The sequence below is a fragment of the Scleropages formosus genome, chromosome 22 (genome assembly GCF_900964775.1).
Source record: "Scleropages formosus chromosome 22, fSclFor1.1, whole genome shotgun sequence".
In the NCBI taxonomy this organism is placed as follows: Eukaryota; Metazoa; Chordata; class Actinopteri; order Osteoglossiformes; family Osteoglossidae; genus Scleropages; species Scleropages formosus.
The window spans coordinates 16,271,409-16,414,317 of record NC_041827.1 but is presented as its reverse complement, the minus strand read 5'-3'; the positions used below and the strand labels follow the sequence as shown (position 1 = coordinate 16,414,317).

Sequence of the window (142,909 nt, the reverse complement as noted above, 5' to 3'; positions counted from 1 at the left end):
ATCTTAAAGCTTCCCACGGGATGCCTGACTCCCAAGACCCCAAGAAACAGAACGCATTTATTATGTACATTAAGAAAAGAAAACCTATAATCGTGAGCACATGTTTTTTTTTTTTCATGCGCTGTCAAACCTGTGATTTACAGTAACGCTCAAAGGACTCTGAAGGATTGGTAGGTGCAAATGCTCTGCACATACTGATAGTCATTAGAATAATTTTTACAACAATTAATCCTAAGAACCCACTAGACAATGGCAGGCTCATTGCTTTTTATAATAAAACACAGAAATGTAATGTCTTAAGGGTTCGTTATTCTGGCAGCTGAAAACAACCTCAACACTTGTATGAACTTTGTGACTCTGTATCTGTCCGTAGGTGAGGCGTGCCGCGTGGTGTAGAGACTCAAAACAGATGGCTTTAATATTGCAACAGGCAGATTAAGTCCCTCACAACACGAGTCACAGATTCAGGGTCCAGCTCTGGGACCCTCCGAAGCTGTTTTAGCGCTGCTTTATAAGTAAAAATACTTAATTTTTTGCATTTTATGCCCTTTTATGCTTATCTGTGGCCAGTTCCCCCAATTCCTCCTCAAATCACAGCACCAAAACCACTGGATCCATAGACACTTTCATGATAAGAAATAAACAATACAGTGATAAATACTGTGAAGCAACTGTCTCATTAATGGTCGACACGGCTGACGCTGTACTGGATGCACAGTGATATGTTTAATAATATTAATATTCAGACAGAGTTCACCTGAGCCTGTGTGGTTCTCAACTTTGGATTGTGTAAGTTTTTTGAATTCTGATCCCAGAGCCAAACAGAACCCCAAGCCCAACTCATTGGAGGTTCTCTTACTGAATACCTTCACTCAAGAGCATATGGTTCAACCAAGGGGGAAAATGTGTTTCAGTTCCAGATGGAATTCAATATCCATGTGTACATGTATGATGTCTTGTCATCCAACACTTGCACCTAAATGAGCAATTTGGCACAGATTGCTCATTTATACAGAGTATGTTTATTGATGAGTTTGGGAGATGTGCCTCTTTAAAGGTGTTTTTAAATGCTTTCTAATCCTCTCTCTAGCTTTTCATTTCCTTCTGTGGTTCATCGGTCGATTTCTATGTAACACGTACAAAATAAAATCAGAAAAATCAGTCTATTAGGATCATTAAGGATATTTCATAAAGTATTCCTTGAGAAATCCCATTAGAAAATGACCATGTAGACAACAAGTCCCCTGCAGGTGTTGGAAAAACGTGGGAAAAACAGGAATGAAAACATTTCTACAAGCTGAAACTAAACACTTAGAATACTTAACTTGAATGTAACTTTGTACAGGGCCTGTGTTATCATAGATGAGTTTAGTATGAGCACAACTGTATAGCTCACACACACACACACACACATACACACTACAGGCAATTTAATCACCAGTTCAGCAGTTCTGGAACATGTGTTTCTGGGCTGTGGGAGGAAACAGGAGCACTTAAAGGAAACACATGTGAAAGACACATGGAATCCACATAGACATGTTCTACTGGAAAAATCAGCAAGACAACATGGATAAATATCAGTTAGTTGCACTGGAATGTAGGTACTGGGCACTTTTACACGTTTACAAAAGAGCTCTTTCACTTCAGGCCTCAGAATAGCAGTTAGATCTGCTGCGTTGTCTCTTGTTCTCTTCTAGACAAATCTATATTTCAAGACTCTCCTTACAGCCTACAAAACCCTTGGTGGATCTGCTCCTTGATATCTACAAGATCTGATCACTCCCTACACCCCAACCAGACTGCTGCTCCTCTCACCTCTGCCCACTTGGTGGTCTCACGCACAAAGAGGTCCAAAATCGAGAGCATGATGGTTTTTGGTTCTGGCTCTGGTGTGGTGGAATGACCTCCCCCTCTCACTCAGAACTGCTGAATCTCTCTCTACATTTAAGAAGGGTCTTTCGGATTCACTTCTCCCACGATCTCGTAAGTATTCTATAAAAGTGTACAGGTTTGTCATGTTTAATAATGTTTAGTAACAATTTATTTAATAATGGAAAGCCTATATGCACTTACTGGTATGATGTATATATACTGGTTCATATGGTGGAATGAAGCAAATTGACTGCAATCAAAAATCACATCTGCATCCAAATCTCTGCTGCAATGTGTTTTTTGTATTCTTCACTGAGATGTATGGCACTCTGATCTGCTCCTCAATGAATAAATGTAAATGTATAAATATGCTGTGTTTAATTGTTTGAAACAATTAAACAACCATTAGATCATGGTAAGTATAAAAAAGAAAAACATCTGCACCAGAATAGACAAAAGGTATGGCATGTATTTCCTGTATTTCACATAGTGCCAAATGATGCTTTCATCGGTCTTAGTAGTAATTACTGTGCACATGGAACAACAGGATGTAACCTAATATAAATAATTAGCAGTTCTTAATATTAATGTATGTAGAACCTTGTAATAGACCAAATGGTTTGCACAAAACGGAGAGCCACACTGCCAATGTATCATACACTTTTAGAAGAGAGAGAAAAAATGTATAGGCAAGACCAGAATAAGTTTGCTCAGCCTCCGATATCCATGGTGCCAACAACCTAATTAGAAAATGCATTACACCTTTCACCACTCCCTAAGTATATGGTAATTTAGATATACTGCCCCACGGACATGCTGGATATTTTCAGATCATGCTGAAATTTTTCTCTTTACATAAAGCAAAGCTGTGTTATTTCATCACTTACATAATTTTAAATTATGCCACAACTTACTGAAATCTACAATAAACAGAACAGGCGGCATTGGATTCATAATAAAAAAAGTCCCTAAGCAGGCTATTCATATAGCTATGACTTGATGTATTATAGTTCTCCAGTGTTTTGAATTCAGGTATGTATAAGAAATGTACAGGTCTTTTAAATATTATATTTAGTCTTTATTTTTCTCGCAGATACAGAACACTCAAGAATTATTCACCGTAAAAAGATAAATGAAGCTAATTTTGGTAAATTTTTTGTAAAGACATCCCGTTTTACAAGCAGGACCTTCACGTTTCCAGATCATAATTAATGTTAATTACTCCAAAATGTAATGCGAAGATCACATTAAAATTGTGCAAGAAGATCTATGCGCGTTTGAATATGTGCGCTTGTGTGTCTGTCAGTTTGCGGCCGAGTGGTAGCTCCGTGTATTTATTTGTCAGTACATGGCTGTGTGTTTGTGTTACCAGTGTGTTTTTATGTGTATCCATGTTTGTCAGTAGATGGCTGTGTTTGTGTATGTGTGCGTGTGTGTATGTGTGTTTGTCATTGAGTGTGAGCAATGTGTTCCAGAGGGAGTTTTGGCCAAGCATAACAAGACAAGCTGAGGAGGTTTGCTTAAGCACCGCAACTTTCCCTGGAAATGGATGTGTCCCGGGCAGAAAACCGTGACGGGTATTTGAACGGATGAAGGAGATGGAGAAACATCAGTCCAGTAAATTTACAGTATATGCTTTTCAGCACAAAAATTCTTTCATAATTTAATTAATGAAATGTCAAACTTCATACCCAACCACCAACAGATCCTTCGCCTACTTTCTGTTAATTTACAAACCTTTTATTTGTTTCTCTATTTATCCCGTTTAATAAAACGCAAATAATAAATAATCTACCAGTAACTATATATGACAACACCTGACATATGACATCAAAAAAGTCTGGTTATGCATGCGAGTGCATTTCACCCGAAGAGGAATATAACTAAAGCTTGTGGAAATGGCCTGTTATTAAGTTTAACTTAGAATGACACTCTTCATTATGCACTTTCTTTCACAAATTGCTGTAAGAAAACATAATAAAGCAAACCAAAACATATCGCAATTAGTAACACATACATTCCTGACATTTTTGTTTAATTACAGCTTTCTGAGTTCAAATAATATGATATTAAACGACATTCATAAAACTGCCATCAGCTGAACTCCAGGTTACACGACATATTTTATGCAGGAAATGACTCAACTCTGTATGCAGAATTTAGAGCAGTATTCAACTACTAACATGCAAGCATTGTTTAAAATGGCAAAACTCTGTATACCCACTTGGCTTAAGTTTCATGCCAAAGCCAGATGCAATAAAATTTAACAAAACATACCTGTATTCTATTTAAATCCCAATCCAAGCTGCAGTAGAGTTCGTTTGACAGTTGACATGGAGCCAGTAATTCCTAAGGGATGCAGTGCTTGCTGAAAGTAGATTAGTGATTCTATTAGTATGACAAAAGAACAGGATTTGCACAAGGAATTTTCTCTTAAGAAGTTGATGAACATGAAGCACTGAAAGGAAATGACCTGGTGCACCAGTGCAGTGAAATAAGACATAAGCACTGAGACAGCTGGAGCCATTGGGCAGAACACATTTATTCTTTAAACAAACTTTGGTTTGCAGCTCTTATTTTTAAGATTAACCAGAACATGATATAACACAAGGGCTGCACAAGGGTATAGTGGGTAGTGTTGGCACCTCACCGCTCCTGGAAGGACCTGGATATTTACATGCTGTCGCGGTGTTGGTATGTGTTTCCTCTGGGTGCTCCGGTCTCCTCCCACAATCCAAAAGCTGTGTTTTGGGTCAACTGGTGACTCTACACTTCCCTTACCGTTTTGAGACTGTGAGCGAACGTGTTTGTGACTGCCCTGGCATCTCACTCAGGGTGTACCCTACTTTACACCCTGTGTTTCCCCAGATAGACTATGGACAACGTGAAGTAGATAAGTGATTACTAAAATGGATGGACGGATGGATGGATGGACGGATGGATGGATGGATGATACACAGTAGCTAGGTGAGTGAATGAATAAATGAATGAATAAATGAATGAAACTATTAATCCCAGAGGGAAATCCACCTCAGCTGCAGCAGCAAACTATCTACAATACCTACTTCAACCACCTGAGGTATGTATGACTAGAACAACACAGTGAAAGACCTCAAGCTAGGGCAAGATCTTCTTATCAATACACTGGACCACTGTCTTGGATCCCATGGAGGAGAGCACCCTGCACGGCTGCTGTCGTGCAGTCAGCGAAAAAAAAACTATGAATTTTAACCATGGACATCAGGAACCTGGCCAACCAGACCACAAGAACTTGCCTTCATGACTGTTGAGAACCTCAAAGTTCCTGTGAGATTGGCGGCCGTCCAAAACATACCATCAGGTGACGTTGGCAGACCGGCGCTGGCAAAGGCCTAGAAAGTCCTGATTGAGACCAAGGCCTTGTTGCGTAATTGTGACCTGACAGAGGAACGACTGAAAGCTAACAGTTTGACAGGGGCTGCTGTGGAGCCAGAGGTGAAAGAGGACAGCCAGCTGGTGGAAGCAAGGGAAAGCTTTACTGCCGGCCTGGAGAAACAGAGTGGTTATGCTGGCACCGCCGAAAGCCAGGTCATATGCTGGCTGACGGCTGCTCTATTGCAGATGTCCTGTAACCAGCTGAAAACTTCATTAGTCCCACTTACTTTTTGCTCATTCCCGATGTCTGCAATACACTGCAAACACTGCATCCACATGGAAAACTGTCCAAGTATCAATGACGGACAGGCCTGTGTTAGACTGGACCTTCCAGGTTCAGGGTTCAGCTCTTGCTTGTAGTTAACTGTGTTGAAAAGATGAGCCACAGCACCTTTTGTAAACCTCACACAGCACGGGAAGACATGATCACAATAAATTTGTGAAACTGTCTTGCAAAACATGCTCTCTTGGGTTCTGAGCTGCTGTCTCAGTCTCTGGTATTTTCAGAGGCCACTAAAACTCCAAGTATGAGACGCCTCATAGCTTATGCACAGTGAACCGGAAAGAAAAAAAAAAAAAAAAAACATGATTTTTCTAGGTGACGGTCAACAGCCTTTTTCCAGAATTTGTAATGGGCTTAGAACAGGATCTGGTGAAATGCTCTCCCATGAGAACCCAGCAAAATGTACAGCACAGTTAAAAAGTAATTAATTCAGTTTAAATAATAAATAGATATGCATTTTATGGGAATGGGAAGTGTCACCAAGACAAAAAAGATTTTTACTGCTGAAAATACATAAAGAACATTCATGAAGTAAGAAGTGCGTACATATCCAGTTCTGAGAAAAAGTTTGTGAACCCTTTGGAATGAACTGGATTTCTGCATGAATTACTCCTAAAATGTGATCTGAACTTCATGCAAGTGGTCATAACATATGAAGGCAGTCTTCTTTAACAAGCAACACTTTATAACATTTGCAACATTTTATGGTTCCATATCTTTATTAAAAAAAGGATTAAAACATTCAGTCGGTGATGAAAAAAGTACGTGAAGCTCTAGTTTAATGACACCTTGAAATGAGGGTAATCAGAGTCAGATGTTCCAGTCATTTCAGTTGTGGGTTTGACCTGTCCCCTGATATAAAAAAACCACAAAATTTTGACCACCTGCTCTACTCAGTCATTTGTTCATTAAACATATGGGAATGTAAAATGTATCTTTGTTAAATGAGACTGCCTTTTTTTATTATTATGACTTAGATGAAGATCAGATCATATTTTAGGAGCCATTTTTAAAATATGATCTGCTCTTCATCTAAGTCATAATAATAAATAAAGGCAGCCTCATTTAACAAACATACATTTTAATGAACATACATCCTAAAGATAATTATGAAGGTTTCGCAAATTTTTCTCTCCCAACTGTATAAAGCCATTAAATTTCATTGCTTTACTGCTGAGCTCCAGTACCACAACTGGCGAGATCTCAGGTGGGGAGTTGACCTGATCCAGCCCATTAGTGGAATCAAGTGTTTCAGTGTCTGGTTCTTACAGAGGCCGGTCCATAATGGACCCACTCAACACTAGGAACTGAATGGCCTCACAGCTTCCAAATAATGAAAGAAGAATGAAGCTGACACACTGCAGTACATAAAACACCTTTATTTATTTATATGGCCAACAAATATATTGTAGCCTAGATCAAGATCTACAACTCTGGTGTATAAGGACTACTAATAAATACAGTACATCTCGCAAACTTTGTGCCCTCACAGCGGTCCTTTTTCATTTCGAAAAGCTGGATGCTGAACGCACGAAACCTACGATGAAATGACATACAATAGTTTCTTGTTTAATAATGATCCATCAAACACAGTTATGCACACACACTTTGAACTCTTCAGTGATCTGGAAAATGCATTCCAGGACCTTGCTACTAAACCGCAGCATTCATAAACAGTGCTCATAACTGACAGTGTTCAAAAAAGGCAATTGAATGAACGCTACCTTTTCTGACAAGACATAGTGGTGTTTGACGTTGTAAAACGGGGTCGGTTCTGACTCAAAAGCAACTGTCAGATTACCATCCCAAGACAGAAAAGATAAACTTTGCTTTAGTCACTGGAGAAAACACAACTGGCACATTAGAGACACAACAAACCACATGTAAATGAGCAAATAAATATTCCCCCAGGGTGGCCTTCAAACTTGGTGGGAGAGTTAATTTTCACTGACAATTGGACGTGTTCGCGTATTCCTGCAGGTGTTCACCACATTGGAAACCAAAACCGGAAAGGAGAGCAGAGTCCGGGCGACAGGTACTTGGCTGTACTTTCCCAGTTATGCGGCTTATTTCCCCCCCTTTCCCCCAAAGCACCTTTACATCCACACAGATGGAGAAGCACAGATTTATTACAAAAGCTGTAAATCACTATTAATTTGTCAGGCTATGATGAAACACTAAACTATTCTATTGTCACGTGAAGTATGTAAATACAACGAGGCAGACAAATCCATCTGAAAATGCTGCGAAACTCTAAACCGCCGGCAAAATCCCGCATGCGCAATCACACACTCCATCTTAGTGGAAACTATGCACAACAGTGCGGCAGTACGTTCTCGCTCCTCAATGATAATGAAACAGCGACAAGTGTAAAGCCCGCAGGAAACCCGACACGTCGACATTCACGTGATCTGGAGTCAATGAAATTTCTGTCCTAACCATTGAAATAAAATGATTTGGCGAAAAAAAAAAAACATGTATGGGAGGCTAGCATTATAAAACTTTTAGAACGTAAATCCAAGAAAAACTACGGTCAAGAGCATTCTTCTGCAACGCTGGCTCGCCTTATTGTTTTGGAGTGACAACTCATGGCCGAAATAACTTGGTTATTACTACCTTAAATAAACGAAAATACGTAAGTGGCAGAGTAAACAAACACACCCGCCCTCTCCCACAGGTTCTTACTCCACTTTTTGTGAGTTGCTTGCATTCTTAGGTGTTCCCTTGCTAACCCAAGGGGGACATTTTTTTCCTCGAGGCAGGTTGGACAACTCGGACGCATTTCGCATGAGTAAAAGCCAAGAGAGTCTGCGGTTTGTCGAAGGTTATGAACTCCGCTGTAAAAATATACAATGCGCCTTTCTTTGGAGACAAATATTATAATGTGCGCACGTTTCGTTGTTTCTACACATGACCTCGGTGATGCTAGGAAAGCTGCGGTGGAATCTGGAATGCAGATTGGTATGGAAGTGTCATTTGCACCGGCAGACAATACATGTCTTGGTTTTTTCTTTCTCTTTTTTTTTTTTCGCATAAAAAATGTTGGCTTCCCACAAGATAAAAATTCCTCCAACATCTGTCGGGGAAATTCAAGACTGCATTTACACTATGTTAAACATTGGTCAGGGAAACCAAGCCAGATCTGATAATAAAACCCAACAAGATTTCTAAACTACAGCCGAAATAAACTTTGACCAGAGTACAAATTCTAGGGACCGTGGACTGCCGCTCTACACGGCATTCGCTCAGTGTTACTTTGTGCCCTTCCTTCAGAGCACGTACAAGGACATGTTTTATACAGTGCCCCCTGAACTATGATTCTGAGTCTGATATGGCGTAATGGGGCAGCAATTAAAGTTGCAGTAAATTAGGTTACTCTTGTAGGCTCCTTGAACGAGATCTTGCACATGTTTCTCATTATTTCCAGAAACACAAGACTTCACCTTCATACCATCTGATCCTGTACTATTTGATTCAGTTTGACACGTAACAACAATCTTGAGCCACTAACAGTGACAATGAAATATAATCTTGTAAACAATTCATGTTTTTGCTTAAGCCCCGATCTTTTCCACAAACCAAAAACGTATCAATGTGGCAGCGTGCATAACAAGATTAGGGTTTTTATATGGGAATGTATGAAGCCGGAACCCTGTCTCAGATCATCTGAAATGGAAGAGAAGTTATGCAGATACTTCATTTCGAGAAAAGTGATGAGATCCATTTGCGTTCAAGATAAATTTGTGTTAAGAAACACAAACGCAATGTCAGTGTTTAGCAGAGAAAAAATGTGAACAAACACATTGCTACAAAGGACGTAAAAATTTACCAGGAATGACCAAATTGATTAGGAGCATCATTACTTTCTGATACCATAATCATGATGATCAAAATTATGAATGCCTCTTATCTGTTGGCTTGGAGGCGTGTTCATATTGTTACGGTAACAAGTGAATCAGGCAACAAAGCTAATTATCGAAAATAGATTTTTTTAAATTTTTCAGATTACAGAGGTATAATAATGACTGACATTTTACATGCCAAAATACCACTTTGTTTAATTTAAAAAGGTTTACAAACACATAAACGGAATATCTGAAATTGTCTAATGCATAGAGGCAACGTGAAAAGCTCTTAGTAATGAATGTCTGACAGGTATAAGACATGCTAAACTTCAGTTGGCAGATTCATATTCACTAGTTGAATTGTGTTCATTGCCTACACAATTTAACAATACATTTAAAACAATGTGCTTTAGGTAAGTCAGGCAATCTGACATTTTCACAAGGGATTGTCTTGTTGCATGGATACCTGCAGGTGTTCAGTAACTGGTGGAAAACGTACACATTTGAAAACATCAGCAAACAACTGTGTGCTGAAGACTTAAAGCAGAAATAAAATTAAATTATCCCGTCTTATTTTACTAGAAAACGTTAGCCTACCCTAGGGAAGCAGTCCACTGCCCTATGGGTTTTTAAAATGAACTTTGTGAGCAACTGTGATTCAGGTGATCTGACTTTCAGATGCTTCTGGGTCCATGGTGGCACATAATGAAATGTCAAATGTGCATCCTGTTCAGCTGCTACCTGCAGCCGCAGGACTCCACCACCATGTCCTCGTATTGTTTGTATACCACATTGTTGGCTGAGTCAATGTAGAGGATGCTAATGGGGCTGAGTCGTGTGGGGACACAGCAGGTGGGTGGGGTGGAGTCCGGGTCCATGGAGTTCATGAGGGTTTGAATGATGGCGTGATTGGTGGGCTCCAGGTGGGAGCGTATGGGGAAGTCGCACACCCCATCACAGTGGTACGCCTCGTACTCCAAAGGGGCGATGATCCAATCGTCCCAACCCATCTCCTTGAAGTTGACGTGGAGCTGCTTCCTATTGCAGCGAGGCTTGGGGTTCTTGGGTAGTTTCTTGCCACGGGGAGCTGGGGCTCTGCGCATGCGGCGCTGAGTGAACAGGTACTCGTAAACCGTCTTGTTGTCATGGCCAGACCTAGCTTTGATCTCGTTGTAGAACAAGTCTCGTTTCTTGGTCCTGCCAAACACTATGAAAAAAGCCTTCTCTTTAGTCTGCCGACCCACGCGGTTGAAACCCAGAGCCCTTAGGTCTACCGGGCGGCCTCTCTCCACGGCTTCCAGCTCAAAGCAAAGCTGGGCAGCATTCTTGAAGCTCCTGAACAGTTTCCAGATGTCAAACACCTCCCACTTCGGCGCATCGTGCTCCTCAATCACGCGTGTGTGGAGCAAGGTTGCTTTCTGCTTACCTGCAGCACAGGTGAAAAGTTTCAGGCTGAACACGCTACCCGTGGAACGAACTTTGCGGGGATCTGCCTGTCTCTTGCGGAGAATGCGGAGCTCCGCTCCCAGCAAGCCTTCCTTCTCCAGGGAACTGATGTTGAAGCTATACCTTTGTCTTCTTAGCTGAGGGAGACGCTCATCTGCAAGACAACGAGATTTAAGCCTAAATGAGTTTAATGCAGTGCATGATTTTTCATCACCTTACTAATAAGATGAGAGTTGCTTCAGGTTTTATTTTGCATTGATTGGCTCTTGCTAGTTTCATTTTATGTTTCAAATATTACAAACGTGAACCGGGAATATACTTATGGAACGTTATTACACGGGATATATAAAAACTCAGAACTGCAGGAGACAGTAGTCTTTTCAAGTGCTACTTTCTGTGTGTGAATTCTTTAGCAGGCAGGAATAAGTTAATGCCCTTTGGGGCTTATTTTACATTTTTTCCATGTGACCACCAGGAAGCTGTAGTGTGGGACACTTTAATTTCTCCTTGTTTTGAAAGCTCGGTGTGCACTGAGTGAAAAGAGAACCTGTTAACAACACAGAAGCACATCCCCTTTAATCTCTTAACCCTTCCATAGTGAAAAACTGAATTTACTCACTGTGGCGATTATTTGTACTGGCAATTTTAATGATGAACCCTAATGTAAGTAAGTGGTCCAGCAACTGGAAGCAGTTAATGAATCAATGAACAGAAAACTGAGTAACATTTGTTACTTTGCAAGAAAAATACGACAATTGTTAATGGCAAATACTTATAATGTGGATATTATTGATGAATGTGTATTAAAAACTAAGGCATGAGGCACAGCGGCACAGCAGATAACACTGGTGTGTCATAGTACCTGGACTGCACAAATTCTGCGTGGAGCCGAAAAGCTCACTCTTTCTGGGAAATACTCTCTATAATGGCTGGCCTTTAACCCAGTCCTGACCTGACCTCATCAAAGACGATTTATTGTCAAACTCGACTCCGTTGCATTGTCTGAAAAAGCTGGGGGGGAGGTGTCACGGTAAAGCAACAAATTTCAATTAGTTTGTTTAATTCCTTTAGGATTTAGATACATTAAGTATCCAAAATACACCAATTTATTTCCTTAATGTAATATATTGTCAATTTAGTTCTGGTGCGTCAAAGCTCCACGGCTGTGCGTTTGGAAGTGGGTTTGAATTTAGCTCTGTCCTATAGACTTTGTGTTCGCCCTGCGTTCTCTTGGGTTTCCTCTACGTGCTCTTGTTTCCTCACACAGTCCAAAGATGTGATTCTGGTTAACTGGTGACTGCAAACTGTCCTTAGTGTGTATGTGTACATATATGTATGTATATACTTTGCTCTGGTGTTTAACTGTATGAATGATTTTAGGGAATTTAGCATTATGTTTAGCACTGTAAGTCACCCTGTAAAAATGCATCAATGTAAGAAAACATAGTAAGCATGGTCTCTCAGGTTGGAGAAAAGCACCTGCTAAATGAATACATATAAATCTACCAAGTGATTTTCAAGGAATCTAGAAGAAAGAGGTTGTCACACATTTTCTCATTGAAAAAAATACAGAAAATATAGAAGAAAAATATTTGCTACATACTTGGTAAAGCCTTTGAATTAAGTTTTGGGTTACCTGCTTATAAAGCACTAATACACTAACAGATTTATAGTGTACTTATGGTGACCTTCATCCCCATCAGCATCGTTAGAGGAAAAGGGCAGATTTTGAGATTGCTGCTCAGTATTTCGAAAAGCAAATGTTCGGCAAGAAAGGGAACGTTCCTACAGGAGATCAGTAACAGTGCTTTTAACCATATACAGAAGAGGTCATAGCTAAAATGTGCGAAAGAAAAGTTGTATAAATAAAGGACAAATTAAAAGTACTTTAACTAGTTCAAATATAAACATTTAACAGCAAGAAATATTAAACAAACATTGTTTAAACATTCTTTTAAACAGTTTTACTTGGTAAAGATAACAATACATTGGGGCCACCTACTTGCAGCCTCATAGAGGGTGTTTATTTATATTTCAGGAGCTGTACATCTGTCCTGTGAGCCGTGTGTGTGTGTGTGTGTGTGTGTGTGTGTGTGTGTGTGTGTGTGTGGTGGGCTTCTGACAGCATCTCACACACACACGTATGCAACTGCTGTAATTCTAGTGCAGCCATTAGTACATTAAAAGGACTCTCTATTGTCTAATCTGCTCATCTTAACATGATACAGGTCATCCAAAGGAAGACGAACATCAAAATATTTAAAAATAACTAAAATTTAAAAAATATATTATGAGATGTAATATTCTGTAATTTTGTTTTTGCACTACTGCCTTTTTAAAACTATTTTGTTATGTCCTTTTTTTCGGGGGGGGGGGAGTATTTTAAGAAATTTACACACATTACATATTTTTCTTTCATATACAAAACAATTTGAGGAACTGAGGATCTGACTTGCAATAAGAACACTGCACGTTCAAATCTCAAGAGAAAATCTGAAATACACTGGTTAACCTAAATTCCACTGAGAAATATCAAAAAGCATAAAGTAGGAGATGGATACTAAAAAAGAGGGAAAATGGAAAATATTCTTACAGCTGTAGAACTGGATTATTGAGTTTTTCTTTCAGGTTATACTGCTGGGGGTAGTGAAGCAGAACAAACTGCAACATTCTTTTACGGGTTCATAAAATAATTAATTTCTGCATATTCTAATCCCACGTATTAAGTACAAGGTCGCAAGAAGCAAGGAAAAGCTGGAGCCTCTCCTGGCAACATGGGGCTCAGAACAGGGGCTCTTGCTGGACAGGATGCCTGGCCAGTCCAGGGTGTGTACCTTTACTTACACACACACACACACACACACACACACACACACACAATTTAGCATGAGCAGTCCTCCTACCCTGCATGCTTTTGGACTGTGGAATAAAACCTGAGCACCCAGCGGAAAACCGCACAACTCGACACAGAACGTATTGAACTGCATCTTGGAAGGCTGCAGGGCTGCACTTATTTTTGTGCCATGATTGCAGTGTATGAGCAGATTGATCACTGAGGAATTGTTTATAAGTCCATTACATCCAATGTTATGTACCAGTAACTGTTAGAAATTCATAACCCTCTGTGCACCAATAGGCAGCACTTTGCTCATTAAGGTGATGAAAAGGGGTCACATTAAACAATACTGTGGACTTCAATACACCTGAACAGGGTAAAAATATTGGAGGCACAGTAGTAGATGTGGACTACAGCCCTGTCAGTGATCAAAAATCCCAGAATTTCTCCAAAGGGTAACCACCTAGTATATCTGAATAAACTGACTGGTTTAGTGTGTGCTCATTTAAATCTTAGTCCTCATTTTCTAGACAACCTTACAAGTAATTCGTAAAGCTCGTACAAGCTGTGGTGCATTCGACACAAAAAACTATTATTTTGTTGAAGATCGTTTATTTTAGTGTATTAACATTACCGGTGCTATTGATATTGCTCATATCCGTACATGTCAACCATACAGTATTAAATTGTCTAGGCCTCATAAGCACACAGCCTAGCTTTACATACAGCTTTCTGTGAATAAAAATATGTTTTCTCATATATCACACTGTTTTGTGTTCTTCACTGTTCAAACCAAGTTCAAATTATGCTGTCAAAGAGGATGCAGTTAAAAATAAGCAATTATTATTTTGTGGCAGTGCTTGTTCTGGAATCCTAACTAGATAAAGTGCTGCATGATGTTAATTCATTAGGAACCAAGACCCTCTCCTACATAAGTGGTATGGGAAGCACACAGAAAGGTTGTTTATTAGAGGAAGCCACTTAATGTTATCAACACCAATAACACTGTGGTATTATAATCTGTTGCCATTCTGGTGAATAAATCAACCTAATTTAGTTAATAATAAAGTAAAAAGAATACAACTGAAATTCTGGGAGTGGTGTACAGCAACCTTAATAACCTTTCATGTAATCACTTAATGACCTGTGTAACATATACTGTATGCAGGTGTATGCATGAATGAATGAATGAATGAATGAATGATATGCAGAGCCACGTGTGAAACCGGTCTGTCTGCCCCTAGACTAGTCCGTGTGTGGAACTTGGCTGTATTATAATTAATATATCTGGGGAGCTGAGGAGCGCTGGAGCAGCAGCGCGCGTTTTACCTTGTCCTCTGTCCACGAAGCTGGTGATGGTGTTGGCCAAGCCCGCCTCGTGCAGGGCGCTGCTGTTCACCTCTCCGCTGGACAGTGACCAGTACAGGGACAGCATGTAGTCGTGGGGGGTCACGAGCGGGTGCCGCGGGGGGTCTCTGTCTCTGTCGGCGACTTTGAGGCTGCGCTGCGCGTGCGGAGGCGGCGTCTTCGGCGCCGTGACAACGGCGGCTTTGATGTGCGCGGCGGGTCTCGCGGACTCCGGGGCGCCTTTGGCGGCGGATTTCGCCTTGCCGCGTCCCACCGGGCTCCGGGCTGCCTGCGGCGTTACCTCCCATGGATCGTCCCCTCTGCCTTCGTCTCTTGGCAGCCAGGATCGCGCAGCCTCTCTCCTCCCCAGCCCCACGGGCCCTTGGACCACCTGCCCTTTGATCAGCGGGGGTCCCGTCCTGATGCTCGTGATCCTCGCTGCACCGCCCGGCCTCCGTAGCGCGGCACCATAGTGGGCCGCCGTTACCTGCTTAGCGCCCCCCGTCCTGAGCTGAATGGGCTCCTCCTGTGGGGTCCCCTGCGGTGCGGACCCCCTGTGGCCCAGCGCCGACGCCGGGATGAAATCCAGGTAAATCAGAGTCCAGCAGCCCAGTAAAAGAGGGAGACGGTTCGGCACTTTCATCCTCTCATCTTCATTTGGACCTCACTCAGCGTGAAAGAAAAGTCCCGAAGGTCCTCCAGCCTGGACTGGGAGAACATGAACGCGTTTGCACAAGTAGAGATCTGACCCGGAATAAAGTGCCCTTCTGAGAGTTAAAGCGCGCGGACCGTGACCCCCCGATCCGCTATTCAGTCCCATAGTGACCCTGCCTGAGCGCCGCGCCGCACCGCGCCGCGCCGCACCGCACCGCACCGCACCGCACCGCACCGCGCAGCTCCCAGGGAGGACAGGAGGAGAACCGCGCACCCTGCTTCGCATGGAGCGCACAGCCTCGGCTTGCCCCCAGAACCGTGGCAATTCTGCCCGATATCTCGTAGGAGACCTGTTTAAATCCCACTTTTTTCCAGGAGGGAAGAATGGCGTAATGCTGCCGCTCAGGACTTTTTTTTTTTTTTTTTTTTCCTCCCTCCAACTTTTGAAACGCGTCCAGTGAAAATATTTCTCACACATAAACCTGCAGGTGCTCAGAAATCTTTACAAACCTGAATTCGAGAATTGAAAACGGAATTCAGGAAAGAAAAAAAAAAAAGTTTAATTGCTTTCTGACGTCATGCGGTCCAAACCAATTTAAGTGCAATATTTCTTTTAAAAATCTCAGCCTCTCTGCTCGGCTCTGACTCATTGCTCTGCATGAAAAATGCACCGAGAGCCGTCCGTTGCATTATGTCATTTAAAGCAACCTTTTCACTCAAACTCTCACTATTCCTTGAACAAAAGGCAGAAATGAGTGTTTTGTAGGACGGCTGAGAAACTTTAACTCTAAATGCAGTGGAAGCTTGTAGACGTAATAATATGATATGAACAATCTCATCTTATTCCCCTCAGTAAATATTTAATTGTGCCCTTTTCAATACGTACTCGAACCTACAATGTGGGACATTTCTGTGTAACATGAAGCTAAGATATTTTTTAAACCTTTCTTTGCTGCTGCCAAAATGTTTGTGGGCGTTGATGTACCGGTATGTGTGGTAAAAGCCAGGATAATATCCCAAGTCGTTTAAACAAAGTTTATAAATTGTCAGTAACCCCTTCTCAAATACAGGGTGGCGGTGGTCCGGAGCCTATCCTAGAAGCATAGGGGGATAGGCAGGGTATGCAGTCATCAGGGCGATAAAAAGTCACAATTTCACAAGACTGTGGCAGAAAACACGCAAACTTGGGGAAAATAGGAAAAGCTCTCTACGTGAGGATTCAGAGCCCAAACCCTGCAGCTGTGAGGCACCAGCGCAACCCAACACACCTTCCTAAAGTCCATAAATGATTATATAAAAAGTTATTACATAACCTGTAAAGTTTGGGGGGAAAATAGTGAGCATATGAATAATTATATGTGTTCATTAAAGTGTAACAAACTCAGTGAAGAATGTCATTAATGCTACCATGTTTATAATGTCATCATCTGAAAAACAGAAGACGAGAAAGGCGCCAGTAAGAATGCCCTGCTGTAAGAATGGACAAGATCCATATTTAGGATTTTTTTGTTCTTTTCCAGTGACAAATCTTAGCCCTTTTGAATTTGACCACATAGTTGTACAAGGACGTTAACTTCCAAATTTGACATAGGTGCAGTGGGCACAACTGCATTAAATTGAATTATACAGTTTACTCAAAGGGGGCATGGTGGAGTGGTGGCGCCGTGGGTTTGGCCAGGTCCTGCTCTCTGGTGGTTCTCGGGTTTGAGTCCTGCTTGGGGTGCCTTGCGGCGGACTGGCGTCCCGTCCTGGGTGTGTCCCCTCGCCATCCAGCCTTGTGCCGTGTTAGGCTCCGGCTCACCGCGACCCTGCTTGGAACAAGCAGCTTCAGACTGTGTGTGTGAGTGAGAGTTTTCTCAAATCATGCAAATGAGTCTAGACGACATTTGGAGAGGACTTGAGACTGGTTCACCGAAAGACAAAAACTCTGGGGTCCAGACAAAACCAACATAGGACAAGGGGGTATTGCCTTTGGCGGGTTTTGTCCTACACTCGAAAATCCATGCCAGCGGTTCAGCATTCAGTAGTTATCGTCGCAGTACCCAAATTGCTCTCTTGATCTTAATTAATGATTCGAATTTGTACAAGATTTTTGAAAATCTCATTGGCCTGAGGGGTTACTTTAGTGCTGTGAAGGTATCCTTTCTGTATGCCTGAGCATGATTCCATTTTCTTCTCAGGAAGTTAAGGGGTGGGTATCCATACTTGTAACACCAAGAACATCTGTTCTGTGCATTGAGCAACACTGATGAAGCTGAGAATACACACACAACGCTGTCCACTGATGGATGAAAACTTTATTTCCTCGGTACCAGGTTAAAACCCGGACACAGCAGATTTCACAGCCAAATGTCCTGGATGTGTTATGTTTTCAGGATGTTATAGAGACCCGAGAGGAAATGTACTTCAGCCTGTGGTTTACCTCGCACCATGTAGGCGTGCAGCAGTAAGAACATTTCTTTTGTCTGAATGCATGTGTATGCTTATTTTCAGTTTAACCAGGGTGCAAAAATAGTAGCCTTGTGAGGCTAACTGCAGGAAAAGAGGGATGGACATTTATAAACCGCTGAAAAAGTTGTGGTAAAAAAAGGATGATCACAGCCAGACAACTTGGTGCACCAGCATTATTGAGACACACCTAAAATCCAGAGTTAAGATTTGGCCCAGAAACTTAAAAAATATTTTAAAAGATTATAAATTGTAATGAATTACAGCCTTAAAATCCATTGCACATTGAAAAAAATGTCTTGGTACAGTATTAAATGTCTGAATAATACATAATGTGCATATTGTATGTCAGTGACCACCTGTAGAAATTTTAAAGATATACATTAGTCAATTTATACACTGTAAGAAATTATATAATACACATTAACAACAACAACAGACAATAATAACCAAAACTAGTGGATGCTGACAGTGTCTATCTTAGCACCCTTTTTGGGATCACATTGGAGAAAAGTGTTTATCTATCTATCTATCTATCTACTGTATTGTGTGCTATTTTACATTTACATTTATTCATTTAGCAGACGCTTTTGTCCAAAGCGACGTACATCTCAGCAAAAGTAGAATTTATGCATTACATTAAGAGAAAGAGACATCGCTACAGACATGTGACTCAAGCAAACCTAGTTTGTTCCCTGCCACTTGCTGCACCGAGGTTCATCGTTCGAGTAGCTGCATAAGACACAGGATAGACCAATCCCGATACCCTCCCACCAATTTTTCTTTCTTTTTTTAAATATTAGGAGATACACAAATAAGCAAGTACAATGTGCTATGTGTACAACATTATCTGTTTAATAATTTAAGAAAAACCCAACATACAGCTACTCATGTAATGTGTACTAATTTTACGGTCATGTGACAAGTTGACTATTCTCAAGAATCATGCGTCTGCATCCAAATCTATCCTTCTGTCAGTGTAACGCACTTCTGTAGTGTTCCAGGAGATGTATGTGGATAAATGAAGAAATGTAATTCTAAATGTTGCTTTGCAGATGCTTCATAGTATTGCGCTTTGCACATTTAAATTGCTGGAAATGTTTACAGACAATACAAGTAAAACAGTGTACTCAAGGGTACAATTGCAGAGCTTTTACTGGCACTTGAGCTGCTGACATTATAGTAAAAGTTTAAGTACAGACTAACAAGCTGCCCTTATTTGTTCTTATTGTTTTTACTGTGGTAACGGAGGTAGCAGTGAGGTCAGTGAGGTCATCGACAAGGAGTCCAAAGTATACTCACTGGTAGCTCAGCTACCCAGATTGTAACTAAACATTATTATTTCTTAATATTTTGACAACAGTAGCACTAGAGTCATCCATACAAAGTGTGTTTTTTGGTATCCGATATCTGAGTTTCCTTTAACACGCCAACCAAGGCTCGCCAACATGTCCCGTCTCCTGTCGGTGCAAGGAGCTTTTAACAAATTTTTTATTTTTTTTTGCAGGGTTTTCTAACTGAAGATATATTAAAATATTTTAAGCATCCTTCTTACAGTTACTTAGATTTTACAATTCGATGTTTTACAGATCCCTATCTGTAAAACACCTGACCTTAGAGACGAAGCCTCTGCAAATGTCTATGGAAAACTGTATTTATTGACATAAGATTCTTCAGTTTCGTTCCCTGGAAAAGTCAGCTCCGGTTAAAAAAGTGCTCAATTTATTTGGTTATCCTGAGCAGACATACATTACACCCAGAAGTTGCTTGGACAGGTTCCAGGACGTGCACCCAGGAGGACGCCCATCTCATCCCACCTTCGTACAGATAACGATTATGGCTTTTCTCTTTTAGACTTCTTCCACTATGGGGCCACGGGCTCATGGCACTGAGGGTGTGAAGAAAGAGGCGTTTATATACTGCTGGCCAGCTTTTCCACCTGAGCTGCAGGTGTTTGCTTTACGTGCCTGTGGCTTTGAGTGGTCAGGCTCCATTTGGCTCAAATTTGGGATGGAAATGTTTTCCTTTTCTCTGCCGGTTAAGGTCTGCTAGTGTGGAGGAGGCCCCCTAGTGTTTCGCACTCTGTTTATTGGGTTTCCGCAGCTGCCGCTCCCCCTCATGCACTAATTTTCATATTACATATAACAAGCACCAGATACTCTATAATGTGCTCTCTTTAATAGCAGATATGAAATTGGCCAATTGTCGCAGAATGTGGTTGTGAAAAGAGCCTCTTTGCTGTTATTAAAAACACGGAGTGGTGATTCTCCTTGGAATTTTGAATAATTACTTCTTAGATAATTACTTTAATTACGGGCTGCGTTTTCAATACCGCGTTTAAGGTGTGCCCAAGGCTGCTTGTTGAGAAAACAACATGAAAAGGGTTTTAGACAGAGATACATAATGCTGAGAAAGTGGAAGTACACAAGAGCCCGAAGCTCAGGATGTCAGTAACGGGGCCAGCTGTGTAAAACAGCGGAGCCTTGGAGTCAGCAAGATCTCAGACTCAGGTTTCCTTCTGTACTTACATAGCCTTGACAGCTGAACACTTAAGTATCACTTAAATGTGCAGTATTTCACTCCTTGGATATGATGCAGCTGCAAAAACTCTTCTGCCTCTCTCATGTAAAATTTCTAGTGTACACATCCAAGCTCGGTGCCTACAAATCTTACCTTTCGTTTCTTTTACCTGCCGTCGAGACACGCTGAGACGATTTCCTAAAAATTTATAGTCAGTGAGAATGCTGCTTTGCACTTTCTCCTTCCAGAACACTTGACTAAAGATCTGGTTTTAAATTATGTGGCCGATGTCCATGCAATTTCAACTTTCAAACCGCTTCTCCGCGTTTCTCAAAAAATATGCCGTATTATTACCGTGATAAACTGTAGCGTACTAGAACGTGAGATATGAAACAGGACACGTAAGCTGTTGCAATCTTGAAATGAAAACATCTTAAAGCGTTATTGAAAACATAAACAAGCTACAACCAGGGATCTTTTCGAACTTTGATGTATTGCAAAAGGCACGCAGATGTACACGGCTGAGTCGTGTCGAACCCGTTCTTTGGGAAGCCACCTGTCAAACATGATAAAAAATTGCATTTTTGCACACTGGCAGCAATGGACTGAGCACATCTAATGCCAATGCCCACACCCCTTAGGATTAGAGAATGGAAAATGCCCTGATCTTTAGCTCTTGCGTCCTGGAACCCTAGCAACCAGGACAAAAATGTTCAGGCTGCTTGGGTTGCGACTCATTTCAACCAAAGTATGGTCTGCTCTACGCACACACAACTATTACGAATATATCCATATCGCATTTTTTCAACATGACGTAACCTCTTGCAGTGGGTACCACAGTAATTTGATTAGTTGGCTTTCATTCAAAGAACCTGGGTTTGAATCCCTACTCGTGGTGGAATGTCCATAGTACTTACCCTAAATGGCTCCAGTAAAAGTTACCCAGCTGTATAATTGAAAGCACAACTAAATAAATACTGTTAAATAGTAAAATGTTCAAACCTTAGACAGAGGCATTAACTAATTCATGGTTAATAATGATGTACAATTACAGTAAAGATGTACAATGCATTTTAATGGGATATGAACCTATGGTATTTACAGGCCTCAAAAGCACATCGTTCATCCATCCATCAGCAGTAACCATTTGTCCATCTTAGGGTGGAGGTCCAGAGCCTAGCCTGAAAGTACAAGGTACACCACGGACAGGACACCAGTCCATCACAGTGCATCGTTTTAATATAAAAGAGCAAATGAGTTTGATGTGTTTTTCCCGTACTCTGAACTCTACGATGGAGTGGCGCCCCATCCAGGGTGAACCCCCTCCTTGCCTAGCGATTACCCAGTGATTCCAAGATAGGCTCTGGACTGCGACAGCCCTGACAAGAAAAAGTGGTTAATGACAGTGGGCTGAGAGCAAGCGTACTTCTGTTTCACTTCCCATAGTACTAGATACCTTGGCAGTCGATTTCTTACACTCCAATCTCTCTGTAAGGGCCAAAGAGAGCTGAGGCGACCCCGCGACCTTTCGTTTTCGCAGGTCAGACGAGTGCACTTCACGGGTCTCTCCGTGTTCTCATCAAAGATCTCCTATCGGCCTGTCTCCCGAAGCCCGTTGCGCTTCTCTCCTCGCTGCACATGGCCCTCCTGTTACGTGCCGTACCGACCTGTCAGTTTATTTTTGTGAGGATACACTTACTGGCACCACCTGCCAGAGACAATATTATGCTGGAAATATACAGGTATTAACTGTTAGATTTAAGATAATAAAATAAACGAAAGGGCAGGGGATTCGCGTGGCTGAACAGAGTGTCGATTGTGTGCGCTGTCATTAATGAAACACGTGAATGGAACTCAATCACTAATAATTACTTCCACACCCTTTAATTCCAGGTGATTTACTTCCCTTAATTTATCTTTGCTTTCTTTTTAATTTCATAAGAATGTTTCAAACCGCTTTCTCCATTTTCACCGGGAAAGGGCCGGCTTTGGTGTCTGGACGGCGATTGTAACTGTCCTGTCCTTCTCTTACAGCTGCTTCAGGTAGTTCCAAAAAGCTACTGGATGGTTCTACACACTGAGCTTACCGCAGTAATACAGTGGCGTACAGCAGGGACAGCTGGTACTGTAGTGGTTAGTGCTGATACCTATAGATCCAAAGGTTGCAGGTTCAAATACCACCTCCTGCTGTAGGACCCTTGAGCAAAGTACTTACTGTAAATTGTTTGGGTAAACTTCCACAGCTGAATAAATGGATAAATAATTGCACAGTAACTTAACATTGTAAGCTGCTTGGGAGAAAAGCATCAACTAAATGAATACATGGAAATATATTCAATGATCACATATTGCATTCTAGTTTAATGACAGCACTACAGGCTACCCACACGACATCGGAGAGGAACCAGAGGCCCGTCCTCAGCCTTGCGTTGCTGACAAATTAAACGTGTCAGTATGGGGATGTCAAGGTGAATTTGATAACTGACCAAAAAAAGCACTGAATTATCTTAAGGTTTCACTGAGTGGTTTTTGTTTCGCTGTCCAGACCTTATAGCATTCATGATTTTTCTGCCACTGGTTCCACTTGTGGTTTATATCAAAAAATCAGACACGTTTGTTTAGGCTTTCCTCTAAAGACACTGACATGCATTATATGTATTCATTCAAGTCCTCGAAACGATTCGAGTTTTTAGTACGCTTTTAAAATTGTTTCCTTTTAATAAAGCAAAAGTAGATCATTCATATGACACAAGAGCGAATTTGGGCAATTTTTGCAATAAATGTAGGGGTCTGTTCAAGACTAAACAGCATAAATGGAGCATATTATATTGCCTGTAGTAATTATGCACATAGATGTGGAGCGTAGCATTCCAAATACTGGTGTAGAGATGATGTCACAGTTTTCCATCTTGGGCATAAGTCTGCATTATACCAGCCATTATGGCTAATTTATAATGAAAAAAACCAAACATAAACAGCCCTTGATATATGTATGATGTTTACGGATCTTCACTCATCAGTGAATTAAATCAAAATACAAGATTGGATTTATAGCTATGATTGACTATGACTTGTTAATCCAAGAAATGTATACATTATAACTGTTTCACTGTACTCTTAATTTTTTAAAAAAAAAAAAGAAAAAAAGTTGGCCCATGTGTACAGGTGTATATCGCCACCTGCTGGTGGAAAACAAACATGATTTTTATCTTCCTTATTATTTATTGCTCTGTAAAGGCAACCAAAGTGACATTAAAATATTAGATACTTTACAAATGTTTATCCATTTATACAACATATCTTTCTGCATCTGTTCAGGGTAAGTATTGCAATACAGTAGGATGAGGAGCCAAGCCCAAAACTTTTTGACTGTAAGAAAACATCTCTAGCCACCATGCCTCATAGTGCCGCCCTATGATCCCATTCAGTTTTACATTTTCTGCTCTCGACGTAGTGAAAAAGTAAAGAAAAAGGTGACAGCCAATGCTTTAAAACAAAAGTGGTGAATTATTGATAGACACAGGTGTAACACGCACCATCTTCCATTATTACTTTAGCACCACTCATCAATGGCTATTGATGCACACTGGAGTTGCTGCTGAACTCACCGACACAGCAAGAATCTCTCCGAAACAAGTGAAGTGACTTTTGCAAACTGGCACTTTACTGAGTATTTGTGGAAGTGGGAGCTGAATTTCAGAACCGATGATTTTATTTGGCTTACTCCATGTATTACTTTTGAGAAAGGTCCGGAAAAAGGAAAATGAGGAAAATCGCTTGTTAATAAAGACCATACAATATGGCACGTGGAGCATGGACACACTTTATATAGCACGTAGTTCAGAGCAGAGAGGGTTGAGTGTGGCAAGGTGCTGTAGCAGGTAATGCTGCTGCCTAACTGCACCTGGGCTATTCGGGCATAGGTTCTGTCTCATTTTATGTGCAGCTTCGATGTTTTCCCGTGTATGTGCGGGTTTCCCATGGGTGCTCAGGTTTCCTCACACAATCCAAAAACACGTCGTTCAGGTGGACCGGTGATGCTACATTTCCCTTAGTATGCGAATGGGTGAGTATGTGTGTGTGCGTGGCTGCCCTGTGATGGACTGACATCCCATCCAGGATGTGTATCCCCATCTAAGCCATCCACCCAGTGATTCCGGGATAGGCTTCACCGCAAACCACCGCAACCCCGAGCAGAATAAGTGGTTAGTGAAAGTGACAGAGTGTCAGGTGTGTTTATACATAATGGTACATGTGTTTGATGCTAAGCAGCGATGTTTTTAGTCATTACAAAATGTTTTATGTAGTAAGTGACCAGAAAGAAGCATGCATAAGCAGCCCACCTAAAGACTGCTGATGAATTAAACGTACAACTGAATGGCATTCGACATTCAGACGTTTGAACCCATGGTTTTGGCATGAATTAAGAGCAGAGTCGGTGAAAGAACACTTGGTAAGTCCTGTTTTGTGACGTTTTTTGTATCAAAAAAATACAGCAGTTGTGGGGAAAAAAGCTCTGACCCTGTATTTGTGTGGAGCTGGAACAGCCTGGCCCGAAACGACGAAATCACCACGGTGAAATGAAAGCACTTAACATTCTTATGTGCTTTTCTCCTTTCCCATAAAGCACACGAGAAATGAAGGAGGATCCATCCAGCAGCATGAAGGAGCTGCTCTTGTGTTTGTCAAGGACAGTTACTGGCTCGGAGGATCCCGTAAGTCTGGTGACTGAACACGGAAGCTGCTCTCAAGGCTCACGGCAGCAGCAAAAACAAGTAGAAACATGTACTTTTCCTCCCCAACAAGTGTTATCCCCGCTGTCCTCTTCCCTACATCTTAGGGGCCGGTTGGGTGAGGTGTAGTTCCTGCTCTGAATCGCACGCAGTAAGAGCACAAACAGGGCGAGTTACACCCCGCTAGTGGTTCCGTGCGTCTCCCTTATCCCCGAGAGGCCTACTTTTATTTATTCAGAGTATTTAAAAGCCGAAGGATCTGAAAAAAAATTTTGCGAACATTTAAAATTCAGTTTTTGGCTTTATTTGTACTATAAAAATAATGAGAAAATATGCAGAGCGGTGAGGTGTGTATACAAGGTGTCATTTAGCAAAGCCTTGTTCTTCACCTTCTTAAGAGTTGTTTGCTTTCTAATCCCAGCGCGCCGCACGCCAGCATTACTCAGTCAGTCTCTGACCTCATGGTATTTTATTACCTTGGCTGTTTTAGCGCATTTCTTTGAAACACATTGCACTCTACGGGCAAAGAGCAGTAGTGCAGCTGTCGCTGGATCAGGCTCCAGAACGTTGGGTTCCACGGTGAAGCCGAGTTCAAAACTGCCATCTCTGACATCATTGGACATGTATTTCACTTTAAAATGCATCTTTCAATCTTTCATTTCAAACTTAAGTGAGGAGAGTGTTTTTGGGAAAAGAGAAGCTAGAAAATTCCCCAAACGGAGTATGTGGCAACGACTTCAGCCAAACACGCGAAAATGTGCAGCGTAAAAGGTTCTGGGAAAGAGTTTTTCACTGTTTTTTTACCACGAAAGTTGACATCAGATACTGAGTAACGTACCAGACACACACCGGTGTTTCTTACAAAACTTAGTTCTGTTCACATCACAGAGAAGCCGCTGCAAATATTTAAGTGTCACGAGATGGACATTTAGCAATGGTCACACACATTACTGAACTTCTAGTCCCCAATAATCAATATGTGGGTGTATTGTTTGGAATATCACTTGTTTTAGGTCAGCTAAATTACTTTCTGCTTATGAATATTTTAATCACTATGTTAAAATATTACTGGAGTCTGTAGTTAGTGCAAATCACTAACAAACGGAGGTAAAGGACTTTGATCGATATGTTGTGGATCACTGTGACCCTCACAAGGTAACTGATTCTTGAAAATGGCTTCACGGATATGTTAGAAAAATATATATATATATATATATAAAGTTTTAAAAGGACTGCATAAGGAGACTACAGCAGAAAGCAGTTTAGTGTTTCAAGACCCACATACGAGAAGGTTGCTGGTTCAAGGCTCTGCACTGACCTTAGGCAGTACCTTTGAGCAACATCTTCAAATAACTTCATTAAAATATCCAGCTTTAGCTGCTTTGTATAAAAGTTTGGGTAAAACTGTGAAATAAATATCTCATCCTGTAATTTTAAATATTTCTACGCCAAACTGGTACGGGCATTGAAATAATACCGATAACAAAATATGAAATGCTCAAAAGGTAATCAAAAATAAGAGTAGGAAGTGCGAAATTTGTATTTATTGTCTAACGTGAGTTTATTTTCGCTATTAGTGTAAGGACAGTTAGTGTTGAACCCTGGGCATCACAAGGAGCACTACAAAGAGCTTGATGAAGAATAATTTTAATTTCCTTGTCTTTTTACTTTTACAAACGGTAGAAAACAGATTTCACTTATCTATTGAATACATTTTTCAGTAGTTTAATACCTCATTCTCATAAATCAGCCCTTACAAAGGAGCACATCTTACAGTAGTGTTCAGACCAGGTCTTGATAACTTGCACAGTTTGCAAATCCTGTGAAAACCTCAGTAGTGAGAGATAAGGGTATGGTAGTGATTGAGAGTAACAGTTTCTTCTGTTCAGTTACTTTAACTGATTAGCAATGATTCATTCAACTAGTTCAGCTGAGTTCTTCACTGCTCGGGTGGACGACATACACTGCATGCTACCAGTGTTGAGAGAATTAATGGATTTACTACGGTTTTTACCTTGAAAAATTGATAAGCATCATAAATCATGAACATGGTATATAGATTATGTATTAAATGTTTGTTCTTTGCTTTAAGTTAATGTGCATAATCCAGTTTCCCCAATGCCGTTACTGTGGCAGGGGAAGGCGCTGAGGCAGAATATCGCCGGACAATAATTCACATTTGGTCATTCTCTTGTTCTGCAATTCATTATTTGCCAAATATTTTTCCTTTCTGAAAACTCCAACAACTGTTGCGTAATTGCAGTGTGTGATAAGAGGAATGAGTTTGCTGTTATCATCTGATTCTAAATAACACCCAAATGCGTTCATTTCCCATGCTGCAGTGATTTCTTTTGTATTCTTTTGTGAACTTAGGAGAGGTAGAACCACAGAGCAGGGCTGGGCTACACATGATGGACAGCTTCACAATGCCAGACTGATCTACAACAATTGTAATGAAGACAAATTGCCAGTTAAATGACAAGCGGCAACTGGTCTAGAAATTAAGGGAGAGTCCTTCAGGTACTGAGAAGAAAGGTTTCGACTGGATTTCAGGATATTGTGTTTGTTTTTTTTTTTCTTTTTTAACTCAACGTCAATTTAATTTCCGTTTTTCTGTTCAACTGTGTTCAGGGTCACAATCTCCTTTTCTGTTTGTTTTTCCCTTGTTAATATAGAACTTTGTTTTGAACCCTGCTGTCTGACACATTTTCCGCAGCTTTAGGGTTTTAGTAATAATTATAAAATGTGAATTTCCAAGTTAAGATGACAGGGCCCCTTACTTAGTAGTTCTGTAGGAGAATACAACTAAAAACAGTAGTACAGAAACATTCTACTGGTTGTGATGAAAATGAAGTGAAACTTTTCAGAATAAAACACTAGCCTTGCTCAAAACCAGTTACACTACAACTGGTCCCGTTGGCTCCAACTACTACTCCACCTAGTGGTCAAAAGCAGAACTGAGACTATTCCCCAAACATTGCCTTTACTAAGAGCTATTTCAAAATAAAAACTGTTGTATTTAAGCCTATACTATAGCACAGCTAAGAGCTGAACTATGGCAAGAATGAATTTTCTGTGTTTTTAATCGTTTATTTTGTACTTAATAATTCATAAGAATTCTTATTATTGTAATTGTAAACTCACCACCGATGTCGCCTACGAGCTCAGCAAATGAAAAGCGTATGGTTACGATTCGCAACTATCAGTGAGGTTGTTACTTTCCTCATGTAAAATTAAAAATGAACACGAAAACAAATTTACAGAACAATGACTCGAGAAGGTCACAAGCTACCGCTAACCCTTTCACAACTCCACAACGACGACACGGCGAAGAATTTGCTTACCGGAAGTTGACGTCATCAAAATTTCCATGAAGCGAAAAAAAAAAGTTCCGTGAAACCGAGTTCCAGGAAGAAGCGCCTCGCGAGAGGAACGAGCTGGGGAATTCCATTATTTTCTTTCACTTATTTATTTATTTTTTAACTGTAAATTGAAAGTGGAACAACTATAAGGACGATCGTACTTTTACTACCATAACTGTTATATTTTAGTACTATTATTAATTATATTACGTAAAATACAAGTGAAAGGTAGCGTTTTATCATTAATTCAGCTCATACAGAGTAGTTTTTCCAATGTAATATTTTCAGAATCTATCTGATTGTTTCGGGTTTTCCAAGAAGAAATGTATACATTTTATACATTTCAGTTAATCAATATATATTTTGGGATGTACTTACTTGTATTCTTTGGTACATTTCTCATAAACGTGCATGATTAATTAATATCCAGCTGACACTTTTCTCCAAAAGGCACTTGCAATGTTAAGATAATTACAATTATTTACCCATTTGTTCAGGTGGATCATTTTTACTAGTCTAGGGTAATTTGGGGTACCTCGCTCAAGGAGGGTTACTACAGGAGAGGAGGTTCGAACCTGCAACCTTTTGGATACAAAAAGCAGCCCCAACCATTACGTTACCAGCTCTGTTACCAGTCCAAATCTAATTCATGAAAATATAGCCATTTTGTTAGTTTTTCGCCCTTTTCTGTTATGACCTTAGAATATATAGAAAAAGAGCTGAATGTCTTCAGTGACTGAGGAAGAACGGTGTGTATAAAACTTTTCTATTTAAATGTCCGTCACTTAGTATTCAGAGTAATTTTAATCTGTCTTGTCAAATCATGCCAACTGAACAAACTAGCCGACTGTTTTCAACACGTAGATGGTTCTTTTTGTGGGTTTTTCCACACTCTTCCATTAACTTAAGCAGGGACTCCCCAGGTCTTTTCCTCAAGTCTTTCCATTTCCATACGTGAGCTTCGTGTCCATTGCGTGCGTTTCCCTAGCCAGGGTTCACTTAATATATATTACTTGTAATGTATCGCGTCAACATTTATTGATTGGGTATAAAAAGCTTTTTCCACTAAACGGTATTTTCTCCCATTTAAAGTAACGCGCTGAACAATTTAAACGAGCCCACAGGGCGACGATACATTGTACTACAGGTTCTATGCAACTTTTCCTCTGACGTCACAGCTGCGGTGAAAATACGTATGCACGCTTATTCCTATTGGTCGGTAGCCAGGTGGGGCGGGACATGCTGAGCTCAAAATACACAGGGACTCACATTGCGCTTTTTATTTTTTAGTTACGCTGACGTGTGTTCGGAAGAACGTGCGCGTGTGGGCAGAGTTAGTTCGACTACTTTCAACAGCAGCTGTTAAAGCAGCCACTGGAATTACCTGTTAGCGACACTACTTGTGTATTTATACTTGTTTACCTACATTCCGTTTGCCGAAGGTTCAGGAAAATCATGCGAAAAGTGTGTCTCCTGTGGCTTTTGCTGGCGCTCGCCTCTGTGTATTCGGAGTCGGTAAGTGGAACTAAGTTATTCTGGCTGCTTCTTCTTGTCTTGTCTCCCTCTCTCTCTCTCCGTGGTGGTTGTGGCTAATTTTTTGTTAACACTTCGAAATATGTTTGTGACGCCAAACAGAAGACAGTAATATAATTTATATGATGTTTCGTGTTGATTTGGAGAAGAAAAAAAAAAAAAAAAAAACTTCTCCTGGACTGCGTCGGCTCCTCTTCTGCTGTTCTGCTCCTCCCGGTTTCGTACTGCGCTCCTTCTCCGCTCTGATCATCTGAAACTTTGTAACGACTCGTACTGCCCCGCTGGAGGCGGAACGTGGAGGAATTTGGGCCGAAATAGTTCTGAGGTCACAAACTTAGACATATATAATTAAAGCGATTTAGGCTGATAAATTCTTCGCTACCTGATTTATTTAAAACGACTGTAAGTGTTAGACAAGCCGAAGAGTGGAGCATCCCAGTCTGAGTGGACCTCAATATAGCCCGAAAGTGTATGAGTCATTCCGTCATAATACTTTTGGGATTCAGTTATTTATGATGGTTTGATTTTCTTCCCCCCCCGCAAGTTTGGGGTGTGTATGTGTTTTTCCTTCCTCCCATTAGTTGTCTAACTGTTTTCCGTCCAGGAGTGGAGAATGTGGTGTTTTTACTGTTCGGCCGCCCTCCCTGTGGGATGTGGGATCGCTTGCTTCACAGCTCCATATTCCGTGTGACTTTGTGAAATGGGTCTTCCTGCTCTTGTGCAACACACAGAGCCCGTCTTTTCCCTGCTCTCTGGGGAGACATCAATGCTGAGAATTCATTCCTCTTTTCTGGAGAAAAGTCAGTCTTTTTTGCTTGCAAAAACAATAGATTCCTATAAGATACCTTAGTAGCACTGAGTGGCCTAAAACATGTGACCTCTTTTGACCCATCTGGAGCACTTGAACGCATCAATGTATGAATACAAAACAAAGATATTGTGCTTTTGTTGTCATCAGAAGACTCTTTAATGTTGTTTTCCCCTCCCTTAACTCCCATTGTGGAGTTAAAAATGATTGTTTAGCTCCGAATAAGGAGATGGCACTGTGTGCCCTGCATACCTGTATGAAAGGTATTTTTTGTGGGTTGGTCTCAGGTTTAAGTGGTGTTGCCCATGAAAATGTGGCTGAATAGAAAGAAATAAATGTGAACAGGATAAAGGCCACAGGGGGGAGGTGGGTGGCCAGGTAGCCTTCATCCAAGGACATGCAGATGAGCTGAGGATATGCTGTGCGTGTGGGGTAGGTAGACCTTCCAGATGGTGTCCAGATCCTAATCCTCCATTTATAAGGGGGTGGGGTGGGGTGGGGCTTGATACTGACAACCTACCTCATGTCTTACTGATGGAGCACCTTAAGGTTGGGAAAGGAGACATCAGTACAGTTGCTGATGCTTACAGGACCAATTTGCTGCACACATCACGATTGTTTTAGTCCATTTGACATCTGTTCTTTCAACCAAGCCACATAAATATGATTTGAGGAACTTGAGGAAATTTCCTAGAATTGGTGGCATTTTTTTTGACAGTTAAACCACATTTATGTAAATGTTTGTGTGTTATATCAGAAGACCATGGCACTGGTTTTGATTCAGCTCTTAAGCACTGCTGTTACATTCCTCAGAACTACAGAAGCTTCTCAACACTTCTCTCCCCCCCCCAACATTTTCCTGTGGAATTTGACCCCTGCTGACCTTGACTGGCTCTATTGTCAGATTTCACACACTTGGACAGATTTAAATGGCCAGGGTTCTTTCATTGGCCCCTTTTAGAGCAGTAGGCTTGAGGCTGGCTTGAGTACATTTCTATTTTCTTCAGGCCTCTTTTGTGGGTAACCCTAACCCACCCACCGCGCAATTTTAATTTTGTAAATTAAAATGCACTGAAGCCATAGTCTCGTGCACAAGTCTCTTCCCTTGGGACTAAGTCTTTTTGTTACTAGTGGCTTTCCATAGTTTTGTAAATTGCAAAGTGTTCTAGCTGGCCTGCCTTTAACCTTCCCTAGTATAGCCATACCCCACACGCTGCTTGAGTTTTGAAAGTCTGCGGGATGGTGAATTCTGAACCAACATACTTTGACTGAAATAAGTATTAAGGCTCTGCCCACATCTAAGTTTCTTGAAGGAAAATTATCTGCAGTATTTTTTTTAATATAAAGTCCACCAACAAGGACAGTGAATTTTGTTCTTCTACATGCAAGAATTACATACATTCAAGAATTTGACTTTTCCTGTTACTTTTGTTTCCATTTCTTTAATAAACCATGAGGTTTATCAAGGGGGGAAAAAATAAAAATTCATTTGCACTAGAATGGGTTTTTTCCCTGGATGAGTTCAATGTCGATGAAAGGCTGTGTGGAGGACACGATAAATACTTTCACCAGGATGTAATAATGGTTCCTGCATTGCTGTCCACTGGGCTATAAAATCCCTTTGGAGGATGGAATGTTGGCATTGAGAAAGAGGTTTTGTTCAGAGCTTAGGTTAAAAGAGTTATTTTTTTTCCCCTCTGCCTTCTTTACTTTCCAATTTCAGTGTCTGGTGCATTTGGTAGCTACATATACGTCCCTTACATTTTAACTCTTCAGTTATGGTCAGATCAATTACTGAAGATTTTCTGGGCTTCAGGAGACCAAATCCCTCCCTGCAAACACACAAGCTGTTCATTGTAAATTGTTTGTTTGATCATGGCTTACTGTAGCACAGGCACACCCTGTATGAGCCACTTCCATCTACCTTAGTCAACATGTCCTCTGATCGAGATGTTACACTTAGGTGCAGACACACTGTAGTCTTTTAAAGATTGCTGGGAATAATAAGCTCTTTTGTCCTTGTTGGACTGTAGATGTGACCAGCTTAGGTTTTGGGAACCCATAACATCCTCCAGTCATGTGTATCTGTTTGATTACATGTATATTTCTGTTTACTTGCACACTTTTTCATATTTCTGGTGTAAAATGAAGACATCCCAGTTGGATGATAGTTTTGGTGGAAACGGCATCAGTCCAACATGAATACAAAGATGCTGGATTTTTGGTATCACTGCTGAGATGTCGTGGCAGTTCCTGTTTTAGGCAATGCATTAAGCTGTATTATAGTTTTAGCTGCGGAGAATCACTGACCTTGTTTTTCTCTGAACAGAAGTACCTTCTGAGGTACCTGGTGTTGACTAGTGTGGTAATGACTCATCTTCGTATTGGAGAAGCAGTGATGGTGGCACATTTCAACATGTTCAAGTATAATGTAGAAAGTGGTCATAAAGGAATTGAGTAAACTTCTCTCAGGGTCCTTGTGGACTGGTTGTCAGTAATCATTGCTCAAATTTATCTCGAGGTAAGTGGTCCTTATTTGTACATATGGGTGTGTTAGGGAGTCATGTTTGCACTGTATCCCTTAGGTCTTAAGGTGTGATCAAAATCTTCTCTTCAAAACAGATTGTTTTTCTTCTGTGAGTTAAGTTAATGTCAAACAATTAGTCATAACATTAACTTGGGTAAGTTTTGATTTAACTGTGCATGTGATAAGTGCTTCATAAAAGTTTCATTGCTATCCACATGGGAGCCACCCTAAGCAACGCTCTGGTAAACATGGTATGATGTGTCATGTCTCGTACATAATGCCAGCAATTTCAGTTAGGGGGACAGAGTATGAATGATGAAGGCAGTATGAATACAGTGAAATTGTACTGCTGTAGTCCACTGCGAAAAGGTGGAAGAATAAAGCCTGAAGAAACATGGTTTCAGCTCCTTTTTGGCCCTTGAGTCATCAAACCTGTTCTTTAAAGTCCTTGCTGCTTTGTAATAAACTACCTGGGAAAACTGCACCTGCCCCCCCATGAAAGCAAGGAGGAGTAGCAGGAAGTTTGACCCTTTCACAGCTGAAGCTGTTGGAACATAGTGCTGAAAAATCCTGACAAAGGTGGAAAGGAATCTGAAGCTCTCGTGACAGCCACATGTAAATGTGTGAAAGCAGGGCTGAGGTGGGACTGCAGCAAAGACCATGTCTTGAGGGGTTGGGGGGTCAGCTGACATAATGCAAGGTGGCAATTTGTTGCTGGATCCCTTCCAGATCAGTCTTGTAGAGATTAGTGGCTTCTAGTTACCTGGCAGTACCACAGTAAGGCCTGATTGTCCCTGAAAACATAGGAAAGTGGCTGGAAAATCATGTGCGCTGTGCCTTGTTGTTTGGGCCTTACAACTTGTTTTACTTCCCATGATCCCCCAAATATATGGGACACTCTTTTCACTGGTCATGTTTAACACTCAAGAGTTTTTGAGATCAGATTTTGTACATGAGGTTCTCTCCATTACCTTGAGATGGTTCAGAAAAAAGCTAAGCCCCCACGATGCTGAAGATTATTTATAAATGTCTGATTTAATGTATGTAACTAATGAGACATACAGAAAGTGTTCTTAGAAATAATTGAAGCATAATAATTTCTCACAGTTGCATTCATGCTGGTAATTCATGGGGGGAAGTCCCTAAGTTGAGTGTGACAGTAATTTCTTTTACTGCTCTTGCCACAGCATCGCTTCTAGAACGACTGCCTTTTGGGGTAACATGGGCTGTGTACGTTCAAAGCTGTATGCTCTGTTGCGGTGTATGGTTTTACCATGTTATGTGAAACTTGCACAATAAAATGCAGAGATGCATTAACCACTGGGAAAGTCCAAATTTTTTTTTTTCTTTTCATTCGTTTCCTCCTAATCGCAGGTGGCTCGCAGTGGGGATTTTGGAAGCTGTTTCTACTGTCTGCCCCCCCCCCCCCCTCCCCCATAGATGGAGGCAACTGGTAATGGGGTGGCTAGAGCTGCTCCCTTTGGACCCAAAGGTTGCAGATTCCAATCCCACCTCCTGCTGTATTACCCTTGAAGTACCCAATACTTGTGGTAAATTGCTCCAGTAAAATTGCCCAGCTATATAATTGGGGAAATAATTGTAAGTAGCTTAACGTTAAGTCCCTTTAGAGGAAAAACGCCAGCTAAATGAATCAATCGAAACATAAGGAGCAAAAGGGTAAGGGTGCAGGAGGGACTTCGTTTGGTTCACATCACTGATCAATCAGTTCAGTCCCTGCGTGTTAGAAGGCTCACCTTGTTGCCACCATCTTTAACACATTTGTCTGCTGGCATCTGGAGATGGCAGACACACAGCTGGAGCCGTTTTCCTGCAGTGTATTGAGTTCCTTGTTGGGAATTCAGTTCCGCCATGTTTCCTTGACCACCAAATGAGGGCTGACTGTTTAGCCAAACAGGTTGGAGTGTAATTACACACACCCATAAAGCTTTCTAGAGTCCCACAGGAAATGCACACAGCCTGGATTGTCTGTTTAAAAAAAGGATTTCTATTTTGAGTTGCTGGCAAATCACTGCATGCTTTCATCAAGATATGTGAACATCTGAGTTTCACTTCCAAATGCGAATGACACGTTGCCATAACATGTTGGATCTCAACCTGATTGGGTAAATCTAAAATGCCTGTAGGTGTCCACTTGGAAAAGGGATTGCAGTTGTTGAATAAAGTCTTGTAGATGTGTCCCATACATTTGAACATCTGAGCATCCAACCAGTACAACAAGGTGACTCATCTCACAACGGAAGCAAAGTGGAAACTTGGTATTACTCGTGAGATTTTAAATGTTTAAGAAAGGGTGTTTTTTCCTCCTCCCCTCAACAAAATCTGTCTTGCACCATCTCCAGCATAAGTTGAGCTGATTTGGGGGGGGGGGGGGTGATGATGGGTGGCTGTTGGGTACTAATCAGTGGATACCATAACCTAGTTTCTCAGTCTTTTGGAATTGTACCAAAACATATTAACTTTTAAATTATTGCCACCTTAATTTTAAGAAATTTATTATGAGGCACAAGTCTTCAGACCAACTCTTGTGCCTGATCTGGGATGCAACTGACTTGTTGTGGCAGGAAGTGAGCACATTGTGGTGGCTGTCGGTGCCTTGTGCCTCATCCTATGAAAGGGAGCGCTTTGTGAATGGATATTGAGCCCTAAGCCTGCTGGGACCTGTTGGAGGAGTTTATGCACCAGAAGCAAAGTGGAAAATGGCGACAAAGGCGAGGTTCCAGGTGTGAGCTGTGCTGAGCCCGTTCTTTCGCAGAGACCTTGTCAGTATAATGCTAGATCACAAAGGTTAAATGCCTTTGTTTCCCATTGAAATAGCTTAGAGGTGACTAAATCCTTTTGTAAGCAATTTTTTGTTTTGACTTTTGACCTTTGTATTTTTGCTATCCTTTCTCCACTTAGTTTGGATGGAAAAAAAAGCTGTGCATTTGCACTTTGGCTAGTGCTACCTGGTGCCTGGAACAGAGAGGCGTTGATTTCCTGCAGTCCCCAGACGGTGTTGAGCAGCCATCCAGAACTGATAAAAACGTTTCACCCTGCTGCAGCTGAACAATGCATAATGCATGACTGTTCCCTTAATCAGGGAGCGAGTGCATATTTGCACAGTCGTGGCAGGTGCTGTGTTGAACCGTCAGCCTGTTCTTGGTGCCTTGCTCAGGCAGTCAGTGCTAATCAAAGTGGGCGATGATATCTGCAGGGCAGTGCTTTAACCCAAACACGTTCTGCTTAGGTGTACCTTAGGAATCTTCATACCCTTTTCTGTGTGTGTGTGTGTGTGTGTGTGTGTGTGTTCGGTCTCTGCTTCCTTCTAAGCAAAATTCAGTAGTCTTTAGTTTTGCTTTCTCTCCTTAATCTTAAGCCTGTCTGCTAATAATGTGATTAATGCCATTAGTGGTGACTAATTCAGTTAAGGTTGTTGAGTTACAAAAGACTAGTTCCTACACAACCGACTTTTTTAAATTGTCGATGAGTAACGCAAGTTTTTGTAAGCAGGTACAGATAGGAGTCCTGCAAAGAGATGAATTTTGGTGTTTGTAATGGGGAAATATCTGAGAAATGAAATGCTACAATGTGACATTCATTTATTAATAAACTTCCTAATCAATAGAAAGGAACTTGGACAGTGGATTTTTAATTCGAACATCATGAAGCCTTTAAGTTGATAACGTGCTTCTGAGGAAAAGCCCTCATGCTCTCTCAAGGTTTATTCATGTTTTCTTTTGCCATCAGCAGGTGCGGGAGACCGAGACATGGGTGCCCAACCAACCACACACAGATGACAGCCAGGAAGACCTGGTCTCATCGGGTGACTTTCCTAACAGCTCGGACTTCGAGTTCCCCGATGAGGAGGATGATGATGATGAAGAAGAAGAAGAAGAAATGTCTGGATCCGGAGATCACGGTACCTTAATATTGAAGACATATTTTTACCGTTGAACACTCCCCTTGGACATTCAGCTGAATCTGAGAATCTGCTTTATTTATTGGATATTGCTGCCTTATGTTAAATGTTTTGTTTTTTCCACAGATTTCCTAAACAATGGAAACTATCCTGTGCCCTCAAAGGTACATTCTACCTTATTAGATTTATATTCATCTTCCGTGAAATGCCTAACATCATAAAATGCAGGAAGTGTTTCAAAACGTTGTGCTGTTAAGCAGTGTGAATAGACTTCACTTTGTCGTACAACTTTTTTTAATAAAAATAATTGGTCTTAAATTTCTTCCTCAGCCTGATGTGATTGACAACAGGATTCCTGAGATGGACAAGCCAAACAGGCCACCGTCAATCGATGAGTCTGAGATAGTGCAACGGAATGAGGTCGGCTTGCGGTCCTCCACGGAGCAGGAGGATGTGCCATCTAATGTGTTGATGGCCCATGCCAGTGATGAGAGTATCTTCAACAAGACTGAGGTCATAGCAGGTGGGTCTTCCTCATGTTTACACCCAGTTTCACCAGTACCATGTTCAGAACCCTGTGTCAGTGCAAACCATTTAACACTACATGGGGAAAATTCTTTATCCTAATGAGCAGGGATGGTGTTGTGTACTAATGTGAGGTTTGTTTTTGTTCTTTCAGCTTTGATTGCTGGAGGATCCGTGGGGGTGGTGTTTGCAATTGTTCTTGTCCTTCTGCTGGTCTACCGTATGAAGAAGAAGGACGAGGGCAGCTACGACCTTGGGAAGAAGCCCATTTATAAGAAAGCTCCCACTACAGAAATTTATGCCTAAAGATGCCTCAGGAGTCATTCGGTGGTGCCTTTGAAACACAACCTCTCTACTACCTGCTTTCCCTAAGCTACACACATCCTAGGACAAAGAGAGGGGGGAAAACACTTCAGATATTTTTTTATTATTATTTGATTTCTGGAAAGGTGTATTTTTGAATCTGGAGTGTCTTAAGAATTCAAGGTTCTTGCGTGAGGGGAAAAGTTTTCAGGTTTTCCCTTGCCTAAATGTTTGGGATTTTTGTATGTTACCCAAAGTCAGGTCCCGAACTGCTGAGATGTTTTCCTGGTTCCATTTGGGCTCCCCCAGTCTTATGTGACACTACATGATGCAATGTGCATATCTGGTGGGTTTTATTTATTTATTCCCAATCTGTCCCCTTTTCTTGGTGCTACAGAAGAGCATGTCAGTTTTTCATTTTATGGATTTAATGTGCCTTTTTTTTTTTTTTTTTTTCTCCGCAAATGCAGCCATACTGTTGTAACAGCTTGGCACATGAATTTGAACTGATTTTGATGTTATTGCGTTGTAGGTACTGTTCCATTCCGTAAACTGACCAACTGGCTTGTAGGGCTTTCATTACTGAGAATTGAATCTTAATCTTAAACTTCTAGACTGGTACTTTGTCAGGGTTTATTTTATACTGTTACGTTGTAAATTGCACAAAATGGAACAATGTGTATTGAATTTCCCACTACAATCTGTGCACCTCTTCCATCTGTATATAGCCATTTTCATATGAGAGACTTGGTACGCAGCCATTTTTCTAAGAATATTCTATTTACCAAATATTTAAATGCCAAAATATAGATTTACCCCATACTTCAATCTGAAGATTTCTTCCCTGTTCATCATCCGGGTGTGGAATGTTTCTTCTAACCTCAGACATTTAGAAGCTTTCAGTGCCAGTTCTAGTTGCCAGTACTAACTTCAGTTTTTAATGTTTTGTTTGTTTTAGTAGATTTAGTTTCAGATATTTTTTTTGTATTAATTTAACAGTCAGAAATATTATATTGCTTTTGGGACTTCCCCCTCTAAGCTGTTGTATATTTGGTAAATTTTTTTTTTATATGCACAACTTTAAATTGCAGAAGCAAATTTGTTTTTAGACACATTTGTTCTCTTATAGACATTGTAAGCAGTGTATTTATATTTTTTGTAGAAGGAATGCAAAGTAATGTTCAGGGCTACTTCCTACTGGACCCATGTACCACTTGCATGGAAAAGGTCTGCTGCTTTTTTCACAACAGTAGATGTGAATCACTTTTCTAATTCAGTGAATCGGTTTCATTTTTGAAAATAGCTATTTTTGTGCTTATTCAGCATAAATTATTTGACTCTTTATGCCTAGTTTTTTTTTTTTGCAACTTAGTATTGATTTTTCAGATTCTTTTATTATAATATTTAAGATTTTAAGCTCTGTCATGCAGTAGGCGGAACAATTTTAAGCTTGATATGTGTTGTGTTGGTGGGATAATGTGGAAAGTGCAGAGGCATTCATGTTGGCAACAATTGATATTTGGACTCATGGTGGTTAATATTAATCTAATGCTGTTTAATCACACTGGCTTAAAGCATAAGTAACTAAGTGCCACTTTTCTAGCTCTTCCACACTTGCTGAACAATATTTAAAACTTATTACTGCTCTTAAGCATGAGGTACGAAAGAGAACATTCCTGTCTGTAAATGGTTGGTATTTGACGTGGCATTGCTCTTCATGGTACTGTGTGATGTCACGTGGGACGGCTTCCAGCTGACTGCTTTTGCCATGTCCTGCAGTGTGGTACAGGCCTTTCATAGTGGAGGAACATCCTCGCTTTCTTTCACATTTATTTTTATGTATGATTGTTATTCATATTGAAACGTGTTCCACATTTCTTGTACATTTTGCAAGAAAAAATGAAAGGAGGCAGTTTGCTCTGTATTGGGTTTAAAAACCATTGCTTTGTTAGAATAAACAATGGCTGTCTTTTTTTTTTTTTTTAACCTGGATTTACAAATATCTCCCTACTTCCACCACTGTTGCTATTGCTCTTTTTCTTGTGTTTTATAAATGCCTGCTGTTTTTGCCACATTGTTACTGGCAAAGGTATAAGTCCGTTGCGTATTTGTGTGTGTGTGTGTGTGTGTGTGTGTGTGTGTGTGTGTGTGTGTGGTAATCAGTTTCGCATTTCCCTTGCAACTGTTGTACATTTTGGTTCTGTAATGTCATTCCTGATGCTGAATTGTATTAATGCCTTGAATGTAGGTGTTGATGCAGAATGCAGTGTTTCTCATTCTTAGCTTTACTGATTTAAGATGCAAATGACCAAGAGGGCAACTGTACATACTGACTGCTTCTATTCTGTTCTAATGATTTTATTAAAAAAAAGGGAAAAAGTCAACTTCTGAAGTGTCATAAATTTGCTTGCTTCACATCACATAACTGTCTCGAATTTGTGATCCCTGCTTTGTGCCTTGAATTTAAGCTGGCGCCATTGTGCTCCATTAACCTCGAGCCCACAATGTGCAAGAACCTTGTTTTGGTTCATAATATGTAAACATGCTCCTGCATGTCTTGGCTGCAGTGAGGTGTGGGGGGACGAGGGGGGTTTGTATAAACACTTGGAATAAGAAAATCTGGTGGAGAAAAGCAAAAAGCTCTAGGTCTAAAATTTCTGTACACACTTCTCTATATAATATATTTGTGAATTTTTTGGGGTGAAAATTAATGTTTAAGCCCTAATCTTGTAATATATGTATAGTCTGCATTAATGCACACACTTGCTCTGAATTTACATGGGATACAATTTTCCCTTTCCAATTTAAATAAAACTTAAGTCTAATTGGTGAGGAAACCTGTAAATGTCTTAGCATACAAAACACAAGTTGAAACACCTTAGTTAAGTGCAATGTTGGGAAAGACATTTTGGCAGGTTTTTGCTGAACATAGATTTCAGTGAATCTGTTAATTGGTAACTGGGAATGCAAAGGTTAATCAAACCAATTACTATACATGTAGTTCTAGCAGTGAATCATTGACTTGTATAGAATTTTAAGCCAGGGCTGTTGTACTGTCAGCATTGCTCCAGTATTGCAAACAAAGAACCTAGTTTAGTTGAATCTCTGTTCTCTGCACTCAGTATGTTTCTTCTCCTGAGAAATGTGGCTTATTAGTTATGTAGTTCTTCATCTGGGTCAAATTGTCCAATTTGTAGGTCTGCTCTTTCTGCATTTGGACCAGGAAATGTATTTTTTTTTTTTTTTTTTTTGGCCTAAACCAAATTCCACACACATTCTTCAACAATGAAGGTATTTATACCCCATTCCTATGAGTGGATTTTCTTTTATTTTCCATCTTTGCACAAGGAATTTTTCCAATTTCAAAAGATTAATTGTTGTCCTTATGAAAGGGTTTCTACAAGGGAGCTCCCCAGTTTGGAAAACTCTAAACTTACCCAAACACACTGGTCGCTGGCTGTCCAAGTCAAGTGTTTTAAACCATAACCGAGACCATCTGTGATGAATCATTAATGGCGGAACAGTGAAACTGTACAGAGGTCTACAGAGTAAAGCAGTCTATAGCTTAAACACACAAAGCCTATTACTGCCTGCTAACATTTTTAGAAATTATAGTTACTGCCAAAATGAAGCAAGATATATTTCTTTTGCAGACCGATGTCTTAACGTTTTATATTAGGTAAAATGACTGAGTGTGCCAAAGAATGCATATATTTTACAGAAGCGGTTCTCATACAATAGATTGACAGTAATCGGAGTCTCGGTATAATTAGTCCTTCGAGTTCAGAATTTCAATAATTTTCTTCTGAGGGAGATTTAATGTACAGAAAAACTCAACATCTGCACTGAGATGCATCATGACAGTTGAGAGCTCGTTTATTCGAGAAATTATTCAGAATAAAGCAGAAGGACACTTGATTTCAGCTGCTGAGCTATAACATGCTTAATATTCAGGCAACTGTAATCAACTGCAATATGAAATATTCAGTAAAACAGACACGACAGTAGGTTTCCATTTCCATTAACACCCAAGTAATGAGTAAAACATGTCAAAGCTATATTTAAAGCATTAAGTATTAATGCAACAATACCCCATGCCCTTCAAAGGGATCATGTACCTTGTTTTTAATTTTTTTTGCAACTCAGTTTATAGACCGAAGGAAAACGGTGAGACGCTAGTCATTTTTTTCCATGTGTACCGTTTGGTTTGATCAGACTTCCGGAGCCACTCAATGTACGGAACAGGCTTGCATTCTGGTAAAGAAAATACAGAATCAAGAAAGAATTTGTTATGACATGATATAATGGAACTTTCAGATTTCTCTGAAATTTGTTTGCATCAAAGCAGCTCTATCGTTCAAGGGCATATTAGCCAACTGTTCTTCTGAGAAACAACACAAAAAGAAGCCAAACGACATGCGTTTTGATACCTCGTTTCACAGAACTCCCAAAATAAATCCACCATGTGTTAAGTATTATGTAGATGAACAAAAAGGTTAACAGATAAATAATAACACGCGGTGATTTCCAAATACAACACGCGCATTAAACACCAGACATTACACAGCAATTAATTAAATTATTATGAAATGATCTGTATATAACTGGTGACTCACTCCCTTTTTTCATTGCAAAGAATACAAGCGTGTTCCAACAAAACACTACCAATTACGTTTGAATCTTCTACTCCTGATGGCTCTGGAGCCAAGCTTAGGTGTTACTTACACTAGTACATCAGTGGCAGCCTGTGAAGTTCATTCAAGTGGAGCGACAAGCTACAACAAGCAGTAACACAATGAAGCGGAGACGTATGGAGTAACATCGGTACAGTATGGGCCATACTTCACCGATGGCCCACTGAACGAACGCAAAGGCTCCAGCAACGCAGTGACAGCCAGGTGGTCTTTTACTACCAACTATCAGACAGCTCACTTGACAGCTTTGTTCATAACTGCCGCTTCAAGAATGGCTGCCTACGTGCCCATGGCCTGCTGAAAAATAAGCCGAATTAATGATATTTGACTGAGTTAAAATGAATTAAATAAATAATAAAAAAATAGTAGGAAGGTTATCATGAATCATTGATATTCTGAGTTTTATGCAGCTACTCGTGTGATGAACATTGGTTCATTCGGTGGAAAGAAACTAACTGTACTTAAGAATCACATGTCTGCAACTATGTCTCTTCCTCCGAATGTAATGAACAAATTGCATTTTCTATGAGATGTCCGTCGATTTGGAGAAAAGCGTCTGCTAAATTAATAAATGTAAGTGTAAATTAATGAAATATTTGATATCTCTTAGTTTTGTCTGGTACCGATCGAAGCAGTAACATTTGAAATGTAAGTGAAATTGGCTGCTCGGTCCTGCGACGCGTTAAATTAATGTGAACGTGACAGTCGCATGTTGACCAGTCCACACCTGGACCTGTCTGTTCTGGGCCTGCATTTAATCTCATTAAATAATTTACAAGGAAATATCGGAATACGGACTTTAATGCCATTTATTGACCGCTCCTCTAGATGTTGAAGTTATTTTGCGGTGGATAATAGTCTTAGGTATATCCTGGTGATTGAATTAAACAATCAGGGAACATATGTCACTTATATAGGCAGAGTAAACATTTCCCTCGCCCTTTTACCCTCCCAAATGTGATAAGAAGTAAAAAAATGTGGCTTCTATAGTTCACTGAACTTTGGACCAAGAAACTCACCAATTAGCTCTCCTCCACCCAGTCCATAAACACCTTCGCTGGAGGAATTTACTGTTTATCAACACACAAGTGAGAGCCACTCAAAAAATTAAATGTAAAAAGGCATAATTGCCCGGTAACTAAAGAAATCATCGTGGAACTTTTATGTCATGACGGGCAATAAGTGTCAAAATTTCGTTTGGAAAAATATTAACCTCTGAGCGGCTCTTTCAGTGGCTCCCATTCGGACAGGTCTAACAAAATTCACCTGTTTAGTGACCCAATAAATATAACACCTAACTACTGGAACAGGGCAGACATAACAATAAATAATGATGAATCAGCAAGATGTGTCACCGCTTTCAGGAGGTGCGGAGTGACAAATGCAGACGAACAGAATGCTTAAGGATCCGTGCCCTGTAGAGTCATGAACATAATTTGATTGTTTAAAAGGAGGAGAGCATTTCTCAGACTTCAGGGCAATTTTGAATCACGAGATAAAGGAGGAGGGAAAGCGCGAGCAATAGCGCGGCCTTACATGGGCGTGAAGTAAAACCAATAGTCGGGCCTGGGAGACGGATCGGGGGAGAGGGGTATGCGGCTTGCAGATTGGCCTGGGAATGGAGGCAGGAAGCACTGGAAGGCAGCTGGAGGAAAAGGGAATTATGGGGAATTACTCAGGAATGGCTGGAATTTCCTGAGCGTTGCAGCCGACACTTGACTCACTTGGTGTGAGAACTTGAGAACGTCTGAGGAACGGGCGAAGGGACGTAACGCACCGTGTAAAGATCACACACCCCTTTTTTGAGCTCCTTTCCCTTCTTTCAATACACCTTATGCATTGATGGGCAGTGAACTTCTCGTATGGTACAATAAACTGAGATACATACTGCTCACAAAATAGACACAGATGTATCTCTTGAAGCATTTTGCATTTGTAAAATTGTAATGCATTCTCATTAGAGGTTTTCGAGTCTCATAAACCTGTGTGGACAATAATATTTGTATATTTCATTGCCTATTGATGTTCAATATATACATATTGTATTTAATTCAAAGGTTATTTTGCACTGGCATTATAAAGAAGGCAGTGTGTGGTGGCACAGTGGGTTGCACTGGGTCCTGCTCTCAGGTGGGTCTGAGGTTCAAGTCTTGCTTGGGGTGCCTTATGATGGACTGGTGTCCCCTCCTGTGTTGCCAGGTTAGGCTCCAGCTCCCCGCAACCCTCTATGGGACAAGTGGCTTCAGCTGGTGTATGTGAGTGAATTACCAATGGTCATTTGATTCTTTGCTATTAGTTGTTGGCCTTGGATTTTTCTCATCTTAGCTTTCAAGTTTTTAATTTTAATTGAAATATATGTTCCTTAAAGCTTGAAGTTATGTCAGGATGTCAGCCATTAGAAAGGAATATCAGCTCTTAAGAGGTAAAAGCCAGGGTTCTTCAGTGTTTAGTTCATAGAGGGATTCCTTTTTCCTTTGGGAGTATAGCTTATAGGTCCTAGGTTCAAATCTTAGTGCTCCCTGTGCTTGTTGCTTGTAATTCCTTCCTTTGCAGGTGACATTAGTGTTTGTAAAAGGGTGAAGTGGGTGTTGTATGCATGAGGGAGTATAGCTCAGTGGTAGAGCATTTGACTGCAGATCAAGAGGTCCCAGGTTCAAATCCTGGTGCCCCCTAATTGTAATCTGCCCTATCCTTTGCTGTCTACTTTTCTGCAGGTGGTATTAATGCACTCTTGTTGGAAACCTTTTAGTCAGAATGAGTGCAGTACCCTATCTCAAACCTCAGGGCTCTTTGGTTCAAATCCTAGTATTCCTGTTGCTTGTATTTCCTTCCTTTGCAGGTGACAGTGCGGGTGAAAGAAGACCTTTTGTTTACAAAGGGTGAAGTATCTTGAATGATAACGTTGCAGAATGATATAACTGTAATGTGATAGTGGAAAAGTTATAGTATAGCTGTAAGTGTAGAAAAAAGCTTCACAGGATGTTGGCACAGGGTTTGCATGAGGGGGTATAGCTCAGTGGTAGAGCATTTGACTGCAGATCAAGAGGTCCCAGGTTCAAATCCTGGTGCCCCCTCATTATACTCTGACTAATTCTTTGCTGTGTACCTTTTTGCAGGTGACATTAATGCACTCTGGTGGGAAACCTTTCAGTCAGAATGAGTGCAGTAACCTAACTTGAATGATAACATAACAGAATGATATAACTAGAGTATAATGACTGAAAGGTTATGTTATAGCACTAACTGTAGAAAAATTTTGTGCAAAATGTTGGGCCAAAAGGTATTTTGTCAATGGGGTAGAGCATTTGACTGCAGAAATTTGCAAAAAAAGAAATATTTCGCTGGCACTTTTTTTTCTAGTGCCAAATGAAGAAAAATGCTTCACAAAACCTAAGTGAAGTCATTATAATGGGGGGTATAGCTCAGTGGTAGAGCATTTGACTGCAGATCAAGAGGTCCCAGGTTCAAATCCTGGTGCTCCCTCATTGTAGTCTGTTAGACCCCTTCCTTTCTGTTTTTGCAGGTGGCATTACTGTGGTCTGGTGGGAAACCTTTTGGTTAGAAAGGGTGCAGTATCTTCAATGGTAACACTGCAGATTGATATAACTACAATACAATAGTGGAAAAGTTATATTATAGCTGTAACAGTAGGAAAATGTTTCACAGGACCTCCAGAGTATATGACATGCGCATCGGGGGGTACAGTTCAGTGGTAGAGCCTTTGATTGTAGGTCAAGAGGTCCCCGCTTCAAATCCTAGTGCCCCCTGTGCAAACTCAGTCTGAGGTCATGAGGTTGTATTCTGACAAATTTGTCACATGTCATGTCTGTCCTTGACTTCCAGATAGTTCATCATCTATTAAGTTTCTTCACACATAATGCTCCAGCAAGCTATACCCACAAATGATCTTGTACATGCTTATATCCAACTGTATTAATATGCAAATTATTGTATGCAAATTAACCTTAGAACTCACTTTGGAGAAGTGCAACTGAATAAACAAATGGAATGTAAGTGTTGATTATTCTTTATAATATAAGATTAAGTCATTCTCTTGGGTCAGACCAGTTTTGCAAGTTCACGCAAATTAATTACTACTGTTGGATTTTTTTGGGGGCGGTACAGAAAACAACTCAGATTTAACCCTTCCACCCTAGATCTGAGACTTTGGCACTCATACAGTTTGAACTTTCACGTTAACCTAAGGGAGCTGAAGCACAGGTGCTGATGGGAAATTGTGGTAAATTTCACATTGTAGGCATACAGTTGTTTCTAATGTCCCTTTAGGTTCCCCTTAACCATAACTTGTGAAATTATTTATAACATGTAAGAAAGACTACACAATGAACACTGTTACAGATCATTCCATAAAAATGTCCTTTATCCACAAGATACTGATTTCATAGATATTTACATGGTAAAAGGACTATGTGAAACACAACAGTGACACATTTTGCAGAAGTGGGAAGTGGGAAATCACCGCTTTATCATCCCTTTTACTTCATGAAACCATTCACTGTAACTGCTATTGTTGAACGAGGAAATGATCACAGGTTGTTCCACCACTTCTAGAATCTTATAATCGCTTCACCATCACAGATCCTCTATCGATGGGAAAGCTTACAGCCAGCACACTTCCTGCCGCCACCAGAATCGCCCGGGTTGTGGGGGTTTGTTGTTTCGTGAAGGTGTGACATTTAAAATCACAGCTCGCTTCCCTGTTTCTTAACCAGCCGTTTTAAAGTATAAACAAAGGGCCGCTGAGAAAGGAAGGGTCCAGCTTTGTTTTGGTTGGACACGGCTGCCACGAACGGGGGGGGAGGGGGGGGTCAGACAGCAGAGGGTGTAAAATGTACATGTCATGTAACAATAAATGAGTAGAACAACATCCTTCTTTGACAGATCATGAAAACAGCATCAGGGCCAGAAAACCTGCTGCAACAAGAGCTGCACAGTAACATCCATCTCCAAGCTTAAAAAAACATCTCAGATGTGTGCACCTGAAATTTTAGTACAGAACAATTGCAACAAATTATTATGATTACCAGTGTCCAATTACAAATCCCGTTAGCTCATCTTAATTCATTCCTGAAAACGGACCGAATACCCAAATACCCGATTATGAAATTTTTGATACCATTATTTTTATGGGGTAAAATTCCAGTTCCTTCAACCCTGTTGCAAGTTCATCACAAAATCACCATAAGCGAGGCCTAATACCATAAGAAAAAAGGACACAGATACATCATCTGAAAGCACTTGTCCCATGCGGGTTTGTGGGGAGCTAGAGCCTAACCTGGCAACACAGGGCATAAGGTTGGAGGGAGAGAGGATACACCCAGGATGGAACACCAGTCCATCACAAGACACCCCAAGAGAGACTTGAACCTCAGACCCCCTGGAGAGCAGGACCTGGTCCAACCCACTGCACCACCTCTAAGAAAAGAGTAGTGGAATGCATTAAGATTTTGTTCACTTCTGCTTTTTTTAGAAAAATCTGAAAAAAAAAATCATCTTTTGTATTCCATTGGCTGCACTTGCAGACCTTGTAAAGGACAATGTAGACCAATTAACGGTAAGTGGTATTAATAATCTCCCACTGGACGCTTGAACGGGATTATCAGGAGACCGAATAACAGAGGAAGGGTGTGAGCTAAATATGAAGTGTTACAAATAATACTTTAGTGAGTGCACATGGAAACCATTAGCATACAGGATATGAGCAATACTTGCGCCATCTCTTTTGTTTCAAATTGTTTTGGATGGATTATTTTCTAGCCATAAATGTTGTAAAGCTGCACTTCAGTTCTGATTAATTACTCTTCATGATAGATCACTGTGATATTAAAAATGAGATAAGATTCAGTGTCACCCAGTAGCAGAACCCTATAAAACTCCTCTCCTATTTGAGACGTCCTCAAGGCCCTGGAGCTTGAGAAATACAGTATGACAGAGGGATCAGATGACCCTGGCAGCCTACCAACACGAAGGCGCATTTCCGCATCTGGTTTCAACAGCGGTGACACCTGAATTTACGGTAGCTCACGTTGGTTCATTGTAACCCAAGGGCTGCTGCTTCCTCTCCTCTTCTGGCGATGAATCAGTATGTGTGTTATTCTGCTAAGTATGAGCTGTGCTGCCACTTTATGAGCTGGGTTGATGTACAGAAAAACATTAATATGTTTAATGAATGGAAAAGATCATACTTTTAATTGTTGTGATTATTATTTTTATTTATCTGATGCCTATGCTTTTGGGTGACTGAAGTCGTAATAGAAGACTATGGCAGGTAAAGGGCCGCTGTGTTGCGTATGCTGAGACTGAACGTATCCCACCTTGGACGTGTCCTGAGAAGAACAGATTCTCTCAACAGGGTAGCAATGGTTGGAAAATTTGGAGGAGAAAGTAGAGAGGATGAACAGCAAGTGAATGGATGGATGGAATCACAGTGACAATGGATGCACCCCACACCCCAATTATTATTATTATTTATTTTTCGTGGGTTTTTGAGACATCTAGTGTCCAACTACACCCCTGCAATACAGGGATTTGACCTTGTAACCGTGGAGAAGATAAGGCCCCCGAGGCGGTGAAAACAGAGTGATTAAACCACAAAGAAGAAGGGATAGATTCATGTCCTCACAGCGTTAACGTTGCATGTCTGTATGCAACCCTTGAAAGTAAGGCCTTTGGTCTTAAAGTTAAAATTAATATTTCCAGCAAAGAATTAAAAAAAATCACGGTGATTAAAACATGTTCATTTTTTTGTACTGTACTCATTTTAACAAAAAAATTTTTTTTTATTTTTACTTTTTATTCAAGGGATTATGGCACGGTGGATAGCACTGGTGCCTCACAGCACCTGGTCTAGGGTTTGGATACAGGTTCTGTGTGTGTTCATCATGTTCATTTAAGTTTCTTCCAGGTGCTCTGGTTTCCTCTCACAGTCCAAAAACATGTATTTCTGATGGATCTGCATTGTTTGTAGTGTGGGGTGAGTATGACTGAAAATGGACGTGGACATCACTGCACACATATTTCGCTCAGCAGCCTGATCGCAGTTTCAGAACCGTCGACTTGTTGCTCTGGTCATCATCCTTCGCAGCCGTGAAAACGGAACTCTCTGAACAGGAGAAGAGAATTTCTTCATTTCCAAATAATTTTCTGCTGCTTATACTTTAAAGGTCAGCACAATGACTGAGCTCTTTTTTCCTGGTAAAATCTAGTGAAACATCCTCCCGCACTTCCCGCCTTCCTGCTCTTACGCACGTCTTGCTGAAGCTGAAACAGCTGAATAAGTGGAAAACGGTTAACGATAAATCTGGGGGAAAAAAGGTCATCAAAAAAGTAACATTTATGCACATTCATCATTTAGTCAGTTTTCTAGTCAGTTCAAGTGTAATTTAAGCAACGTGTATTTCATTTTAACGATTTATTCTCACCAGGTACAACTTTACTGAGAGCTTAGTAGTGTTAGTTAATTCCATTCTCTAAACAGGACTTGGTCTCTGACGTTATGTTACTTCTACTGTTTCTCGTACGCTTTCTTAGCCCGCATCCATTCAGCCTATTTGTATATGTGCCAGAATGAATATTTTCAGAAGTCCGTATATCTTTATTTAAAATGTACAAAACAGGAAAAAATTTGGTTGACTTACAGTAACAAATAAAATTTAAATACAGATGTTTAGATGTCAGTCATTTTCTGACGCCTTCTTTTCCACAATACGAAATGCAACAATTCCTTTGTAAGTCGGTTTCAGCAGAGACCACCAAGTACGGTAGCTACACTTTTTCACTTTAAGAAATATTTAGCGTGAAATCTAACGAGTTTCGTAAACTTAAAAAATTTCCCAAAGCGTTAAGGGAAGTGTCTCTTCGACGCTTACTTCACAGTACGATTTCTTTCGTGACAAACCATTCGGAAATGGTGCCAGAAAACCTTTTTATTAAAGCCCACTCCGCGTGCACACGTTCCGCAAGTTCCCACAGCGCCGGAGCCTCTAAAAACAGCGTTTCAGCGTATTCAGTGTTTCGCCGGTGCACTTCAACCCTACATGATTACTTCAAGCCCCGTTCTCAGGACGCTCGGGATCCTGTCATATGGAATCGTTTAGGCCGTTCGTCTCAGCGGTTGTGTCACCCTTTCGGACAAGAGCCACCCTCAACAGGGCACGATCTCAGCCCCGGGGGGGGGTCACAGGTCAACAAGGCAAAGTGAGCCAGGAAAGGCCAATGATCTCAACAATAATATATAAAAGAAGAGAGAAGCAGCCCTTGAGTGGGGGAGGAGGCTTGGAAGTGATTTGTTAGTGGTTAAAGACATATAGAAATTTCCCAGGACAGGGTGAGGAAACAAGGTCAGGAGAAACCCTGCCAGAGGTACCCTGATAAAGGGCACTCTAAACAGAAGATTAGCAGACCTAAAAACAAGAAACAAAGCCAATCGGCGCATTCCTCGGCGGGCCCGGCGCACCCCTCGCTTACATGTGCGCTGAAATAAGCAGGCATTGTGCTCGGCCGCCCCGCCGAAGGTGAAAGAACGCGGCTGCGCTCGCGGCTCCTGGGAGAAAGAACAATCGAGCCCCTCTCTGTACATCAACACACTCTATATACACCTGAACATTTAATCTGAGGCCTGACATTCCGGGCGACAAAAGAGGAGGGATTCGGTGTGGGTTAGACAGCAAGTCTGAACAAGACGGGTCTGATCGCGTTACGCCAACCAGTCAGATGTGTTTTCCACTCTCTCTGCCACACACTCACACACACAGAAGTAAATTGGCTCCTTCTATCGCTCATATTTTTCGTGGCGCTCCGATCGTGTTATTGTCATGTAAATGAGCTCCCTGACCAAACATTCCTAACTCGCTGTTGGCCGATTCTCGGAATTCCTTCTCTCGTTGCCATGGCTTCAACCCCATTCCCTACTCGAACAGAAGACCTAACCACTCTCATTGTGGTTCGCCTGCAGTCTCCAGGCGCTTCTGTAGAAGCCATGAAGAAAACCAAGACCATGAAGATTGTTCTTTTTTTCCTGTGGGTCGGTGCCAGACGGGTAAAATTGCCACAGTCTGGAGCAATTCTGGGAAATGGTTAAAAACACTCAGAGCTTTTCTTTTTTTTTTTTTCCCCGCCAAGAATTTTCTATGCATCATTTGAGGTGACACTTTTCTCTAAAGTAACTTAGAATGCAACATTTGCATATCAAGCTGCTTAGAGTGATTTACCTATTCAGGATGAGTACATTGCTCAAGGGCACTAGAACAAGGAACAGGACTTGAACTCAGACCTTTCAACTTTATGGAAAGAGTCCCAACCACTGAGCTACCCATGGTGCTCTTCTGCTGTCCTACATCACAGTACACACCCACACAATGTCTAAAACCTCTTGTCCCGAGCGGGGTCGTGGTGAATCGGAGCCTAACCCCGCAACACAGGGCAGCCAAGGGGACACACCCAGGACGGGACAACAGTCCACCACAAAGCACCCCAAGAGGGACTCAAACCCCAGACCCACCACACAGCAGGACCCGGCCAAACCCACTGTACCGCCGCGCCCCCCTACATCCCAGCATGTGACTAGAATTTCCATAGCAATGATATTGCTTTTCAGAGTCTCAACAGTTCATAAGGATAGAAATTCGAAGGACAACCACCATATACAGACTGGTATCCCAAAGTAGGGAGGCCAGGGTCTGAAACTCACCATGTAAATTTACCCCGGTGCTGACGCACACTCATTGTGTCATTGTTCCAGAAAGCCCTTAGTGCCGTTATCGCTCAGTTCCGCTACACACACTCAAACGCTTTATGATTTACCTGCAGGCAAATACATGTTGAAGTTGCCGGTTTGTTTTAAAACCTCGCCATGTGATCCTGTGACAGCGAGTGCAACCCTTATCATACCTCCGTTAAGATGTGGGTAAGAACAATGGAGTTTTGGGTACAACATGTATCTCTCAATTTACATTACATACTTATCAGTCAACATTTCCTTCTCTGTTCTAACATTAATCTTTGAGTTCGCATACGTTAGTTATTTAAATAAACGTGGGCCTCCACATGACTGCAGCATAACTGGGAGCAGCAGAGAAAGGTCAGAGAATTTCAACAGGGCAACTGATTCACGACTTATGACGTGTTCTGAGTCACGCATGTAAAACAGGGTGGGGGTTGCCTGGAACATCTGTTACTTCGTGAACCCTTGGGGTGCGTTCCAGTCAAATTTGGCCCATTTATAACTTTTCTCTGTCATAAACATGTCTTTTTCACCTGATCGCCATATGGCTTCATGACATCCTGCACATTAAGCATCTAAACACATATAAAGCTTATGGCGAAAAGTTCCGCTGAATTATGCGTGTTTCATTCGTATCTTGTACATCTGTGTGTGTAGTTAGATCTGGACAGCCGCAGGAAATGATTGGGCGATACTATGAGAGAGCAAGAGTATCAAATGGCATTTTCAGCAGTTTGCAAACACACAGACACACATCAGTGCTATCAGTTGAGATAACTGAGGTCAACAGACCATAGATTCCAAAAAAGAAGAACTTGTGATAATGCCCAATCTTGACATTGGTTATAATCGATGCTTTATAAGTTCTGTAAACGATAATGGGTCACCGAATTTTGGATAAGAACACCAAAAAGAGAAAGCTGTCTGAAACACACCCCAAGCATTAACCATCCTGCACACTTCTGAGATGTTGTTTGTAACCGTTTTTTTTTTTCAGCACGGATCTGTGCTTTTGTAACGTCCGACCCCTTGACCCCTTTCGGTACGATTGTCTTGAGACACAATGCGGCCCTGACAGCACCATGAAAATGGACGGAACCTGATGGCGAGCGTTTGTTCGCCGCTGGGGAAAACTGAACACCCATATCCCAAAACGATACACGGGGTCAGCAGCCTCATATTCAGATACATCTTTGTTGGAATAACGTTCACGCGAACATACAACGGTGTGTCAACTGAAAGATGTGTTTTTAAAAAATACACCATCAGGTTTAAAATGAGATTTAAATTCCTTATCGGATTAGGATAGTTCAGTTTTTTTTTTTTTATTAACTAACCAACTGCATTTAACCTTCTTTTGATTCCATGTCCTTGCATGATAAGACCTCAGCTGTCAGTAGGTCGAGGAAAGGAGTGACAAAAAGCAATGCGAATCTATAATTAGCGAGTTGGTTTGGAGACGGTGGGCTGAACGGAAATGTAACCACAGCCGCTCGCTCTTCTCATAAAAGTCTTTGCTGAAGAGACGCTACAAAAATACGAACCTCACAATACAGCACAGTTGTTTTCAGCAGAGAACATTTAAACGACACATACAATTAACGCTTTAATTGACTTCCACACTACTCCTGTACTACAAGACTCGCATATAAAAGAGATAATGTTGTTCATGTTAATCAAACCCATAATTCATGTAAACAGAAATGGGAACAAGATGCGGGAACTTGATTCTATGTTGTCCAATTTCATAGGAAAACAGTTAAATAAATTAGTGGTAGAAAATTCAGATGTGGATGTTCATACACTGTGATGGACTGGCGTCCCATCCAGGGTGTGTCCTCCTTAGCCTCAGGACCTTTGTTGGTAGGACAGGTTTCAAAACACCGTGATCCTAACCTCAAAAAACAGTTAATGATCTTGAGTGAGTGACTGTGATTTTCATAAATTTTCAGATCAACATAAACAGCCCGAGTGTAGCTTGTCGACAGGAAAGGCTTTTTTTTTTTTTCTGAAATGATGAGCAATCACCCCTAAAACCTCAACTGTTTTATAGTTCCTTGTGACTTAAACTCCAAACATGCGAGTTTCATTGTGTCAAAATGTTTATATTGAGATGTTGCCATAGAAGGACCGCAGTGGATCACCTAGAGCTGGATCATTGGACTATTTACCAAAAGACACATCGTTTCCCCGTCGCGTGTGTTTCAGCAATCGGGACTTCTGTCGGCCAACAGTTTGCGTCTCAAGAGAACACGAAAAGGGACTTTGCACCCTCTGGTGGTACGGCGATCACAGCCACGCGCGCCACTTCGTCTCGTCCTCCTACACGTGAGTCGAAACACCGCTATGTGCGAATGTGTCTCAGAATCGGTGTTATGATGCACATCCTGAAGTACAGCACCTGTAAGCGAGAAACAACAAATGCTGAAATCTATGCTAAATTAGGGCATGCTAAAAATAGTCTAAAATAATTTAAAAAAAAAATCATTTTGATTGTAAGAACAGCAACAACAAACACATCCACATATCCTTCCTAACCCACCCCAAATCCACAGGCCCCAAACAATGCTCTGGGAGAAGGGCAAAAAGAAAAACTCTATGTATGTCTAGTTGACGCTTTTCTCCAAAGCAACTTACAGCGTTAAGCTACTTTACAATTATTTACCCATTTATACAGCTGGGTAATTTTACTAGCGCAATCTAGTGTAAATACCCTGCTCTGGGGTACTACAGCCAGAGGTGGGGATCAAACCTGTGGGTCCAAAGGCAGCAGCTGCAACCATTACACTGCCCGCTGTCCCATCTGGAGGAAAGTATGGAGGAAGATGGAGATATAACTAAATACAACCAGAGACACACTGTCTGAACCGCTTGTCCCATACAGGGAGCCAGAGCCTAACCCGGCAACGCAGGAGGGGCAGGGGACACACCCAGGGCAGGACGCCAGTCTATCACAAGGCACCCTAAGCAGGACTTGAACCCCAGGCCCACTGGAGAGCAGGACCCAGTCCAACCCACTGCACCCCTAAATACAACCACTTGAGTAATTAATTAGGCAGGCAAAATTATTCAGTCTAACATGTATAACTACAGTGTGGGCAAAGTGGCTCATTATTCAGTGCACAAGGTCACTGAGAAACACAATAAGGCTTCAGTCCAGTGTAACCGAGTCCAAGACTCCACCCCCATTCGAGGGGCAGATCATGTAAGGCATCAAAGTGTGTTGTAGGGGAACCTCAGTTAGCATAACAAAAAACACAGAACCTTGCAAAACCGAACTTAACCGTTTCGAGTTTTAGGAAAGACAACATGTCTCTGAGCCAAAAGGAGGGAAAGAGGGAATTGGGAGAAACCCATGTTTACGATATTCTGCCCCTAGCTATTGAGAGGCAAAAAAAAACAATACTAGACTGTTTAGCTGTCTATTGGAAAGGTTCTTGAGAAGACCAAAGACTCATATAAATGGGCACGGTTGTAAGTCAGTACAGATAAGTCTCGACAATACCCCGACAGTGGCTCAGGTAAAGGGTCAGCAATACAGTTAAGGTCCCCTCCAAGAATCAGATGGTGAGCGTATATGTTGGGAAGAGAGGAAGAAATGTTATTTGCAATATCAGGGGCATCCCGGCTAGGTGTGTAGTCATTAACCGGTAATGCTAACGATCCTACAGCATTTGGCTCCATGGCAAAGGAGAGCAAGATCCCCCCGCCTTTGTACACCAGTTGTTCGGCCCCGTCTCGCCCCTCTTGAAGCACGTGTTCTTCATCGCGGAAATGCACAAACATGACTTATGGTCTTAAGTCCAAGTGAACTGAGTCCGGTTGTCTTCATATCCAACATAGACCATTCGGGGTCAGTGGGGATGCAAAGACGTCCTCCCCAAAGACCAGTATGAAAAAGTTAATTGTAAACCTCACCGAGTCCGATTTTTCCAATTTCTTAGGAATGTTAGCATCTCAAATATTTAATCTTTCGGAGAAACTTCCGTCTAATGATCTAATTTTTCTGGTAGCAGCTTGTTTTTAAGGGTGGAACGTGTTTCTTCCAGGCTATCGCTGTAAGCAGATAAGGAGGTTTCTACGCCAGTCAGGTGTTTGACTTGACTGTTTATTGTTTGACTAGACTGTCTATTGTTTGACAAACTGTGAGTAAGAGGTTAGAAATAGGTTCCTCCGACAGATCTGTGAGCTCACTGACCAGAAGCTTGACTTCCGGCCCGCAGTTTGTCCAGGTCTGCTGGTGACTCAGCAGAACTGTTAGGAGTTTATTGGGTTTCTACTGGGGTTGTACACCCAACATTTTAAATCAGTTTCCCAATGATAATGTACCTGGATTTGTAGTTAAGTTGCAAAAATTAGTTGCATCAGCAGGTAGCATTAAAATACCGGGAGCTGCCTCACAACACATGCAAGTCCATAATAAATATTACAACAAATAAATTCTTACACAAATGATTAAAAAAAAAGTGCCATACCTGTAGAACTGAGTGCGTTAAATATAAATACCAAGACAAAGAACTCGATCATTTCATTGCCTCACTCTCAAACAAATCTTTGGGAAAATCCTCAGCAGTAAACAGGAAGAGTCCATGATGTCATAAGAAGGACTGCGTGCCCCGCAAAGTGTGCACGGAACGTGGGCACAGACACGCTCAAGGATGAATCACGACGGTGTAACACATTTGGGTGTTGTCTTTAACTTGCGCTTTAAGTACAAACAGAGATTATTTGCATAATGCAGCCTTTAGCCTCTTCTGAGTTTGCGAGGCGCTCTTTATTACATCATTTGTTCAATTGTCCAGTGACTCGCTGTTTGGAGGGGCTGGGGTTCAAGTTCTGCTTGGTGCCTTGTGATGGCCTGGCATCCCATCCAAAGCGTACCCCCCACGCCCCTTCAGCCTTGTGCCCTATGTTGCTGGGAAGGCTCCGGCTCGCCGCAACCGCGCTCGGGACAAGCAGCTGTTGACAATGGACTGGACTAGATGATTCACTTGAAATTAAGTTATTTTTGCAAAGCACTTCTCCGTTCATACAAACAGAGCATAGAGACACGTGGTGGCTCTGATTGCAAGTAACAACAGTGAAAAAACAACTTTACAAATTCATTCATCATTAAAAATGAAAATGACTTGTTCAGTGAAGGGGCACAGAGCCTTCTCCAGAAGCATGGGTCACGATGACACCCTGGACAGTATGCCACTCCATTGCAGGGCAATTGTACATACAAAATGGACAATTCAGGGTGAAACATTCAGCTGAAACACTTATGCGTCTGTGCAGTGTCAGAGGAAACCCATGTGAATGCAGAGAGAACATGCCAACTGTGCACAGCCTGAACCACATTGGAACCCACAGCCCAGGAGCTGTGAGGAACCAGCACTACTCACTGGACCACCATGCCTCCCACTATACAAAAATAATACGATGCAAATCTGTATTTCAATCTATTGTTATAGATACATAGACTGACTGATAGATTTTCATCCCTATGCTCATGACACACAGCCCTCTCTCTCCATCAAGCCATCAAACATGCTCACTATGGAGCATCTGTCTCACTGTATCGATGACATCAAAGCTTGGATGGGTTCCGATTACATTGCCTAAAACAAGGATAAAACAGATCTTGCTGTTTGGGCCTAAAATACCCAGCAGCCAAATTCGCTCAGATGGATTTTAACGTTGTATCATGTATGAGGAATCTTGGTACACTCTTTGAACCAGAGTCATCATTCAAATCCTGTCAGCTTCATCACACAGACTCGCTTCCTGAACCTGAGGAACATCTCTAGATTAAAGTGCTATCCCTCTGGATCGGACATCGAGGACTTAGTTCATGCCTTCGTTTCCAGCAGGCTTCACTACTATAACCCACTGTTGTCTGGCAGCACTGCATCAACTCCCCTCTTCAAGTGGTACAAAACACAGAAGTAAGGATTATCACTGGCTCTAGGAAAGGCTGTCCTACCACCCCAAGTCCTTACTCTCTACATAGGCTATCATCTCACACAGAAGCAACTTCAGATTGCTTCCCCTCACCTACGAGTTTTGCTGTCTTACCTCACCGACATCACAAATGAAATGCCATAGTGTGCTCTTCATTTGCAAGACGCTGATCTGCTTGTTCTACGGTTCAGCCTGAAAATGGTAGACAGCAAATGATGATTCACCCACAGGGCATCTAAATTATGGAACGCACTACCTGCTTCTGTGGAAGATGTCCTCTCTGTCACTGTCTCAAATCTAAATTGAAAACCCATTTCTTTACTCTGGCTTCCAGAAGTTGACAACAAATATTGTGCTCATCAATTGTTCTCGTGTCAAATCTCCCAGGAGTGACCTGGGAAAGCCACGGTCAAACCAGTCTAATACACTTTACACAGGCTGACTTATGCTAAGAACCAAGACCACTACCTCCACTAGACCATGACTGCTGTCCCCATAGACCGTAGCTCTGTGTTGCCTGTTGCACCAGTCTTTGAGTTACAAACACACCTACATAGTTCCTCCATAGTCACAGTAGAATGCCCAAGAGGAGCGGGTTCCCTAACCCTCTCCATAAAAATAAACAAACAAATGATCGATACTGTTGATTTAGTTCATGTATGCCTGTGCAGATTTATGAAAACTAAATCTGGTCTAACGTAAATCAGTTTCTGCCACAACAACAAATAATGCTGCTAGATATGTTACATAAATAAGATGCCACATAAGTGTACACCAAAATAAGAATATTCTCATTTCAATACAACAACTTTTCAACAGACATTTATTAAGTCAAATCGAAATTCCAAAGACAGTGACAGTATTAGCCATGAAAAACATAACTTATCTTGGCATAAGAAGTTAGCACATACCATTAATCACACCTGTAGTATCCGCAAGAGCTTTGGCAAAATTGTATCATGTAAACCAGAGATTGAAAAAGCCCCTAAAAAACTGAAATACCTCCATATGTTTCAGCACAAATTCCGTAAATTAAGCAAAAAATAACGCTGAGTAAACAGATTGCTCTGATGGTTGTTGGATTATAATTTCTTGTGAAACCATTTATTATCATCCCCAATACCCTTTCCTTTTTCTTTAAGTGTACATCATCTCAGCCATATGTGACATCTTCTTGGGAATATACAGGTAGTATTCCATGTAGCCGGAAAGGTCCTCTATCGTGATGTCATCCACGTAGGCTCGAGCTTGTTCTGAGCAGGAGCGTGGAGAGCCAGAATTCCCAGAGGCACACTGAGTTCGCCGCTGCGGTGAAGTCTGGGACATATCCTCAGCACCAGTCAGGTTCCTCTCGCATTCTGAGATGACATCCCGCAGACCTGTGAAGGAGTACACCTCGACCCCCTGCCAGCCTTGGCACTGGCACCCCTTCTCTTGACATGGGAACCCAGTGGTTTCGTGCAGCTTTGACAGAGACTGGAAGTCAGAAGGTGCAACAGCACTTGCTGCTTTCTCCGAACGGAGAACAACACTGTGGTTCTGACCCACTCTTGGCGTACCTGCTGCCATGTCAGAAACAGAAGGTTGTTTGAAGTCAATTTCTGGGGATGCTGCCTCTCCCTGAGACTTGGGGGTGTAGGATTCATAACCAGCAGCACCAAACACTGGAGAGGACTGGCCAGAGGTCAGCAGGTCCTTCTTGGGTGCAATGCCTAGCAATGCTCTGCCATCTTCTGCTTCTGACAGGCTCTTATGTTTGAAATTCCCTGGTGGTGGGGACATTTTGGAGCTACAGTAGGTGAACTTCGGAGGATGAAGAATGGGAGACTTCGAACGTCTCCGTCTCTGGCTCCGAACTGCTCCTCTGGACGTCTTCCGCATACACCTGTTATTAGACCCAAAAAAAAGAAGAAAAAAGTGCCACCCACTTAAGGCTACGAACTGATGAACTAGTTTACAATTACAAAATCATTATAGAAAATGAGAGAACTACACAGAATGTCAAAATTATTATTGGGAAACACCACAAAAGGACATCGATGAAGGTGTCACATTACCCATGCCAGTTCTCCTTAGGACTGGTTACTTTAGACTTGGCTCCCTCCGAGTTTGTCCGAGGAGACATCCTCTGACTCAAGGCCTCGCAAACACGCACCATGTTTATTGAGCTGAACAACACACGTGACAATTCATGCGTTAAAAAACACAAAGCAAAAGCGCAACATTTCTCATGACTACGTAGAAATGAGTAAATCATTCTAAGCAGCTCAGCATAATTAGCAGCTTTGTAGAAAAGTCTCAACAAAACATGTAAATGTATTCAATAATCAATGCACAAAACTGAAGACTTTGTTTGTGTTGGAAATAGTGGACATGCAGTGTTCAACTAGAACAGTAGCATATATTTACTGTTTGATTTTGCTGTATCATGTATCTGGGTGACTTTTACTGTGGCAACTTACGGGAAGTACCTTGCTCAAGGTTACTATAACAGAGGGTGTGATTTGAACTTAAGACCTCCCAAGTCTAGAGACAGGCACTCAAACCACTGTGGTGCCTGCTGCTGCAGCTATTATTTAGTTTTATTTACCTAATACCATTTTCCAAGGCAGCTTGTAATATTAGACAAACAAATAAATAGTTTACTCATTTATATAGAACAGGATTCACAGGCAGTGCAGCAGGACTAGTATAGCAATAAGATGCAGCATTAAACACTATACTACCCACTGAATCATTCAGTGAATGTGTCTCATACAAGTGCATTTTTTAACTAAATGATGTGTTTAAAGGGGGGGGTCTCAACCTTTCAGCATCAACTCTGAGCTTCTTGAAGGCTGACTGCAGTGTCTCCTCCTCACAGTCTTTCACTGTGGATTCCATCGCGGGTGTCCTCTACAACCACACTGTGAAACACAAACAAGTTTCAAAATCAAATTCCGCACAAACGTCTTCAATTTTTGCTGTTCATTTAATTCTCACAGGGCACAAACATTTGGAGAGGAACTGCCACCCTTTTTGGCTAGCGAAACTGTCACATATCTTAGAATTTACATTTATATATATTTAGCAGATACTTTTCTCAAAGTGACTTCCGACGGAGTCTATGTAGTGATATCAGCTATGAATCCAGGCCTTAAGCTGGCACAGAAAGACCTGTGATGACCAAGGAAAGTACAGCCAAGACACCTACAGCCTACAGTGTAGTAGAGAGGGCCATGTGGGATAGCCAAGCCCAGGGCAGGGGTTCAACAAATACTAAATTCCCACACAACTCAACTGAACACGTACAAGATAATCATGAGAAAGACCTTGAAATAAACGGCCCAGTTAAGAGTGGATTGTTTTCCCCACTCCAGAAACACTCATGCTCGTGTAACCTTAAACGGGAGCGCTCATTGCGAACCCGTGTCAGCAGCTGCGCGAGCGGGCTCGCGCGAGACGATTGCGTAATGACGCTCGGCGGCTAGCGAGTTAGCTTCGTGCACTTCGTTCACACAGAAACGAGTGGCCGCACAAAGCTTCCACGAGCTTAGGGTAAAGTAAACGTGAATATAAATGTTATGCAACGAGCAACGATAGACACACGATACATAAAGACGGTAAATAACACGATGGTAACAGCGAGAGAGACAGAGACTGAGAGAGAGACAGCGAGCGCGCGCGTTCCCCTCCGCAATCATGGCGCCAGCAGTAACACTACTACCTACCTCCAGACTCGCGCCTCTCTTCGCCCCATTCAGTTGACACGAGTAACGGACGCGGACACTGGCGACCAAGGAAAGACGCGCACACTTACGGCTCAGGGGCTATAGCCCGCGGTCCACCCGGAGCGGGCCTGCGCATACAGGGGCTTTCCGGACACTGACTCGACTCGCTGCTGAGGCAACTCGGCCAGGCCAAGAAACGTCTCCGTCTCGCCGAAACTAACCCAATCTATCTAATGCATCGCAGAAGCCCTGCGAAGCTACGCCGTACTCAGAACTATGAGATTAAATATTTTCTGTACTTTACTATAACTAGAAATACTGCTGAAATAACACAACGAAGAACACTTCTAGACTTTTCTCCCACTGACCTCTTGTTTACACGCGAAACATTCGAAGTGACTGTGCAATAACGCACTTTCGGTGACGTAGAACGCACACCAGCCTCGTGTGACGTCACAGAGAGGCCACGCATCATGTGATTACTAATTAGCGGTCGGGAAAAGTTATGAAAACAAAGCGATAGATCTGAGAACGGTCATCAGTAGTTCCAAAACACAAATATCGAATGTAGGTTATTATTATTATTATTATTATTATTATTATTATTTCTGGGTTGTAGCTTCAGTCAGTTAGAGCCATAATCAAGATTACTTATATTACATCCTCTACAACCATTCCAGGTATTACGTAAAATCAGGATATTCTTTCATTTCAAATAGCCAAGTGGCTGTTTTGACAATTGATGCTCCCCAAAATTCTGGTCAGAAGCAGTGATCGATGTACAAGCTGTTTTTTTATTAGTACTGTACTCTACTGTGGAGAGGCAAAGGATGTCCAGCAGAAGCAACACAGAGTAATTTTATTAGAGGTGGCACAGTGGTACAGCGAGTAGCGCTGCTGTCTCACAGGGTGTGGATAGTGCGAGAGGTCGGGGGTTCGATTTCCACTCAGTCTGCGTGGTATTTGCATGTTCTCCCCGTGTCTGCGTAAGTTTTTTTCTGGGTGCTCCGGTTTCCTCCCCTAGTCCAAAGACCTGCTGTTCAGGTTTACCCATAATATATAGTGTGTGAGTGACAGCGAGCGTGTGCTCCATTGCTATATATCGATGAGTGACCCATTGTAAGTAGTGTGTCTGGCAGTGTAAGTGACCTTGCTGAATAAGGTATGTGGGCTGATGACACTACATACGGTTCATTGGAAGTCGCTTTGGAGAAAAGCGTCTGCTAAATAAATAAATGTAAATATCTATCTGTTCAATCAATTTCTTTTTTTTTCTTTTTTTTTTCCTTAGGAAGATCTACGGCACAACCATCAGGAGAACAAGCGCTCTCTATCCAGGAGCGAACACACGAATCCAAACGGAATCTCACAAAATCCGAGACGGAATACTCGTCCAGGGGAACCTCTGAAGATGGAGCAGTCAGTGGTATCCTAGCAGTCCTGCAGCTCGGATTCGAGCTCCGGAGCGCAGCGCTGCACCTCCCTCCCTCACTTACTCACTCACTCACTCACTCACAATGGGTCACGTGCGCGTCGCGCTTCTTTGTAGGCAGGGACAGGAGCTCAGAGGAGCGCTCGGATTCGCCCCACTGTGGCCGTGGGGTCCTCCGAATGGGCCTTAACCGTGGTGTAGCATCGGCCGGCAGTCTTTTCGCCTCTGCGAGGATTAGTGACATGTCAGTACTATTTAGTCAAGACTTTCTTCATGCTGCAATCATTCAAGTGACTTCTTCCGCGTGTCAGCAACTCTCTTGTTTACAAATACACAATGTGTAGGCTGTCGTGACTCACAATAGCTTTTTCCAGTCTTCACCTGATGTAATGATAGGACATTGATGTGCATGTAAATCACGTTAAAGCATCGTGAGCAAGTGCTGTGTTTGAGTGGTATAACAAGTTACAGAGTGTTATATATTTAGCAGACACTTTTCTCCAAAGCGATTTCCAATGAACTCTATGTAGTGTTATCAGCCCACACACCTTATTCACTGTGGCGACTTACACTGCTAGATGCAAGACTTAACATTTACATTTACATTTACATTTATTCACTTAGCAGATGTTTTCTTACACTGGGTCACTCATCCATACATCAGTGAGACGCACTCACTCATTATGGGTGACAAAGTCACCAGTTCGCCTGAACATCATGTCTCTGGACCGTGGGAGGAAACCGGAGCACCTGGAGGTAACGATTCGATTACTGTAAACTGAGCGCAAAAGCACTCAGCGAAGCGCTCTTCTCCCCCTTCTCCAAAAGATGGCGCTATAGAACCAAAGAACAGTACTGCGCGTGCTCCTCTTTATTAAGAAGACTTTTTTGTGCATAGTGTCTTCATTGCCATAAAAACACGAGTTTAGGTAAACTGCAGAAAATTATTTAAACATTTTAATTATTTTTTTTTTAAATATCCAGCTTGCACAGTAAAACACCCACATTTTCTTAGGCATGAGGTAAGAGAAGTGTCACAACTCAACTGAGAGTTGTGGGTAACCCTTAAAATGAACTTAAATGAAACTTTTGAAAACTTTTCAAAATGATCATCCGAAATACTGAAAAGCTAGGAGTTGAAATCCATTCACGTACAAAAAAAGAGAACTTTCTAAACCTGGCTAACTATGCTGGACTGGTCAGAATCAGAGTATTTTCATCACTAGAAAGAGGAGAAAAAGTCTGAAGTGTGAGACTAAAGAGTTAAGCACATGGTTCATGATCTGTCACACAGTACTGTTGAGACAAAACAGACTGCTACTGGTAATTGTGCTTTACCCCCTTTTACTATATGTATACTCGAGAAGCAGATGTTAGAGAGAATGGTAAACTTCTGATCCATCTATGCACCGCCAGATGAAAAATCTTCATGTGCGGTCACTTTAAAAGTCTGCTGTTTAAAATAAGTGTTCATTTTGCTTTCCAAAGAATGTCTGTCTGTGCATCATACTGTTAAAATTGCAAACATTCCCTTATTGCAAACATTCAAATTGCCTCATATGGATGACTGAGAAATGCTGGAATTTCCTTTGCTGGTTCACCTTTTTTGATACACTTTTAAAATAGCCTCAGTTGGAAGTGGTTTTAAGCGACATGACATTAAGTATTTGAAAATTCAGTGCATAAAATTCTATTCTTTTACTTGTTGTTACATTGCTAGTATATTTTTATTCAATAAATGTATCATATCTTAATAAGAATTTTTGTTCTACACATTGATGACTTTGCTGGGTATGTTATAACATGAGTGATATATTAAAAAACTGAGTCAATAAACTGATTATACTGGAATGATAGAAAGATGAGGTTCTGGTTATTAAATGACATTCATGTGAAATATACATAATCTGTCATTCACCAGCGCTTTGTTATTAAAAAATGATAGGCAAAGCTGTATTTAATTAATGTAGTATGTATTTTGTATTGCGTATTTTGGGGTGCAAGTCTGGCAGAGGGGATCAGGCAGTGTTTGACAAGCGAGCCTCTTAGAAGTTTCCATTTTAGTTGCTGTTGGTGTTTTGGAACAGAAGGCTCATCTAACATGCATTGGTGAAAAATGCTGCAAATAGAGACAGATGTGAGATCAAACATGAGGGAAAGGAAACGATTTGTCAGGAACGGGGTTAAGGCTGGCAGGCTGGCAGTGCCAAAAGTCCTTTTTTGGAAGCTTACATTCATGTCTTTGTTGCTCAGGGGTAATATAATGATGCTATAGATGAATATAGGAAGGGCCTCTGTGCTCTGGCTTTAATTACTGCTAAACAGCTTAGGATACATTGTGTAAACATGGGTTTTACATGTATTACATTCAGCTGATGCTTTTCTTCAAGGCAACTTACAGTGTTAAGGTACCTACACCTAATTATCCATTTAACAGCTGGATAGTTTTTTTACTGCAGTAGTTTAGGGTAAATAGCTTGCTCAAGGGTACTATGGCATTATGTGAGGTTTGAACCAACAACTTTTGGATCCAAAGGCAGCAGCTCTAGCCACAACTCTGGTTGTTGTATTAAATTCTAATTCAAAAGTAGAGGAAAAGGGGAAATTAAATCTGTAACAATCAGTTACAAGGGGCCTGTGCCTCTATAAGTTGCCTAGAGTGTGTGGAAGAGATGGGCCAAACTGGGCCAAACGGTCAACAGCGGTCTACAGCTGGTCTTAGGGAATATCACACCATTCTTTCAAACTGCAGTTCTTCCTTTCACACCACACTGACGGCGGTGGAGACACCCACTGTAGGTACCTCTCCAGGCTGAACAACACATGCTTTATTGATTGAGGGCTCACTTACTGCAGTAGCCATGGAACACTGAGAAAATTCTCTCCATGTTCCTTAAGGCAATAATAAAGGATGACTCACCAGATAGTGAACTCCGCTGAGCAGGAAGCACGAGGAGGTAGGCGAGGGGGTAGGGGTTTAAAGCACAACAGAGGGCTGACCTCCCCTTCTCACTCAGAACTGCTGAATCTCTTTCTATATTTAAGGAGGCTCTCAAAATACATCTTGACCTCGTAGAAGCTGAATAATGTTCTGCTTGATTCTTCATAAACAAACAAGACCATGAAGCAGCTGGAGGACCTGGTGGACCTGTGGTAGTATGAGGATGGACCAGGGCCAGACCAGACAGTACTGCAGAGAAAGGATGTCCAGCAGAAGCAACACAGTCATTTTATTTGTCACTCATAGCTATGATCCTCACAGATGTTTTCCATTTGTGGCTTATGAGGATGTTTTACTTTACTGCTTAGAAAGAACCAGGGACAGAGCGAAACCCACCAGCACTCATGAGTTGCGAGGCACCCAAGCTAGTTGCTACACAACTGTACTGTAGGCACAAAAAATATATTCTCCTCATTTTAATCGGTAAATAAAATAATTTCAAACCTTTAACTACTGAGATACATAAAAAAGTGTACGTATTGATTTTCTCTGTAATATCATACACAGCTAAAGCTGCCTAGGTAGATAACTATGAAGCCTCTGCTATGGGGCTTTGCAAGGTTTGCTTTCAACAGTTTTGACAAAGAATATATATATTTTTTTTAACACAACGGGCTACTTTCTGATCATCATTTGCCATGTTTTGCTGTCTTTCAGATTCACATTTAGCACATCAGAGACTTTGCAACAGTCTCCAGCCCCAATCCTGCAGATGCCCAAAGCAGTTGATTCACTGGAGAAAGTGCTTCTTTATGGCTTTGCCCTAAATGGATACCTCATTGATATCGCTTTCAAATTTTAAAAAGTTGAAGAAATTAAGATTTTTTTTTGTTAAGAATCCTCTACATTGTGGATTATTCAATAAGATGTGATCTAATCACAATGTTGGAAAGTTCTTTTGTGAAACATGTGCCCGTAAACATATCAGAATGGATTTTCATTTATGACCAAGTGAAGCGGTGAGCTGAACTGAAGTTCACCCAAACTTAGCCCCTGTAATTATCACTTTGCATCCTTCACATCAAGAAGTTTGTCTTACAGATGAATGGCTGGGAGTTATTGAGGCTAAAAAGGCACTTAGTGTCCTTCCTCCTCCTACTGGCACTTAGTGTCCTTTCCCTTGGAGTGTCTAGGAGGAGATTTTTTGCTTTTACTGAACCTCTAAGAGTATGTGGTTGTACCAAAATGATTGTAATTTACCTTTGTACTGTGATTTTATAGTAGTATCAATATCTTCTAGTCTTCTAATTGGATAGAGAGTCACATGGAAACCATATTTAAAATAATCAACTTACTTTTGGGTATGTCCTGGACTTTGAGGGCTCCAGGTGAGTCGCTTTTATGAGTCACATCCATCTCAACCTTGACCAGGCAAGGAAACATCAAAGTAGTCATGTGGTCAAGCTGAAGCTCCAAGAAGCTCATCTGACAAAATATGACCCCTAAGAGAACATTGCCTGGCAGAGCTCTCAGATTTAGTTCTGGGGCTTAATTCATTGCTATGTGTGTCATGGATCATCATCTTCACGGTGCACTTCACACTCACTATGGACAACATGACCTCATGGCTCGTGTTGCTCATGCAGACACTGGTCTAATTAGATTAACGTTTCTTACAAGTGTTCAAAGAAGAAACCAAAAGATCTCAGCCTTGTCCAGGTCTAAAAATGGTAAGTGTTTTCATCTTGGTTCCAATACATTCTCAGCCACAACAATTTAGTCAGACTAAGTGGTCAGTGGTAGCACTATATTTTATCAATTCAAGTTTTAAGCTTGTTTTAATGCGGTAATTCAACACTTGTCACACACTCAGGCCAAGATGGGCTACCTGATTCACATCTCTTTGTAAGGATTTTGTGAAGAGTGTTGAGCACAGAGCTTTATAAATGTTGTGGTTTATTGGACTGAACTCAGCTGCATCCATCCTTCTTGTGGGTTGCAGGATTTCTAAGCACTCAAATTATTTACTGCATACATTCAAATGAATTCATTTTGAATAAATCACATGTGTGCTGATGTAATAACTATCTCTAAGTCCTCTCTATCAAGTGAGGTTAAGGCAGTGTCGCTAGGATCCTTTTCAACTAAATATGGAATGCAGTGGTGCATTTAAGAATATTAATTTATCATTCACAATAGCATAGTATGAATATTTTTATAAAATTTTTAAAAAAATCTGAGATAATAACGACCTTTTAAATTTTCTTTCTGAATACTTTAATTGGCTTAACACCCTTTGTACACAAATAGAACTGTGTAGCAGAGAACAACTATTTAAAAGCATGGGTTGGGGTTTGTGTTAGAAAAAGTTGTCCGGCTGAACGAAGTACAGTCGGCTAAAAGTGTAAAAGATGTGTTCAGATCTATACACAGAGTACTTTACAAAGGATTACTTGGAACAGAAAAAGATGTGAACCAGGTGCTGTGAGACAGCAGCGCTACTTGCTGTGTCTCCGTACCTGCAGTGAAATGTTTTCTCCTACCTCCCTTCAGCTGCAAAACATTTATTTCATATTTAAACCAAATTCACTCTAGACCATTTTCTCACGCATATTTAAAGCAGCCATATCATATCTCTAATCTCACAGTTACTGTATAGCGATCTAAAAAAACACCAGTCATTACTGGGTTTTCAATTTAAATTCTGGGGTTTGAACGGTGTAGTAGTAGTGGGTTTACCGTTGTATAGAGGTAGGATAATCAGAATTACTGTATAAATGGGTTAAATGTATAAAGTGTAAGGCAGTAAGTTAACATTATTAATTGAAATTTTGTCTGTGAGGTGTTTACATTAAATTTAAGACTCATTATGATTTAATTTATTATACTCTAAAAGTTATTCCTGTAAAACAGCTTTCAGTATAAAACTCTTCCGAGATAAGATACGGTATACCTCAAGGTAATGCTCTTGGCTTATAAATAAATGAATTTATTTAGGTTAGTACACACACAGAAAACTTGCATATTTGTTCATATCTCAGAGTTATTCGTGCTATTGTATAATTAAAAAAAAAATATATAGTAAATTGCTGAAACAGACTATCTATTAAACCTTATACTGTTTTGCTTTGGGAGTCCTAAAATTGTATTCATGTTCTTCTTACAGCATTGCAAGAACAATGATAACGTTTCTGACCTGAAAAGAACTTTTTAATACTAAAATGATCTTGTGTATATGTAGATTGTGAATCGTTAGTGTTTGTGTGTTCACAGTCTGTGCGCTTTTGCTCCTATTTGCAATGTTGTGTTCTTAGAGAAGTGGTGTAAGATGTCCAATGCTCTGTATGTCAAAAGGTTCTTGAGCTTGAGGTTCTTGATCCTGCCATGTTCCAACGTGACAATAATGATTACATAGTTTTACACCAATCACACTTTGAAATGGTCATACTTTGAGCTGAATTGTCTTCTTTCTTAGATTAAGAGCACAAAATTTTTCCGTAGTTTTGCAAAAGCAAAGTGCTGGGATGGGTTCTTGCGTTCCTATCATAGCCCTGCACGTTCAGTACCTCTTCACTGGGCAAAAGGCATCCTAAGACCACTACTAACACTGTGCGCCAGGAGTACACGTGGTGGAAATCATGTTTGCGTGGAATATAAGTACATACCAATGCCACAAAGACCAACAGATTTTCACACTAAAGTCTTGTGAACATTTAATTATAGAGGACATGCAAAGTCTGCAGGGCAGCAATGGGGTTTTGGCAGAAACAGGAGACAGACAGATGTGGAGGGAACAGAGGACAGAGAAAGACACACTAAATCCATACACCAAGCTTCGGGTTTGCCCTGTTTTTCTTGGCCCCTCATAATGAAGGCGTGGATAATTTTTCACTTAAAAGATTCGGAGCAAAAAAAAAAACATTTATCGGCCAGAAAGAATGCATTCACGTAATTTGTGTGGTTAGGCGATAGCTGAGCTGTGAGTACCAAGTTTCCAGAACAGTCATCAAACCTACAACTGTGCGGTGGCATCGGCATGGAAACACAGGCGTTGCTGTCACCTGCAAACACACTGATCCCTCAGACCTGAAAGCTTGGTGTGTCACACAGGACCCTCCAGGGGAATTTCTTGCGTGAAAGAAATTGTGTTCCCAAGTCTAACCCTTTATTCTACTCCTTCAAAACCAAGGAAATATGTGGGACTGTAAACCTACACATGAAATGTATATGAGACTCGTGCAAAGCAATATTTTACTTTAAACTCTTTCCATACCTCACAGCTGTCTAACAGTATGCAATCTTGTATCATGGTACAATGGGACATGTAACAGCAACACTCACAACGATTTTTAAATCACTATCGCTTTTTCATGCCAATTTCTGTACATTTTCAGTTTTATTTCTTGAAATAGTATAATTTTGCTTGAAAATTCCGAAACCTAAAATTATATTTGGATATTTGGATCGCCATGTTTCCACCACACTGGGCGTTGTTAATAATTGATATTATTGTAGGAAGAAGATATGCTTTTGATTGGCTGCCTGACAACACGAAGGAATTTAATCTTCTTGCAAAAGTGTGCTACACTGTAAAGGATTCTCAGGCTTGGTAACCCTATTCCACCCCAAAAATAAGCTCACTTTTCTTTCCTGGAACTAACCCACCGCGATGTTGTGAACACAAAGCACAATTTAGACCTTAATGAGAAGAATAAATTAAATACAGATTAAATTCATGAAGACATAGTATACTTTGCAATCCAAATTTTATGTGCTTTTACTGTATTGGTAAATATGTGAATAAATAGGATGCAGATAAAAATCTATATGGCCTGATTTGCTGATATATGGAATTATACATTTTATCTGCATTGCAATTAATTACAATTGCTTCTAATTAACTGCCTCGGTAATTATGTGTAGCAGTGTTTAATTTGCATTTTATGAAATATATGAAAAGAATTTAATTCAGAGGTTCGGCTGTTTTTGAAGGATGCGGTCAGTTTTTCCTCTGTCCTGCTCTTCTCCTCTGGCCAGCAGCCATAGAAAGCAGACCTCATCTGGACTGGCGTCCATAGTGTCATGTCTCATTCCCATTTTTGCCAGATCTCTGAAAGAGCCTTGAAACTCTCAGATCTTTTGTTTTTGGGCAAAACATAGCACCATTTGTGGCGAGACCATGAATGATCTAATTGACCTCTCATTCGCTCTGGCTTTACAGCAGTACCTGATGTTCTGGTTACTGCGGAATCATTGTTCCACTCACATACAGAAAGGGCATCGTGATTTGTAGCTTATGAATAGAAGATAAAATGTTCCCACCATAACAGATCCTGTGATTCACATACCGTTCTTATGGAATAACTGGTAGCATCATAATGATACTGTAACATGCTTGCATGAATCTAATGTGACTTGTAGCTTCAGCTGATCTTTCTGATTTATCACAGAGGAGCTGATGATTCTCCTTGGCATAAACAAAACCCAGCACTCTGAAACAATTACTACAAGTGCCATTAGAAGCCCTGCAGTGCCACCAGTGCTCTAAAATTACCAAAAATATGACCGTATAAAAGAAATTATTGAGAGTATGTCTAACGTATTGTTTATCTTTGTTTCCTAATCCAGGTGTTTATACTATGGTCAGAACTATGCTGGTCGAAATGACCAATGAAATAAAGTATGTGTTACTTCAATCCACTGGGTACACAGTACCAAGACAGCCAACACAGCTGCTTCTGAACACCTAGAGGAGGATAAGATATGACTTTCGTACCCTTCACACAGCTACCTCCTGAGAGGCCCAATGCTGACTGAATCTATGACTAATGTGTGTGTGTGTGCTTGAGAAATTGTGTGACTGTGTAAAAAGAGTAAGGGAGCTGGGAGGTATATTGACACTGAAAGGGGACCCACTTCCTGAAAGGAAAGAGTTTCCCACTGGAATTTCTGCTGGAGAGGTGAGCTATAGAGGAATGGAACAGCAAAGCTTGTAAAGACCTATTCAGTGACTGCAAAATGCTTAGCACTCGACTGGCAAATGCTGGAATTATTTTCACTTACGGAGTTCAGTGCCACTGACTATTAAGGCTGATAACAGATCCAAACTGTAGATTCAAACTGAAGAAACTGAAGAAGCCTAGTGCTGGAGAGGATGCCAGCTCGTCACAAAGAGCTTAAACAAACACTGAGGGCAATATGCAGTCAACTTTTCAACATAACACCATATCTTTGGACTGATGTATAAAAAAAAAAAAAAAAACTGCTGTAAAAAAAACACTCAGATGGAGGTGCAGCATGGAACATCAAACATGTTGTGGTTTCAAGGTTAACACTAGCTGGAGACAGGCTGTGGTCTGATCAAGCCTGATTTTGTTGCTAGGGGAAGAGTGTTTGGTATTGAAAGACCCGAAGGACCCAGTGACCATGGGTTATATCACTGATGATGCATCGCGGGACATCACAACATATGTGTACTTTAAATGTGCTGGAAGTTATGAGGAGCACTGTGTGCCATGGAGAGAGGCACTTTTGTAAAAGTATATGATGGAGTTGGGGGGGGGGGGGGTAACTTGTTTTTTCAGAACTGGGGGAGACTGACTCCAGGAGCTAAGCTTTGGGTCTAAGAGAGAGAATAATATAAATATCGAACTGTGGCTGTAATGTGACACTTGTATCATTCAGACTGGACGAATAACACCTGGGAAGATGTACAAGAAATCTCTTGAACCCTAGTCCCCATGTCCTCATTGTCTGGCTCCAAAGAAGTGGGATTCACCATCACAATCGCATGAATCTAACACAACCCTTCATACAGTTTATATCCCTCCCTGCTCATCCCTCTAACCAGCAGAGGTCAGGATTTTGAATTGAGCTTTACCCCATAAAGCCTTGGAGGTTGTTAGAGCAGTCAAAAAAGTACTATTACTTAAAAAAAAACTGAGATAAAGTACTTGTACAAAAATGTACTTGAGTAAAAGGAAAAAGAACTTGGTCAAAAGCTTCCCAAGTATTCAGTTACTTTGATTCAAGACTAATGAAATAAATGCAAAGAAAAGACAATAGTTTCCTACATATAAAGCAAGCAAACAGGGTGAAGAGGTCCAGTCACTGTTTGAATGTATGTTTGCGAACACTATAGGGTCAAGAGTTTACGGAAAATAGTGCAAGGAATTTAAAAAAAAATCCAACCAGTGGCACTTCTTGAGAGGTCAGAGGAGAATGAGAAAGGTCAGATTAGAATAGCCAGACTAGTTAAAGGTAACAGGAAGGTCACAGATGCAACTGTGGTATGCAATACCAAGCTCATCAGACCTTGAAGTGGATGGGTTATAGCAGCAGAAGACCACACTGGGTTCACCTCCTATGAGATCAGAACAAAAAAATGAGGTTCTAGTTCACTGATGGTCACTGAAACTAGACAGGTAGAAAATCATTGCCTGGTCTGTCAAATCCCAGTTTTTGTCACTGCTGTGCAGGTGAAATCAGAAATTGGTGTAGAAAGAATGAATCCATGTACCCATCCAGGCTGGTGTTGACAGCAGAGCCTGGTGATTCTGTAATGGTATAACAGTGTGGGGAATGTTTTCTGGTACACAATAGGCTAATGGCCAGTGTAGCCTGATACTTCCAAACATGAGAGTACCGTTACTCCAGCTGCTTGCAGAGTACCTATGTTCAAACCAATAGAGCATCTTTGGAATGAGATGGAAAATTTTATCAGCCAAAAAAATGTGCCACCGAGACGTTTTCAGAAACTCTGCAGGGCTGTCAAGGCAGCATGGACCAAGAGCCCTGTAGAATGTTGTCACTAATATGTTACCGAAGTCATGCTGTTCTCGAGGTAAAAGAAAGTCTCAACCCGGGACTCACCAGCTGTACTTAATAAAGTTGCCAGACTAAATGACTAGTTGTTCTTTCTGATACATATAAACAGAGAAATTCTCAAATTCTGCATAGCTGATTCATGGGGAATGAGAGCACTCTCAAGGTCTTTCAAAGACTTCTGCTCATCTGATAACGACACATACACAGTCTGAAACTGCTTGCCGCAAGGGGGTCACGGCAAACTGGAGCCTAACCCGGCAACATGGGGCTCAAGGCTGGAGGGGGAGGGGACACACCCAGGACGGGACACCAGCGTGTCGCAAGGCACCCCAAACAGGACTCGAACCCCAGACCTACCAGAGAGCGGGACCCACCCAAACCCACTACATCATTGTGTCACCACACCCCTGTGCTCCTCCCATCTGATAAGTAGAGTCACTTTATTCTTCATGTTGCCCTCTGATGTTTAGTGAAGTTTTTCATGTACAAGTGAAAGGCTAATGTCAACTGCAAAATTCACACAGCTTCAAAAGGTCGAGTCCCCAGAAAAGGGGTTAATGTGACTGTTGTTTAGGTCATTTGTTCATATCACTTTAAAGTCCTGCCAAGCACAACTAACAGTAAAAATCTGGTCTACTTGACTCTTGCTCATAGGAGCAGTGACTTACATATTTGGAATTTTTTCCCAGACTCTCCCCTCGGGGTTTCTGTGAAACAACTCCTTTTATACAGCTCCTTCTGCACATGGCCTTCAATATTGGTGGTCAATTGTCCAGCAGTCAACTAGACTACATTTTTCAGGGTTCATATGAAGGTGATGAAATGCTAGAACAAAGCCAGGCTGACAGACATGACTTTGCAGACAGAGCATCCTTTATTCCGCAAACAGAGCACATGGGGTCTCAACACAGAGTCACCAGGAGCAGAGGTGATGACACGCTAACAGGGGCAGACAGTGGGTCTCACTGTCCCCCCACAGCATGAAGAAACCCCAGATTGATGATAACTTTTCAAAGAGACACTTACAATACACTGTTGTCTTTAGGGATGGACAGCGTTTCGAAGAAAAGTTCGCAGCTTTCATTTCGCAGTCAACACCAGAAAACAAACAACGTCATTTATAGCAAGTCTTGGGAATCTTTGGAGCCAAAATATTTTTTGATCAGCATTTTATCGCTGAGGCTGATTCATTCCACAAGCAGTCTGGGCAGATGAGTGGCTTCTCATTTTGTTTCCAGCTACCTGGATGTTTCCAGATTTACTGATTACATCAACACTGGCAAAATGTTCTTATGGTATACATACACACACACACACACACACACACACACACACACACACACACACACACTTTCTGAACCACTTGTCCCATACGGGGTCGCGGGGAACCAGAGCCTGCCCGGCAACACAGGGCGTAAGGCCGTAGGGGGAGGGGACACACCCAGGATGGGACGCCAGTCTGCCGCAAGGCACCCCAAGCGGGACTCGAACCCTAGACCAACCCGAGAGCAGGACCCGGTCCAACCCACTGCACCACCGCACCCCCCACTTCTTATGGTATACATTTACATTTATTTATTTTTCAGACGCTTTTCTCCAAAGCAACTTCCAATGAACTCTGTGTAGTGTTACCAGCCCACACACCTTATTCACCAAGGTAACTTACATTTACACTGGGTCACTGATCCACACATCAGTGGAACACACACACTCTTTGTCACTCACACACTATGGGTGAACCTGAACTTTGGACTGTGGGAGGAAACCAGAGCACCCAGAGGAAACCCACATAGACACGGGGAGAACATTCAAATTCCACACAGACTGACCGGGGAATCGAACCCACATCCTCTCGCACCACTGAGGTGCTGTGCCACCCCTATACAAAACAACATGGTACATCACACAAGCTTATCAATAATATTTATTTCACTTATGAGTGAAAGACAATGATAAGTGTGATTACAGCCATTATTTGGCACAGAACAGTCATTCTTTTGTTTCTTCTAAGTGGTTTCTTCAATAGTTTCTTGTTGACAAGAGCACCACCAAGAAGTTCAGAACCCCAGAAGGTCACAGAGGCTGTGGGCACTCTTAGAAACCATCTAACGAAACAAATTTTGCCAGCTTTGTGCCTTTAGAGCTCAGCACACATCGAGGGACTAGTCAGCAGCACAATAGACACTTTGTTCTTGTTTGCAGACATGGTGAGCTTCCTAGGCCAACTGATAAATATCTGCTGTAGCTTTGAGGCTCATTGCTCAGTAACACTGTTGTACCACACCGAGTCTTCTAAGGTCAGAGAGCTGAGACTTATCCAAATCCCTTTTGTTACCCTCCACTTTCTCTCCTTTAATAACCCCAAAGATAATATAACAGCGCAAGGAATCCAAAAAAATCCTTAATTAAATCTGAAAAAGGCAGCCTTCTAACTATAGAAGTATTCTCACTAAAAGTGCCTTGAAGAAGACAAAACTGTTGCCAAGCATATTTTCCAGTTTAATTTTTTATGGCATACAGAATCAGATAATATTTTTCCATGATGTTTTGAAAGCCATGTAAAATTATTTTAAGAATCTTTATAATCTACCATTTTTTGTGACACTAATAATCCTGATACATTTTCTAATGTCTTGCTGTTCAGATTAGCCTTCGTACCAAAACTGAAATTACATAAAAGAATCATTGTTACAGAAAATCAAAGCATCAGGAGAGAAACATGTTTATATAGATGTATTTAATTTATTTTTTAATCTGCTCAGGACATGTCCATATGTGCATGATTATAACAATTTAGAGAACCAAATATCCATACTTTCAATAAAAATTCTGATTGTAAAAAGTACTGTGAAATATGTAAGGTCTATGTAGAAATGAAGACTTGTTTTTTGACACTGTAATTCAGCAACTGGAATCAGGCCGGGAGTGTTTGATCATTTTCTTGAGTCGCTGTCTTCTGCAACATCTACCAGTTCAGCTTTTCAGGACCTCTTGTTTTTTTATTTCTGTGCCACTTATATCTTTAAAACTCTTCTCTTTGAAAAAGTATGTGCTAGTGATGGCCGTAACAGCAGCACCGGTGCAATGTGTAGCGCCGGTTCTTTACAGTGCCTGGGTGATGGGCACGGTTAATAAAATGGTTAAAAAAGTCAATGAATTATGGCAGATAAACACAGGCAATGTGAATTAATAATTTTTTATTATTAGTTATTGGGTTGGACTTGTACCTTAATTTTTTTTGTTGTTGTAATACCTTAGCAACGCTATTTAACAATTTTACTTTTATTTGCAATTAAGACCAAATGCAATAATAATAATAATAATAATAATAAAGCAAAAGGATGATGCTATTCCTTTTTAAAAATTGAATTTACAGTCTGCTAGTTTGCCACAATGTTGCTGTATCGTTGGTCTAGCTCTGCATAAAGAGATGGAAGTTGGTGCGTGTGAACTCCTGGTGGATGGAATCTATGAGACTGTCAGAATCAGCAGGACGTTGCAGAGCAGCCTTGGGCTGAGAGGGGGGACTATGCTCCGGAGTGTAGGTGAAGGTGAAGGTGCTGCGGTAGATAAGGCCGTCTGAGCGAATCAGTGACAGGGGGACGGTGATCGGGCATCTTAGCCACCTCCACTCCCCGCTGAACACAGACACATCTGGCACAACACACAGCATAGATTTGGGCGTCCTGCAATACAGCAACACACAGAGAAATTTATTATTATTTTACATAGCAGATGTTTTGCATGTTTCTTTTCACGTAAATGTGGTCATGGCTTGATATATGGGATGCAGGGCTAGTTCACACCCCATTCTAAATCAATGGCAGTAGGACTTGTTGACTGCCTTGTTATGGGAAAAGTAGTGCAGCCATTCACCTTTAATAGTGCTCCTACAGTTGGGGATGTCTGAAGAATTCCCACATTTTTAACAGGGTGTTGTAATCTGCATTGTGCTTTTCAGCTCTGCATCACCTAATAAGAACTTTTCTTTTCTAGCTTTTCTTCAGTTCACTTCTCTTCTATTGTCATTATACAAGTACAACAAAATTCAGCTTCTGCAACACCCCAGGAGTGATGCAACATACAAATACAGAATATATAGTACTGCAAAATACAAAAGAAAAGAAATACAATACAGAACAAATAGTATATAATACTAACAATTTATTAGTACTTGATTTTTCTTTTCTTAATTTTTACTAAATATTTACTGTTATCAGATTTCATTTGTAATTATGGTTGATGCATGGAAAAAAAAAAATTGTAAGTCCACCCACTCAAGCATCTGAACTGCTTGCAGCTCTGCAGTTAAAAAGCCTCTTTTGTATAATATTTTTCAGTGGTTCATTCCCACAGCCCCCTCACCTGAACATGGTTTCTGCCTCTACATTTCCAAACCAGACCTTCAGATGGGGGCTAAAATTCTCCCCTTGTATCTCCAGCATGGCCACATGTCCACCTCCATTTAGCTTTCAACATAAAAACAGTTTTTATGTCAATTGGCGCAGCAGACATGAAGCAACAAGACACATTCGCTCAGAGCTATTCGTTGTAAGCACATAATGTTGAAGGGTAGTTAGTGCTTTCATCCAAAGCAGCTTACAACTGCATGCAATTATACAGCTGGAAGTTTTACTGCAGCAATTTCTCAATGCCACAAAACTATACTTTTAGCAATGCTTCTGCTACCCTCAGGTGCCTCCTGCCCTCTTTTTCATGACCCACTGATGAGTTTAGGATGGTCTTACCTCCAGAGTGCTAATTACAGGGATGGGGGTGACTGAGCCCTGGAGAGAGGCATGGCTGTCGCTGAAGGTGTACTCCACGGTCTCGGTGCCAATGATGGTCCAGCACGATCCGTCGTTCAGAAGCTCTCTGCTCGGCTCTTTTGGACAGGGAGACGCCTGACAGTAGTACCAGGTGTGGCATTAAAATGGTAACACATTGCAGAGGCTGTGTAATCCACAGATTTTAATGTGAAAAAATTCTGCTAATTTAGAGGCATAAAAGGACTCAATATTTCTTAACATTTATTTAAAACGCACACACACACACATTTTCTGAACCGCTTGTCCCAGACGGGGTCGCGGGGAACCGTAGCCTAACCCGGCAACACAGGGCGTAAGGCCGGAGGGGGAGGGGACACAGCCAGGACGGGACGCCAGTCCGTCACAAAGCACCCCAAGCGGGATTTGAACCCCAGGGCCACTGGAGAGCAGGACCCGGTTCAACCCACTGTGCCACCACACCCCCTATTTAAAATACATATTTAATCAAATCAAAATTAGCCATCTTATCCTGTACTTATTGATATACTATATATGTGTTATTTATTTACCTGATGTATCTACCATGACCAAAGGTACGACAGCAGAAGTAGGATTCAATTTGCAAGCCATGTCTTTAACTGCTACATTACCCACTGACCCAGGGGCAACAGCAATCACTTAATTCTTGATAAATGAATGATATTAACCTGAAACTGTATTATTTTGTCACTGGAGAGACACAGGTACATTTTGTTGCTGTCCTTAAACTGGAACGCACATTTATGAAGCTGGGATACTGGCTCGTCCACATCCAGAATTGCGTGTTGCTTGTTCACCTTTCGAATCACCTGTAATGACAGCAACAATAAAAATCACAGTCTGATGTAAGCTGGTCAAGCAAACCTGTCATGTTTCCAATTTGAGAGCTTAATCCTTTTGTCAGAGAGCACCGAATATCCACAAAGTGTATCTTTAATTCAGTGTTATAGGTCTTCCATGGGAGACCTCCTATGCGGTACATTAATACAGCCTGTTGGCACTTTGGAGTCGCACACACATCTCTCAGCACGGAGTGAACTGGCCACAGCATTGCTCAACCCACATACTGTCGGCCGCAGAGACAGCACACCACAGTGCTGGGGGGGGGCCAACAAAGGCCTCTTCTTCCTCCAAACTGTGGTGAATCTGGCTGACGCATAAGTAAACAGAGGAAACGTGGCTGGAACCATGTCCAGTTTGAAACGTGAAAATATACAGCCGCCCTGTGAAACAAGCCGGTCAGCAGTTACTTAAACTAAAACAACATGTATAGGCATTCTGTGAACACACACTTTTCCCGAAAACACCCACAACTGTTTAGTAAGCATGTTGCTAAAGTGCAGAGTCAGCACTTTACACTGTACAATTTCCATGAATATCCTTTGTAAAATATCAGACTGTAATATGTTCTGTGTATAAAGTCACAATTTATCAATAAGGAATTAAAATGGAGAAATACAGTAATTTATTTTTGAAAACTTCTTTTCAAAAAATTACAGTATATTAATACTACTCTGTTCTGCAGCCTGAGCTGGACAAGCCATTAATGAAAGCAAGTGAGTGAGCATGAGTAGTACTATAGTGTGTTCATATGCTGTATAATTTCGATATGGATGTTTGTGAACAGTGAGCTTCAACAGATGGAATGGAGGGAAAACGAGATGGAGTGTTTATAAATATTAAACTAGTCTGTCCAGGTCCATACCACTCATGTTTGCCACTTGGCCGGCTTTGCAGCCAACCCCCACCCTTGGCCCTGCAGGTGGTGAACCCACAAGATGGTTCCACATTGCCATTTTGAGTTGGGTAAGTCCAAGTTTATATGGGTCACCTAACCATAAAGTACTTGCTGGTGAATGCCACCCCAGGCCTGGCTTCAGGGACAGGTTCTGGTAATGCTAATCTGGGCAGAATATCCTTAGTTTTCTTTTGTGTACTCAACTGGGTCTTTGTGGACCATTTTTCATCTAGATCCCACCAGACCTGTTCTAAGGGACAGTGTACTAGGAGCACCCAATGTCTGAAGGTTCCTCTGAAGTTCATTGGGACACACAAGCCCACCAACATTCCATCATGCCATGATGGTACATTGGTGGGGTCCGAGGTCAAATTCAGAAAAGAGTGACTCGCTCTGTCCAGGAGAAGGGGGATCTACAGCTTGTAGTACAGTTCAAGTATCTTGGGGTCTTGTTCAAGAGCAATGGAAGAAGGGAGTGGGAGACTGAAAGACAGATCTGTGCAGGCACAGTCCTGCAGGCATTGTACCAATCTGTGGTGGTGAATCGGAACCTGAGTCTTTGGACAAGTCTTGGAACCCTTTCTGCTCATTGTATGTCCCCATTCTCACCTATGGCCATGAGCTTTGGGTAATGACCGCAAGAATAAAACTGTGGACACAAGAGGTCAAAATAAGGTTTCTCCACAGGATTGCTGGGCTCGTTCTCAGTAACAGGGTGAAGAGTCTGGTGAACTGGAAAAGTCTTGAAGGAGAGTCTTTACTCCTCCAGATTGAGAGGAGTCTGATGCGGTGATTCACGAATATTGTAAAAATGCCCTAGCTGGTTTCTGTTGATGCTGGTTACCCTCATCAGGACAAACAGAATGGAAATGAATGGAAATGACTGACACAATTTTTCTTCTGTATCATTTGTATTGAATTTGAATTCTGCAAATCAGTGTTAAATAATTTTGATAATTGTTGGGAAAGTGATGAAGCTCTTTAAAAATCCACATAAAATTGCATTATTTATGAATTGCTATATGTATTTGATGGACATTTCAGAATTACTTCAGGACTAGAGAGGGTAAATGTAATTCTCTATGGTTTAGTTCAGGAGAACAGCGCATTTACCATAGGAGGCAGTGCCACTCCAGTGACAGTGCAGACCAGCTGGACAACACAGCCATAGCAGATGTACCCTTCCCGCAGGGAGTACTCGCCATGGTCTGTCTGATGTCCATCAACTGTTCATCACACAAAAGAAGGAACACTTGGGGCCATTAAAACCATCATACAGTACAAACTGTAAAACACTGTTAAACCTTTCTACTCTATTTACACATCTGCAGTTTATACATTAATTGAAATCACTGAAAAAAAAATCAAAGCTCATTTAAAAAATGCCATAAACACAAATAAATTAAATGTTGCAAAATCTAAAGATACACACACATTGACTGAAACCGTTTGTCCCAAGCAGGGTCGCAGCGAGCAAGAGCCTAACCCGGCAACACAGGGCGTAAGGCTGAAGGGGGAGGGGACACACCCAGGACGGGACACCAGTCCATCGCAAGGCACCCCAAGCAGGACTCGAACCCCAGACCCGCCAGAGAGCAGGACCCGGCCAAACCCGCTGCACCCCTGCGCCCCCTAATCTAAAAATAAAAGTGCATAAATATTTATCAGAGAAGGGTTCTAGAAAAGTTCTTTGATGAACACATTGGATATAGAACTATGTGAAGACCTAAAAAAACAAGGCAGATTCTTTCCTCTCCACTAATTAACATAACGGTAGGGGGTGCGGTGGCGCAGTGGGTTGGACTGCAGTCCTGCTCTCCGGTGGGTCTGGGGTTTGAGTCCCGCTTGGGGTGCCTTGCGACGGACTGGAGTCCCGTCCTGGGTGTGTTCCCTCCCCCTCTGGCCTTACGCCCAGTGTTACCGGGTAGGCTCCAGTTCCCTGCAACCCTGTCTGGGACAAGCGGTTCTGAAAATGTGTGTGTGTGTAATTAACATAACTACCTGAATATGCTGGAGTTGAGAACCGCAGAATCGGGAAAGCAGGTTACTAAAGACAGCGATTCATACCAAGAGTGACAGTGAAAGCTGACCACTGCCTAGCGCTGGCTACAAAGGCCCCGCCTTCCACAGCCAAGTAGCGAGTGCTAACAGTCTGGGAGCGCAGCCGGTTAAACAGCGATACTTTTGATCCTGATGAAATACACACTGCAAGGACATGAACACGGACATGGTTAAAGTGGACAAATTGTGCAATAAAATCACATGCTTCTCACATTATGGCTACATATTGCACTCATCCACAACCAAGCTAATGTGATGAACTCTACATCTGAGCACTGGCAAAGTCAACAATCATCCAGCTATTTCTTTTGGAGGAAACATATCTAGGTGGCTTCCAGCAGGGCTATTGGACCACCAAGGTAGCCCTGTTTCCAGGAGGATGAAAGTGGATTCCACCTGGGCTCAGCGATGCAACTAGTCTCAATCCAACACCCTCTACTCACGGTCAGCATTTTTCATAGACTGTTTCTTCTGTGATGGCTTGGAAATCACTTTGATCAGCTTGCTATAGAAGGAACCAACTTCCTGCCCACTGCTGAAGAGCAGTTTCAAGACCAGACGGAAGTGCTTCCTCTTGTCTGCATCTGAAATGTATAGCGCCTTGGCACAGGCAAACTTCTGGAAGAGAAATTGCAATCATATCTAGAGTTTTTTTTTTTTGGTATTTATTTTACTTATCAAAACATTCATTCCTGCACTTGATTCTATAAATGTATTAATCAGACATGGTGTTCAAAGTGACTGGTGGATGAAGAAGCCACGGAGGTGGATTTTTGTCTTTGTACCTTTGTATCAGGCTGTTCTTCAAAGGTCAGCTTAAAGGCGTCCATCTGTGCAGATCCAGTGTTATCTAGCCCCATGTACCCACACAGCCGACAGCCAAAGTCTCCTATACCGCTGGCTGTACAATTAATATAGAAAGATCTTATTTTTCATAAGGTCTCATTATCAAAGCATTACAGTTGTATAACTCAGCAGCAGTTCTTGTGTTATTTCTCACTGAATCATAAATTTATTTTAAAAATTCTTTATGTGGGAGCACCTTTCCCCCCAAAAGAACTTAAACTACAGCGTATCCGTGTATGTCCACCTGACAGGTGTATAGAACAGCAAACAAAAAAGTCAATGTGGTGCAGAAAAATTATACACAAAGGTAATACAGAACTACACACCGAAGCTACTCATAACTAAATAAGCATCAGCAAGAATGAGCCAATGTTTTTCTGCTGAACTGTAGGTTAAAAAGCAATATCTTGATAGGTAGTAACTTCTCATGCTGCTCACTGGTACTTTATGCTCTGCTGTGTGAATCCCACCTTTTAAATGCTCTTGTTTGAGTTTCCATCCTGACCCACTGAGGTACACACATGGTGGAGGACAGAAGAATCTGAAGAAACAAGATTTTTCTCTAATAAAATACACACTGGCTACTCTGCGATGGATTAGGATTGCGTACCTCCGCAACCGTGACCAGGATGAATATAAAAATATGGATGGAAAATACACAAGCTGGTCATTCAAATGCCAACCGCTTAAGAAGACTTATCGTGTGTGTAAAAAAAAGGAATTTGTTACATAATATTACTAATAATGTTCAGTTTTCATAACATTTGCAATTAGTTATGCAATTTTTCCATCTAGAAACTCTGTGACAAAGCACTACAAAAATGTGATTGAAACAAATGCTCTACAGAAAAGAGCACCGAACTGATAGACTTCAATATGTAGCGGTGCTGAGCCCCACGCAAAACACAGGTCAATATAAACAGCCTTGAACACGATGCAGAAAGAGCCTGACTTGGGAGTGGTGATCTTACCGTTTCTCGTTGCCGTATGATTTTTGTGCCACCTTGGCGTGTAAGATGAGAACGGACTGGTCTGGGCGGAACTGAAGGTACTGCTGCACCGAATCTTGGGTCAACACAGGCTGCTGTGATAAACTCTGGTCTGGTTTACTTCAGCAGTAAAGGCAGCAGAGACAGAATGAGCACATTACGCATTATAACATCCATGTGTTTTAGATGTTACATTTTGTACTGAGAACATCCACTTATTGCACACACACACACACAATGGCTACAGCCGCTTGTCCCGAGCGGGGTCAAGCAACGCAGGGCTGGAGGAGGGAGGGGACATATGTTCGGACGGTTCACCACTCCGCTGCAAGGCACCCCAAGTGGGACTCGAACCCCAAGCCCACCACAGAGCAGGCCCTGGCCAAGGCCGCTGCACTGCCGTGCCCCCGCTTACTGCACTGAGTTTTCCATATTTGTTTAACATTAATATGAATAAATGATTTTGTACAATTTATCCAAACACCGCCTGAAAAAAATGTTACATCATCCTTATACCATATGTGACATATAAAGATTTTTAGCTGCCACCTCTAACCGCTGACATAAACATTTATTAATTTAGCAGATGCTTTTCTCCAAAGCAACTTCCAATGAGCTCTGTGTAGTCAGCTCACACACCTTATTCACCAAGGTTACTTAGAATGTACTGTACACTACTTACAATGGGTCACTCATCCATACATCAGTGAAACACACTCTCTCTGTCACTCACACACTATGGGTGAACCTGAACAGCATGTCTTTGAACTGTGGGGGGAACCACACAAACACGGGGATAACATGCAAACTCCACACAGACTAAGTAGGAATCGAACCCAAGGCCTGCCGCACCACCCAGGTGCTGTGAGACAGCAGTGCTACTCGCTGTTCCACTGTAAATCATAAACCATGTGATCACAGGGCTGAGATTCGCAAAGAAGGTATAAAAGCAAACCATATGAAACATACAGCAGAATAAATGAAATGGCTTTTGCTTTGAGGGGAATGACTGAAGACACTCAGTGGAACAAATGTGGTTACTATACCTCCCCTTCTGAGCGTTGTGACATGTACAGCTACACCAGATCACCCAGCATTATGCCAAAGGGTGAAATGCCAAATGTGTTTTTACGCAATTCCAAACATGAGCTTTCAAATGGTTTTGAATTTATTTGCTTCCATTGCAGAAATGTTGGCCTCCTGCAAGACAGCCGGTTTTTCATAAACAAAAAGATTCTCATTGTTCCTCTACAGTACAGCTGAAAACTGGAATGCAGCAGAGCATTGCTGTAATCATACTGAGACATACATTACGGTACAAGCCAACATTTAACTCATAAAACCAGATTTGGGGGACAAACACAAACCTTTACTTATGAGTATGCATGCTGTGGATATAGTACTACTGTTACTATACTCACCCACATTGACTGAAACCGCTTGTCTCAAGTGGGTCGCGATGAGGCGGAGCCTAACCCGGCAATACAGGGCGTAGGGCTGGAGGGGAAGGGGACACACCTAGGATGGGATGCCAGTCTGTCGCAGGGCACCCCAAACAGGACTTGAACCCCAGACCCGCCAGAGAGCAGGCACAGGCCAAACCCACTGCGCCACCGTGCCCCGCTGTTACTATACTATATACTATAGTATAATATAATATGTTAAAATTATTTTCTCCAACGCATAAGCAATAATAAATTTGAAATAATAAAACAATTATGGGGGGTGTGGTGGTGCAGCAGGTTTAGCCAGGTTTGGCCGGGTCCTGCTCTGGGGTACCTTGGGGTTCGAGCCCTGCTTGGGGTACCTTGTGACAGACTGGCATCCTGTCCGGGCTGTGTCCGCTTCCGCGCCCTGCACTGCCAGGCTAGGCCCCAGCCCACCATGACCCCGCTCAGGACAAGCAAGTGTAAATGTGTGTGTAATGAGATGTAGGTCACTTTGGAGAAAAGCGTCTGCTGAATGAATAAATGTAATGAACAGGATGATCAGTACATTAGACAGTAGCGCTTAAGTTAAAACAATTGCGCAATTAAATTGTGTCTGAAGAATGTCTTTATTCTAGGTATGTGTGTTCAAAGTGAGTTTTTGAAAATGGTGTTAAGAACATTCACGTTTTTTTGGCTGAATTTTAATCTGCTTGCAGTTACACACACGCAGCCCGGCTCCACAGCGCAACGGAACGGGCGAATGATCGATGATACGTGATTTCGGCGACGGTCAGGCGCGCGCCCGATCGCCCTTCCTTCCAGCACGGGGGCGCGCGGTAGCGCGCGGTAGCGCGCGGCAGCGCCTGTTCCGCTCTTCGTACCAAGACAAGAGCATTACTTGAAAACCAGTTCTTTACCAAAATAATTCAATAACGTGTAATTAAAAAAACAGAACCACGAAACTTTGAGAAGATCAATCGTTCCCCCCCATCATGTATTTATTTAATTGCGGAACAGAACACATTTATTAAAACATTTAAAGTACGCCTGTTAAAAGTTTGTGTTTCAAACTTCGTGGCACTTTCAAAAATACACGGAATTAGAAGGATTTTTAACAGCCTGAGGAGGCAGTCGACTAGTTTCCCATCCAGTGATTAGATTCCGCGCACTCGTATTTCAAAGGGGTGGGGGTGTGGACTTCTGCCCCCCCCCGGCGTCCCGTGTTCAACACAGTACCTGCCCGAGCTTTGGGGTACTCACTCAGTGACTCCATGGCAGGGCACGAGCCCGGAGCAACAGTACTTTCTACTGGCCGAATAACTAAGTAACGTCCTCCGGCCGGGTTTCCCCTCATTCCTCATTCTTTCCCTCACTCTTCACATTCTCCCCTCGGCTCTTCCTCGAGATTTACTACTTCTATTTACGGCGTTTCAGTTCATTTTGAAACTGTTCAAAGTGCCGCCGAAGGAAGGAGGGTGCACCGGTGCAGGACACTCCGCGAGAGGTGCGCTTTACCAAACCTCACCTGTCCCATTCGGACGCCCGCGGTGGTTCCTCCACGCTCCAGCGCCGCGCGCCCAGGTCACCTGGCAGGTGAGTGAGCGACGCGCCCAGGTGACACGAGTCCGCGCGACCCCGGGGGTCTCCGCTCCGCGGGGCTGCAGGTATATGAGGGGTCGGAGAAGAGCGGGCGAAAACAGCGCTCGTGATCATCGTCCGATTACACAGAACGCGCTTAGTTAGTTTGTTCATTTTTATTCTCTTCAGGGATTAAAACTAGAAAACCGGGCTGCGGGGGAAGTATTGCTAACTCTGTGTCGTTACAATACAGCGTGGCAACTAATATTCGTTTTGCAAACCAACTAAATCAAAACTATTACTGATACTCTGTAATATATAAACTACTGTATGTGTGTGTGTGTGTGTATCACTGTGTAGTTCAGATCTCCAAATTTCAGACAGGCAGCCTTTTCTGAGTGATGATGGACTCAACCCTAGGGCCTATTCCTCTGAAATCATTTTTCAAAACCTCTCTTCTCCTGTTTTTGGTATTTTAAAAACGCTGATTGAAATACTAATTCTACTACAGTATATCTGTATTGATAATAGCAGAGCTGTTGATATTTCTTAAAGTACAAGCTGTAAAAGTGATACTTGTAACCAGTTGAAGTAATCCGGCCTCAGTGTTGTTTGATTTCGGTGTTGCCTCTGTAGGCAACGTAGACAGTCAGAGAAGCAAGTTTACTGTGATTTACCCATTTATACATCAGTGTATTCTTACTGGAAAATGAGTGACAATCAGCCCAGCCACCTTCACTACACTACCTGGTGTCCTCAATATCTGGTGCCTTTTTCTGCTACGGCACTCAATTTTTTTTTTGCATGTTTTTGCAATAGAGTGTATATTGATGTCTTTTAAGCCCAGATTGTGTTCTGTAACTTTTGGTCAGTGTTTGAATGTTCTGAAGACCATTAGAATATTTTTTTGTGTCGTGTTTGAAATTTTCTCTCAGATTTCTCTGTAGTTTCCTTTTCAGTAATTTAAGCTTTGTGGATTCTTTGTGTGAAAAATGCATCATGCTTTATATGTCAAATAATCTATACAAGTGTGCTAAATCTTCATGTTTTACAGATTTTTGCCCAAGGTTTAATGGTATGAAAAGGTAAAAAATCTGAATGTGTGTGTGTGTGAATTCTCTTCCGAAAATGTGTGATGAACAGATTATACTCAAAACAATTCTTCTGCCTTATTGTTTCTGGGGAGGGGGTGCGGGAGTGCGGTGGCGCAGTGGGTTGGACCACGGTCCTGCTGTCCGGTGGGTCTGGGGTTCGAGTCCCGCTTGGGGTGCCTTGCGACGGACTGGCGTCCCGTCCTGGGTGTGTCTCCTCCCCCTCCGGCCTTACGCCCTGTGTTACCGGGTAGGCTCCGGTTCCCCCGTGACCCCGTATGGGACAAGCGGTTCTGAAAATGTGTGTGTGTGTGTATTGTTTCTGGGTTCATAAAGCCTGTCCGCAAGCACTTAGGTCTCGTTCAGGTGCGTTCCCCCAACCAGGTGTGCCTTGGCATCCTGAACTTGAGTTCTGTGTGAAGATATTCCAAACAGTAGCAACACACACATCTGCTTTTACTCTGTTAGTAACAAGGACCTACAGGGTCTTAATCAGAGCCTTCCGTGAGCCTGTCGCTCACCCCGACGCCACTGTAACCCTTCGCTCTCTCCCCCTCCACTGTAACCCTGTGGAGAATACCTCCCCTGTGAAGGATGTACCCGGTGGAGCTCCTGGGGGTTTTGGTTGTTAAATTACCATTAAATGAGCTTTCCCCAGGAGAGCAGAAGGAAACGCACAGTGTGCCACTGTTTCTTAAGCAAGTCCCTGTTCATCTCTCTCTCGCTCTGCTTGTTTTCATGTTAAACTTGCTTCTCGTCGAGCTCCAGCCTACAGAGAGGAGGTCAAGTTGTTCGCTTACCATTGTCTCCCGTTTCTTCTGTGCCCTCGCGGTGATGGTGCACGCTTGCTTGCATGAATGAATATTTTGATAACAACCACAGTGATGATGATAATGATGATGACCAAGGTGCCCCCTCTTCTCTGCTCCCTAATCAGTCCTCAAGCAACATGGACACCTCTCTCGACCATTTGTGTCCGAGCGTACACCGTTACTGACCTGGCACTGCACCGGAATAGAATATTTTACTCCACATCAGACAGCTTGTCTATACTGTCTGTGACTTGAGGTTGTTTGTGGAATGGGGGTTGAGGGTACAAGGTGCAGCCCTTTCCCATCACCCTTGCACTCTCTCCCAGCCCAGACGTGTCATGTAACCAGAGGCAGCCCGTCATCTCTGAAGCAGACCCTCTCACGTGTTTGCTTTATAGATTGTCACCTGTGTGCCAGGTGTGTTCTTCTCACACCTTTCTCCTGTGCAAATAATTTGTGTGATAGGAATAGAATGAAAAGTGTAAGGTCCAAGTGGGCATGTAAGCAGATAACTGCAACTGGTCAGACCTGCAGGTTTTCGCCTATCAGCGGTTGGCGAGCGCTGAATGTTTGGAATAATCTTTCAGTCAAGCTCTGCTGTGAAAATGTCTGAAGCAGACACCCATGTCAAAACAACAGGTCAACGATCACTTGGAAGTTTCACAGTAAACATCACACTACTCACACTGTTAAAATGCTGTGGAAATGTATTTCCAATTTTCTCCATTTTGGCAGCTTATTTTTTTATCAGATCCTTTTGTCGGTATTACTAGTGTATGAATGGAGCCTGGAGGAAAAAAAAATGACACCACTATTCTTTTCATGTCAATTCCTTGCTGTTGTAGATAATAAAATCTGTAATGTTAGGTGTCAAAAAGTAACTGTCCCTCAACTTTTATCAACTTAATTAAGAGGGAAATTAGAATCAGCTGTTTGAATAAAATAAGGCTTGAATTGGACCAGTTCCGTTCAATATAATTTTAAAACTAATTAAACCCTTATCTGCCAAAGACACATTGGAAAAAATATAGATTCATAGAGGCATGTCACGCCACGCTCTAACGAAATTTCTGAAGACCTCCAGAGAGAAGTTGCCTAAGGCTAGCAGTTTGGACATGCTTATACAGCCTTTATTAAGGCTCTGAACTTCAATAAATCCATGGTCAGAGCCCTACTTCTTGAATGGAGAAACTTTTGAACATTTGCAACTCTACTAAGCAGTGGCCTTCCTGCAAGGCATAAAATTGTTAATGAGGTCAAAAGAACCCCAGAGCCGCATCCAGGGAACTGCAGGACTTTCTTCCCTCAGCTCAAGTCTGTGCTTGAGACTCTACAATAAGAAAGACACCCTGCAAAAATGTAATAGACAGGAAAGTGGCAACACAGAAACTGCTGCTCACCAAAGAGAACAAGAAAGCTCAATGAGAGTTTTCCAAAAAGCACCTCAGTGAGTCTCAACGTTTCTGGAAGAATATACAGGTGGTCCCCGATTTACGACGGTTCGACTTACAATTTTTTTGACTTTATGATGGTGAGCTGGCGATAGACATTCAGTTGAAATTGTACTTTGAATTTTGAATGTTGATTTTTTTTTTTCCGTGGGCAAGTGATATGCAGTATGATACTCTCTCGCGATGCTGGGCAGCGGCAACGATCTGCACCTTCCAGTCTGTCACGCAGTCGCTGTACAGATACCCGCCTGTATCTGTGTTGTGTTTTGTGCATCCATAATGTCACAGAAATGCCCATCTGTGTCTCCTGCTACTGGTGGGAAGAAGAAGAGGAGGGCAATTGCTCTTGAGGAGAATGAAGGCGGCAAGCCCGTAATGGCCATCGCACGTATGCTAGGCTATGATGTTCCGTAGGTTAGCTGTATTAAATTCATTTTCGACTTATGATGGGTTTCACGGAACGTAACGCCATCGTAAGTCGGGAACCACCTGTACTGTGGACCGATGAAGCAAAAGACAAAGTTTCTTGTTGACGTGGGCCCTGTTACAACTGGTAAAAGCCAAATATGGTATTCCAGAGTAAGATCCTGCTACCAACAGTCAAGCTTGGCAGTGGCAGTGAAAATATTTGTGGATTTTTACAACTAATGGATTTGGGTGCCGTGCTTGATATCATTGGAGGAACCATAAATTCCACTTTGTATCAAAATTCTTAAGGAGAATTTAAGGCTCCCAGTAATTGAACTGAAGCTGAAACACAACTGGGTCATGCAGCAAGACAATAATTGCAAATATGTACATTTAGCAAGTTAAGGGTGGCTGAAGAAACAACTGAAGTTACAAAATGACCAAGTGAAATTACCTTGGTAAAGCAGGAGCAACAGTTAAAAATTTCTCCACAGTGATGTTAGACTCTGGTTAATATCTGCAGGAAATGTTAGTTGCAGCTGTTGCAGCTAAAGGTGGCACAACCATTTATTAATTATGGAGACTCAGTTATTGACAGGAGGCTGAATTACTTTACCTCACCTCTGATTGCCTATTTCATTGTCTTCCACACCAAGGAATGTCATTTTTTTCCTCCGTCATGCTTCATTCATATACAGTACACTAGAATTGACCTAAAGATCCAAACACATTTAATGTTAAAAAAAAATTACATTTGTTCCTTTGGTAGACACGTTTCTCCAAAGCGAAGTACAACTCATAGAAAAGACACGCAGTTCACAAAGTACAGTTAATTAGTACAATACCACTGTTTTTGCCTGCTTACATTACAGAAGTAGCTGTAGGTAAAATTGATATGGAGTTTTTTTTTTTTTTGCAAAAATATAGAGACAAACACTTTTTCACAGCACTATACATACTAGCATTGAAGTTGACAATGCATTGACATCACTTGCCTGACATCTTAAGTGCTAATTTATTTGCAGTGCACTCCTGCTGTAGTACCCTTAGTCAAGGTGCTTACCCTAAATAACACAGTAAGAATAGCCTACTTTGTGTAAATCAGTGCAAGGTTGATAATCTAATGGTGTAAGTCACCTTAGATAAAAGCACCGGTTGAATATGGCACCTTGAGTTGTGGGAGATGACAATATTTTTAAGTTAAACTTTGATTAAATAAATTCAAGCCCATTGTGTGGTGTACATCACTAGCATATTTAACCTCGTCAGAAAACTGTCATTATAAAATTGTTTTCCGAATTAAACCACAAAATAAGGGCACTTGATGTATGACAGATGTTTTTTAGTTTCTTTTTAAAGTTTTTTTTTTTTTTAGGTAATGTTAATTTATACTTAAAGCTGTGTAGGACTGGATTATTTTAAATCCTGATTTTGATTAATTAATAGTAGATATGTGTAAAATACATGGAATGTGAGATTTGGCAAAGTTTTGAATGTTCTTTGTTATGCAATATTTCAATATGGAAACATTGTAAGAATCTGACCGTGAAAAAATATCTTATAGTTCATTCATCAACACAATGCGTATTTTGTATGCAAACGCTATGCTTGAGCAGGTAAAGGCCCACGCCAGGGCCGCACAGGGAATTGGGCTACTTCTGCGGTAAATCTGTGTGGGGCGCACACACACTGGGACTCTTTGTGCCCTTATGCAGGCTTCTGAAAAGAGCCCCTGAATTATGCAGCAGCAGGGTCCCCACAGGGGCCACATGGCTCAGTGGGGTCTGTGGATTTGCCTTTTGGTGCTTCTCAGCCAACTTGGAGAACCCCCGTGAAACACTGGAAAAATAACCCCAGCACTGCTGACCTCTGTCCAGGCCTCAGTGTCCTCAAGTGGTTAGTTACTGAAACTCCCCTGGATGCAGGCGCAAGGACAGTACTCGCTCTGTCTCTGTGGTTGCATTGCAAACTCCGCTGTAAATCTGGGTATTTTTCAGCTATGACAGACTCCAAACACAAGCAAAGCCTTGATCTGTTTTTAGATTTTAAATGAAACTGCCCGGGCTTTGTGAATTAAAATGAATGAAATGAACGAAAGCCTTGTCTTTCAAAAGTAAATTCATAAACGGCGATGACGTGTCCAACCGCTGACACTGCCGGTATATTTTCCTTCTCGGTATGTAGCTCACGATAAGACCTTTCATACGTCTTAGAAACGAATGTTCGAAAGAACAGCACTAGAACATTCAAAGTTAAAAACAGCTGAGATTCTCCACAGGCAACTGTGCGCTTTATGGAACTTTTTGAAAAGGCTGAAAAGTCACGGAACATTATAACCTCGCAACGTAGCCGTTTATCTGTAATTCTGTATCTCTCTGCATTTTCCTGTTTAAGTCTTGGTCCCGTTGTTAAGGCTGCTGTTCCTCACATAAACCTCAAGCATATGGTACCATAGTTGCATTTTAAGTGTTGGTGGTCTGTATGTCTCCGAGTAAATTCCCTGTATATATTTGGAGCTGAGGAAGACTAATTTTGGACACATTCCAGGATGTCCTAGTGATGGTTCCTAATAAAAAATAAAAAAAAAAAAACAATTGTTTTAAATCCCAGTTTAGAAAAAGGACAGCTGGTACTGTAATGGTTAAAGCGGCTGCCTGGTTGTAGGTTTGATTCCTACCTCCAGCTGTTGTACCCTTAAGCAAGGTACATACCCTGAAAATTGCTCCTGTAAAATTACCCACCTGCATAAATGGGTTAGTAGTTGTAACCTTAACATCATAAGTTGCTTTGGAGAAACGCATCACCTAAATAAATAAATGTAAAAAAAAAAGTTCTGTCTATAAAAACCATTTTGTTAGTTCGTGTCGTTTGTTAGCGAGCTCTATTTTTCATCCATACTGCGTGTGTTTCAAGGGAAGATGAGATCTGCCTCTAATAGATCTGCTAGACATAATCTCTGTGTTTCTCAGACATCTGTTATACATCATTTTTATGGAAGGAGCTGGGCAGGAATGTGCCCGTATTAGTGGATATACTTCAGCTTTGTTTCCTTTGTTTCCAGTGTTGTTTACAGTTTCGGGGCAGTTTACACCGATCAACCGGGGAGTGCAGCGCCGACTTACCGAACATGAAACTGCTGCGTATCACTTTGTTTCTCCTCATTTGCCTGGCAGCTCCATCAAAAGCCAGGCCACAAGCAGGTGAGCACGCGTGGCTTTGCTAATAAAATGACTGGGGCACGTAATAGATTGAAATGAGTCAGCCTTGAGCGGCGGATGGCATTTCATGCGACGTCTTTTAAAAACCGTGAGAATATTTCGGCGCGCGAATCGCTGCAAATTATCACCGATGCATTTAACTGTTAATGTAATTCTACAGATGTGGCCAGGAAGTGCAAGTCTGTGGACCTGGTGTTCATCATTGACAGTTCGAGGAGCGTGCGGCCCCATGAATTCGAGACCATGCGCAAGTTTATGATAGACATCATCAATACGTTGGATGTGGGGGCCAACGCCACACGGGTGGGCGTGGTGCAGTACTCGAGCCAGGTCCAGAATGTCTTTTCTCTAAAGAGCTTCTCAAAGAAGCAAGACATGGTGAAGGCCATCAATCAGATCATCCCCCTGGCACAAGGCACCATGACGGGCCTGGCCATCCAGTACGCTATGACCGTGGCCTTCTCCCGAGGGGAAGGTGCCCGACCCGGCATTCCCGATGTGGCTGTGATTGTGACGGACGGCAGGCCGCAGGATCGCGTGGCCGAGGTGGCTGCTGCCGCACGCAACAGGGGCGTTGAGATCTTTGCGGTGGGCGTAGCTAGGGCTGACATGACCTCTCTGCGTGCCATGGCCTCCCCACCCTTAGAGACGCACGTCTTCCTGGTGGAGTCCTTCGATCTTATCCACAAGTTCGGCATGCAGTTGCAGGGCACTATCTGTGGTAAGTCAGCGTCTTGCTATGCTGTGCTACGCACAGATGACTTTGCTCTTTTTCTTAGAAAGCCGAACCTCACAATACCCGCTTTCGTAACGCTCTTCATCTCGTTGTCAATTTCCATAACTGGCTGCATGCTGGCTTTTAAAAGTCTCTTCAGCTCAATTATACCGTATGTCTATGTATCAAAGTCTGTTATGGCACCACTACGACTCCAAGTTTCTAATCTCTCCGTGTTTTATTTCGTATAAAAAATCTATTTACTGTGTGCTGTACAACCTGTAGACTTTAGGCTCCTGTTTAGGGCCATTGGTCTGTGCAGGAGGAAGTGTTAACTCCCAGGTCCTTCAGTGTCGGTGGTGAAGCCTGCTTGTGCCCACAGGCCAGGATCCCTGTCTGGACTCCGACCACGGCTGCGAGCACATCTGCGAGAGTTCGCAAGGCTCCTACCACTGCGAGTGCCTCCCCGGGTATCGCCTCAACACCGACGGCAAGACCTGCTCAGGTTGCCTGCCTTGCACTTTCACCGTCCCGCGTATTTTCCATTTCGATGAAAGTGATTTGCTATGTATATCCCGAGTTTAAATTGAAAAATTATAGGTTGCACAATGAAATCTGGTAGGAACGGGTACGCTGAAATGCATTCTGACAATCTTCTTTAATGTTACCGAAATGATATATTAATTTTTTCAAAACAAACCTAACACCACGACACTTTAATTGCGTACTTGAAGAAAACGAGATAATAATGAAAGCACTGGAATTTGAAAAATATAATGAAAGGATTAGTGGTCTTACATTTGGTAAGAGAAGAATTTTTAATGAAAACTATTTAACGGCACATTTTATAGTCATTAGTCGGTCATTCCTACATTACCAGCCTTCTTGCGGAACCCGTTTAATCTGTTGCCAAAACTGTGCTGGAATGCTTAAAATGTCAATTACGCTTTAATAACTTCATGTTTCTTTACCCTGAGAGAAATCTATTCCTGAAAACTTGCCACAAACACTTCGGTGAGGAATATTGTTATTGAAAGTTCGATGGAAACTACGGAATAATATTCCCCCAGCGCCGGATCGTTCTCGCCGTCAAAATGCTGATGAAACGAGAACTGTAGCTAAGAGCATTTCACAGTCATTCAGTTACTTGCTGCATTTTTTCCACTCCGTTAACTTTGAATGAAAGTATTCTGAAGTGACCTGAAAAGGCTCTTTGGAGATTAATTTTAATCAAAGGGTTGAGGTGGCATTAAGCTTGTGCTGTGAGAACGAGGGCCAACTGTACAACAACTCAGACACTTGTTATGGACTCCAGCATTTCATACATTGAAAGTGGCTCTTCGCTTGTTCAAATATTGTGGCTTTGGCTCCGGAGGAGGGCAACCAACAAAGGCTGGCAAACATCTTTAGTTCAGCCAGATGCTTTGAGTGTGAACTGACAGACACAGGGATTTACATTGGTATACTGGTTTTGGTTTTACTACGCTTTCCCAGTTTGTCACTGTCATTGTTAAATTTATATATACGTGTATATATATATATATATATATATATATATCTGTTCTTGACACTTTCTAACATTCTAAACTAAACGTACACACATACACGCATTCATTGCCTTACACAGGAAGCCTTTGACTTACGACAGGGTTCCGTTCCAACGCCCTCTTAGCAAGTCAACTTTGTCGTAAGTTACAAATCCCCCTTATTCTGTATTGTGTAAACTATAAGGATATAAGAGTAATTAACAAGTATGGGTTGTACATTGTAAAATAGAGCTTTGTTATATTTTTTCACAAATTTCATACATAGTTCGCGTCAAAAGACTAGTATTGAAATATAATTTAAAGTACAGTATTATAATTGTATTTTATACTGCATTATTTGCACTTTTGTATGTAAATGCTTTATTTCTGTTTTTTCTCCACACCAGGATTCTCATATATTTCATAAGTAAAAAAAAAAAGAAAAAAAAGAGTAACTTGAATGGAATTACAAATAAAAAATTCTATAAATTAAACACAGTCACTGTCAGACACACACTGAGTGTAGATGAACTATAGGTACCCTGCGGCAGTGCAGCCAGCATATTTTAATAAATAAATAAATAAATAAATAAATATTACAAAAAATTATTTGGACAAAATCTGCTGATTCGCAGAGGAAATGTGCTGTCCTGTAAATCGTGTAAAATTAACACGTCATACAAAATCTTCTACTCTCGCAGCTTTATTTCTGATTGGGTGTTCTGTTCCACAGCAGGGTCACGTAACCGATTTTGGTTATTATAATTCTGTGACGGATTGTGTTTTTAGGCAGGCGTAACAGCTGTGGGGTCGTCTCTTCCTGCTGCAGTGGTGGACCTGTGTGCCGAGGGGAAGCATGAGTGCGAGCACATCTGCGCCAGCTCCCCAGGGTCGTACACCTGCAGCTGCCGCGTTGGATACACACTCAAACAAGACAAGAGGACTTGCAAAAGTTAGTGAAGATAAGAGTGCTAGTGGCACAATTTTCTACACTCTCTCACGTGGCTCGCCCTGCATATGACGGCTGACATGTACACACACACACACACACACACACACACACACACACACACAGACACACACAGTTACACACAAGCAGACACAAAAATTGTCCCTTTCTCCGATGCAGTGGTGGACCTGTGTGCCGAGGGGAAGCATGAGTGTGAGCAGATCTGCACCAGCTCCCCAGGATCGTACACCTGCAGCTGCCAAGCTGGATACACACTCAACCAGGACAAGAAGACCTGCAAAAGTTAGTGAGGCATAATTAGACAGTTACGTCTAGTACACGTGCCTTTCCTATATAACAATTCTGTACTCATGTACTCAGGTACTACATGTATCTTGTTTTCTTACATTTATTTAGTTATAAAAAGAAAACAAAACTCCATTATTTGTGTTTTGAATTTCTTATAACTAATTAATGTAAAACAAGCTACACGTTGGTGCCCTGCAGTGATTTGCGTACCGGGATGTGTCAGAACGTTGACGAAGTTGCTGTGTGACGAAAGGTTATATCGGAGGAACAAAGTGGTCGGGTTTATAGGCAGAAAGCAGGTAAAACTTCAAAATTTTTAAATGGCAACTCAGAGCCTTTTTAGGGACCCTGCATGAGGGTCCAAGTATTAAATTTCAATATTCATTGCAAAAAAATCTCAGGTTGAACAAAAGCACAAGTATTTGTTGCACGGCTAGAAGTGCAGATTATAAAGACATAAAAATGTGTTTATAAATGTTGTAAGGTAGAAAAAATGAGTCCTTGAGGACACTCGGCGATCCTCCTGCTCCCACGCGCTGTCATCTTAGCACAGACGGCTCTTTATCGGTACAATGAGAACCAGCTGGGTGTCGTGAATCGAGGGCATTTTTGCACGAGGCTGGAAGCGCTTACACATCCCAGAGAGTCCCGCTTTTGGCACCTCGCAGGAGGTTAACCGTCGCCACATTTGCTTCACCCCCTGTTTCCCTTTAGGTGTCAGCGCTGCCAGCCGTAATTCTGCCAGCCGCTTCGGTCTTGTGTTTGATTCAGTCTGAAAGCAGATTTTTTTTGCTCTGTAACCTTTGCTCCCTGGTTTCAAGTCCATGATGTGGTTTCTATTCACAAGGTAGGTTGGCGGTTAGGGGGGTGTGGTGGCACGGTGGGTTGGACCGGGTCCTGCTCTCCGGTGGGTCTGGGGTTCGAGCCCTGCTTGGGGTGCCTTGTGACAGACTGGCATCCCATCCTGGGTGTGTCCCCTCCCCCTCTAGGCTTACACCCTGTGTTGCTGGGTTAGGCTCCAGCTACCCATGTCCCTGTATGGGACAAGCGGTTCAGAAAGTGTGTGTGTGGTTGGGTGCTTAGAGCTGCAGGATCTTAATCAATTTATAGGAATGACTTTTCTGTTCATATTCTTATTTCCAGTGCAGCAAAATCTCTTACAAACAGAAGGTTCCACAGTCAAAGACCTTTACTCTTCTTTTCGCCCCTAGAATATTTTTGCATGTTTTTTAACCTGTGTGCTGTACTACAGGTAAGTAAAAAAGGTTCTTTTTTATTATGTCTCTGAGCACATTGGTGCTTAGTGAACATCTTCTTTCTTCCTTCAGTGATCAACTACTGTTCGTTCGGGAATCACAGTTGTCAACATGAGTGTGTCAGTGTCCTGAATGGCTATTTTTGTCGCTGTCATGAAGGATACACACTCCAGGACAATGGGAAGACATGCCTGCGTAAGTGTTTGACATAGTCTGTTAACAGAACCATCTCGCAAAAGTGTTTTTTTTTTTTGGGAGGAATATGGAATTCCGTCACAGTCAAATAAGGGTGACATGCGCGTGCAAAGTGACCCGAACGCCGGAAAAGACAATGTCAAAACAGTCACTGAGGTTTGTACAGTTTATTTAGAGTGTATCGACTTGTTTTGCTTATTGCAGAAACAAATGTGCACTTGAAAGCAGATACACATTTGTGCATCTGTTTTAGCAGTTAGTCACACAGCTGGCAGTTACTGTACTACCTAGGGGCAATGCCTCTTCCATGTGGTAAGTAAACAGAAACTTTGTCCAAGTGCAGTGTTTTTCTTCTACCAAAGCTCCCTGGCCTGAATTTTGCATCTCCCCTATTGTACTGTAGCTGCTCACAAACATTTCATTGTGTTTGATCCCAGTAAGTATTACTGAGTTCACGTAGCAAATGTATAAAGCCAAGAAAGCGTTACCAAAGACAACGTGGCATTTTGTTAAACAAGTGCAGTGTAGAACATTTTGCAAAATAATATTATTATTATTATTACTACTATAACATGACAACAACACCCATAATAATAATGATAATAATAATAGAAAAACCTGGATCCTTGCATCTGTGTGCTTTACAGTGTCACATTAAAAGTGCTCTTTAGAACTTAATTTAGTTCATAATGTCTCTGAGATAAATTATGAGAACGTTTCCATTCAGTGTTTCGCGTATCGTGTCTCACACTTTGCGGTGACATCGACTCTGGACCAAACTGTCTGGATACAAAATTGTGCCGTAAAAGCATCCGATTGATAACGAAGTACAGGCTTTCCTTGCATCACGAACACTAACATTACAAGGATTTACACTGAAAATCACATGTAAGTTGCACCCTGAAATTCAATAAATTCACACATTAAAAAAATCACAACTTGTCCAGTGCAGGGTTGCAGCAGTCCAGAGCCTGTACTGGAAGTACAGCGCTTGAGGGAGGGCACACACTGGACTGGATGCCAGTCCATTGCAAAGTAATAACATACACACTCATTCACACACTATGTGACCAACTAGGGGAAATTTTGAGTCCTTAATTCACTTGGTGGGTTGGTGGTGCAGTGGGTTTGACTGGGTCCTGCTCTCTGGTGGGTCTGGGGTTCAAGCCCAGCTTAGGATGCCTTGTGATGGAGTGGTGTCCTGTCCTGGGTGTGTCCCCTCCCCCTTCAGCCTTGTGTCCTGTGTTGCCAGGTTAGGTTCTGGTTTGCTGTGACCCTGCTCAGGGTGTGTGTGTGTGTGTGTGTGTGTGTGTGTGTGTGTGTGTGTGTGTGTGTGTGTGTGTGTGTGAGATACACTTAGACATCAACATCTAGACCTAAGTGAGAACATGGAAATTCAGCACAGACTAAGGCACCACTGCTACCTGCTGTGCCACCAAATTGCTGGAGAAAAACAAATTAAAAAGAGTAAATAACATTGAGATAAATGATGACAGTGAAAGGTGGCAGAAAGGGTTAGGATTTGCACACAAATGTCTTATCTACATACAGTTTGGAACTTGTGTGGTCTTGATCCCAGGTTTAAACGTGTCCAGAATAGTTCTGATATTCCAGGCTTGGTTTTCAATAAGATGTTTTCAGTATAAAAAAGGCAGGAATTTTGTACGTTCGGTTGAAAAAATTGGGGGGGGTTTGGCACAGTAACATATTATTTATTTAGTTATATCAGTAGCACTTAAGAGTTTGTTGTACGAGGATGAACCGTACGAGCAGATTTTCAGGAACAAATGATGCTTTGGAAAGTGGCTCCACGTTTGAGCCCCCGCACCCTTACGCCGCTCTCCTTCCGCAGAGGATGACCTCTGCAACACGGTGGAGCACGGCTGTCAGCATCGGTGCGTGAGCACCCCGGGGTCCTACTTTTGCGTCTGCCCCGAGGACCAGCAGTTGCAGGAGGACGGCAAGAGCTGTGGCAGTATGTGCTTCGCCCCACCGGGATGTTTTTCAGCAGGACGGTCCACTCGTGTTCCAGTTACAGCACAGTAACCCCACAAGCGCTCTGTGACCGTTTTAGCCCCATTAAACGTAACCGCTGATATGAAACAAAATTCAGACACAGGTTTCTGCCGTTCCGCACACTTACTGTAATGAAATAATACTGGTAGTAATTGTGTACCATAAACCTAACTTTTAATGACATGACAATCCATTGGATTATTATACATTATACATTATTGACAAGCTATATGTTAAGACTGAATGTCAGTATCATTTATAGATAATGCTGTTTTTATACAGTAAATTATAAAATGTCTTAATGTTTCCTTTTTGACCTCTTTGAAACACTGTAGTTTTCAGTAGGAAAGTTGACCCTCTCTTTTTTTTTTTTTTTCCCCAGCCTGTCGATCTGCCAATATTGACCTCGTGCTGCTCATTGACGGGTCCAAGAGCGTCCGGCCTCAGAATTTTGAGCTCGTCAAAAAGTTCGTGAATCAGGTTGTGGACTCGCTGGACGTGTCTGCCCACGGCACTCGCGTGGGCCTTGTTCAGTACTCCAGCCGCGTTCGTACCGAGTTCCCCCTCAGTCGCTACCAGGCTGCCGAGGACATCAAGAACGCCGTCATGAAGGTGGAGTACATGGAGAAGGGCACCATGACTGGCCTTGCCCTTAAACACATGGTGGAGAACAGCTTCACGGAGGCCGAGGGGGCCCGCGCAGCCAGCAGGAACATCCCCCGAGTGGGCTTGGTTTTCACAGACGGCCGCTCTCAGGACAGCATCGCAGAATGGGCAAAAAAGGCAAAAGATGCTGGTAGGCGGCTAAGGCCTCACGCTCATTCCCCTCACCTTCTCCCTACTCACCTGTCTTGGCTGGACAGTTACATTTACTCGTTCAGCTGATGTTTCTTCTCCAAAGTGACTTACGACATTAAGGTACTGACAGTGATTTACCCATTTATACAGCTGTGCCATTTTTACTGTAATCATTCATGGTCAGTGCTTCTCTTGAGGCTACTACAGCAGGAGGTGGGATTCTAACCTGGGTCCTTCATCTCCAAAGGCTACAACTCTAATCGTGATGCTTCCTGCGGTCATAATAAAATCTTAGCGGCTGTTGAGATACTTTGCCTATAATTAAATTGAGTTGTGCATAAATACATTGTGCAGCCGCAGGGTTAACTTATACTCGCCTTCTGCAGCACGAGATCGCCAGTGCATGTTGTGGAGAAAGGGCTTATTTATCAAAACAAAGCAAATGTGGATGACTGGCATTTCTTGTGTGACACGTCCCATTTGTGCGTGTGAGGTGTAACGATGTACGCCGTGGGTGTCGGGAAGGCAGTCGAAGATGAGCTCCGCGAGATCGCGTCCGAGCCGGTCGACAAGCATTTCTTCTACTCTACCGACTTCACGGCCATCAACCAAATTGCAGAAAATCTGAAGCTCAACGTCTGCGCAGGTACCGCATGCGAGCCGATCGGGAAGCAGTTCTCTAGCTCCATCTAGAGCCGGCGAGTCCCAGAGATCAGAGACCGACAAAGAGCCTTTCTCAGTTCGTTCGTCGTATCGGAGGGGTGACCGCTCTGCGGGGAGCGCTCACCTTCAGCTTTTCGTTCTCTCTTTCGCTTTCCCCCAGAGGAGAGCCAGGGAGAGGTGGAGGTCAAAGACCCATGTGCCTGTGACAGCCAGGTGGATTTCCAGCAGGCCACCATGACAGCCCTGGAGCAGCTCGGTCAGAAGCATATCCTTTGCCTTTCCACACCCGGTGAGAAACGGCATCCCGTTTACAGCATCTGATTTACGCGTTCAACCGAGACATGTATTTACAGGTGAATAAGTACAGGTTCATGAGGTCCGGTGTAAAAAGGTAATTTGGAAAAATCACGTCTTTGTGTCGCCTGCGCAACGCTGTGCTGTACTCGCACGTGCCGTACGAAGCCGCTGCACTCCAGCGTTCTATTCATCGCTGGGAATTATACTTTCCCCGAACACTTGGAGAACTTCAATAACTCTTTGTTAACGCAGTTTCGGTGACGTTTATCTTCCCCTGCCTCCTATTCATTCAAGCGTAAAGCGGATCCTTGTGTGATGCCAGATTCGGAACAGATGTGACGCAGAAGAGCTACAGCAAACTGGGATTCCTAAAATAAATGTCTTGTGAAGCATCGCCTGTTTATTTTCCCTAAAAACGATTAGGAGTGTGAGGCGGGGAGGGGGACAATGGCACCTCTGTTGTAGCGCTTTTTCAGGGCCTCTCGTTTTATCATAGAGAGGCTAGCAGAGCCCTAAATAGTGTCTTAGATACACGGCGCCCTCACAGACACCCTTCTGCGTAACGTCCGTTCACACACGGTGCCACAAGCACACCTCCAGCTTAAATGCGATGCAGCGCCGGTCTTATCCGAGTGTCAGACAAGATAAAGTTTCCCTTCCCATTTCCCTCCACTTGCACTGTTCACATAATTTAGTGGATTTAAATTATGTGAAAACTATTGACATTCACGCGAACAAAAAAATGACCCGTTTCAAAGTATTATAGATATCATCATAAAGAGGTGTTTATGACATGTTCCTTAAAGATCTTTCAGCTTTTAGACTGGCCTTGCACGCACAGAAGTGTCAGCCAATCAAAAAAAAATAGTAATAATAATAATAATAATAATAATAATTTTGTTATAATTTATGGAGTAACTATTGATCACAAAGGAATCAATTATTAACTTCATAGGTTGATTTGACGCTGAATATCTGAGACCATTATTACACTGTGTACGTTTTAAACTACTTTTAAGCCACAGTAACTTCCATTATAAGCAGCGTACGTCCGAATGTACAGTACAATGTACCGTAATTTGTGCTTAATTAAGTTCCTTAACAGCTACCACTGTCTGCGTTGACTGCTCGGCTGGAGGACCTGGAGAATCAGCTTTTGTCTCGAAAATAAGGGCTTCCTGTTTGTTTCTCTATCATCAGATGTTTTATCTTTAGCTCAAAGTGTTCTTGTGCAAAACACTCTTGATCTGCAGTGATAAGCAATGCCAGAAAGATATTGTACTCATAGAGAATCCTTCCCGATGAACTGGGCCAAAATACGTTTTTTTGTCATTTTTTTTTATTAGTATTATTTTATTTTAAATTCAGTCCCTCTGGGGAAGTGATTTGACTTTTTTGCTTACCAAACTTTTGAATGCTCACCCTGGAAGTGTTACTGAGTGACTTTTTATACACGATGATGATGATGGTTAAATTCAATCAAGAATCTTTTTGCAATGCATATAAATGCCTCTTTTGAATCTCTTAAATTTATGTTGTCGTATCCCACAATCACTATATCGCTTATAAAGTAACAAACAGATCAGGTACTGTTTGTCAAGGATAGTTAATGCAACTAAAAACAAGAACCAGGTTCTGACTAAAATTATTTTTTTTGCCACTAAAAACATGAACTAAAGAAACATATAGTTTCATGGTAAATTTGCTCCCACATGAATGTATCTTATAAATTAAATGAAAAAATGAATATATAATTTACTAAAATACCAATTATGTATATCCAGACATTTAGTTTGATCAGTTTCTTCTCAGAGACTGGACACATTAATGTAAACATTGGCCTACTGTATACTCCCAAAACTAGAATAATCCCATAATTAGATATTTTAGGTTGAGCTGTTCAGTCCTTATTCATGGATTTCTATTGGAAAAATTGGAAATATTGTGCAATTTAGCCAAATGAAATGCAAACTTCACTCTGTATGACTGGTTAAATGTCCTACGTTTGAACTAATAAAAAGCGTGATGCCGAAAATAATGATGACCATAGAAATTAATTATTTAAAATGATATCTTGAAGTTGTCCAGTAGCTGGGAGCTTGTAGACCCTTTCATTCAGTAACAATATTGAGTGCGCCTTAGAATGCCAGGTTTGGAAAATAAAGCTATAAGGGATTCCCACATCCTTCATCCCTCCATAAACACACACACACACACACACATTTTCAGAACCGCTTGTCCCATACGGGGTCACGGGGAACCGGAGCCTACCCGGTAACACAGGGCGTAAGGCCGGAGGAGGAGAGGACACACCCAGGACGGGACGCCAGTCCGCCGCAAGGCACCCCAAGCGGGACTCGAACCCCAGACCCACCGGAGAGCAGGACTGTGGTCCAACCCACTGCGCCACCGCGCCCCCCACCCCCTCCATAAACATTACATTCTAATTAAATTGCAATTTGAATGACTGTAGTTACCAGCCATGTCCAAGTATTGCATCTGAACCCTATCTCGCCATGCTTTGTACATAAGGTATGTTATCGAACAGTCTACAGGTTGTATGAAAACAGAACGTAACAGCCTTTTTTATGGTTATTGACATTGTTGTATATTTTTAATAATCTTTTTGTAATATTTGAAGACCATTCTGGCACAGGATGCAATAAAAACTTAATTTTTCTTAGTAACTGTGTTGTTGTTTTGTTGGCTAAAGGTGCAATAATGGAATGACTGGGATTTCTAAACTCATTTCCGTGCAGCTGTGTTGATGTTAGTGTTCAAGTTCTGTTTATTGTGGCATCGTCTGTGGGTCTGTTTGTTGACATCGCACGCTTAAGGCTCAAAGGAGACTGTCACGCGTTGTTTTCCAATAAAGGCGTATTTCTTCTCGTTGAACTTTGTCCATTATCCCATTAGAGTCTTGGAACAGGTGCCTTCCATGCCCAATGTATTTGTCAAAACAAGTGTTATGTCACGATTAACCTTTATCAGTATCTTCTAATGAGGACAGATGGGGATGGGAGCCGGCTTTCATTCACATATTTGCTGTTACCTTGACAAGACTCTGTGGAGTACTAAATGTCAGAGGGTCCCACAAGCCTCAGTAAACACATGTTAATTATCCCAGCAGGCACCCAAGCTTGTGGACTAACCAGAACACTTAGAGATAATGAAGACAACATTAGAATTCTTCTGTCTGTCATCTGCCCTATGATAAAAACAAAAATATGATGAAATATTTAATTACATGGTGCTGAGCAAAGGAAATGCCCTGCGTTCTCATCATGAAGACAGCGTTTTGCACTATTGTTAGTATTACCTAGAAATCTAAATAAACTGGGAGCTCCGAGGTAAAAACTGGGTTAAAAGTAATCCTTTGATGGATCAATACGGGACAGAATGAGGGCTTGGTTTTAGCCCAGCACCACCATGTACTTTGTAAATTTGGGAGAGGTCACTTTGCAACGGTTTTATATAAACACTCAAAGCTTGGATATACAAATTATTGCACTAGGTTCTGTCCGTGGGTGGTACAGATTCATGGATTATTCAGAATGTAACATTTTTCCACTTGGACAAGGTACCTCTCTATCCATCTACAGTATATTTATTTATTTAGCAGATGCTTTTGTCCAAAGCAACTTCCAATGCACTCTAGGTAGTGTTATTAGGCCACACACCTTATTCACCGCAGTGACTTACACGGCTAAATACACTACTTACAATGGTTCACTCATCCATACATCAGTGGAACCACTCTTTCTGTCACTCACACACTATGGGGGAACCTGAACGGCATGTCTTTGGACTGTGGGAAGAAACCAGGGCACCTAGAGGTAACCCATGCAGACACAGGGAGAACATGGAAACTCCACACCTACTGAGTGGGGATCAAACCCACATCCTCTCATACCACCCAGGCACCGTGAGACAGCAGCACTAGTTGCTGTGCCACCCAGTACAGTGTACTTTACTGGTAATACCAATATCTTCATCCCTTCCCTGCTGTTAACGTTCCCTTCTTCTTAGTCAGTTTGTTTCTTCCTTTCAACTCAATGTGCAATACCAGTGAAAAGTTTGGGTACTCATGCTGGAAAGTACCATGACAAGAGATTTAGTTAACAAGTTTGGACTGAAAAAGAGCCAACATGCTTTCCCAGCTTTCCTGCCCAAGTTTCCAGAGATAAAGATCACTTATGAATTGCTTTTCTTTCACTATCCTGTCTGCTTTGTCTCTAAGAAGTGTGGCCCACTTTGCCCAGGTGTACTCACACTTTTGGCTGGTACTCTAAGTAATAAATGTGCTAGTAGTTCTGAGAAAATGCATAATCCTACATAGTTTGAAATGTCAAAGTTCAGGTATTGTACCCCCCGGGCCACAGTTATGCAATGAAACAGGGGGAACTTGCTTTATCAAACTAGATCAATTCAACTACACACACACACACACACACTTTCTGAAGCCACTTGTCCCAAGCAGGCGTCGCGGCGAGCCGGGGCCTAACCTGGCAACACAGGGCACAAGGCTGGAGGGGGAAGGGACACACCCGGGACAGGACGGCGGTCCATCGCAAGGCACCCCAAGCAGGACTCAAAGCCCAGACCCACCAGAGAGCAGGCACAGGCCAAACCCACTGCACCCCCCTTAGTTCAAATATTTCCACCAACATAGAATCTCCTGTTTAGAAACCTTTGTCCAAGGTCCAAGGCCTACAAAGTTTGTGTATGTATATATATATAGTATATAGTATAGTAATAATATAGTATAATAGCACATAATAGGAAGAGCTGGCAGCATAGTGGTTAGAGCTGCTGCCTTTAGGTCCAAAGGTGTCAGGTTTGATTCCTACTTCTACTGTAGCTTTAGAAACCCTGAGCAACATCTTTAACCTAAACTGCTTCAGTAAAATTACCCAGTGGTGTAAATAATTGTAACCTTAAAATTATAAGTTTCTTTTCTTGCAGAAAAGCATCTGCTAAGCAAATGGATGTTTGTATGTATTTAATATAAATCCTTTCAAGACTTCAGGTTAAAGGCAGTATGGTGGCGCAGAAGGTACCACAGTGCAGGGCTTGTTTGCTGGTTTGACTCTGGCTTAATCTGTGTGGAATTGGCATGTTTTCCCCTTGTCTGCATCCTCCAGCTGCTCTGGTTTCTCCCCACAGGTCAAAAACATGCTTTTCAGGTGAACTGGGAATGCTAAACCGCCCATAGTGTGTGACTCCAGACTGCTGTGACCCTGGCATGAACAAACACTTAATGAAAGTGAGTGAGTTCAGGGTAGCAATCATATGATGATAGTCAAAATATCATGCAAGATCATGATCATTCAAGGTCGTAGAAGAATCTGTGAACATGAGCAGTTCACAAGATTAAAACGTAAACAATCTAACTAGTACAAAGGTCAACTATTATTTAGAGCAGTCAGGTATAGTTTTTAGAAGCAAGTATGATGTGAGTTTGTAAGTAAAGCAATGCAATGTTGTACTCAGGTCTGAATAAAGCTTTGATATTCATGGACCCACTTACTGAACCCTTTGCTGGGATGGTCTGGTCAAGGAAACCATACTTGTGCATACAGTATTTACCATGTTTGGAAAAGCAGATGTCTCTGATCACACTGTGTCCAGCTCGTGGTGCAGGCTATGGTGATATCTCACCTGGACTACTGCAGCTCCCTCCTGTGTGCTCTTCCGGCCTGTGCCATCAAGGCTCTACAATTGATCCAGGATACCGTAGCATGAATTCTGTTCAACCTACAAAAGTGTTCCCACATGCCTCCCTTACTCCTCTCTCCACTGGCTTCCTGTAGCTGCTTGTGTCAACTTCACAACTCTGGTTCAAGCATCAGCCCCCAGCAGATACTGAACCTGATCACCCCTGCATTTCAACAAAAGCATGAAGCTCTTCCACCTCTGGCTGTTTGGTGGTCCCATTCAAGCAAGGGCCAAACTAAAAAGTCCACATATTCTCACTTTTGGCCTTCAAGCTGATGGAATGAGTTCCCTGTGTCCCTCAGAACAACCGAATCCCTTTCAGCATTCAAATAGGCCATGGTAAGCAGGCCTACTTCCCTCCTAATCTCGGAACTTCTTGATAAAAGTACATCACACCAATTACATGATGATCTGTGTATTCAATGTCTTACTTTCAATTCTGTGTGCATCTTGAGTAAAGGGTGCCAGCAAAAAACAACGCTGTCAGACAGAGAAGCTGTGCATCTATAGTCACGTGCCTGTATCTTAATCTCTTTATCAGTTGCGGCGTTTTGGAGGAATATATCTGCTAAATGAATTGCTGTAAATGTATATGTAGATGGAAAATACAGACAGCTCAGATAAATCTTCGATTATTTCAAGGGACAGACAGGTAGAAAACAGCAAGACGCATATGCTGTTGGATCTCAGGTCACAATGTAAAGGTCAGAATTGACAGTAAACGCTGCTCAACCCCAGAACAAACAGAGTTCCACCTCACCTCTATATGTGTATGAGGGGCGAGAACAAAATTTATGAGTGGTGCATTCAGTGACATGATTCTGTGCGCATGTGTGTTTGTTTTGTAGATAGAAGATTGTCAAAAATTCCCCAGATACTTTATCAGTTACATAAATATGCTTGTATCAAACCAGTTTCCATTTCCATCTTAACTCGGAAGGTAAGCTGAGAGGTGGGTTCTGTTCTTTAAACACGGTCGTGTTTTCTCACAAAGATTGCTTGGAATCCCCTTCAATTTAAAATATTTGATTTAATTTTTTTTTTTAATTAAATTCTGCTTATAATATTTTAACAGGGATTCTTAGAAATAAATTTAATACAGAGACACATATATGTCATAAAAAATAATTAAAACCAATAACTTGTGTGTAATTGTATTTCAACATTTAGTAGTACATAGGGCCTTTGCCAGTGTCAAAAACCTCTACAGAAACCTTTTATAGATAACTTCTTAAAAGAGAACATGAAAGGACTGAAAGGTCTCACATGAAGGGTTTTTTGTGGCTTCTCTAATTTGACAGTTTTCTGGTGTCCAAGCATTGGAAGATGAACTTCAGTGTACAAAGCAACGTGTCTTCAGTTGTGGCGAGGGACAATTTCCAGACAGCCCTGACCAAGAATGTGATTGTCGTGGCCCTGTACATCTCCATCAACTACATCAACGGCACCATGGTCGTCACCTTCTTACGGCACGAGATCTTCAGCGAGACCCCGCGGTACATACTATTCATCCACATGGTGCTTAATGACATGATCCAGCTGACCATCACGGTAGCACTGCACGTGATCAGCTACACCTTGTTCACCATCAACACATCTCTGTGCTGCTTCCTCCTCATAGCCGCCATCTTCTCCGCATTCAACAACCCTCTGAACTTGGCCGGTATGGCCATAGAGTGCTACGTGGCTGTCTGTCACCCCTTGCGCCACTCGCAGATCTGTACAGCGAGAAGAACCTACATGCTCATTGGTCTGACCTTGGTGCTAGGGGCCATTCCCATTATGTCAGACCTCTTCATAGTGCTGGCCACAGAGCCCCCGCAGTTCTTCCGCTCCTCCGTCTTCTGCATCCGAGAAAATGTGTTCCGTCATCCTCATTTGCAGCAGAAAAAGGAGGTTTCTTATGTCCTCTATCTGACTTTTGTGTGGCTTATCCTGGTTTACGCTTACCTCAGGATCCTGTTTGCCGCAAAAGCAGTGAAATCAGATGCGAAAAAAGCTCAAAACACCATCATGTTGCATGCTGTTCAGCTTTTAATGTCTATGTTAACATACTGGGGTCATTTCATGTACACCTTTCTGATGTATGCGTTTCCTATGTATATACTGGAAGTACGGTTTTTTCACTATGTCACAATTTACATTTTACCAAGATTACTCAGCCCCATTATTTATGGCTTTAGAGATCAGGCCTTCTGTAAGTATTTAATGAAATACTTGCTTTGTAAAAGGAATGAAGTTGGCCATCACAGAACGCTAACCTTGCACATTACAATCGGTGCTCAGAAAATACAGCCATCGCTCTAATGGTCAACAGCAATACTGCTTTCTGTAATTCTTCAAAGAATACTTCAATTGTTTGCTAAAGTGAAGATATTACTTTGTAAATGAGCTGAACCCATGTCAGATTTGTGTTTTGATCATTGCTGAGGCTACAGCCACCAAAAATGCACCAATAATCAGTTTCTTGTATCAAGCTTCAGAAAGTTGGGCTTTATTTTAAAATTAATATATTTCAACAAAGAGTACAACTACAAGGGGGGGCACAGTGGCACAGCGGCACAGCGGGTTTGCCTGGGTCCCTCTCTCTGGCAGGCCTGGGGTTCGAGTCCTGCTTGGGGTGCCTTGCAATGGACTGGCGTCCCAAGTGTATCCCCTCCCCACTCCAGCCCTACACCCTGTGTTGCTGGTCTTAGGCTCTGGCTCGCCGCGACCCCACTTGGGACAAACACTTTCAGCCAGCGTGTGTAAATACACAGAACAAGACAACCAGATGGTCCTGATTTTAAACAATATCATATGTAATCTTGAGTATAACATAAATATATTCAGAAATTAATAATATTATTTAGCTAGCTTCTGCTTAATTATTAATATTTTAATTTCTCCTTTATCATGAGCTTTTCAAACCACATTAATGCCACGTGACAGTGGTGATATCTAAGGGAAATAATTTTTTCCTTTTGCATCACAGAAACGTTGGACCTGTACACTTAAAAACTTATGTTGCCATCCTTGCTATTTTTTTTTAAATATATTTATAGCTATAGTTGTTTCTATTGTTTTTATTTCTTCCATTGCTTCTGTTATAATGTTAATGCATTTTCTGCTTAACAATATCAAAATCATACCACCCTGAAAACAAAAGTCATTCCCTAAGGCCAACTTGAGCTATGGAAGAATGTAAGATGATTATTCAACGGGACAAAATATACTCAGTAAAATATTGTAGATTTGACTGAACTGAACATGCCTCTTGTTATAATGCTGATGGAATTATTAACAAAAATTACTTCAGTGGCTAAACTGAGAAACAGAACTACTTCCCATTTAGAAATTTGGTGATTACATTTATAAAGTGTATCATTAAAATGCTTTAATGCAGTTTACACTTTTATGAATAGTTTTATAGCAGTTTATAGAATATCATTTTGTTTTTAAATTTTTCTCAGTTAAATCAATATGTTTCTCAAAAAGTACAACAGTATGGCGCCTCTTGGGTTTTGAATCTGTAATTAGACAAAGCACAATAAAGGATTCTTGGGTTTTTACATCTTTCCTACCACAAAACCAGGACTGATTCTGACCATTAAGTCTGTTTTCTGTGAAACAGACCTTAAAAGAAATCCACTGTGAACTGTAGAAACTGAAGCCTCCTTCCCACCAAATGTAACATCTTTCATAGAAATATTTCATAAATTGGGATTTGCTTTCTTTAGATACCAGTCAGAGGCCTGCTTCTTGACAAAACAGCTCACGAATGCTGACGATAATGAATCTCTTTGGACTTTTTTTTTTTTTTCCAAGTCTGCGTTGTTTTTGAAAGGTCACTGTGCACTTCTAAAGGGAACTGATGACATCAATCCCAGGGTATCAATTACAGACACCTTTTCAATGGCAGCAAATTCAATTATGGCCTGGAAAGTACATTTATATACATAACGGACTTGCACACCATCACCAGTGCAAGTAGGTAGGAATAAGGTAAGTTTTCATCTAACAACCTTTTCTGACTGAATAGTCTAGGTAGAACTAGGATGATCAGGTGCTCCATATACAATGAATAATCCTGGTGTTTTTCATAAATCTTGTTACTTTTCACAGAACTAGAAATGTAGGTAGAGGCATTGTTATTCTGATCAGACCAACAGAGGTAAGTTACACAAATAAACACTAAGTATGTGCTTAGGCAGAACGAAGTGTAATATTAGAGCTGGTGATTTTGGACCAAAAGGTCACAGATTTGAAACCCACCACATCTGCGCAAGGTACTTAGTTTAAATTACTCCAGTAAAAATGACCCAGTTGCATAATTTAGTAAAAAATTGTCAGCAGCTTAATGCTGTAAGTCTTTTGTTGATGAAAAGTGTCCATGAAATGAATAAATGTAAATATCTACCATATTTGAACTAAACGAAAATTAATTGCAACAGGTTACTTTTCATTATATTTACTTAGGCCTACTGGAATCTTATGAGCTATAAATATTCCGTTTCGCCAACGTATCACATAAGAATTTGTATTGATTTAAAGGTAATAAAAGTAATTACTATATGTCATATCAATGGAATGGAAATGGACGTGTACATAAGTACCGTTTGTTAGTTTGGTAAATCGTTTTTAGTATGAAGTACTAATTTGAATACTTTTATATACTGAGTTTCCTTGTTTAAAATAAGCACCATTTAATTTTTCCCACAATTTACAGTCAAATTTAATAATAAAACATTTGACATGGTTCCGATCTTTGATGTTTGAAATAAAGTTTCTCGGTATTATGCTATTTTGGCAACTGTGTTTGAAATTGCACCGGTAAGTGTTGATTTCTGAAGGAATTCGAAGGATCTCTGTTGAAGAGTTCTATTAAACCCAGTTTTTTTTTTCAGAAAACCTATTTCAGGCTATTTCACCAAACACCAGTTATAAAACTGGGCATTTACTTCCTTTGTGACTGTTAGCATCATACAAAAAGTAGATTTCTATTATTAGGTTTCTAAATGTCATGCACCGCATACTGTTTATTATAGTGTTTAATTTTTAGAAGACGAGACAATCATTTGGAAACTTCATGAGAATCTTGCCCCTTCAGGCCTTTGACCCCCACAAGAAGAACAATGAACTCTACGGTACTGGATGTACAGTACAACAATTTGACACAAGCACTGGCCAGGGACTCATTTGGCACAGCCTTTCTGAAAAACTTTCTTGTTGTGTTTGTCTGGTTCTGCCTCAGTTGTGTAAATGGCAGTGCTGTCATCACCTTCTTCAAACACCAGGTATTTTACAAGGACCCTCGCTATATCCTCTTCATTCACATGGTTATCAGCGATGCCATCCAGCTCACCGTTACAGTAACCATCTTCTTGCTCAGCTACATCGTCTACACCATCAACGTGTCGTTCTGCTGTTTTTTCATCCTAGTGGCTGTCTTCACCACAAGGAGCACACCCATTAACCTTGCTGGCATGGCTATAGAGCGATACATTGCCGTCTGCAACCCTTTGCGCCACTCCCAGATTTGCACGGTGAAATGGACCTACATGCTCATTGGTTTCACCTGGTTCCTGTGCGTTACCCCGGACATAGCTGACCTGTTCGTTACTTTGGCTACGGAGTCCATCGCCTTTTTCCGCACTTCAGTCTTCTGTATCCGACAGAACGTGTTCAGGGACCCCAGACTGAGTTACAGGAGGCAGGTGTTCGATGCCCTGTATTTCTCCTTGGTGTTTCTCACCTTGGTGTACACCTACCTGCGGGTGATGTATGCTGCCAAGGCTCTGTCCACAAAGAAAGTTTCAGCCCAGAGGGCCAGGAAGACCATCCTGCTCCACGGGGTGCAGCTCTTTATGTGCATGCTCTCCTACGTCTCCTCCAGCATAGAGATTGTCGTCAGCACGGCCTTACCAAGCCGCTCTTCAGAAATTCGCTACGCCACCTACCTAACCGTGTTTATCCTTCCTCGATTCCTCAGCCCCATCATCTATGGAGTCCGAGACAAAACATTTTCTAAATACTTGAAGAGAGATTTTATTTGTCACAAACATACAGTCAATCCTGGTAATGTACTGCACATCAGAACACAGGAGAATAAAATGGGATGAATAAATTGTTTGACAGTAATGGGAATATAACATAGAAATATGACCTGTCAAAATGTTGTACAATTTAATAGTTTTTTTTTTTTATAAAGCTAAACATATTCTGTGAAATAATTTCAAATTATAATTGCATTGTTTTTAAGGTTAGTATATTTCTGTACAATAAAGTTTGTCCCTTTCTTGTCTGTAAAACATTTTTAACACACTATTGCAATTTCTAATACTCTGCTTCAATCAGTTAAGTCCTTATTTGGAGTCATGTCACAGAAGTGCATACTTTTTACTGATTTCTTTAATTATTTATTTATTTACTTACTTGCTTTAACGACAGCATTATTGGGTGATTGTGCCATACACAGATTAAGAAAGGCAAAAACAGGGATATTGTAAAAAATTATACATTTTTACAAAGGATAGCAGATTACAATATTACTCAGAAGCAATAAGTTGCCATTGTTGAAGCCCATTGTGCAAAACAAATTAAAATTTTATGTCAAAAGAAAAATCATTGCTGAGATCCTCCATACATAAAAAGTACCGCACATAGGGGAAGCTGGTAGCATAATAGTTAGAACTGCTGCCTTTGAACCCAAAGGCTGCAGGTTGGATCCCCCCTACAGCTGTTGTACCCTTGAGTAAAGTACTTACCCTAAGCTGCTCTAGTAAAATTACCCTGCTGTATAAATGGGTAAATAGTATAAGCTTGTGTTAACTGTAACCTTAACATTGTAAGTTGCTTTGGAGAAAAGTGTAAATGAATGAATAAATGCAATTGTAAAAAAATATGTGTTGGGTATCAGTTGTCCTTAACCTGGAACCAGTTGTACTTATAGTGAAACCTTGCACCCTAACTTTTACCCTGACAGAATGCCATCAATAAGAAAATATTAGCAAAGTCCAAACCTGTGTGAATGGAGATATATATAAATATAACTGCTGTGATTCATAGCTGGACACATCAGAAATGGTTTGTGGCACCCAGGAGTGTACTCTGACTGTGTACTTTGCTGTACTCTATTTATCCTGCATTTTATGATTTAAGACCCTGGTTATGGCCTACAAATGCATCAAAAGAACTGCTCCCAGATATCTACAAGACTTGATATTTTGCTACATGCCAGCCAGACTGCTACGCCCTTCCACATAAGCCCGCTTGGTGGTCCCTAGCACGAAAGGTAAAGCACGGAGGTTCTCGGTTCTGGCTCCGTTGAGGTGGAACGACCTCTCCCTCTCACTCAGAACTGCTGGATCTTTGTCCACATTTAAAAAGGGTCTTAAAACTCACCTCTTCCGGACTCACTTCGCCCAGGATCTCTTAAGTTCATGTAAGGTATAAATGTTCATGATCGTGATCAGGCTCAGATCAATCCTTTACAGAGCCACTCCTGCAGCGTAACGTAAATGTTTATATGTATCTCAAAAAAAAAAAAACTACTAGGAAGGTGATTAGGAATCGGCGAAATTCTGGTAAAGTTTTATGCAGCTACTTGTGTGATGCACATGCATATGGTGAAGGAAACAAGCTGCACTTAAGAATCACACATCTGCAACAATGTCTCTTTTTCCTAATGTAATGCATAAATTGTATTTTCTATGAGATGTACGGTGCTTTGGAGAAAAGCGTCTGTGAAATGAATAAATGTAAATGTACGAACAATTAAATTACACCAACTGTATGATTTTACCGTTGCTCCAGATTAGGTTTTCACAGATACCTCTGTGAAAATGCTCACATATCTTCAGCACTCTTCAGACAAAGAGAGCCATTATAACAAACCGCACACACTCAATGTCTGCAACCACTTGTCCCGAGCAGGGCTGCAGTGAATAGGAGCCTAACCCAGCAACACATTTACATTTACATTTACATTTATTCATTTAGCAGACGCTTTTGTCCAAAGCGACGTACATCTCAGCAAAAGTACAATTTATGCATTACATTAAGGGAAGGAGACATAGCTGCAGACAAGAAGGTCTCAAGCAAACCTAGTTTGTCACCTACCACTTGCTGCACCGAGGTTCATCGTTCATGTAGGTGCATAAAACACAGGATAGACAAATCCTGATACCCTCCCACCAATTTTTTTTTTTTTTTAATATTATAAGATACACAAATAAGCAAGTACAATGCCAGAGTAGTGGCTGAATAAAGGTTGTATCTGGAACGCTTATGGAGTTACGATGCGTGAACAGTCACACCGTAACTGAGCTGGAGAGATCTTGGGCGAAGTGGATCTGGAAAAGGTGAGTTTTCAGACCCTTCTTGAAAATAGACAGAGTTTCCGCAGTTCTGAGTGAAAGGGGAAGGTCATTCCACCACAACGGACCCAGAACCGAGAACCTTGGGACGCAAGGCTGGAGGGGCAGGGGACACACCCAGGACGGGACACCAGTCTGCCGCAGGGCACCCCAGGCAGGGCTCAAACCCCAGACCCACCACACAGGAGGCTCCTGCCAAACCCGCTGCACCACCACACCCCCCCATTATAACAAATGATAATGGAAATTTGGCAAATAAGCATTAAAACAAACCTCCCAATACACTTGGGCCTCCCAAATGGAACACGACCCTGGTCTCCAGATACTCATTACTTCATCATCTCTGAAATGAACCACAACATCTTAATCAATAACACATAATTACAGGGCAGACTTTAAAAGGCTGAAGTTCTGCCTCAGTGAGACAGACGATCAGCAGAAGGTAAGTGAAGAGTCTGGTCGCCTTGGCCTCAATAAACTTGAATGTTGTCACCTTGAAATACTTCAAGCCTTCAGATTTTTTCTATATAGTGCAATAACTGTTTATATGCTTTACGATTTCCTAAATAATAGAGAATGTATTATTTTATATTCTTAACGCCTATACAGAAAGGAGCCAGACTATAACTAATTTTTATGAATTCAAATTCCAGCATCTTTGTTTTTTTAATTGATTCTTCTTTTAATGTAATGAAATGTGTTTGCCTTTATATTAGTGATTTTTACTTTTTATATTGTATAATGTACTAATATGCTATGCAGAAAGGAGAACAGATAAATCATAATACACGTTTCCTCTTTTTCTTCTCTCTTCTGTCAGAAATCAGATTTGGACCGCCAAATTCCACCATGGCAACACGTGATGTGAAAATTATTATACATACATGGATGTTTAATATAAATTACGGATGTTTAATAGACATGCTACATTTTTTATACGGACATTAAATGAATCTTCTGTTTTCCAAGGTAAAACATGAATTCTTCAGTCACTCTCCTGAATATGACTGTCACACCTCAACAACTGGCCACCATTCCAAAAGACAGCTTTGCTGCAGCACTGACCAAAAATGTTGTGGCTATGCTGGTATGGCTGGTGCTGAATGGGATCAACAGCAGCATGGTGGGCACCTTCCTGAAGCACAGCTTCTTTCATGAGGAGCCACGCTACATCATGTTCATCTCAATGGTCATCAACGATGCTATCCAGCTGAGCCTGGTTACGGCGCTCTACGTGGTAAGCTACGTCTTCTTCAAGATCCACGCTTCAGTCTGCTGCCTCCTTGTGATGGTGGCTGTACTGACCACACGCTGTACACCTCTGATTTTGGCTGGCATGGCCGTAGAGCGTTACGGGGCCATTTGCCACCCCCTACACTACAGCCAGGTTTGCACTGTGACACGCACTCTGAGGCTGATAGGTACGATCCTCTTGCTCTCAGCATCCATGCCACTGACAGATCTCTTTGTCACCCTGGCCACGAAGCCCCTTAGCCTTTTCCATTCCTCCATTTTCTGCGACCACTCGATCCTGTTCAGCGGTCAGTCCATCTACTTGAAGAACCTTGTCTTCGACACAGTTTTCCTCTCCTTTGTTTTCTTCACTCTGTTCTACACCTACTGTAAGATGGTGCTGGTGGCGAGGGCAGCATCCGGCGACCTGCTGTCAGTGAAAAGGGCAAGAAACACGGTGCTGCTTCACGTCGTGCAGCTGCTGCTGTGCATGCTGGCCTTTGTCGTGCCCTCCATGCAGGCTCCGCTCATTCAGCTGTTCCCCCAGTACAGCCTGGAGATACGTTACATCAACTTTCTGCTGGTCTACATCATTCCACGTTTTCTAAGTCCAATGATCTATGGCTTCAGAGACGAGAAGTTTCGGAAATACTGGATAAGGTATTTGTCAGTTACTGCAAAAAAAGTGCATCCATCCACCAATGTTCATCATTAGCATTAATTTATTCATTTTGTGGTACAGACATGGGTTGCTTAATGACGGGGATACATTCTAAGAAATGTGTCAGTAGGAGATTTCGTCGTGTGAACACCCTAGAGTGTACTTATACAAACCTAGATGGGATAGCCTCAATGCAGTCAAGAGACGCGATAAACATGAGATTTATGATGCTGCTGCTGGCTTAACACAGCAAACTGTTTCACAGTAAACTTTTTTCTTAGTAGAAAAAGTACACTGCAAAATAATGATAAAAAGTACAGTATAGTAAATACATAAACCAGTAACATAGGTGTTAATTATCATTATCAACTATTATGTACTGTACATAATTGTATGTGCTATACTTTTATACTATTGGCAACGCAGTAGGTTTGTTTACAGTAGCACCACCACGAACATGTAACATGTTGCGCTATGACGTTACAACGGCTACGATGTCACGAGTCGATAGAAAGTTTTCAGCTCTATTATAATCGTATGGGACCACCGTCGTATATGCAGTCAGTCGTTAAGCGAAACGTCATTAAGTGGCGCATGACTGTATTTAGATTTTTTCCCCTCAAAAACTGATATTGTTAATTTATTTTTAATCTTTCACAACTGAACTCAAAGTATTCAGGTTGTAAATGAAAAATCTGAATAAAAAAACCCATCATAAAAAATTAACAGTAAAAAATAAGCAACTAAAAAAAACAGCCATTAACAATAAATGCATGTTTCCTATTCCAATTGTGTTTTTGCTAGTTTATTTGTATTCAAGTTAATTTGATTTTGAGATTTTAAATGCAAAAAAGTAAATAAAGTAATGGGACAATGCAGTAAAAGCCAAAAATCGCTTATGGAATTTGAAATCTTAACTTTTTTTAAATTAGAAGCAATTCCAGTACATCTGCCTCAAAAATTTTGGAAATATTCTGTGATTTTTTTTGTACACTGTGGTGTAAACTATAATGCAAGTTTGAAAACACAATTGCAGCAGTAGGCAGGAGGTATTCAGGAGGCCACATGTGTCATAGAAATAACCCTGCTACATCACATTAATCAAAGAGAGTTTGGTTCTTTGCATTTTTAAATATTCAGCATATACCAATTGCTTATCTCTTTGCTTTATTTTAAAAACAGGATACTGGAGGATTTGTATGATTTTGTATTTATAATCTGGATTGGGCTTTTAATGTTCAGCAGAATTTTTTAACATCCTTCATGAGTGGAGACTGAGTTTTTTTATAGTTGGGAATGCTTTATAATGGATTTTTATTACTTGCAATCTGGCATTTTGCATCCTTAGGTCTTTAAGAACAATTAAAACATGTTTACTCTTTTTGTCTTGACTTTCATATAAATTGTACTCTTTTTTTTCTTCTGCTGTACTTTGTCCTTGTCATTCTCCAGGACTGTACAACTGGTACGAAATCCTGCCATATCTGCCAGTATTTGGGTGTTCCATGCAACTAACAAAATGTAATAAATTATAAACAAACAACAATAGTGTACAGACAAGGTTGTTTCACTTTCAAGAACAACCCCCCTTATTTCAACCAAGACGTTGCACATTTAACTGTACATCACTCTTCATCTAAGAAAATGAAATTCAGTGCGTCCTTCTTTTTAATGCATACACATTGGGAAGAGGCAGTAAAGGAATTACCAACATCTGCATATCCTAAAATGAATGCAGTAATGAGGAATATTCTTTCAACAAAAGTCCTCAGTGCTTTCCCCAAAGCCAGTAGGATCCACGTTTGTATCTCAGGGTTGCTCCAATTCAACATAACAGTTAAGCCGACTTTAGGGTTGAAGCATTGGCTAAAGAATTACGTGAACTTAAGGGTCACAATAGGCACTGTAGTTAGGGCTCTCCACCTGAAGTCTACAGGTTAGGGAGAAGGACATTAGCTTTCAGTGGATGGTCAAGGGGCCTTATATCACTGGTTTAGAAGGAGGGGGCGTGACAGTGCAGCGGATTTGGCCTGTGCCTGCTCTCTGGTGGGTCTGTGGTTTGAGTCCCATTTGGGGTGCCTTACAACAGGCTGGCGTCTGACCCTGGGTGTGTCCCCTCCCCCTCCAGCCTTGGGCTGTGTGTTGCTGGGTTAGGCTCCGGCTCGCCGCAACCCTGCTCGGGATGAGCAGTTTCAGTCAATGTGTGTGTGTGTGTGTACGTGTGTGGGTGGGTCGGTAGAAGGAGGGGGAAATAATCTGGAAATCCAAAATGAACAAAAATCTCTTACAGCTCTTCAGATCTCTTCAAAACGCTTCATAAGTGAATGTCTTGACCAACGTGAAAGCATCCAGGATGTGGCATATTGGTCATTCCAGTGTTCACACATCTTGACCCACAGCCACAGGGTCAAAAACAACCCTCAGCAGTAGTTGCTTGTAAGCAGTCAACAGCACCATGATCCAGTCCTGCAAGCCTCACCTGCAAATATATGACAAATTCTCAAGCTGGTGGTTCTCTTATTGCTTCCCTCTTGCTAAGGGCTATATTTACAGCAATGTGCTGAACTTCAAACTGTTCTGACCGTTCTCGAAAAAAATGACATGCACTACATGTAATTGCATTATCTTATCAAGTGTTGCTATTCTTGCATTCTTCACATTTCGATATAATTCACACAGGTATTATTATTATTATATGTTCATTTTAATTAGAAATGTTTTGCCTCATCCTGACAAATATTCAGCAGGCACCACAACTGCACATGTACACAATAAACTCCATATTGCTTATTCAGGACTGCACAACAGAACTCCCATCCCTGGATGTGGGAGTTGCTGAGGAACATTGTTTGAGTGGGAACAGATGTTACTTGTAAATAGTGGGAATTGTGAGAAAGATGTAAGTGGGGGCTGAAAGGGATGGATAAGGGGGAGAATGCCTGTTGGGTAGTGTTGCTGTGCCAATTTAAGCAGTCAAACCATCTTAAGTAGAGGAGCATATTTATTAAATATATCAAATCTCATGTTTCTCCGGTGTATTGCTTTTCACAGATTTTACCCCCATAATAAATGCAGTTTATAATATCAAAACAGAGGTTTATTTCATTTAAATGTAGTGTGGGTTTTGTAAATAAAAACAACCTAACAGTGAGAAAACATTTGAGTATCTTGAGATTACGTGTCCATTTGTTTCAAAGATCATTAATCTTATTCCAGCAAATTTCACTCTCTGCCAATCTTAGTTTTCCCTCTTGTATTACCTCATATACACGCATGCGCAAACATTCACACTAATATGATTTGTCTATATAAAGCAGCAACTCTATGTCTCTAGCAGATGACTGTTGAAACCCATCTCAAGTAAGTTGTTTCTGTAGTATCTTAGCTATAACATTTAATTTGAAAATAAAATATTGGACACTAAGTAATTTTTTTCCTGTTAAAAAAAAATAAATTAAATTAATAAACCAATAATTAAATAGTGAACAAAACTGAAGAAAAATGTTATACTGGCTAGTTTTTACATTGAAATGTATTACATTTGATCACACTGAAATATTTTACTTCTTTATCATTGCAGGAAACATTGCAAAGCCTGGTGATAATGAACTCCACTGAGGATCTATCCAGGACTGTAGATTCTAAAGATGCTTTCATGAAAAACTTCATTGTTGTATCCTTTGGCATCATAATCAATTACATTAATGGAAGTTTTGTGTTCATCTTCTCCAGGAGTCCAGTTTTTTACATGGAATCAAGGTACATACTGTATATTCACCTGGTGATCAATGACATGATTATGCTTTGCATAACAGTTACTTTACATGTTGTAATCTATACCATGCCATTGATAAATGTGTCAGTCTGCTGTGTTCTACTACTAGTGGGATCTATGACCCATAAGAACACTCCCTTGACTCTGGCTGGGATGGCAGTTGAACGCTACATCGCTATCTGTAAGCCCCTGCGTCACTCACAGATCTGCACCGTGAGAAGGACCTACATTCTCATTATTCTTATCTGGACTGTGACATTTATCCCTGAACTGGCTGATATTGTCATTGTGTTCCTGACTCGACCACTAACTATTTTCACCTCCAGGATGTTGTGTTACCCTTTGGCTATATACAATACATCCTATCATTTAGAAAAAGCCGTTGCAGTAAATGTACTTCTCCTGTCTTTTGTGTGGATTACACTGATCTACACCTATTTCAGAGTTTTTTTCGCTGCTAAAACTGCTACCACTGATCCAGTTTCTGCTAAAAAGGCTCAGAACACCATTTTACTGCATGGTGTACAGTTACTGTTCTGTATGATGTCTTATATTAGTCCTTTGTTGGAATTAATTCTTCTCCCACTCTTCCCCAATGACAGAGGTAAAATATTGTTTTCAAATTATTTTATAACAAATATCTTACCACGATTTTTAACTCCATTTATATATGGGATTAGAGACCAAAAATTTGTCTCATATTTTAAAAAGTACTTTTCAGTGTGTAGTGGAAAAGTCAGATCAGTAAACTGAAAAACTAAAGTAACAAAAATAAAAAAGAAGTTATAATAAAACAGAAATCATTTGGTCATTCCTGCATTAATTTCACTATGCATATGCTATTATGTATTGATCATAGAAATTTCCAGTGACCGTGAATTCAGAGTAGGCCGGGTGCGGTGGTGCAGTGGGTTGGACCGGGTCCTGCTCTCCGGTGGGTCTGGGGTTCGAGTCCCGCTTGGGGTGCCTTGCGACGGACTGGTGTCCCGTCCTGGGTGTGTCCCCTCCCCCTTCAGCCTTACGCCCTGTGTTGCCAGGTTAGGTTCCGGCTCCTCGCGACACTGAATGGGACAAGCGGTTTAGACACTGTGTGTGTGAATTCAGAGATGAAAGGTGCTATCAGATTACCATATAAGCCTAGAGCTCAGAGAAGTTTTTACTGATGGTAGCAGAGACAGTCCTCTGTGAAGAATAGATTGGACCTTGTTTCTGAAATCTAGTACCCTCCTAAAGTATTCAGGATAAAAACCTCACATTATTCAATGTTGCATACACAAATAATTGAAATCTGCATAAAAACAAATTATTGTGAGCAAGACCTTTGAGGGTAACCATTTATTTTAAGGATACATCTCACAACACAATTACTTGTCAGCTAAAGTGTACGCTGTGTTCAGTCCACTCTGAATGAGGTGACAAGAAGCACTGGGAAAAGTAAAGCTAAATAAATATGTATGTCAAAAAAGTCAGTAAATTGTTGCAGATATTTTATATACCAAACTTTTGTCCTGCTGATATCATCGCCCTCTTTGTTTCTGTTGCATCCAGACATGAGTAAAGTATAACGACCCTACGTGCAGAGTGTATTCGGAAAGTGCACAGTGCAAACTGCAAAGTACAGAGTAAAGGTGAAACAGAGACAGGACACAGAGACACACAGTGTGTTCTCTCAAACGTGAAACATGAACCACAAATCTGTGAGTGGAACTTGAATATGGAGGGGCTTCAAAATACCGGACTGGAACCTGGACCTGAGAACAAAAGACAGGAATTGACAGGCACTAGGGATTGGAACATAAACACTTATGGAAGAAGAATTTGGAAATAAATGAGTTTGTATTTCTCTGAATTCATCCTGCTGCTGTCATCTTCATCAGAGTCATCAGTGAAAGTGTTCAGTGCACAGTGGCCTGAAGCTATTGCGTAGACAAAATTACAAAGTGACAGTAGGCAGCACAGCAATATGTGTGGTACTCTTGTTTCTGGGCCTGAAACCAGGAGCACAGTTGCTTCTTTTATCACATATTGAGCTATATTAAAAAAATGGTCCCTCATTCTATTTGTGTGCTCTGAATTCAGAAATAAAACATGCACTCATTCTTAAAGAAGAGTAAAAAAGCAAAATTTTCCACTTTGACTAAAATGAAGCAGATGGTTTAATGCAATCCCCTTTCCAAATGTATCACTAAATGCTGTGCACTGAACTGAACAACATCAAAATTTAGTAATCCCTGAAAAACTGTTGGATTTTGTAGTTTTTAGGGGTGTGACCTCATGGGCAGAGGCATCAGTAGACACAGTATGAAAGCATCCACTTCAACGCACGTGGCTGCAGAACCTCCAACCGAGAGACATCCTCCTCACCTATCTCTTCTGAGGTCGATTGTTCTGCTCTGTTCTCTGGGTGCAACCCCGCGTGATACAAAGAAAGCGAGTTAGCATCAGCACTTGAATCTGCTTTCCTGATCCCTGCACACTGCGTGACAACGTACTGTTTTACAATAAACCTTTTTATTAGTAGAAAGAGTACACTATAAAATAACAATAAAAGGTACAGTATGGTAAATACATAAACCAGTAACATAGGTGTTAATTATCATTATCAACTATTATGTACTGTATATAATTGTCTATGCTATACTTTTATATTATTGGCAACGCAGTAGTTTGTTTACAGCAGCACTACCACGAACACATTACATGTTGCACTGCAACGTTATGATGGCTACGATGTCACTAACTGATAAGAATTTTTCAGCTCCATTATAATCTTATGGGACCACCATCGCATATGCAGTCAGTCGTTAAGCGAAACGTCGTTAAGTGACGCATGACTGCAGTTAGATTTTTCCCCTCAAAAACTGATATTGTTAATTTATTTTTACTCTTCCACAATAGAACTCAAAGTATTCAGGTTGAAAATGAAAAATCTGAATAAAAAACCCATCATAAAAAATTAACGGTAAAAAAAATAAGCAAATGAAATACTGCCATTAACAATAAACGCATGTTTCCTATTCTATTTGTGTTTTTGCTAGTTTATTTGCATTTAAGTTAATTTGATTTTGCGATTTTAAATGCAAAAAAAAAATGTAAATAAAGTAATGGGACAATGCCGTAAAAGCAAATAATTGCTTATGGAATTTGAAATTTGAACTTTTTTTTTTTTTTAAATTAGAAGCAATTCCAGTATGTTGTCACGTCCACGCCCACAACACAAGCGACAACACCTGACTCTGCACTAGCTCCTGAGTAATCGCTCACCCTATAAAGACCGTTGCGGAATCTCGTTTAGGACAACCACCCTTCCTCGCGTTACTTTGCGCACACACTTGCTGTATTCTCTGTTCATGTTCTCTGGTTTTTTGACTCCCTGCTTCATTTTCCGACCACGTCCATGGATCCTCGTTCCTGTCCTGTTCGCCGATCGACCGACCCGTTGCCTGTCCCTGGTTTTGAGAACTTGCCTCTTCCCTCAATTTCAGATGAACAACGCTGCACTTGGGTTCAGCCGTCCCGGCTCCCTGTGTTCCGCGTGACAGAAGATTCCGCCCTTAAACACATGAACCCAGCAGCAGCGCAACACCTGCTAAAGGAGTTGGACACACTCGTACGCATCCTAAAGCCAGAAGTAAGACCTGAGCCCAAAAAGACGCGAACCTTCTTGCAGTTCCAGAGATCGCCATCAGATGTCGCCATGCTCCATCGGTGAAATTCCCGGCCGCCTCCCACTCCGATGAACAGGAGCTGGATCGCTGCATACAACGGGCGATCGCCCTGGATCATCTGGCCCGTGAGCACACACCACAGCTTCCACCAATCACCAGAGATAACCCCGCACCCTTAAGGGTTGTAAGTGGACATCTGACTCCTGTAGAAAGGCAGCGACGCTTTCCAGAGGGCCTTTGCCTTTACTGTGGGGGAGTTGGGCATTACTGGGCCGCCTGTCCGAAGCGGTCTGTTGCAAGGGGATCTCAAGCTAGACAACCCCAGGTGTGTAGACCTTTCCAATCAGTCTCTCAACTCACAGTCCCTATTGTCCTAACATGAGAGTCGCGTCGGATTGTTACGCACGCACTCGTAGACTCAGGATCGGCTGGCTGTTTTATGGACGCCGCTTTTGCAGAAGCCCACGGCCTTCCCACACAGAGCTGCGAGATCACGTTACGCGTGAAAGCGCTAGATGGTCAACCACTAGGGACCGGGGTAGTAGACACCAAAACGGTGGAGATCGGTCTCCAGGCAGGGGCCTGTCATATGGAGACCATCTCCTGTTTTATTATTCAGGCTCCTGACATCCCGGTGATTCTGGGTTACACCTGGCTGTCCAAGCACAACCCGGTGTTTTCCTGGAGTTCCAGGGAACTGGTATCGTGGGGAAAGCAGTGCTCTTCCTCTTGTCTTATGACACCTTGCCGAGCTACGTCTATCGAGAGCCCTGACTCTTCACGGCCTCTGACGGTACCAGAGCCTTATGCTGACTTCGCTGAGGTATTTAGCAAGGCTTGTGCATCCGCCCTGCCTCCACACCGTCCATGGGACTGTGCCATCGACCTTCTGCCCGGGACGACTCCTCCCAGGGGTCAGGTCTATCCACTGTCCTTACCCGAGCAGAAGGCCATGGAGACGTATATAACCGAGGCTCTAGACTCGGGTATTATCAGGCCATCCACTTCTCCTGCCTCCGCTGGGTTTTTCTTTGTAGGAAAAAAAGATGGCGGTCTTCACCCTTGCATAGATTATCGCGGTCTCAATGACATCACCATCAAGTATCCGCATCCCCTGCCTCTGATCACTGCCGCGCTCGAACAGGTACGTGGCGCACGAGTTTTTACCAAGTTAGATCTACGAAGTGCGTATAACCTCATCCGGATATGAGAGGGGGATGAGTGGAAGACTGCGTTTAGTACCACACTGGATCACTATGAGTACCTAGTCATGCCCTTTGGACTCGCCAATGCCCCCTCGGTGTTTCAAGCCAATGTCAATCATGTCTTAGGTGATTTAGTTAATCAGTGTGTCCTCGTGTATCTAGATGATATCCTGGTGTTCTCGCCATCAATGGCCGGACACATCGACTATGTAAGACAGGTCCTCAGACGTCTCCTAGATAATGGTCTCTTTGTTAAAGGTGAGAAGTGTCTGTTTCACCAAGAGCGGGTTTCTTTCCTAGGGTTCGTTCTTGGCCCTCACAGGGTAGAGATGGACCCAAATAAGGTCCAGGCAGTGCTGGATTGGCCCCAGCCAACCATGGTAAAGGCTCTTCAACGGTTCATGGGGTTTGCTAACTTTTACCGGCGGTTCATTCGTGGGTTTAGCAGTGTTGCGGCACCTCTCACCGCATTACTCAAGGGCAAACAGTCCCATCTCTCCTGGTCCAAAGAGGCCAGCATGGCCTTCCAAGACCTTAAGCACCGGTTTACCACCGCCCCGATACTGAAACATCCAGACCCAACGCTGCCATTTGTTGTGGAGGTAAACGCCTCAACCGTGGGGGTTGGGGCAGTGCTTTCCCAGAGGCAGGGAACCCTGGCCAAGCTCTTCCCATGTGCTTACTTTTCCCGTAAATTGTCACTAGCAGAACAAAATTATGACATTGATAACAGGGAACTGTTGGCCATTAAACTGGCATTAGAAGAGTGGAGACACTGGTTGGAGGGGGCTACTCATCCGTTCTTGGTCATCACAGACCATAGGAATCTGGAGTACCTTAAGGCTGCCCGTAGGCTTAACCCTCGTCAAGCCCGGTGGGCTCTCTTCTTTACTAGGTTCCGGGTTACTGTCTCCTACCGCCCAGGGTCCAAGAACACCATAGCGGACACCTTGTCTCATCTCTATGACAAGGATCCGACTCCTGACTCGCCAGAACCCATCCTGCCCAGCACCTGCTTCGTGGCTCCCGTTCATTGGCAATTCACACAGGATCTCCACCAGGCCCAACAGGAGGAACCCAACCCAGCCGACACCCCCGAAGGCAAAGAGTATGCTCCTCCCAGGATGCGTTCCCAGATACTCCACTGGGCTCATGACACTCCAGCCGCAGGTCACCCGGGGGCTCGACGGACTGGGGCCCTCCTTGAGAAGACGTATTGGTGGCCTGTCTACGGGAAGATGTACAAGAATTCGTGGAGGCCTGTGAGGTATGTGCCCAGTCTAGGACTCCGAATCAGAAACCGGCAGGAGTGTTGGAGCCCCTTCCGGTCCCAGCCAGGCCCTGGCCTCATGTAGCGATGGACTTTGTCACGGACCTGCCACCCTCAGATGGTAACACAGTAATCCTTGTCATCCTGGACCGATTCTTCAAGTCATGTCATCTGCTTCCTTTGCCCCGACTTCCCACTGCCATGACCGTGGCTGAGCTTCTTTTTCAGAATGTCTTTCGGCTCTTCGGGTTACCCGAGGATATCGTCTCCGACCGGGGCCCTCAGTTCGTGTCCAGGGTCTGGAAGGCATTCTGGTGGAAACTCGGAATGTCCGTAAGCCTCACGTCCAGGTACCATCCACAAGCCAACGGACAAGTGGAGCGGTTGAACCAGGACCTTGGCCGGTTTCTGAGGAGCTACTGTGGGAAGGAACAAGACCAGTGGTCGCATTTCCTGCCATGGGCTGAATATGCCCATAACTCCCTGTCTCTCTCCTCTACAGGCCTGTCACCTTTCCAGTGCGTCCTTGGTTATCAGCCTTCATTGGTCCCTTAGCAACCTGCATCCTCAGAAGTTCTGGCCGTGGATTCCTGGTACCTGCAAAGAGTGGCTGCCTGGCGGGCGGTAAAAGACCACCTCCAAGAAAGCGTCCGCCGGTATAGAGAACAGGCGGACCGACACCGCCGCACCTTATCCTTCCAGCCGGGGCAACGGGTATGGTTATCCACGAGGGACATCCGCCTTCAATTGCCCTCCAAGAAGCTCAGCCCCCGGTTCATTGGTACCTATAAAATCCTGAAGAAAATCACCCCAGTCACGTACTGGTTACAGTTACCCCCACACTTGCACATCAACCGTTTCATGTTTCTCTTCTCAAGCCCTACAGTACTTCCATTCTCCAGGCCACCCAAGGTGAACCCACTCCTCCCTCACCCGACGTGGAAGAGGAGGACACCTACACCGTTCGCGCCCTCCTTGTTTCCCAACGCAGGCGTGGAGAGCTGTACTATCTGGTGGACTGGGAGGGGTATGGCCCAGAAGAACGTAGCTGGGTGCCAGCCTGCGACATCCTGGACCCATCGCTCATCGCTGACTTCCATCAAGCACATCCTGATAAACCGGCGCCTTGTCCTCAGGATTGCCCTCCTTCCAGGCGCCACAGGGCAGCTGGAGCCACTCGTGGGGAGGGGGGTACTGTCACATCCACGCCCACAACACAAGCGACAACACCTGACTCTGCACTAGCTCCCTGGTTTTGAGAACTTGCCTCTTCCCTCAACTTCAGACGAACAACACTGCACTTGGGTTCAGCCGTCCCGGCTCCCTGTGTTCCGCGTGACATATATCTGCCCCAACAATTTTGGAAATATTCTGTGAGTTTTTTTTTTTTTGTGCGCTGGTCACATTTTACAGCAATACCTCTGCGAAATTACATTAATCAAAAAGAGTTTGGTTCTTAGTTTGCATTTTTAGATATTCAAAATATACCAATTGTTTGTTTGTTTTATTTTAAGAACAGGATACTGGAGTAATTGTACAAATTTGTATCAATAATCTGGATGGGGCTTTTAATGTTCTGCAGAATTTTTTAACATCCTTCAGGGGTGGAGACTGAGTTTTTATAGTTGGAGATGCTTTATGATGGGTTTTTATTACTCGCAATTTTGCATTTTGCATCCTTAGGTCTTTAAGAACAATTAAAACATGTTTACACTTTTTGTTTTGACTTTCATATAAATTGTACTCTTTCTTTCTGCTGTACTTTGTCCTTATCATTCTCCTGTACAATTGGTACAAAATCCTGCCATATCTGCCAGTACTTGGTGTCACGTTCACGTCCACAACCCAATTGACAGCACCTGACTCCAGTTCCTCACTAACTGCTCACCCTTTAAAAGACCCTCCTCAGCACCCATACCTTTGTGCAATCTCATCAGGGACAACAGTCCTTCCTCGTGATGTCTCGGTAAGGCATCTCTAGTTCACAGTTCACGTCCTCCGGTTTTCGACCCCTCGCTTTGTTTCCCAACCACGTCCACGGATCCTCGTTCCAACGCCGATTGCCGCTCGACCGACCCTTCGCTTTGTCCCCAAATCATGCCCATTCACACAGGTATTATTATTATTATTATATGGTAATTTTAATTAGAAATGTTTTGCCTCATCCTGACAAATATTCAGCAGGCACAAAAACTGCACATGTACACAATAAACTCCATATTGCTTATTCAGGACTGCACAACAGAACTCCCATCCCTGGATGTGGGAGTTGCTGAGGAACATTGTTTGAGTGGGAACAGATGTTACTTGTAAATAGTGGGAATTGTGAGAAAGATGTAAGTGGGGGCTGAAAGGGATGGATAAGGGGGAGAATGCCTGTTGGGTAGTGTTGCTGTGCCAATTTACGCAGTCAAACCATCTTAAGTAGAGGAGCATATTTATCAAATCTCATGTTTCTCCGGTGTATTGCTTTTCACAGATTTTACCCCCATAATAAATGCAGTTTATAATATCAAAACAGAGGTTTATTTCATTTAAATGTAGTGTGGGTTTTGTAAATAAAAACAACCTAACAGTGAGAAAACATTTGAGTATCTTGAGATTACGTGTCCATTTGTTTCAAAGATCATTAATCTTATTCCAGCAAATCTCACTCTCTGCCAATCCTAGTTTTCCCTCTTGTATTACCTCATATACACGCATGCGCAAACATTCACACTAATATGATTTGTCTATATAAAGCAGCAACTCTATGTCTCTAGCAGATGACTGTTGAAACCCATCTCAAGTAAGTTGCTTCTGTAATATCTTAGCTATAACATTTAATTTGAAAATAAAATATTGGACACTAAGTAATTTTTTTCCTGTTAAAAAAAAAATAAATTAAATTAATAAACCAATAATTAAATAGTGAACAAAACTGAAGAAAAATGTTATACTGGCTAGTTTTTACATTGAAATGTATTACATTTGATCACACTGAAATATTTTACTTCTTTATCATTGCAGGAAACATTGCAAAGCCTGGTGATAATGAACTCCACTGAGGATCTATCCAGGACTGTAGATTCTAAAGATGCTTTCATGAAAAACTTCATTGTTGTATCCTTTGGCATCATAATCAATTACATTAATGGAAGTTTTGTGTTCATCTTCTCCAGGAGTCCAGTTTTTTACATGGAATCAAGGTACATACTGTACATTCATCTGGTAATCAATGACATGATTATGCTTTGCATAACAGTTACTTTAAATGTTGTAATCTATACCATGCCATTGATAAATGTGTCAGTCTGCTGTGTTCTACTACTAGTGGGATCTATGACCCATAAGAACACTCCCTTGAGTCTGGCTGGGATGGCAGTTGAACGCTACATCGCTATCTGCAAGCCCCTGCGTCACTCACAGATCTGCACCATGAGAAGGACCTACATGCTCATTATTCTTATCTGGACTGTGACATTTATCCCTGAACTGGCTGATATTGTCATTTTGTTCCTGACTCGACCACTAACTATTTTCACCTCCAGGATTTTGTGTTACCCTTTGGCTATATACAATACATCCTATCATTTAGAAAAAGCCGTTGCAGTAAATGTACTTCTCCTGTCTTTTGTGTGGATTACACTGATCTACACCTATTTCAGAGTTTTTTTCGCTGCTAAAACTGCTACCACTGATCCAGTTTCTGCTAAAAAGGCTCAGAACACCATTATACTGCATGGTGTACAGTTACTGTTCTGTATGATGTCTTATATTAGTCCTTTGTTGGAATTAATTCTTCTCCCACTCTTCCCCAATGATAGAGGTAAAATATTGTTTTCAAATTATTTCATAACAAATATCTTACCACGATTTTTAACTCCATTTATATATGGGATTAGAGACCAAAAATTTGTCTCATATTTTAAAAAGTACTTTTCAGTGTGTAGTGGAAAAGTCAGATCAGTAAACTGAAAAACTAAAGTAACAAAAATAAAAAAGAAGTTATACACACACACACATTTTCAGAACCGCTCATCCCATACGGGGTCACGGGGGAACCGGAGCCTACCCGGTAACACAGGGCGTAAGGCCGGAGGGGGAGAGGACACACCCAGGACGGGACGCCAGTCCGTCGCAAGGCACCCCAAGCGGGACTCGAACCCCAGACCCACCGGAGAGCAGGATTGTGGTCCAACCCACTGCGCCACCGCACCCCCAAAAGAAGTTATAATAAAACAGAAATCATTTGGTCATTCCTGCATTAATTTCACTATGCATATGCTATTATGTATTGATCACAGAAATTTCCAGTGACCGTAAATTCAGAGTAGGCCGGGTGCGGTGGTGCAGTGGGTTGGACCGGGTCCTGCTCTCCGGTGGGTCTGGGGTTCGAGTCCCGCTTGGGGTGCCTTGCGACGGACTGGTGTCCCGTCCTGGGTGTGTCCCCTCCCCCTTCAGCCTTACGCCCTGTGTTGCCAGGTTAGGTTCCGGCTCCTCGCGACACTGAATGGGACAAGCGGTTTAGACACTGTGTGTGTGAATTCAGAGATGAAAGGTGCTATCAGATTACCATATAAGCCTAGAGCTCAGAGAAGTTTTTACTGATGGTAGCAGAGACAGTCCTCTGTGAAGAATAGATTGGACCTTGTTTCTGAAATCTAGTACCCTCCTAAAGTATTCAGGATAAAAACCTCACATTATTCAATGTTGCATACACAAATAATTGAAATCTGCATAAAAACAAATTACTCTGAGCAAGACCTTTGAGGGTAACCATTTATTTTAAGGATACATCTCACAACACAATTACTTGTCAGCTAAAGTGTACGCTGTGTTCAGTCCACTCTGAATGAGGTGACAAGAAGCACTGGGAAAAGTAAAGCTAAATAAATATGTATGTCAAAAAAGTCAGTAAATTGTTGCAGATATTTTATATACCAAACTTTTGTCCTGCTGATATCATCGCCCTCTTTGTTTCTGTTGCATCCAGACATGAGTAAAGTATAACGACCCTACGTGCAGAGTGTATTCGGAAAGTGCACAGTGCAAACTGCAAAGTACAGAGTAAAGGTGAAACAGAGACAGGACACAGAGACACACAGTGTGTTCTCTCAAACGTGAAACATGAACCACAAATCTGTGAGTGGAACTTGAATATGGAGGGGCTTCAAAATACCGGACTGGAACCTGGACCTGAGAACAAAAGACAGGAATTGACAGGCACTAGGGATTGGAACATAAACACTTATGGAAGAAGAATTTGGAAATAAATGAGTTTGTATTTCTCTGAATTCATCCTGCTGCTGTCATCTTCATCAGAGTCATCAGTGAAAGTGTTCAGTGCACAGTGGCCTGAAGCTATTGCGTAGACAAAATTACAAAGTGACAGTAGGCAGCACAGCAATATGTGTGGTACTCTTGTTTCTGGGCCTGAAACCAGGACCACAGTTGCTTCTTTTATCACATATTGAGCTATATTAAAAAAATGGTCCCTCATTCTATTTGTGTGCTCTGAATTCAGAAATAAAACATGCACTCATTCTTAAAGAAGAGTAAAAAAGCAAAATTTTCCACTTTGACTAAAATGAAGCAGATGGTTTAATGCAATCCCCTTTCCAAATGTATCACTAAATGCTGTGCACTGAACTGAACAACATCAAAATTTAGTAATCCCTGAAAAACTGTTGGATTTTGTAGTTTTTAGGGGTGTGACCTCATGGGCAGAGGCATCAGTAGACACAGTATGAAAGCATCCACTTCAACGCACGTGGCTGCAGAACCTCCAACCGAGAGACATCCTCCTCACCTATCTCTTCTGAGGTCGATTGTTCTGCTCTGTTCTCTGGGTGCAACCCCGCGTGATACAAAGAAAGCGAGTTAGCATCAGCACTTGAATCTGCTTTCCTGATCCCTGCACACTGCGTGACAACGTACTGTTTTACAATAAACCTTTTTATTAGTAGAAAGAGTACACTATAAAATAACAATAAAAGGTACAGTATGGTAAATACATAAACCAGTAACATAGGTGTTAATTATCATTATCAACTATTATGTACTGTATATAATTGTCTATGCTATACTTTTATATTATTGGCAACGCAGTAGTTTGTTTACAGCAGCACTACCACGAACACATTACATGTTGCACTGCAACGTTATGATGGCTACGATGTCACTAACTGATAAGAATTTTTCAGCTCCATTATAATCTTATGGGACCACCATCGCATATGCAGTCAGTCGTTAAGCGAAACGTCGTTAAGTGACGCATGACTGCAGTTAGATTTTTCCCCTCAAAAACTGATATTGTTAATTTATTTTTACTCTTCCACAATAGAACTCAAAGTATTCAGGTTGAAAATGAAAAATCTGAATAAAAAACCCATCATAAAAAATTAACGGTAAAAAAATAAGCAAATGAAATACTGCCATTAACAATAAACGCATGTTTCCTATTCTATTTGTGTTTTTGCTAGTTTATTTGCATTTAAGTTAATTTGATTTTGCGATTTTAAATGCAAAAAAAAAATGTAAATAAAGTAATGGGACAATGCCGTAAAAGCAAATAATTGCTTATGGAATTTGAAATTTGAACTTTTTTTTTTTTTTTAAATTAGAAGCAATTCCAGTATGTTGTCACGTCCACGCCCACAACACAAGCGACAACACCTGACTCTGCACTAGCTCCTGAGTAATCGCTCACCCTATAAAGACCGTTGCGGAATCTCGTTTAGGACAACCACCCTTCCTCGCGTTACTTTGCGCACACACTTGCTGTATTCTCTGTTCATGTTCTCTGGTTTTTTGACTCCCTGCTTCATTTTCCGACCACGTCCATGGATCCTCGTTCCTGTCCTGTTCGCCGATCGACCGACCCGTTGCCTGTCCCTGGTTTTGAGAACTTGCCTCTTCCCTCAATTTCAGATGAACAACGCTGCACTTGGGTTCAGCCGTCCCGGCTCCCTGTGTTCCGCGTGACAGAAGATTCCGCCCTTAAACACATGAACCCAGCAGCAGCGCAACACCTGCTAAAGGAGTTGGACACACTCGTACGCATCCTAAAGCCAGAAGTAAGACCTGAGCCCAAAAAGACGCGAACCTTCTTGCAGTTCCAGAGATCGCCATCAGATGTCGCCATGCTCCATCGGTGAAATTCCCGGCCGCCTCCCACTCCGATGAACAGGAGCTGGATCGCTGCATACAACGGGCGATCGCCCTGGATCATCTGGCCCGTGAGCACACACCACAGCTTCCACCAATCACCAGAGATAACCCCGCACCCTTAAGGGTTGTAAGTGGACATCTGACTCCTGTAGAAAGGCAGCGACGCTTTCCAGAGGGCCTTTGCCTTTACTGTGGGGGAGTTGGGCATTACTGGGCCGCCTGTCCGAAGCGGTCTGTTGCAAGGGGATCTCAAGCTAGACAACCCCAGGTGTGTAGACCTTTCCAATCAGTCTCTCAACTCACAGTCCCTATTGTCCTAACATGAGAGTCGCGTCGGATTGTTACGCACGCACTCGTAGACTCAGGATCGGCTGGCTGTTTTATGGACGCCGCTTTTGCAGAAGCCCACGGCCTTCCCACACAGAGCTGCGAGATCACGTTACGCGTGAAAGCGCTAGATGGTCAACCACTAGGGACCGGGGTAATAGACACCAAAACGGTGGAGATCGGTCTCCAGGCAGGGGCCTGTCATATGGAGACCATCTCCTTTTTTATTATTCAGGCTCCTGACATCCCGGTGATTCTGGGTTACACCTGGCTGTCCAAGCACAACCCGGTGTTTTCCTGGAGTTCCGGGGAACTGGTATCGTGGGGAAAGCAGTGCTCTTCCTCTTGTCTTATGACACCTTGCCGAGCTACGTCTATCGAGAGCCCTGACTCTTCACGGCCTCTGACGGTACCAGAGCCTTATGCTGACTTCGCTGAGGTATTTAGCAAGGCTTGGGCATCCACCCTGCCTCCACACCGTCCATGGGACTGTGCCATCGACCTTCTGCCCGGGACGACTCCTCCCAGGGGTCAGGTCTATCCACTGTCCTTACCCGAGCAGAAGGCCATGGAGACGTATATAACCGAGGCTCTAGACTCGGGTATTATCAGGCCATCCACTTCTCCTGCCTCCGCTGGGTTTTTCTTTGTAGGAAAAAAAGATGGCGGTCTTCACCCTTGCATAGATTATCGCGGTCTCAATGACATCACCGTCAAGTATCCGCATCCCCTGCCTCTGATCACTGCCGCGCTCGAACAGGTACGTGGCGCACGAGTTTTTACCAAGTTAGATCTACGAAGTGCGTATAACCTCATCCGGATATGAGAGGGGGATGAGTGGAAGACTGCGTTTAGTACCACACTGGATCACTATGAGTACCTAGTCATGCCCTTTGGACTCGCCAATGCCCCCTCGGTGTTTCAAGCCTATGTCAATCATGTCTTAGGTGATTTAGTTAATCAGTGTGTCCTTGTGTATCTAGATGATATCCTGGTGTTCTCGCCATCAATGGCCGGACACATCGACTATGTAAGACAGGTCCTCAGACGTCTCCTAGATAATGGTCTCTTTGTTAAAGGCGAGAAGTGTCTGTTTCACCAAGAGCGGGTTTCTTTCCTAGGGTTCGTTCTTGGCCCTCACAGGGTAGAGATGGACCCAAATAAGGTCCAGGCAGTGCTGGATTGGCCCCAGCCAACCATGGTAAAGGCTCTTCAGCGGTTCATGGGGTTTGCTAACTTTTACCGGCGGTTCATTCGTGGGTTTAGCAGTGTTGCGGCACCTCTCACCGCATTACTCAAGGGCAAACAGTCCCATCTCTCCTGGTCCAAAGAGGCCAGCATGGCCTTCCAAGACCTTAAGCACCGGTTTACCACCGCCCCGATACTGAAACATCCAGACCCAACGCTGCCATTTGTTGTGGAGGTAAACGCCTCAACCGTGGGGGTTGGGGCAGTGCTTTCCCAGAGGCAGGGAACCCTGGCCAAGCTCTTCCCATGTGCTTACTTTTCCCGTAAATTGTCACTAGCAGAACAAAATTATGACATTGATAACAGGGAACTGTTGGCCATTAAACTGGCATTAGAAGAGTGGAGACACTGGTTGGAGGGGGCTACTCATCCGTTCTTGGTCATCACAGACCATAGGAATCTGGAGTACCTTAAGGCTGCCCGTAGGCTTAACCCTCGTCAAGCCCGGTGGGCTCTCTTCTTTACTAGGTTCCGGGTTACTGTCTCCTACCGCCCAGGGTCCAAGAACACCATAGCGGACACCTTGTCTCATCTCTATGACAAGGATCCGACTCCTGACTCGCCAGAACCCATCCTGCCCAGCACCTGCTTCGTGGCTCCCGTTCATTGGCAATTCACACAGGATCTCCACCAGGCCCAACAGGAGGAACCCAACCCAGCCGACACCCCCGAAGGCAAAGAGTATGTTCATCCCAGGATGCGTTCCCAGATACTCCACTGGGCTCATGACACTCCAGCCGCAGGTCACCCGGGGGCTCGACGGACTGGGGCCCTCCTTGAGAAGACGTATTGGTGGCCTGTCTACGGGAAGATGTACAAGAATTCGTGGAGGCCTGTGAGGTATGTGCCCAGTCTAGGACTCCGAATCAGAAACCGGCAGGAGTGTTGGAGCCCCTTCCGGTCCCAGCCAGGCCCTGGCCTCATGTAGCGATGGACTTTGTCACGGACCTGCCACCCTCAGATGGTAACACAGTAATCCTTGTCATCCTGGACCGATTCTTCAAGTCATGTCATCTGCTTCCTTTGCCCCGACTTCCCACTGCCATGACCGTGGCTGAGCTTCTTTTTCAGAATGTCTTTCGGCTCTTCGGGTTACCCGAGGATATCGTCTCCGACCGGGGCCCTCAGTTCGTGTCCAGGGTCTGGAAGGCATTCTGGTGGAAACTCGGAATGTCCGTAAGCCTCACGTCCAGGTACCATCCACAAGCCAACGGACAAGTGGAGCGGTTGAACCAGAACCTTGGCCGGTTTCTGAGGAGCTACTGTGGGAAGGAACAAGACCAGTGGTCGCGTTTCCTGCCATGGGCTGAATATGCCCATAACTCCCTGTCTCTCTCCTCTACAGGCCTGTCACCTTTCCAGTGCGTCCTTGATTATCAGTCTTCATTGGTCCCGTAGCAACCTGCATCCTCAGAAGTTCTGGCCGTGGATTCCTGGTACCTGCAAAGAGAGGCTGCCTGGCGGGCGGTAAAAGACCACCTCCAAGAAAGCGTCCGCCGGTATAGAGAACAGGCGGACCGACACCGCCGCACCTTATCCTTCCAGCCGGGGCAACGGGTATGGTTATCCACGAGGGACATCCGCCTTCAATTGCCCTCTAAGAAGCTCAGCCCCCGGTTCATTGGTACCTATAAAATCCTGAAGAAAATCACCCCAGTCACGTACTGGTTACAGTTACCCCCACACTTGCGCATCAACCGTTTCATGTTTCTCTTCTCAAGCCCTACAGTACTTCCATTCTCCAGGCCACCCAAGGTGAACCCACTCCTCCCTCACCCGACGTGGAAGAGGAGGACACCTACACCGTTCGCGCCCTCCTTGTTTCCCAACGCAGGCGTGGAGAGCTGTACTATCTGGTGGACTGGGAGGGGTATGGCCCAGAAGAACGTAGCTGGGTGCCAGCCTGCGACATCCTGGACCCATCGCTCATCGCTGACTTCCATCAAGCACATCCTGATAAACCGGCGCCTTGTCCTCAGGATTGCCCTCCTTCCAGGCGCCACAGGGCAGCTGGAGCCACTCGTGGGGAGGGGGGTACTGTCACATCCACGCCCACAACACAAGCGACAACACCTGACTCTGCACTAGCTCCCTGGTTTTGAGAACTTGCCTCTTCCCTCAACTTCAGACGAACAACACTGCACTTGGGTTCAGCCGTCCCGGCTCCCTGTGTTCCGCGTGACATATATCTGCCCCAACAATTTTGGAAATATTCTGTGAGTTTTTTTTTTTTTGTGCGCTGGTCACATTTTACAGCAATACCTCTGCGAAATTACATTAATCAAAAAGAGTTTGGTTCTTAGTTTGCATTTTTAGATATTCAAAATATACCAATTGTTTGTTTGTTTTATTTTAAGAACAGGATACTGGAGTAATTGTACAAATTTGTATCAATAATCTGGATGGGGCTTTTAATGTTCTGCAGAATTTTTTAACATCCTTCAGGGGTGGAGACTGAGTTTTTATAGTTGGAGATGCTTTATGATGGGTTTTTATTACTCGCAATTTTGCATTTTGCATCCTTAGGTCTTTAAGAACAATTAAAACGTTTACACTTTTTGTTTTGACTTTCATATAAATTGTACTCTTTCTTTCTGCTGTACTTTGTCCTTATCATTCTCCTGTACAATTGGTACAAAATCCTGCCATATCTGCCAGTACTTGGTGTCACGTTCACGTCCACAACCCAATTGACAGCACCTGACTCCAGTTCCTCACTAACTGCTCACCCTTTAAAAGACCCTCCTCAGCACCCATACCTTTGTGCAATCTCATCAGGGACAACAGTCCTTCCTCGTGATGTCTCGGTAAGGCATCTCTAGTTCACAGTTCACGTCCTCCGGTTTTCGACCCCTCGCTTTGTTTCCCAACCACGTCCACGGATCCTCGTTCCAACGCCGATTGCCGCTCGACCGACCCTTCGCTTTGTCCCCAAATCATGCCCATTCACACAGGTATTATTATTATTATTATATGGTAATTTTAATTAGAAATGTTTTGCCTCATCCTGACAAATATTCAGCAGGCACAAAAACTGCACATGTACACAATAAACTCCATATTGCTTATTCAGGACTGCACAACAGAACTCCCATCCCTGGATGTGGGAGTTGCTGAGGAACATTGTTTGAGTGGGAACAGATGTTACTTGTAAATAGTGGGAATTGTGAGAAAGATGTAAGTGGGGGCTGAAAGGGATGGATAAGGGGGAGAATGCCTGTTGGGTAGTGTTGCTGTGCCAATTTACGCAGTCAAACCATCTTAAGTAGAGGAGCATATTTATTAAATATATCAAATCTCATGTTTCTCTGGTTTGTATTGCTTTTCACAGATTTTACCCCCATAATAAATGCAGTTTATAATATCAAAACAGAGGTTTATTTCATTTAAATGTAGTGTGGGTTTTGTAAATAAAAACAATCTAACAGTGAGAAAACATTTGAGTATCTTGAGATTACGTGTCCATTTGTTTCAAAGATCATTAATCTTATTCCAGCAAATTTCACTCTCTGCCAATCTTAGTTTTCCCTCTTGTATTACCTCATATACACGCATGCGCAAACATTCACACTAATATGATTTGTCTATATAAAGCAGCAACTCTATGTCTCCAGCAGATGACTGTTGAAACCCATCTCAAGTAAGTTGTTTCTGTAATATCTTAGCTATAACATTTAATTTGAAAATAAAATATTGGACACTAAGTAATTTTTTTCCTGTTAAAAAAAAATAAATTAAATTAATAAACCAATAATTAAATAGTGAACAAAACTGAAGAAAAATGTTATACTGGCTAGTTTTTACATTGAAATGTATTACATTTGATCACACTGAAATATTTTACTTCGTTATCATTGCAGGAAACATTGCAAAGACTGGTGATAATGAACTCCACTGAGGATCTATCCAGGACTGTAGATTCTAAAGATGCTTTCATGAAAAACTTCATTGTTGTATTCTTTGGCATCATAATCAATTATATTAATGGAAGTTTTGTGTTTATCTTCTCCAGGAGTCCAGTTTTTTACATGGAATCAAGGTACATACTGTATATTCACCTGGTGATCAATGACATGATTATGCTTTGCATAACAGTTACTTTAAATGTTGTAATCTATACCATGCCATTGATAAATGTGTCAACCTGCTGTGTTCTACTACTTGTGGGATCTATGACCCATAAGAACACACCCTTGAGTCTGGCTGGAATGGCAGTTGATCGCTACATCGCTATCTGTAAGCCCCTGCGTCACTCACAGATCTGCACCGTGAGAAGGACCTACATGCTCATTATTCTTATCTGGACTGTGACATTTACCCCAGGTCTGGCTGATATTGTCATTGTGTTCCTGACTCGACCACTAACTATTTTCACCTCCAGGATGTTGTGTTATACTTTGTCTATATACAATACATCCTATCATTTAGAAAAAGCTGTTGCAGTAAACGTACTTTTCCTGTCTTTTGTGTGGAT

At 42.1% G+C, this 142,909-nt stretch overlaps 11 protein-coding genes and 3 non-coding genes across 19 annotated transcripts in view; 11 read left to right on the top strand and 3 right to left on the bottom strand.

The window, feature by feature from the left end:
- Positions 1–10,151: 10,151 nt before the first annotated feature.
- gdf5 (growth differentiation factor 5) lies at positions 10,152–15,887 on the bottom strand. Its single transcript, XM_018744569.2, has 2 exons — positions 15,026–15,887; positions 10,152–11,014 (listed from the first exon to the last, which is right to left on the bottom strand). The coding sequence occupies exons 1-2, from the start codon at positions 15,684–15,686 to the stop codon at positions 10,152–10,154; spliced, it is 1,524 nt and encodes a 507-aa protein (XP_018600085.2). The 5' UTR covers positions 15,687–15,887.
- A 14,172-nt stretch (positions 15,888–30,059) lies between these two features.
- Positions 30,060–40,759, top strand: sdc4 (syndecan 4). 2 transcript variants are annotated; one of them, XM_018744650.2, is made up of 5 exons: positions 30,060–30,275; positions 37,379–37,547; positions 37,674–37,711; positions 37,878–38,070; positions 38,227–40,759. In XM_018744650.2, exons 1-5 carry the CDS (start codon positions 30,216–30,218, stop codon positions 38,376–38,378), a joined length of 612 nt encoding a protein of 203 aa, XP_018600166.2. In that variant the 5' UTR covers positions 30,060–30,215; the 3' UTR covers positions 38,379–40,759. The 2 variants fall into 2 exon arrangements, with proteins under 2 accessions (XP_018600166.2, XP_018600165.2); XM_018744649.2 differs by having other exon boundaries at positions 37,376–37,547.
- A 4,910-nt stretch (positions 40,760–45,669) lies between these two features.
- Positions 45,670–45,741, top strand: trnac-gca (transfer RNA cysteine (anticodon GCA)). Its single transcript has one exon. It is a non-coding gene; the product is annotated as a tRNA-Cys (tRNA).
- A 330-nt stretch (positions 45,742–46,071) lies between these two features.
- Positions 46,072–46,143, top strand: trnac-gca (transfer RNA cysteine (anticodon GCA)). The gene has a single exon. It is a non-coding gene; the product is annotated as a tRNA-Cys (tRNA).
- A 337-nt stretch (positions 46,144–46,480) lies between these two features.
- trnac-gca (transfer RNA cysteine (anticodon GCA)) lies at positions 46,481–46,552 on the top strand. The gene has a single exon. It is a non-coding gene; the product is annotated as a tRNA-Cys (tRNA).
- Positions 46,553–59,616: 13,064 nt separating this feature from the next.
- Positions 59,617–62,904, bottom strand: oser1 (oxidative stress responsive serine-rich 1). Of its 4 annotated transcripts, none has more exons than XM_018744558.2 (4): positions 62,836–62,904; positions 61,564–61,663; positions 60,815–60,925; positions 59,617–60,642 (listed from the first exon to the last, which is right to left on the bottom strand). In XM_018744558.2, the coding sequence occupies exons 2-4, from the start codon at positions 61,638–61,640 to the stop codon at positions 59,895–59,897; spliced, it is 936 nt and encodes a 311-aa protein (XP_018600074.1). In that variant the 5' UTR covers positions 61,641–61,663; positions 62,836–62,904; the 3' UTR covers positions 59,617–59,894. The 4 variants fall into 4 exon arrangements, with proteins under 4 accessions (XP_018600074.1, XP_018600072.1, XP_018600073.1 ...); XM_018744556.2 differs by having other exon boundaries at positions 62,468–62,876; XM_018744557.2 differs by having other exon boundaries at positions 62,557–62,876.
- Positions 62,905–78,078: 15,174 nt separating this feature from the next.
- Positions 78,079–87,910, bottom strand: rbpjl (recombination signal binding protein for immunoglobulin kappa J region-like). Its single transcript, XM_018744509.2, has 11 exons — positions 87,800–87,910; positions 85,092–85,229; positions 84,591–84,661; positions 84,060–84,163; positions 83,718–83,892; positions 83,281–83,418; positions 82,327–82,439; positions 80,144–80,284; positions 79,416–79,571; positions 79,033–79,136; positions 78,079–78,353 (listed from the first exon to the last, which is right to left on the bottom strand). The coding sequence occupies exons 1-11, from the start codon at positions 87,898–87,900 to the stop codon at positions 78,080–78,082; spliced, it is 1,515 nt and encodes a 504-aa protein (XP_018600025.2). The 5' UTR covers positions 87,901–87,910; the 3' UTR covers position 78,079.
- Positions 87,911–88,059: 149 nt separating this feature from the next.
- On the top strand, positions 88,060–106,013 carry matn4 (matrilin 4). 2 transcript variants are annotated; one of them, XM_018744506.2, is made up of 12 exons: positions 88,060–88,132; positions 94,941–95,079; positions 95,258–95,818; positions 96,195–96,317; positions 98,168–98,290; positions 98,468–98,590; positions 99,925–100,047; positions 101,900–102,022; positions 102,446–102,859; positions 103,355–103,507; positions 103,685–103,789; positions 104,934–106,013. In XM_018744506.2, exons 2-12 carry the CDS (start codon positions 95,007–95,009, stop codon positions 104,990–104,992), a joined length of 1,980 nt encoding a protein of 659 aa, XP_018600022.1. In that variant the 5' UTR covers positions 88,060–88,132; positions 94,941–95,006; the 3' UTR covers positions 104,993–106,013. The 2 variants fall into 2 exon arrangements, with proteins under 2 accessions (XP_018600022.1, XP_018600023.1); XM_018744507.2 differs by lacking the exon at positions 98,168–98,290.
- Positions 106,014–110,865: 4,852 nt separating this feature from the next.
- On the top strand, positions 110,866–111,846 carry LOC108929783 (odorant receptor 131-2-like). Its single transcript, XM_018744552.2, has one exon. It carries the CDS (start codon positions 110,866–110,868, stop codon positions 111,844–111,846), a length of 981 nt encoding a protein of 326 aa, XP_018600068.1.
- A 2,852-nt stretch (positions 111,847–114,698) lies between these two features.
- On the top strand, positions 114,699–115,640 carry LOC108929784 (odorant receptor 131-2-like). The gene has a single exon (XM_018744553.2). It carries the CDS (start codon positions 114,855–114,857, stop codon positions 115,638–115,640), a length of 786 nt encoding a protein of 261 aa, XP_018600069.2. The 5' UTR covers positions 114,699–114,854.
- A 3,289-nt stretch (positions 115,641–118,929) lies between these two features.
- On the top strand, positions 118,930–119,844 carry LOC108929786 (odorant receptor 131-2-like). Its single transcript, XM_018744554.2, has one exon. It carries the CDS (start codon positions 118,978–118,980, stop codon positions 119,842–119,844), a length of 867 nt encoding a protein of 288 aa, XP_018600070.2. The 5' UTR covers positions 118,930–118,977.
- A 3,580-nt stretch (positions 119,845–123,424) lies between these two features.
- LOC114909351 (odorant receptor 131-2-like) lies at positions 123,425–124,336 on the top strand. Its single transcript, XM_029247925.1, has 2 exons — positions 123,425–123,549; positions 123,675–124,336. The coding sequence occupies exons 1-2, from the start codon at positions 123,495–123,497 to the stop codon at positions 124,316–124,318; spliced, it is 699 nt and encodes a 232-aa protein (XP_029103758.1). The 5' UTR covers positions 123,425–123,494; the 3' UTR covers positions 124,319–124,336.
- Positions 124,337–132,731: 8,395 nt separating this feature from the next.
- LOC114909350 (odorant receptor 131-2-like) lies at positions 132,732–133,683 on the top strand. The gene is made up of 2 exons (XM_029247920.1): positions 132,732–132,896; positions 133,022–133,683. Exons 1-2 carry the CDS (start codon positions 132,842–132,844, stop codon positions 133,663–133,665), a joined length of 699 nt encoding a protein of 232 aa, XP_029103753.1. The 5' UTR covers positions 132,732–132,841; the 3' UTR covers positions 133,666–133,683.
- An 8,618-nt stretch (positions 133,684–142,301) lies between these two features.
- Positions 142,302–142,909, top strand: part of LOC114909311 (odorant receptor 131-2-like) — a 960-nt gene continuing 352 nt past the window's right edge. The window contains exon 1 of the mRNA XM_029247612.1: positions 142,302–142,909. This exon is cut by the window's right edge and continues 352 nt beyond it. Within this exon, the coding sequence (XP_029103445.1) occupies positions 142,320–142,909 (590 nt within the window). The 5' untranslated portion in view covers positions 142,302–142,319.

What these genes read in the sequence shown, in the direction of transcription:
- sdc4 (XM_018744649.2), top strand. Translation starts at nt 30,216, where the DNA reads ATGCGAAAAGTGTGTCTCCTGTGGCTTTTGCTGGCGCTCGCCTCTGTG. An exon ending in CCTCTGTGTATTCGGAGTCG is followed by an intron (nt 30,276 to 37,375) that starts GTAAGTGGAACT and finishes TTTTGCCATCAG; the next exon opens with CAGGTGCGGGAGACCGAGAC. An exon ending in GTCTGGATCCGGAGATCACG is followed by an intron (nt 37,548 to 37,673) that starts GTACCTTAATAT and finishes TTTTTTCCACAG; the next exon opens with ATTTCCTAAACAATGGAAAC.
- LOC108929783 (XM_018744552.2), top strand. Translation starts at nt 110,866, where the DNA reads ATGAACTTCAGTGTACAAAGCAACGTGTCTTCAGTTGTGGCGAGGGAC.
- LOC108929784 (XM_018744553.2), top strand. Translation starts at nt 114,855, where the DNA reads ATGGTTATCAGCGATGCCATCCAGCTCACCGTTACAGTAACCATCTTC.
- LOC108929786 (XM_018744554.2), top strand. Translation starts at nt 118,978, where the DNA reads ATGCTGGTATGGCTGGTGCTGAATGGGATCAACAGCAGCATGGTGGGC.
- matn4 (XM_018744506.2), top strand. Translation starts at nt 95,007, where the DNA reads ATGAAACTGCTGCGTATCACTTTGTTTCTCCTCATTTGCCTGGCAGCT. An exon ending in CGACGGCAAGACCTGCTCAG is followed by an intron (nt 96,318 to 98,167) that starts GTTGCCTGCCTT and finishes TTCCTGCTGCAG; the next exon opens with TGGTGGACCTGTGTGCCGAG. An exon ending in AGACAAGAGGACTTGCAAAA is followed by an intron (nt 98,291 to 98,467) that starts GTTAGTGAAGAT and finishes TCTCCGATGCAG; the next exon opens with TGGTGGACCTGTGTGCCGAG.
- oser1 (XM_018744555.2), bottom strand. Translation starts at nt 61,014, where the DNA reads ATGATTTACTCATTTCTACGTAGTCATGAGAAATGTTGCGCTTTTGCT. An exon ending in CCTAAGGAGAACTGGCATGG is followed by an intron (nt 60,643 to 60,814) that starts GTAATGTGACAC and finishes GTCTAATAACAG; the next exon opens with GTGTATGCGGAAGACGTCCA.
- rbpjl (XM_018744509.2), bottom strand. Translation starts at nt 87,900, where the DNA reads ATGAGGAATGAGGGGAAACCCGGCCGGAGGACGTTACTTAGTTATTCG. An exon ending in CCCTGCCATGGAGTCACTGA is followed by an intron (nt 85,230 to 87,799) that starts GTGAGTACCCCA and finishes TTACTGCTGAAG; the next exon opens with TAAACCAGACCAGAGTTTAT. An exon ending in AGCTTTCACTGTCACTCTTG is followed by an intron (nt 82,440 to 83,280) that starts GTATGAATCGCT and finishes TGTGATGAACAG; the next exon opens with TTGATGGACATCAGACAGAC.
- gdf5 (XM_018744569.2), bottom strand. Translation starts at nt 15,686, where the DNA reads ATGAAAGTGCCGAACCGTCTCCCTCTTTTACTGGGCTGCTGGACTCTG. An exon ending in CTTCGTGGACAGAGGACAAG is followed by an intron (nt 11,015 to 15,025) that starts GTAAAACGCGCG and finishes GTTGTCTTGCAG; the next exon opens with ATGAGCGTCTCCCTCAGCTA.
- LOC114909350 (XM_029247920.1), top strand. Translation starts at nt 132,842, where the DNA reads ATGGAAGTTTTGTGTTCATCTTCTCCAGGAGTCCAGTTTTTTACATGG. An exon ending in GTTTTTTACATGGAATCAAG is followed by an intron (nt 132,897 to 133,021) that starts GTACATACTGTA and finishes TTCTACTACTAG; the next exon opens with TGGGATCTATGACCCATAAG.
- LOC114909351 (XM_029247925.1), top strand. Translation starts at nt 123,495, where the DNA reads ATGGAAGTTTTGTGTTCATCTTCTCCAGGAGTCCAGTTTTTTACATGG. An exon ending in GTTTTTTACATGGAATCAAG is followed by an intron (nt 123,550 to 123,674) that starts GTACATACTGTA and finishes TTCTACTACTAG; the next exon opens with TGGGATCTATGACCCATAAG.